Consider the following 143147-nt stretch of genomic DNA (forward strand, 5'->3'; position numbering starts at 1 on the left):
TCAAGTGCTGCACGGGAACATTAAGAGGGCATCAGAAATGTATCATTAGACACTAGCTAGTTTCTATTGATTCGATATGATTGATATTCCATGCACTGAGTCGACCTTAAAGTGCAGGGACCTGGTGTATGCTCCAAATATGCAGCTAGTTCGCATACCGTCCTCATTCAAATGACCTGAATGGCCAACAAATAAAGTACTTTGTTTCGGTAGCTGACCCGTTTTTGAAACTTTGTGGAGTGTCATTAAACACCTGATTTATACACCTTGGTTAAAAGTTCATGCAAGTGCCACTGCTTTAACTGACATATGACAATCATGACTACAACGCTTAAATATATATATTTTTGTATTGCCATCAGACATAAATGATTAGGAGTTGTGTCTTTGAGGTGGATAGATGGGCTCTCTCCCTGCGTGGTCCAAATCGCGGAGGAGCTGCCTGCCTGTGTCTCTGTCTCTTTAAACATGGAGCCCCAGGTCCTGAGGCTAACACGGCTTACATCTCAAAGCCGACAGCACTAGCACTACATTCCCGGCAGCGCTTTCAATAATTAATACCTTCACATGAGTTTGGGAGAGGGCCCTCAAGAATCCAGGTCAGTCCTGACTAACTGATTAGTAACGGGTGCAACACGTCTACATGCCCTTGCTGCCGCATGGTACAAACCACAGCAAAGAGAGTTACCACTACTGTTCACATTATGCAAATGTAACAGAGGCAGCAGTAATCTAACTGGAGCATGTGATAGTCACTAGAATTTTCTGTTGCGTCTGGATGTCTTTAACATGGCTCAAAGCACATTTCTGAGGTGCAGTAAGCTAGGGACTTACCAACACACTCACTTTTCCCAGAAGGCACTAGGGGTGATGCAGTGAAGCGGTCGTCCCAGGGCGGTTGCTCCTCTGCCTGCATGAAAAGCCCAAAGTCATCCTCCGCCTCCGGCCCCCCATCCAGGAACCCACCGTTGGCGGCCACCTTGCTCTCGTCCCAGCCCCTCTTCCACTCCTGCTCCCCTGGGCTCCGTAGCAGAGGCACCAGAGCCCAACCTCCAGCGTCTGTCTGCCCCCCATTTGGAGCAGGGAGGCCTGTTGCCATGGCTCCTGAGGAGGCCGGATTAGGCGGCGAGTGTGTGACAGAGGTAGCAGGGCCAGCAGCAGCAGAGGCTCGTAAAAGGGAATTAAACTGCCCAGTCCCTGCCTCCCTCCACCCTCCTACAGCCTCCTCAGTCAGGGTAGCTGATAAATCTGAAAAACACCTCTCTTCCGTCCTACATGTGAGCTCGGATTCATGCTCCTCCGTTGCCCAGCGAGGCCCTCGCTCAGTTCTCTGGGATGTGATGTCTCCCCCTACCAGCCTGGTCTCATCATCTGTGCTCCTGACCTCAGGCAGTAGCTCTCCATGCTCCCCACAGAGTTCCCTAATTTCTGATGCTGTTGACTGGATCCCCTCCTCTCCCTCACAGAGGCCATGCACAGATTTCTGTAATACTTCTTTATCCACTGCCACAGGATATTTTTCTTCTGGCAGACATTTCTCACAAAGCTTATTGTATTGACTATCTGATTTACTTTCCTGATTTATCTGACCATAGGCAGTCTCATCAGTAGCAGTTGAAATGCTGCCCCTTGCTGGTCCGGGTGGTTGAGTGGAGCAGTCTTTGAGGCAGCCTCTCTCAGAGCAGCAGTGTCTCTCTGAAGTTTGAACATCGATCCACCTGTTGGGCAGCTCCCCCTCAGCTATCCCCCCGTTCCCCCCTAGACTCTCAGAATCATCACACTCTGTGGACTTGATATGATCCACAAACCCAATCACAGCACCCACCATGCCATCAAAGTCTTCCACATGTCTCATGATACCACTGGCCACATCCTTGCCTCCAGTATGGATGTCTGTATCGCATAGTTTGTCCTGGAAGTGCTCCTTGTCAAGGGAGGTTTCAGGATGCAGCCCCTCCTGTGCGCGTGGGCTGTCTGGCTTTCCCCGGTCCCCGACGTCACTGCTGCAGTTTTCTGGGTCAGCGTTGTCTGGAGGCAGGGAGGAGTCACAGGGCTTTGACCGGGTGAGACCAGTCCCGTCCTGCACTTTCTCCTTAATCCCCTCCACACCGCCGCTCGACTGATCCTGCTCACATACAGAAGCAGCTCCCCTCTGACCCCTGCTGCTCCCCTGTCCTCCTCTCCGCCCGTGACACTGGGTGCAGGTCTTGGTCTGAGCGTGACTGCATTTGGGGCTTCTAGTACTGCCTCGGTCTTGTTTTCCACTCGGAGTGTCCTGGCCAGTTGTGGGAAACTCCCCTTTGTCCCTGCTTTCCTGGCTCCCTTCCAGGGTACGCCCGCCAGAGTCCTCCGTGCTCTGGAGTGCTCTCCTCTGGATGGGACCCACAGGCTTGCAGGATGTCCTCCACCTCCGGGCTGACCTCGATTTGACCTGGTACAACTCTGAGGCCCCTCCCATATCCCACACCCCCATTTTCCCAACCGTGGAAGAGTCCCTGACCCCTCCCACTTTATCCCTCAGCCAGCTGCCCACCAGCGTGGAGGGGGACTGAGGAGCCAGACCTTGAGTGCAGGGCCTTGGGCTGCCCGTAGAGTAGAGGCACCTTCCACCCTCCGTCTTGAGGAACAGACAACGTGTCTGAGTCTGACCACCTCCCTCAGAGGCCTTCAATGTTGCCACAGTCACCAGTGCCCCCAGGCCTGTCTGTCTGGGGTTGGAGACATAGTTGGAGTCCAGCGGTAGCCCCAGACCATAACCCAGCCTGCCCCCCACTGGGTAGCCATCTGCAGGCCTGGGGCACGTTCCTTGGGACCTGGGGGGAGGTGCTGCCCTCCTGCGGTTCTTGGAGCACGCAGCCCAGGCCCGAAGGCCCTTGACTAAGGGCATGTCCCCAAGCTCCAAGCGTCCTGTGAAGGGAAGATAGCTTCTTTGGCACCTCTGCAGCACCTCCCTGGGGGAGCAAGACATCTCCAGGCATGGGTAGTTGTTGTTATTGTTCTGCTGAATCATTGTTGCAGCCTTCAGATGATTAAGATATGTTTGATACTATTGGCTAATGTACAAATCTTCAAACTTCAATGTACCAAGGAGGCTTCAACGACTGAAGAATAGACACTCAAAGTAATGACGCGCTGTGTATTCCGGGAGTAATATTCAGTGACAGTGCTGTCAACATTGTTCTCCATCCAGATACACAGCTTCAGAGTATTTCTGTCAAGGGGTGTCAGGCATGTAAAGACAGTTCAGACTAAATAAAACAACCTGGGAGGAGAAACAAACATTTGATCAGAGATATATCATTGAAGACATTTATGCAATAACTAATTTCATTTTTTGGAAGGGACGTTACTATACAAAGACTCTCAAAGTCAAATGAAGCTACAAATCAATATCTGCAAGAGCCCACAAGAGAGATTGAATGTAGCGATCCTCACACAATATTTACTACCTATTTTTGATTGGTGTTTTATATTTATTTTAGAGAGCCTCATGTTTAACCACAAAGAGCTTACATTTGTTAACATAAACGGTATAGTTATAGTGGACATTATCATGATATATTCTGAAGTAGAGGTTATTGACCAAACAAACAATGTTAAATTCATATATGCCGTGGTTGATAGGGCACAGTAGGCTATATAGGTGATGCATGTATGATTAGCCCAGAACCAGAATTTTAATCGGCTAGGGGCATTCAACATGTATTAATTGCTTAAAGCCTACCCGTATGAATATTTAATAAGGACGGTGGCTATAGACAATCAAAATCAGAGTTTCCAAAACAGTCGCAATATGTTTTTATTTTAAACGGACGCTGTTAATATAGCCACCACAACTCAATATTATCATCATCCTTGCTTGCTTGCCTTACCTCATCATACCCAGATTCTCAGAGCGAGACGTTGCCAGACGTGTAATTGCCGTTGTTGTTTGCTAAACCTTAACCTTCATTTGATAGGTCTTGTAGAATAATTTCGTGCGTCTCCCACGAACACGACTCCCTGAACATCGGCCGACGAGGGTTTCTATAATCTACTATAATTTGTTTAGAGGTGGAAAAGGTCCACTCTGCCTGCATCGAAGTCAAAAAGGCTGTTTTAAAAATGAAATCAACATTTTCTGTGAGTCTCTTTGATCAGCTTATTCAAGCCAGCCAACAGCTGCGTCCTTACCGCAGTAGCCTACATACAGTACGTGCGTCCAGCAACCAGAATGTCGACGGCAAGATACTTGCATCCATCCCACTCACACACGTAGCCTAAGCATCATCGCTGTAGCCCACTCTTGAGGTGTGCTGCGTTCATGTGCTAGTCGGAACTAATGTAGTATCATGTATACCTATAACCAGTTAGCAAACCGGAAACTCGGAAAAGTTCGACTAGCTAACTGATGGTAGTTATACACGTGCTGCGTTTCAACCAGTTAGCAAGTCGGAAATGTCCGAGTTTCCTTGTACCGACTAGCACTTGAACGCGGCATAAAATCGAGTAGACACAATAGCGACAGGTGACGATGGTTACAATTACAGCTATTGCGTAGACTAGACTAGAATGTGATTGTTCATTAGCACATTGCATTAGGATGTATGCCTATGCACTAATGACTAATGTGCCATATGGGCTCCAGAGTGGTGCAGTGGTCTAAGGCACTGCATCTCAGTGCAAGAGGTGTCACTACAGTCCTTGGTTCACATCTGGCTGTGATTGGGAGTCACATAGGGTGGTGCAAAATTGTCATTGTAAATAAGAATTTGTTCTTAAATGACTTGTCTGGTTAAATAAAGATCAAGTAAAATGATGTTTTGGAATAAGTAGGCCACTGAGTGTATAAAACATTATGAACACCAGCTAATTACATTTAATAGACAACCAGGTGAATCCAGGTCAAAGCTATGATCCCTTATTGATGTCACTTGTTAAATCCACTCAAATCAGTGTAGCTGAAGGGGAGGAGACAGGTTAAAGAAGGATTTTCAAGCCTTGAGACAATTGAGACATGGATTGTGTATGTGTGCCATTCAGAGGGTGAATGGGCAAGACACAATATTTAATTGCCTTTGAACCAGTATGGGAGTAGGTGCCAGGATCACTGGTTTGTGGCAAAAACAACCCTGCTGAGTTTTTTATGCTCAACAGTTTCCCTTGTGTATCAAGAATTGTCCACCACCCAAAGGACATCCAGTCAACTTGCCACAACTGTGAGAAGCATTGGAGTCAACGTGGGCCAGAATCCCTGTGGAACACTTTTGACACCTTAGAATCCATTCCCTGACAAATTGAAGTTGATCTGAGTGCAAAAGTGGGGGTGCAACTCAATAGTAGGAAGGTGTTCTTAATGTTTTATACACTCAGTGTAAGCAGATGAACACGACTCCCTGAGCATCGGTCGTGCATGTTGCCAGCAAAATATTGCATTTTAAATAAGATATCACTCAAGTTGTATGAGGCTATACTGTAAATCACAACATTTGTATCAACCATAACTGAGCAAATGAATTAATGTGGTAAAAATGATCAATTATATATTAGGGTTATACAGTACATGTACCTAGAAGTGAAGTGGTATGGTAAGGTCAACCTGAACCTTCACTAGGTCGGATAACAGTCTATGGGATTTTCTCATTTGGGCAAAAGATTTTCTTCTGTCCTCTCTCCCACGTCCTCTGTGCTACGTGACCCGGAAAGCGATGAGTGGTCGAGGAGTGTGTCAATCATAGAGATTGAAAGAGGCCTCATCATTGTAACCTTGCCATTATGGCGTTCGTGACATCTCCATTTTGAAGTAATCAATTTTCATCTTCACTATTGGCTGATCCCTCCTGATGACCCGGTCGGACATAACTCCAACGGGGTCACTAGGAGGGATCAGCCAATAAAGTTGTAAATCTCACCCAGTTGACTACATTAAAATGGTGGAAGCCCTCAATTGCATATGCCCATGCTAATTCAGTAACATTGGGAAGTATTCAGACCCCTTGACTTTTTCCACATTTTGTTAGGTTACAGTCTTATTCTTAAAATGTATTCAATTGTTTTTTCCCCTCATCAATCTACACGCAATACCCCATAATGACAAAGCAAAAACAGGTTTTAATAAATGTTTACAAATGTATAAAATTAAATTAAACTACAATATCACATTTACGTAAGTATTCAGACCCTTTACTCAGTACTTTGTTGAAGCACCTTTGGCAGCGATTACAGCCTTGAGTCTTCTTGGGTATAACGCTACAAGCTTGGCACACCTGTATTTGGGGAGTTTCTCCCATTCTTCGTTGCAGATCCTCTCAAGCTCTGTCAGATTGGATGGGGAGCATTGCTGCACAGCTATTTTCAGGTCTCTCCAGAAATGTATGATAGGGTTTCCGGGCTCTGGCTGGGCCACTCAAGGACATTCAGAGACTTGATCCTGAAGCCACTCCTGCGTTGTCTTGGCTGTGTGCTTCGGGTTGTTGGAAGTTGAACCTTCGCCCCAGTCTGAGGTCTTGAGCCCTATGGAGCAGGTTTTTATTAAGGATCTCTCTGTACATTGCTCCATTCATCTTTCCATTCATCTTTGCCTCAATCATGACTAGTCTCCCAGTCCCTGCTGCTGAAAAACAACATCCCCACAGTATGATGCTGACACCACCATGCTTGACCTTAGGGATGGTGCCAGGTTTCCTCCAGACGTGACGCTTGGCATTCAGGCCAAAGAGTTGAATCTTGGTTTCATCAGACCAGAGAATCTTGTTTCTCATGGTCTGAGAGTCTTTAGGTGCCTTTTAGAAAAACTCCAAGTGGGCTGTCATGTGCCCTTTACTAAGGAGTGGCTTCTGTCTGGCCACTCTACCATAAAGGCCTAATTGGTGGAGTACTGCAGAGGTGGTTTTCCTTTTGGAAGGTTCTTCCATCTCCACAGAGGGACTCTAGAGCTCTGTCAGAGTGACCATTGGGTTCTTGGTCACCTCCCCCGATTGCTCAGTTTGGCAGGGGGCCAGCTTTAGGAAGAGTCTTGGTGGTTCTAAACTTCTTCCATTTAAGAATGATAGAGGCCACTCTATTCTTGGGACCTTCAATGCTGCAGAAATGTTTGGTACCCTTCCCCAGATCTGTGCCTGGTCACAATCCTGTCTCTGAACTCTACGGACAATTCCTTCAACCTCGTGGCTTGGTTTTTGCTCTGACATGCGCTGTCAACTGTGGGACCTTATATAGACAGGTGTGTGCCTTTCCAAATCATGTCCAATCAATTGAATTTACCACAGGTGGACTCCAATGAAGTTGTAGAAACGGCTCAATGATGATCAATGGAAATAGTATGCTGCTGTGCTCAATTTCGAGACTCATAGCAAAGGGTCTGAATACTTTAAGTAAATAAGGTATATCTGGTTTTTGTTTTTAATATATTTGCACACTATTTTAGCTTTGTCATTATGGGGTACTGTGTGTAGATTACTGAGGAAATCGTTTTATTTAATACATTTTAGAATAAGGCTGTAACGTAACAAAATGTGGAAAAAGTCAAGGGGTTTGAATACTTTCCGAAGGCACCATACGGCCTTTGGGCCACCAGAGGCCTTTATAATTCTCTATTGTGTCAATTTGTTAGTAGGCAAGTGGAATTGTCCTCCCCTCATCAATAGCCACCTTTCATCAGGATACTCAGGTGTATCCTACCATGGAAGCATTTTGAAGTCTGCCACACCCCATTTGAATCAGCTTTTGTTTTGTTGAGAGGAGAAAAATATACACAAGTTTAAAAACAATATGCTACTTATTGTTTTATCTATAAAATGTATTGCACAACTAACTTAATTTGTTTTGATCACTTTGCACATTTATTTGGGGATCCAGACCTGTAAACGTAATTTGCCTAATGACACTCTTGTGGAGACAACCTGGACTCAGGGGTAGACATAACATCGTAAATGTAAATCCGGGACACTCAAATGAGTATGATATGTTACATTTCATATGGTATGTATTCATTTGTAGATGTCCATCATCCATTCCGTATAATATGTTACGAATTACAATTTGTATAATACGTTTACGAATTGCAATTTGTAAAATATGATATGTTATTAATTTGAAAAGTCAAAGTATGTCAAAGTATGTGGACACCTGCTTATTGAACATCTCATTCGAAAATCGTGGGGATTAATATGGAGTTGGTCTTCCATTGAAGCAATAACCCACTCTTCTGGGAAGGCTTTCCACTAGATGTTGGAACATTGCTGCGGAGACTTGCTTCCATTTAGTCATATGAGCATTACTGGGGTCGGGCACTGACGTTGGGCGATTAGGCCTGGCTCGTAGTCGTCGTTCCAATTTATCACAAAGGTGTTCAATGAAGTTGAGGTCAGGGCTTTGTGCAGGCCAGTCAAGTTCTTCCACACTGATCTCGACAAACCATTTCTGTATGGACCTCACTTTGTGCACGGGGGCATTGTCGTGCTGAAACGGGAAAGGGCCTTCCCCAAACTGTTGCCACAAAGTTGGAACCACAGTATCATCTAGAATGTCATTGTATGCTGTAGCATCAAGATTCATACGTCGGACTGCCAGATGGTTATCTTAGGCCTGTGTGTTGCTGCTCGGCCATGGAAACCCATTTCACAAAGCACCCAACGAACAGTTATTGCTCTGATGTTGCTTTCAGAGGCAGGTTGGAACTCGGTAGTGAGTTTTGCAACCGAGGACAGGCGATTTTTACAGGACAGGCTACGCGCTTCAGCACTCGGTGGTCCTGTTCTGTGACCTTGTGTGGCCTATCACTTTGCGGAGTATGCCAATGTTGCTCCTAGATATTTCAACTTCACAATAACAGCACTTACATTTGGAAAGTTGACATCCTATGACTGTGCCACGTTGAAAGTCACTGAACTCTTCAGTATGGGTCATTCTCCTGCCAATGTTTACTATGGAGATTGCATGGTTGTGTTCCCTATTTTATACACCTGTCAGCATCGGGTGTGGCTGAAACAGCCAAATCAACTATTTTGAAGGGATTTCCTCGTACTTTTCGCCATGTAGTGTATCTTACAAATTACAATTTGTTGTGGCTAATGTAAGCTAAGTGGCTAGGGGTAAGCGGTTAAGGTTCTTCAAGTAAGTTTAGACATGGACCTCATCAAGCTAGTGTTATCAGTGACAGCACCAGTGGAGACTAGGACTGGAGAAAGCACCATTCACCTTGACCCAGACGCAACTCCTGTGGAATACCCACCGGGAAAGATTCCCCTTGCTCTCCGCACCCGTCTGAAGAAAGAGTTGGAGAGCATGGAGCATTCTGACATCATCACCAAGGTTACAGAACTGGCAGATTTGATGGTGGAGAAACCATGCACAGGCAAGCTCAGAGTATGTCTCCACCCAGAGACTTGAACAAGGACATCAAACGCCCCCACTACCCCTTACCGACGCTACATGACATCACACACAAGCTAGCGGGAGCACACTACTTCAGTGTCATGGCTGCCAGATCAGGCTACTGGGCTATCAAGCTCACAGAATACTCATCCAAGCTCACAACGTTCAACACACCATTAAGCGAAAGATTGACGAAAACATATTAAGGCCTCGATGGAGTCGTGGCGATTGTTGATGAAATCCTCATCTATGGTCGAACCAAAGAGGGACACGACAGAAATCTCCACGCAATGCGAGGTGGGAGCATAGCTCAACCCTGTGAAGAGCACAGTCGGCACCACCGAGGTCAGCTACTTCGTACATTGTCTCACAGTGGATGGGATCAAACCAGATCCACAGAAGATCTCAGCCGTGAAGGAGATTGAGCTACCAAAGAACCGCGCCGTGCTGGAAACAGTGCTTGGCATGGTCAGCTACTTGCCCCTAGCCTCTCCGACGCCAACGCACAGCTCCGTCAGCTGCTGAAGCAGTCCAGTGAGTTACTCTGGGACAAGCAACATGACATTGATTTCCAGAAAGTGAAAGACTTGATCACGAGAGAACCAGGACCAATCCTTGCCTACTACAACCCCAACAAAGTGCTCAGACTCCAAGTGGACGCGTCAAAGTATGAACTAAGTGCATTTCTACTGCAAGAAGGAAAGCCCAATGGCTATGCTTCCAAATCTCTCACAGACTATGAAATCAACTACGCTCGAATATAAAAGGAGCTGCACTCTATTCTGTTCGGATTTAAGTAGGCTTGGGCGATATCCAGATTGTCATACCTTCATACCGACCTTGTGCCATACCAAGATATTCGGTAATACCGGCACTGAACACAAGGGGCGCCACTATCTAACCCCACTGAGTCTCTGTAATCCGAAGGTTAGCAATGCTAACAAGTTCATGCAAAATCCCATAGAGAATGCTAACGAGTGCATTGCAAACCTTTTATACAGTTGCTGAACCTTAAGTATTTGCCAGACAGACAACCCAGCTCATAATGATTTACCAGTAACTAAAGAATGCTACTCACAGTTTGCTGCACGCACAAACAAATATTAGACAGCAAGGCTCTTGGTCCTGGGGCAGCAGGTAGCCTAGTGGTTAGAGCGATGGGCCAGTACTGAAAGGTTGCTAGATCAAATCCCCGAGCTGACAAGGTAGAAATCTGTCATTCTGTCTCTGAACAAGGCAGTTAATCCACTATTCCTAGGCCGTCATTGTAAATAAGAATTGGTTCTTAACTGACTTGCCTAGTTAAATAAATAAATCTAGAAGGGGATTCTCTGCTATTACCCAGCAAAGCTTGATTTTGGAAGAAGCTAACCACTTAGCTAGATAGCTAACTAGCTACTAAATTAGCAAACCAAATGCCCAATTGCAGGGCATTTAGCACATTTAAATCAGTTAACTTAATAGTTATCAGTTACCTTGCAAACATTTAGTTGTGAATTCCATACAGTAACTAGATCACCTGGCATGTACTGCACAACAGTGAGTGACTCACAAGGCTCCAGTCGCTCATTGTTGTGTGCGTGTTAACAAACACCACTTGACTGGGGACTGCAGGAAAGCTTCATAATTAAAAATTGTGACAGGTTAAGATATTTTCTTTATCTCCTAACGTATTGCAGAAGTTGACTGCAGATATTTACCTGACAGGTTTAAACGGTATTGACGGTATTGAACAAACATTTCCAAATACCCCGGTATACGGTATACCACCCAACCCTAGACGTAAGTGTTTCCATTAGTATGTCTATGGATGACAAGCCATTGTGGAATCCGACCACAAATCCGACCACAAACCCCAAACCCTCAATCACGAGGAAACTGCTAGCAGCAGCCCCACCAAGGCTACAGAGAATGATCCTTTAAGTACGACTTCAGTCCAGGCAAAGACATGCCTGTAGCATGCTTGTAGAAGTCTCTTACCTACAAGGACAGCAGCCCCAGTGAAGGCTTGGACATGTAGATGCACACTATGTACAGGAACTTACCTGTTAGTGACACAAAACTGAGGGAGATCCGAGCAGAAACAGAAAAGGACATACAACTCACACAGCTGAGGAAAGTCATACAGGATGGATGGCCTGAGAGGAGAAAATTCCCTCAGAGCATCTTACAGTTCTGGAACCATTTTGATGAACTGTCAGATCAATGGAATTGTTTTCAAGGGAGAGAAAATCATCATTCCTGCCACTCTCAGAGAAGAGATGTTGGTAAAGATCCATGCTGGACACATGGGCATGGAAAAGTGCAAACAGAGATCACGGGATATTTTGTTTTGGCCTGGAATGTGCAAACAAATAGAGGACATTGTTGGAAAATGCCCAACCTGTCTTCAATGACGTCCCTCAAACACCAAAGAGCCCATGATACCTCACCGTATCCCAGACAGACCCTGGCAGGTCGTGGCAACTGTCCTGTTTACCTGGAACAATGAGGACTTTGAACTCAACAATCTTCACAGCACCACATCCACAGCTGTGATCCACAAGCTGAAAGCAGCCTTTGCCAGGCATGGCATCGTAGAGACTTTAATATTTGACAATGACCCCTGTTACAAATTCACAGGAGTTTGAATCCTTCTCAAACGCATGGAAATTTTATGTACGATGCGTCTCTACGTCTCAAAGCCTTGCTGAGAAATCGGATTAGATTGCTAAGTCACTCATGGATAAAGCAATAGCAGACAAGAGAGACCCCTAACTCAGTCTTCTTGAGTACCGCAACACTCCAGTTGACAAATTCAAGTCACCAGCCCAGCGTTGATGAGCAGCAGACTTTGCTTAATCCTTCCCAACACCAACCAGCAGCTACAGCCCGAGGTCGTCAGCACAGGAGGTTGGTAACACCTTAATTGGGGCGGACGGGCTCATGGTAATGACTGGAGCAGAACGAGTGGAATGATATCAAATAAATCAAACATATGGTTTCCGTGTGTTTGATGCCGTTTCATTCGTTCCGTTCCAGACATTATTATGAGCCGTCCTCCCTTCAGCAGCCTCCACTGGGCGTCAGCTACAGTACAAGGAAGTGCATGCAAAATGTGCACAGAGACTGCAACAGAAAAGGGGTACTATGACAGGTCAGCAAGACCACTGCCACAATTGCACGATGGAGAGTCAATCAGAATCCAGGAGCATGGCTACTGGAAACCAGCAGTCCTCATCCAGCCTGCTGACACTGAACGGTCGGTCGTATCACGTCCGCACCGCAGAAGGAGATACATTTTATAAAGATCCTGTCATCCTGCATTTATTATTTTTATACAAAGTGTGCAAAACAAGACAGTTAGGGTTAGGTTTAGGGGAATGGTTAGGGGAAGGGTTCACTAACATACTAAGTAGTTGCAAAGTAGCTACTAAGTGGTAAGTAGTTGAAAAAGTTGCTAAAATCCAAAAGTTGTTTTTCGGTTGCTAGACGTTCATGTTACACACCCCCTCACTCCCTCATTTTTGAGTTAAGTAACCTTCTGTATTATTTAACCATACCAAATGTAACATATCATATTCATTTAAGTGTCCCGGATTTACGTTTACTATGTTACGTCTAGTCTATGAAACCAGGCTGGTGGAGAAGGACAATCTCATTTCAAGCAAGCACATTTCTATCCATGTTTACTCTCCTCGCTGACTCTCCTCAGTTAAATTTGACGTTTTTCAAAAGGAGGCAAGAGAGGACTGAGGAGGTGAGCAAATCTAATTGATAAAAGGCCCGTGACTATCGTGTGACAAGGCGTTGAAGTACGTTCAAATTGTCTGCTGTATTTGACAGGAGAGGGCGCTGTTCGCCTAGAAAGACAATAAAATGGAAGACAATACAACTTTTTTATTTTTCTTAGGAATATTAAGGTTTATTAATAATATGATCTCTTAACAACATTATTTATAATGCCACTTGATAACACTTTGCTTTGAAAACTGCATATTGTGAAGCCATATGCACTGAAAACATGCTAATCACAAAGGTATTTGTAAAAATGTCTCTATACATATAAATACTGTGTTATCTGGTCATGTTCTCTCCTTGTCATGTACCATTCTATATGATTATTTCTATATGGTTATTTGCTCCAACAGATGTTAAATCTGGTTAATGAAAACTTGTAAACTTGTTTGACAGAGGATTGCTGAGACTCGTCCAATGCAGTTTAGCACACACATTAAATTTCTACTTTCTAACTCACCAAAAAAGAAAAGGAACAATAAACTGTCTCAATGGAGACATTGAGACATTGTTTTGTCTGAGAGGTTTTGCATTCATTTTGAAATATTTCAATTAAAGAGAGTACATGTTCTGTTTCTTTAAACCATTAACCTTAATATCAGATGATAGTTTCCTATTATTTTATCTTGATTCTCATAGAGAGTGTTGAAATGTATTGCACTGTAGAAGCCTTTAATATTACATTTCAATGTATGGTATCATTACAAAAATCTTAATATATCAGAAAGAAAAAACAAGCTTAAGGAAGTAAATAATTAAACCACAAATCTCACACCATCCTCAAGCCTCAGATACATTAACACAAATCACTAATGTCCTTGTGACTATTCCTATCATCGGTAATATGAAAATAATGACCTGTTTTTGTATTTACATACAAATTGCCTTTGATAAATTGGTTTGTGTTCTTTGTCAGTCTAATTCTACAATCATGCCCAGGTAAATGTCGGTAAATAAAATGGGAAGGCATTGAAAAAAGAGATCTCCTTTTGGAAATTAAAATGTGTGGTATTTTTGCCCCCCAAAAAATATATGAACAACAATACATAATTAATTGATATTCAGATTTAAACCAGTAAAACCATCAAATATGATAAAGACTAAAATAGAAGGGAAAAAAATGTGGCGGAACAATCACAAAAACAGTCGTCACAACAGGACAGAGGAAAAATATATTACTCTCACATCTCTTCAGACTTTAGTCATTACAATGGGATAGCGATGTGTGGGTTTGACCAGTTCTGGACTCTGTTACCGTATGTTTTGTTGTCTTTGTCACCACGGTTACTGTTCCCTTCTTTGTTGTAGTAACATTCTCCTCAGACACCTCGTGGGTGGAGAACCGCATGCTTGGCATCTGGAGCCGGAAGGTACCAGCAGTTTCATCTAAACCCTGGCACTGGAGCGAGGATCTGCTACCCTGGGGAGAACCTTCTGGTGTAATGTGGAGGATTCCTGTCGAGTGGGGTTTCAGGTTGAATTTGGGGGCCTTGAACCAGGTTGACTGCTCTCCTTCTTCCATCTCCTTTTTGCTGCTCTCAGCCACTGCCTGCCCCCTAGACTTCCCTGGTACAAAACCAATGGAGACCATGGGCGTTTGGGATTCTGAACTATCCCGATCTAGCATTTCTGTCCTGGCCGATGAGGACACCACATTGTCTTGAGTTTCCTCCTCTCCTTTTGCTGTCTTCTTAAATCCTGGGAAGGACATTTTGCCTAATTTCACTTTCGTCCCCTTGGTTTCTCCGTCAGTTCCTGAGGACTCATTGACAAGCTTAGCACTCATTTCAAGGTCCTCTTCTCCACTGCCTATTATTGAATATGGCGAGGAGAACTCTATCTTTGGAAGCTTGAGCTTCCCTAACTTAACTTTATCCTCCTTGGATCCATTCTGGAATGTTGGATCTTTCTCACCATTGAGGCTGGAACTAGACCCCTCACCTTTTAGGGTTACATCAAATGAACCTGTTTTGCCTGGAGAGAAGGTAACTTTGGGCATTTTTAGCTTTGCTCCCTTTGACTTGTCATCTCCATCCACATCTCCTTCAATGCTCAAAGCAGCACTGTTTTCATTGGATCCTGACTTTCCAAACAATGGCTTCATTTTGATCTTTGGCATTTTGATTTTTGCCTCTCCAGACTCTACACTGGTGGACATAGTGGAGTGGTCTGTTTGGGGATTCACCAAAACAAATACAGCTTTTTTAACTTTGGGCATTTTAGGGCCTTCACACTCAACCTCTGGGTCCTTCAAATGTACTCTAGCTCCAGGTGAATAAATAGCAGGTAAAGCCACCCCAAACTTGGGTATTTTCATTTTTTGTCTCGTACTTGTATCTGCCCCATGGTCCCCAGTTTGAGATGCTCCAATATCAAAGTCTGTATCTGGTATTTTGGGGGATTTGATTCCAAGATGAGGTAATGTGAATCCATTCTCGGTGCTGGCATCTGTGCCAGTGGACTCGGCAGGGCCTTGTTTACTCTTCAGCCCCACAGGCATTTGAAACTTGATACCACCTTTGTCTTCTTGTTGTCCGCTGTTGATCTGTGCTCCTCCTTGGCCTGCTACTGAAGGACCTGAGATCTCCACATTAGGGAGTTTGGATTTTGGCAATTTGGCACTAATCTCTGGACCATGAGGTTCACCCTCTTGGCTGGCTCCTTTGGATACTGAGAAGCCCACATCTGGGAGGAAGATGTTTGGCAACACAGAACCACCTGACTCCGCATCTGCCTCCGCATCTGCCTCCACATCTGCACCTTTGCCAAGCTTTGTCCGATTAATCATAAATCTACCACTGACCCCTTCATTCTCTTTCTCAGTCTTCTTTGTGGCTGCATCTAATGCTTGATCTCCAGTGTTCTTCATTTTTGGCATTCCAATTTTGAATTTGGTGCCTTTGACTTTTGGCCCCTTAACTTTGGTACCAGAAGTTTTAAGGTCTAAGTCAGGCAACTCTATTATTTTTCTGTCTTTCTTTCCCTCAACTTTGTGGAAGCCTATATCCAGCTCCAGATCTCCTTTTGGGCACTCTATGTCTATTGTTGGCATTTTGATTTTCATCTTATGGTCTCCCTTTGAATGGGAACCAGTTTTGTCTGAACTCTTCTCATGAACCTCAGCTCCATGGTTGGGTTTTCCAACATTCATGTCCAAATCAAGGTCGGGAGTTGTAAACTTTGGTAAGCCAATCGAAGGCATTTGAATCTTTGCTGCTGCCTCAGCGTTGGGCTGTTTGATTTCAGCATCAATGCCAGTAGATTTTCCCTTTGGCAATGTAATATCTATCTTTGGCAGTTTTATTTCTGGCATCTTATATCTTCCACCCTCACCTTCAATTTCCAATTCAGGTGCATTAACATCTACACTTCTTCCTTTTGGAAGTGACATGTCTACCTTTGGCATTTTCACATGTGGCATCTCAAATTTTCCTCCTTCGACTTCCATTTCTGGTGCTGTAATTTCTCCAAACTTTCCTATCGGAAGAGATATATCTACCTTTGGCATTTTGAATTTTCCTCCCTCTGCCTGAATTTCCATCTCTGGTGCTTTAATCTCTCCAGTTTTTCCTTTAGGAAGTGATATATCAACATTTGGCATTTTCATATATGGTATCTTGAATTTTCCACCTCCTTCCATTTCCATTTCTGGTGCACTGATTTCTCCAGACTTTCCCTTCGTAAGTGATAAGTCTACATTTGGCATTCTCATATGTGGCATCTTGAATTTTCCTTCATTTCCCTCAATTTCCAAATTAGGTTCATGAACAACACCAGTTTTTCCTTTTGGAAGTGATATACCAATATTTGGCATTTTAATATGTGGCATTGTGAATTTTCCTCCCTCTCCATGAATTTCCATTTCTGGTCCTTCAATGTCTCCAGTTTTTCCTTTTGGAAGTGATATACCAATATTTGGTGTTGTCATATGTGGCATCTTGAATTTCCCACCCTCTCCTTCAATGTCCATCTCTGGTCCTTCAATTTCTCCACCTTGTCCTTTAGGAAGTGATATATCAATATTTGGCATTTTTATATGTGGCATCTTGAATTTTCGTCCTTCCATTTCCATTTCTGGTGCACTGATGTCTCCAGAGTTTCCCTTCAGAAGTGATAAGTCTACCTTTGGCATTTGAATTTGTGGCATCTTGAATTTTCCTCCCTCTCTACGAATTTCCATTTCTGGTCCTTCAATTTCTCCACCTTTTCCTTTGGGAAGTGATATATCAATGTTTGGCATTTTCACATGTGGCATCTTGAATTTTCCTCCTACATCCATTTCCATTTCTGGTGCTCTAATTTCCCCAGATTTTACTTTTGGAAGTGATATATCAACATTTGGCATTTTCATATGTGGCATCTTAAATCTTCCACCCCCTCCTTCAATTTCCATCCCTGGTCTTTCAATTTCTACACTTTTTCCTTTTGGAAGTGATATATCAACATTTGGCATTTTCATATATGGTATCTTGAATTTTCCACCTCCTTCCATTTCCATTTTTGGTGCACTGATTTCTCCAAACTTTCCCTTCGTGAGTGATAAGTCTACCTTTGGCATGTTCATATGTGGCATCTTGAATTTTCCTCCATTTCCCTCAATTTCCAAATTAGGTTCATGCACAAAACCAACACCAGTTTTTCCTTTTGGAAGTGATATACCAATATTTGGCATTTTAATATGTGGCATTGTGAATTTTCCTCCCTCTCCATGAATTTCCATTTCTGGTCCTTCAATGTCTCCAGTTTTTCCTTTTGGAAGTGATATACCAATATTTGGGGTTGTCATATGTGGCATCTTGAATTTCCCACCCTCTCCTTCAATGTCCATCTCTGGTCCTTCAATTTCTCCACCTTTTCCTTTGGGAAGTGATATATCAATGTTTGGCATTTTCATATGTGGCATCTTGAATTTTCCTCCTCCTTCCATTTCCATTTCTGGTGCACTAATTTCCCCAGATTTTCCTTTTGGAAGTGATATACCAATATTTGGTGTTGTCATATGTGGCATCTTAAATCTTCCACCCCCTCCTTCAATTTCCATCCCTGGTCCTTCAATTTCTACACTTTTTCCTTTTGGAAGTGATATATCAACATTTGGCATTTTCATATGTGGCATCTTACATTTTCGTCCTTCCATTTCCATTTCTGGTGCACTGATGTCTTCAGACTTTCCCTTCAGAAGTGATAAGTCTACCTTTGGCATTTGAATTTGTGGCATCTTGAATTTTCTTCCCTCTCCATGAATTTCCATTTCTGGTCCTTCAATGTCTCCAGTTTTTCCTTTTGGAAGTGTTATATCAATATTCTGCATTTTCATATGTGGCATCTTGAATTTTCTTCCTTGTCCCTCAATTTCCAAATTAGGTTCATTAATATCACCAGTTTTTCCTTTTGGAAGTGATATATCAACATTTGGCATTTTCATATGTGGCTTCTTGAATTTTCCACCTACTCCTTCAATTTCCATCCCTGGTCCTTCAATTTCTACACTTTTTCCTTTTGGAAGTGATATATCAACATTTGGCATTTTCATATGTGGCATCTTGAATTTTCGTCCTTCCATTTCCATTTCTGGTCCTTCAATGTCTCCAGTTTTTCCTTTTGGAAGTGATATATCAACATTTGGCATTTTCATATGTGGCTTCTTGAATTTTCCACCTACTCCTTCAATTTCCATCCCTGGTCCTTCAATGTCTCCAGTTTTTCCTTTTGGAAGTGATATATCAATATTTGGCATTTTCATCTTGAATGTTCCTCCTTCTCCTTCCATTTCAATTTCTGGTGCACTGATGTCTCCAGACTTTTCCTTCGGAATTGATAAGTCTACCTTTGGTATTTTCATATGTGGCATCTTCAATTTTCCTCCCCCTCCAGGAATTTCCATGTCTGGTCCTTCAATCCCTCCACTTCTTCCTTTGGGAAGTGATATAGCAATATTTGGCATTTTCATATGTGCATTCTTGAATTTTCCACCTTCTCCTTCCATTTCTGGTGCACAGATGTCTCCATGGTTTCCCTTCGGAAGTGAGAAGTCTACCTTTGGCATTTTCACATGTGGCATTTTGAAATTTCCGCCCCCTCCTTCAATTTCCATCTTTGGCGCTTCAATCCCTCCACTTTTTCCCTTGGGAAGTGATATATCAAAATTTGGCATTTCCATATGTGGCTTCTTGAATTTTCCACATTCTCCTTCAATTTCCACCGTGGATACATCAATTTCTCCATGTTTTACTTTTGGAAGTGATATGTCTACCTTTGGCATTTTAATGCCAGGCATCTTGAATTTTCCAACCCCTCCCTCAAGTTTCACTTTGGATGCATCAATGTCACCAGTTTTTCCTATAGGACGTGATACATCTATATCAGGCATTTTGATGTTTGCCATTTTAAATTTGCCTCCCTCACCGTCAATGTTTGTTTCATGCTTGACTTTAGGCAGAGTTACATCAAGATCAATATGGGGGGCTGATACATCAATAGTTGGCATTTTAGGGATTTTCAGGTTTCCTTCATAACCACTGATGTCAGCCTCAGATACATCTGGGATTAACATTTCTTGCTCAGATGTCTTGGCAGCTGGCAAGGATATCTCCACTGATGGCATTTTGACCTTTCCTTTAGCGTCTAGTTCAGCACTTTGCCCACTCCTGTCAAAGTCTGTCTCCTTTGAGCCAAACCCTGGCATGGAGAACTTGGGCATTTTGATTGTAACATCAGGTGCATGAAAGCCAGCTTTCCCTTCCATTCCACTATCCAATGAGGCATCTATCTCTCCCTCTGGTAGTTTACCTTTAGGAGATGACTTCTTAAACTTTGGGAATTTTAGTCTATATTTTCTATTTGTTTTGTCTGCTGGATTTTCTACACTGATCCCTGGCGTTGGAATGTCAACTTTCCCCTTTTCTGTCTTGATTTCCACATCAGGGCTGGCTATTGATACATCTTTCTTAGATATTCCAAAAGTTGGCATTTTCATTTTGGGCTTCCTTAGTTTACCTTTTATTTTTCCATCTCCGCCTATTTCCACTGATGCTGGTCTGCCCTCACCATCCACTCGTGGGGGGCTAACATCAATATCGTCCTCTGTGCCATATCCTTCTAGGTTTACATTTCCACTAGACTTTCTACCAAATTTAGGGAGAGAAAATCTTGGCATTTTGAGAGAGACATCTGGCATGTCAAAACTTGACCCAGAGGATGGCCTACCACCCTCTACTTTTAGTAGCTCCATCTCTTCCCTATCATCTCCTTTAGCTTTTGACAGCCCAAAGTCTAAGTCAACCTTTGGTGCAGATATGTCTACCGTTGGCAGTTTAACAGTTGGTAACTTGACTCCACTCCTACCCTCTGCTTCAATTTTGGGCATTTCAAACTTCCCACCTTTGACTTCAAGGCCTTCTTTGACATCACCCTCTGGGTGCTTCATCTTTGGTAGTGATACATCAAACTTGGGCATTTGAAACTTTCCTCCTTTACCAGAATGTCCTTCTATGTCAGTTTCTCCCTCTGCTTTTCCTTTTGGGAGTGGAATATCAATCTTTGGCATTTCAAACTTTCCACATTTGGCTTCAAGGCCTTCTAACTTAACTTCACCCTCAGGCAACTTCATTTTTGGAAGAGAAATGTCAAGTGAGGGCATGTGAAACTTTCTCCCTTTACCACCATGCCCCTCAACCTCAATATCACTTTCTGCCTTCACCTCTGGAAGAGAAATGTCAATATTAGGCATATGTATTTTACTGCCTTTCACTTCTGGACCCTCTAATTTAATGTCACCATCTTTTGACTTCATTTTTGGTAAGGACATGTCGAATGAGGGCATGTGAAACTTTCCTTTTTTCTCAGAATGTCCTTCAATGTCTATTTCCCCGTCTGTTTTTCCTTTTGGAAGTGAAATATCAATCTTTGGCATTTCAATCTTTCCCCCTTTGGCTTTTGGACCTTCTACTTTGACTTCACCTTCAGGCAACTTAATTTTTGGAAGGGAAATGTCAATTGAGGGCATGTGAAACTTCCCCCCTTTGCTACCATGCCCCTCAACCTGAATATCTCTTTCAGTTTTCTCTTTGGGAAGAGATATATCAATGTTAGGCATATGTATTTTACTGCCTTTGCCTTCCAGTCCCTCTAGTTTGATGCCACCCTCTGGGAGCTTCATTTTTGGTAGCGATACATCAAACTTGGGCGTATGAAACTTTCCTCCTTTTCCAGAATGTCCTTCTATGTCAGTTTCTCCCTCTGCTTTTCCTTTTGGAAGTGAAATATCAATTGGTGGAATTTCAAACTTTCCACCTTTGGCTTCTGGACCTTCTACTTTGACTTCACCCTCAGGTAACTTCATTTTTGGAAGAGAAATGTCAAGTGAGGGCATGTGAAACTTTCTCCCTTTACCACCATGCCCCTCAACCTCAATATCACTTTCTGCCTTCACCTCTGGAAGAGAAATGTCAATATTAGTCATATGTATTTTACTGCCTTTCACTTCTGGACCCTCTAATTTAATGTCACGATCTTTTGACTTCATTTTTGGTAAGGACATGTCGAATGAGGGCATGTGAAACTTTCCTTTTTTCTCAGAATGTCCTTCGATGTCTATTTCCCTTTCTGTTTTTCCTTTTGGAAGTGAAATATCAATCTTTGGCATTTCAAACTTTCCACCTTTCACCTCAGGGTCTTCTAGGCTGACTTCCGCTTCTGGTGTCTTCATTTTTGGAAGTGATATATCCAATGCTGGCATTTGGAACTTGCCTCCTATTCCAGAATGTCCCCCAGTGTCAATCTCACCCTTTCCCTTGGGAAGGGAAAAGTCAATTTTTGGCATATGAAACTTTTCTCCTTTGAGGTCTGGTCTTTCGAAACTGACATCTGGTTCTGGTGACTTTATTTTTGGAAGGGAAACGTTGAATGTTGGCATATGAAATCGTCCTCCTTTACCAGAATGTCCTTCAATGTCAATTTCCACCTCCATTTTTCCTTTGGGTGGTAAAATATCAGTCGATGGCATTTCAATCTTTCCCCCTTTGGCTTTAGGGCCTTCTACTTTGACTTCACCTTCAGGCAACTTAATTTTTGGAAGGGAAATGTCAATTGAGGGCATGTGAAACTTCCCCCCTTTGCTACCATGCCCCTCAACCTGAATATCTCTTTCAGTTTTCCCTTTGGGAAGAGATATATCAATGTTAGGCATACGTATTTTACTGCCTTTGCCTTCCAGTCCCTCTAGTTTGATGCCACCCTCTGGGAGCTTCATTTTTGGTAGCGATACATCAAACTTGGGCGTATGAAACTTTCCTCCTTTTCCAGAATGTCCTTCTATGTCAGTTTCTCCCTCTGCTTTTCCTTTTGGAAGTGAAATATCAATTGGTGGAATTTCAAACTTTCCACCTTTGGCTTCGGGACCTTCAACTTTGACTTCACCCTCAGGTAACTTCATTTTTGGAAGAGAAATGTCAAGTGAGGGCATGTGAAACTTTCTCCCTTTACCACCATGCCCCTCAACCTCAATATCACTTTCTGCCTTCACCTCTGGAAGAGAAATGTCAATATTAGGCATATGTATTTTACTGCCTTTCACTTCTGGACCCTCTAATTTAATGTCACCATCTTTTGACTTCATTTTTGGTAAGGACATGTCGAATGAGGGCATGTGAAACTTTCCTTTTTTCTCAGAATGTCCTTCAATGTCTATTTCCAGTTCTGTTTTTCCTTTTGGAAGTGAAATATCAATCTTTGGCATTTCAATCGTTCCCCCTTTGGCTTTTGGACCTTCTACTTTGACTTCACCTTCAGGCAACTTCATTTTTGGAAGGGAAATGTCAATTGAGGGCATGTGAAACTTCCCACCTTTGCCACCATGCCCCTCAACCTGAATATCTCTTTCAGTTTTCCCTTCAGGAAGAGAAATATCAATGTTAGGCATACGTATTTTACTGCCTTTGCCTTCCAGTCCCTCTAGTTTGATGTCCCCCTCTGGAAGCTTAATTTTTGGTAGCGATACATCAAACTTGGTCATTTGGAACTTGCCTCCTTTTCCAGAATGTCCTTCAGTTTCAATCTCACCCTTTCCCTTGGGAAGAGAATAGTCCATTGTGGGCATATGAAGTTTCCCTCCTTTGACACTCGGTCCTTCTAAACTGACATATTCTTCTAGTGACTTCCTTTTTGGAAGGGAAACGTTAAATGTAGGCATATGAAATCGTCCTCCTTTTCCAGAATGTTCTTCAATGTCAATTTCTCCCTCCATGTTTCCTTTGGGAAGTGAAATATCAGTCGATGGCATTTCAATCTTTCCCCCTTTGGCTTCGGGGCCTTCTACTTTGACTTCACCTTCAGGCAACTTCATTTTTGGAAGGGAAATGTCAACCGAGGGCATGTGAAACTTGTCCCCTTTGATTGCATGTTCCTTAGCTTCTCCTTCCATTTTTCCTTTTGGAAGAGAAATGTTCATCGTTGGCATATTAATGATCCCCCCTTTGACTTCAGGGCCTTCTAGGCTGACTTCACCATCTGGTGTCTTCATTTTTGGAAGTGATATATCAAATGCTGGCATTTGGAACTTGCCTCCTTTTCCAGAATGTTCTTCTGTGTCAATTTCTCGCGTTCCTTTTGGAAGGGAAAGGTCAATTGTTGGCACATGAAACTTTCCTCCTTTGAGGTCTGGTCCTTCTAAAAGGATATCTGCTTCTGGTGACTTCATTTTTGGAAGGGAAATGTCAGAATCTCCTTCAACTTTGATGTCACCTTCCGCTTTTACTTTTGGTAGTGAAATGTCAATTTTAGGCATGTGAAACTTCCCTCCTTTGACTTCAGGTCCCTCTGTGTTGACCTTACCCTCTGGTGACTTACATTTTGGGAAAGAAATGCCAAATTTGGGCATCTTAAACTTTCCCCCTTTACTGACATAGCCTTCAACGTTAACTTCTCCCGCTGTTTTGCCTTTTGGAAGGGACATATCAATATTTGTTATCTCAACCTTTCCCCCTTTGATTTCAGGGCCTTTTACTTTCGCTTTACCCTCTGGGAACTTCACTGTCGGAGGAGAAATATCAAGCGAAGGCATGTGAAACTTTCCGCCTTTAGATGCTTCTCCTTCTACACTGATGTCAACTTCTGTTTTTCCTGTTGGAAGTGAACAATCTATAGTGGGCATATGAAATGTGATGCCTTTCACATCAAATCCTTCTATTTTCATGTCACCCTCTGCTGACTTTATTTTTGGAAGTGAGACATCAAATGAGGACATTTGAATCTTCCCTCTTTTTTCTGACTTTCCCTCAATGTCAAAACTTTTTCCTTTGGGAAGTGAAATGTCTACTTGTGGCCCTTCTACATCGACTTCTGTTCCTGACGACCTCATTCTTGGAGGAGGAATGCCAATTGTGGGCGTTTTGAGCATTCCTTCTTTTCCTACATTTGAATCAATATTGACTTCACCCTCTGCTTTTCCTCTGGCAAGGGAAATATCAAGTGTGGGCATTTCTAACTTTCCCCCTTTCAATTCAGGTCCCTCGAAACTAGCATTGCCCAACATTTTAGAAAGAGAAACGTCACACGAGGGAATTTTGAACTTGCCTCCTTTTCCAGAATGTCCCTCAATGCTCATTTTCCCCTCTGTTTTTCCTTCAGGGAGAGATATGTCAGCATAGGGCATTTGAATTTTGCCACCCTTCACTTCAGGTCCTTCTACATTAATTTCTCTGTCTGATGACTTCATTTTTGGTAGAGAATTGTCAAATGTGGGCATCTGAAATGTACCCCCTTTTCCTAAATATCCTTCAATGTCCACCTCACCTCCCGCTTTACCTTTCGGGCGTAAAAGGTCAACTTTTGGCATGTTGAACTCTCCTTTGACTTCAGGCCCCTCTATATTCATGTCCTCCTCTGAAGACTTGAATTTTGGAAGAGAAACATCGAAAGTTGGCAGTTTGAACTTGCCTCCCTTTCCAATGTGTCCTTCCACATCAACATTTGCTTCTCCTGATGTCATCTTTGGCAGTGAAATGTCAACAGCAGGTAGACTTATTTTTCCACCCTTTTCTGGACTTTCAATATCCATATCAGATGATCCAATCTTTGGTAGTGAGATGTCAGTTTTTGGCATGGATATATTTGGCCCTTTAAAAAAGGGTCCCTCTATCTCGTCTGGCACTCTACTCCGGGTGTCCAGCTGCAGATCGATGTTGGGTGCAGAGATGTCAATAGCTGGCATTTTAATGCCAGACAGGCCTGTTGACCCTTCAGCTAAACCTTTTGCTTTTATCTCACCATCAATTACATCAGAGGGTCGGGCTGAGGGGAGTCCTAGTGAAAGCTCTACCTCTCGGTGCATAAACTTTGACCCCTCCTTGACTTTCACTTCTGGTTTCTGTAGGTTGACTTCCTTGTTTCCAGATGGCGAACTGAATTCCACTGAGGGTGGTGTGAATTTTACATCTGGAGGTTTCAGCTCCAGAGACCCTTCAGACAAGGCAGTGTCCGATGTTGTCTTTTTTGTTTTAGGGAAATGAATTCCGAACCTGTGGCCCTTTCCTTTGACTTTGACCTTAGCTCCAGGCACGTCTGGCAGGGAGACGTCAGCCTGTCCCTCTGGTTGCGTCATGTCAACTTCCCCTGTAGCCACCTCAGCACCCTTTGCGTTCATCCTGGGACACCTTATCATCCTCTTCTTCCTGCCAGTGGCGACCACTCCTCCATGCTGCTCAGTTCCCTCTGCCTTCCCATCCTTCCTCAGCTTGAACTTGGGGAAGGCAAACTCCACGTCGACGGGGTTGAGCTCCACTTTGGAAGGCGATCCCTCCATCTCCAACTCTGCTCCAGTGCTCCCTTTCTTGTTTTCCTTCAGCCTTTTCAATCCAAAACGTCCTCCCCTCTTTTTCTTCGCTTTGAAAGGTTTGATGCTCTTGACACTCTGCAACAGACATGCAAGTATGAGTTAGGTGGACATGAACCTGATGAATCTGGAATGACCAGTTCTATATCTCAATGCCAAATTGGCAATTACAAATACGATCATAGCCGTACCATTTTCTGCATCTTGGTTTTGGGTCCTTTCAGTTCCAAGCTGGTGGTGCCAGGGTGCAAGGTGACATCAGCGCCGGCGATGGTCCTCTTCAGGAAAAAGGAGACTTTATAAGGCTCTGCACACTGCAAGATCTTCAGGGCATCCTCATACTTCACGTTGTCAAAGTAGACTCTTGCACTGAGCAACTGATCTCCTGCAAGGAAACCAATCATCAGCCAGACAAAGGTTCATGTGCACACAGCACAAATGAGATAAAGAGAACAGGGGGAAACATGGAAGTCTTACAGTTGTGGTTTGCTTTTGACAATCTAAGGAAGGATGTGAAAGGGCATGGCATTTTGATGTTTACATTCTATACGCACAAGATGATGTACCGTTTGCACGTCAGAACAGGTGATTGATCAATGACATTACTTGCAATAAATGACACACTACACTTAATGGAAGTTACACAAGGAAGGGATACAGATGGGGAGAAACAAGATGATTTCCACATTGCATTTTTTTCAGTTATTTCTAAGTATGGAATGAATTTATGTTTGAATAGTTTACTGTTTAACATTCTCATTTCTATTTCTATCTGTTAAACTAGTCCATAACTAATTTACCTCAGCTGTGTCTCATGGCTTTATATTCATGCGACTCTAATCTCCCCGTCCAGTTACCTTGCTGGAGGCTAAGATGCTTTGCTGCAGTGGAGTCTTTAAGGACGTCCTTAATGAAGAGGCCTCGCTCCCCTCCACCTGTGACACTGTAGCCACTGGCTCCAGCCTCAGCCTCTGTCTCTACCACAACCTCCACCTCCTCAGATGCAGTCTCCTCCTGTACAGACACACCAGAGGAGAGCGTTTCCTCACAAAGTCCATTGTCATGTTGTGTTGCTACCATGCTGTTTTCATGTGTTGCTGCCATGCTTTGTTGTCTTGGGTCTCTCTTTATGTAGTGTTGTGGTATCTCTCTTGTCGTGATGTGTGTTTTGTCCTATATTTTTATTTTATTTTTTATTTTTAATGCCAGTCCCCGTCCCCACAGGAGGCCCTTTGCCTCCCGGTTGGGCGTCATTGTAAATAAAAATGAGATTTTAACTGACTTGCCTCGTTAAATAAAGGTTCAATTCAAATAAATAATAATAAATACAATGAAGGTCTCGTCTTCAGATGTGAACAGTAGAATGGCATGCGATTCTGAGTGTTTTCTAGGCCTGTGTAAATGTTACTGTTTCATGAGTATTAGTGGTTTCTTGGCTCTTTACCACTGCTTGGACCTCTGTTGAGGAATCCATCTCTGCTTGGGCCAAACGAGACGACTCTTTCAGGTGACTTCTCTTCAGACTCAGCACCTGCTTCAGCTCTGCATGCAGTTTCTCTTTCTGAACCTAAAAGGAAGGATGCATTGTGTCTGTGTTGATGGCTCAGTTGATTGGACCATGATAGTAACAATAATATATACTTTATGGGTTCAAATCCTGCATGGGCCACATACAATATAGGTTATTGTGTGTTAACTGTAAGATACAAGTATTTGGCAGGTAAATGACTTTGTAAGCATAGGGGATTGAAACCCAATGAGCTTGGTGTGTGTGTAAATGTGTGTGCTTGCGCTAACTGAATTAACCAAGGAACGCTTTGGGATATGGAGAGAAAATACCTATTAGGGATTGACAGAATACCTTCATTATAGCCACACTCTTGAGATTAGAGACATTATTTCTCTCATCACATGGGCTTTGACATACTCCATAAGCTCTGTGTTAGCTGCAGCCCTGACCCCAACCTCACTGACTGAAGTACAGTGACACAATCAAAACCTGCTGAGGTCATTCCATTCCTCCGGCCGCTTCTGTCAACATAAACAACCATTCATTTAGCCAAGCTCAGCAGAGATACCACATCTTCATACAGCAGGTGGCAGGGCACAGTGGCAACAACAATTGACCTGTTGTGTTAGCACACCTCAAAAATATGCTGGGGGACTAGAGGATATGTCTGAAATGGTTCAAATTTTTTTTTTATAGGATATACGAGTGACGTGAAAATATTATACACCAGTAAGTGCATGTCCATAAACACACAATATATAGTTTTGCTTTCCTTATTTATATTTAGACCCCCTCCCATGTACCTAATTCCGAGTATCAGCTCCTCCTCTCAGACACTATAGGATCCCTACATGTAAGCTGAACAGGTCTAAGCCCTCCTTCATTCCCATGTCTATCTTAAAATGAGCTGGGTTAGTACGCCACGGACAGAATGTGAGGGTAATGTGCAATATGTATTATGTATGTGAAGTGTACAGCGTGCACGACAGGGGTAACAGGCAATGTATGCATTATGCTGAGTGTGTAATGCACAGTGTCTATTTTGTGTGTGTGTCTAAGACCATTTTCTTGGCTCTTTTTCTTTCCTATCCCATCCTTCCAGGGCTTGAGTGTGTTAGGATATCCAAACAGTCTCCACTTACCACTCTCTCCGGGCTCTCCTGGTCCTCTGGGGAGGCACTGTGGTTAGGGTTGGCGTGGGGGGAGGTGGGAGGCCTGTCCAAAGGGGGAGACCGCCTTTTGTCTTTTACCTGGCTCAGTAGAGGAGATACCAAGTTCAACAGGTCAGTAAACAGCACTGCAGTACACCACCTCAGGTATGGTAAATAGCGTGTCTGGAACAAGTGAAAGCCAGATAGTGGCTACTCACGGCTGGTTCTCTGGCCTGGGTAGATACATGACTTTCTTCCAATTCTCTGTCAGAGTCTGCAAACAGGAGGAGATTATGTCAGTGTTGGCGTGTGACGCACTGACAAGAGGGCAGAGGTCAACAAGACTATATCACTTGACCCCACTGACACATTGGCATGATATAAGGTCATGGATACAGCAAATGGACACACACATGCATATGCTGTAAGATTATACCTTCTCTATGTTATATATTTTTTTCGCTTGACGCAGGTATTGCGGCATGCCCATGGATTTCCAACCATTTGGTTTAGTGACCGGCCTCTCAGACTGCGGTGCATTGCTATGGCACTCTTGGAATTATTTCCATGGTTTTGCATATCCCTGCACCACCCACCCTAGCCCCTCAATAGCCCTCTACTTATAGGCAGGAGGCACTTGACTTTTTTGCTGGTCCCCAGAAATGTCATGCGTGTCCTACCCTTTTGGTTTCATGTGATGGCTTTTTGATCAGTCTTGGCATGTGTGTTTATGCGTGTGTGTGTATTTGTCAAGTGGGGGGATCCAGTACTCAGTATCAGCGTATTTCTCATGCCTCTATCGGAGGTGTCAGAGTGTCGGGTATCTCAGCCGGTCACGAGAACAAATTACAGACATTCAGAGTGCTCCTGCCCAGGATGGATAAACGTTGTGAAAGCAGGGACACCCGCCTTGGATAGTATGCTTCATGAGTACTGGACATTGCAATAATAAGGCTGTTACGCATCTGATCTATTGTGATCTGTACAATGTTAATACCGGTATCAAGAAATAAACAAATTAAACAAACTTTTTTGAGCTGATTTAAAAACATGAAATACTTAAGAGCTTGTATCCATAATATCCAGGCAAAGCAGAGTTCAAATTTTACCATGACATTTGGGGAGATCTCTATTTTTTTCATGCGACCTCCTACTCTTTGCGTGCATGAGCTTGACATTTTTTGATGGGCCGAATCGTAAAGACGTCACTTAGCGGAAAAAATTGTATTACCTTTTAACGTGGCATGAACACGTGAACACAACCAGTCAGCATGTTTTCATCTGATTGTCAAACAAATCACTTCAAAAGTAGGCTACCTGCGCATGTTTGTCCACTCTAAAATTATTCCAGCATCCAAACAGTGCACTGTTCACATGATACTTTTTTAAACCATGACACAGGGGTGGGGGGTGCTTTTTTCATTTGGAATAAGCTTTTACTTGAATATTTAACACTGTAGCAGTAGGCTAGAAATGTCATTTTAAACAAATAGGCGAATGGTTAAATTGGAATTATTTAGAGACCCCCTGCCCATTCTGCCACCCCCCACCCCCCCCCCCTTCCCCCACCATAATATGTGTATGAGTGAAAGAAGCAGCTGACCAAGAGTGCTCCCTGCTCTGCACAGTGAGTGCTCCACATAGGTCAGACCACTTTCTTTATATAGAGCCAGCTCTCTCTGACCCACATCTGCATGCTTACTACTGACTGATCTATACGGCTTGGATCCCTTCCATTCAGCTTAGAGGGAGCTGCAGACTACAGTCCAACACAGCAAAACAACCTATCCTCCAATCTGGCAACCCATCTGTTTCGTTTCGCATTATGAGATTGACTTTCTGTGGTAAATGAAAAGGTTACGAATTAACGTTGGAGAAGGACATGGTACTGTCTGCGTGCGTCTGTTCTCATGATATGTTCAGCTGGTCAGATTTGGTGTCCTCAATGTTCTCAATGTCTTTTTAAATGCATTGGTCCTATACATTGAGACATTGCACCTAATTCATCAAAAAAGGTTCACGGGATTAGGTTTCCCTCTATTAGATTTGATAATGAAGTAACAGACCTTGACTTGGTGGCCAGCTATTTGCTACTAGGATATGGGAAAGGACAGGACAGTTCACTAACATTCTCCCGGCATCAAACAACCTGATCCCAGTCTCCGCAGGGTATCAGCCAGGACCCTAGTTAGAAACGGAATAAGAATGGGATCTTGTGACGTGTGGCTTTGTTTTTGGCGGATTGTGCAACAGCGACAACAATGCCAGAGTAACGATAGTCATATGAGCTATCTAATCTCCAATGAAGCAATATCTTATTAAATTATAATTGGAATATGTTTCTATTTGGCTATACTGTGGAGTGGTTATGAAGTCAGGTTCCTGCACAACGGAACACATAGACCTACCCTTTTCTATCATAGTGTTTGATACTGGAATTGTCTTTCTGAACAAGAATATTGTTCAAGGCAAAGAACGACAAGCAAAGAGAACAAACAACCAGATCTAGAGAGGTCTCAGGGACATGCTTTCAGCAGTGGAGACCAGGCTGTTTCACTCACAGCGTGCCAACAAATACACAGTGTGGGTATAGTATGTAGTAGGAAATGGGCCTAATATATTCACCTTATGAATATTTAAATGTCCGCACATACAGTAAACATAGCTTTGATACGAAGCGCCGTGTGTCTTGTTTGCTCTGTATATATTTTGCAGCAGTTGAATCCTAGGGGCTTCCAGGTCAGTCACTTTAGACACTGATTTGGCTAGTCATCTAGACACCATGTCCAAATACTAATGGAATTCTGCAGAGGATCAATTGTGTTTGTTTTTCTCCGTCATTTGGAAAGTTACAGTAATTGGGTTAGCAACTAGGCAACTAAAAGAGCGTCATCTGAAGTTGCAAAAAAATCTATTTCCCTTGGACTGAGAACGTTGGAGAGTCATCTACTGTAACCATCACATTGACAGTCTACCAGAAGTTACCCCATATGTACAGCCATAGTATGTAGTATTAAGACACACACTTAGCAGCTACAGACCTGCTGTGTGGAGAAAGCTAACCTGATTGGTGCTAATTCAATGAGGGTCATGAGACCCAGGACGAAGAGAAAGGACCCTTTGTTAATCAATACTATTCCGGTAATAAGTTGACGTGCAAATATATCTACCAAATAGCATCAAGATTTACAGAGAAAAAGTGGTACGTTTGTGTACAACTCAGGGATAAAGTTAGTCGAAAGCTATTGGATTTGAAAAACAGTTTATTCAAACAGTTCAATGCCGAGACACATTATGAATCATGAAGAGACCTCCTAAAACTGCTACATATAGATTTTAGTGTTACCAAATTCCCCCATCTGTTTTCGTCAGTTATTGATCCCTACTTTCCCATGAAGATGAACTACTTCTACTAGAGGGGACCTATGCCAGCTTGAGTTGTGGTGAAAAAAATCCTAAATGTATTTCCCCAACTGTGTCCAAAACAGACTCCACAATCTTCGCTGCTGGTTGTTGTCAATTCCCTATTTAACAGGACAATGAAGGGAAAGCCCTACTCGGCATAGCTGGCATTCCCAGAAATGTCACAGACTTTAAACCATACAGATTATTTTTGGTTAAAAAAAAACCCACTCCAGGACACTTTTGAATGTCTAAAACTAAACGGAAAGTAGAAATTGTAATGGAGAAATTATAATGGAACTATACGTTTTCAAATAACTGCGCTTTTTTTCTGGCCCGCAAATGGCTTTTGACGAACAAATCGGTCCAGAGAAAAATCTGCCCTGCACTCCGCTGAATTTTGAGATGTGACCCTAGAGACAAAACTATTGCTCACTCCTGCTTTAAACTGATCATTTGGACCCAACTGTGCTACTGTTATACCATAAGGTACACAGATATACCTCAGATGCAATATCCTATTTAAAAACCGTACATTATGAAACAAGAGACATCTATAACTAATTGTGGTATATTCTATTCTTCACTAACAGTTGCCTTGGACTGTTAATAGGTCAGCATGTGGACAGAATCAGGTTTCAGTGTCTGTGTGACTTGTGAATAACTCAAATCAAATTTTATTGGTCACATACACATGGTTGCAGATGTTAATGCGAGTATACCGAAATGCTTGTGCTTCTAGTTCTGACAGTGCAGTAATATCTAACAAGTAATCTAACAATTTCCCAACAACTACCTAATACACACAAATCTAAAGGGGTGAATGAGAATATGTACATACAAGTATGTGGATGAGCGATGGCCAAGCGGCATAGGCAAGGTGCAATAGATGGTATAAAATACAGTATATACATGTGATATGAGTAATGTAAGATATGTAAACATAGTTAAAGTGGCATTATTTAAAGTGGCATTGTTTAAAGTGACTAGTGATCCATTTATTAAAGTGTCCAGTGATTGGGTCTCAATGTAGGCAGCAGCCTCTCTGAGTTAGTGATGGCTGTTTAGCAGTCTGATGGCCTTGAGATAGCTGTTTTTCAATCTCTTGGTCCCAGCTTTGACACACCTGTACTGACCTCGCCTTCTGGATGATAGCGGTGTGAACAGGCCGTGGCTCAGGTGGCTGTTGTCCTTGATGATCTTTTTGGCCTTCTTGTGACATTGGGTGCTGTAGGTGTCGTAGAGGGCAGGTAGTTTGCCCCAGTGATGCGTTGTGCAGACCACACCACCCTCTGGAGAGCCTTGCGGTTGAGGGCGGTGCAGTTGCCGTACCAGGCGGTGATACAGCCCGACAGGATGCTCTCGATTGTGCATCTGTAAAAGTTTGTGACAAGCCAAATTTCTTCAGCCTCCTAAAGTTGAAGAGGCACTGTTGCGCCTTCTTCACCACACTGTCTGTGAACACCAACAACAACGAGACAGCCAACAGGGAGGAGGTGAGGGCACTCGGAGTGTGGTGTAAGGAAAACAACCTTTCAGTCAACGTAAACAAAACAAAGGAGATGATCGTAGACTTCAGGAAACAGCAGAGGGAGCACTCCCCTATCCATATCGAAGAGACAGCAGTGGAGAAGGTGGAAAGTTTTAAGTTCCTGGGCGTACACATCACAGACAAACTGAAATGGTCCACCCAGGAACTTAACATTTTCCACTTTCTCCACACACCCTTGTGAGGCCCCAGTGTTGAGGGTCAGCGAAATGGAGATGTTGTTTCCTACCTTCATCACCTGGGGGTGTCCCATCAGAAAGTCCACAACCCAATTGCACAGGGCAGGGTTGAGACCCAGAGACTCCAGCTTTTTTTAACCTTTATTTAACTAGGCAAGTCAGTTAAGAACAAATTCTTAATTTCAATGACAGCCTAGGAACAGTGGGTTAACTGCCTTGTTTAGGGGCAGAACAACAGATTTTTACCTTGTCAGTTCGGGGATTCGATCTTGCAACCTTTCGGTTACTAGTCCAACACTCTAAACACTAGGCTACCTGCCATCCCGAGGAGCTTGGAGGGTACTATGGTGTTGAATGTTGAGCTGTAGTCAATGAACCGCATTCTTACATAGGTATTATTTTTGTCAAGATGGGATAGGGCAATGTGCAGTGTGATTGTGATTGCGTCATCTGTGGACCTGTTGATGCGGTATGCAAACTGAAATGGGTCTAGGGTGGCCGGTAAGGTGGCAGTGATATGATCCTTGACGAGCCTCTCAAAGCACTCAATGATGACAGAAGTGAGGACTACGGGGTGGTCATTTAGTTCAGTTATCTTTGTTTTCTTGGGTACAGGAACAATGGTAGCCATCTTGAAGCATGTGGGGACAAAAGCCTGGGATAGGGAGCGATTGAATATGTCCGTAAACACACCAGCCAGTTGGTCTGCGCATGCTCTGAGGACGCGGCTAGGGATCCTGTCTGGGCCAACAGTCTTGTGAGAGTTAACACGTTTAAATGTTTTACTCATGTCAGCCACGGAGAAGGAGAGGGGGAGGGTGCAGTCTTTGTTTGTGAGCCGCGATGGTGGCACTGTATTATCCTCAAAGCTGGCGAAGAAGGAGTTTAGTTTGTCTAGAAGCGTGACGTCGGTGTCTGTGACGTGGCTGTTTTGGTTTTTGTAGTCCGTATCTGAGCCGTTGAATTGTGACTCCACCATGTCCCTGTACCAGCATTTTGCTTGTTTGATTGCCTTGTGGAGGGAATAACTACACTGTTTATATTCAGCCATAATTCCAGACCTCTGTCCATGGTTAAATGCGGTGGATCGCACTTTCAGTTTTGCGCGAATGCCGCCATCCAGCCACAGTTTCTGGTTAGGGTAGGTTTTAATCGTCACATTGGGTACAACATCTCCAATGCACTTCTTTATAAACGCACTCACCGAGTCAGCGTATTGGTCAATGTTGTTCACTGAGGCTGACCAGAACATATTCCAGTCCGCGTGATCAAAACAATCTTGAAGGGTGGCTTCCGATTGGTCAGACCAGCGTTGAATGGTTCTCGTCACTGGAACATCCTGTTTGAGTTTCTGCTTATAATACGGTATGAGCAAGATGGCGTCGTGGTCGGATTTGCCGAAGGGAGGGCGGGAGAGGGCTTTGTATGCATCACGGAAGTTAGAGTAGCAGTGTTTGAGAGTATTAGCCCTGCGTGTCGTGCAATCAATGTGCTAATAGAATTTATGTAGCCTTGTTCTGAAATTTGCTTTGTTAAAATCCCCAGCTACAATAAATGTAGCCTCCGGATATATAGTTTACAGTTTACATAGAGTCCAGTGAAGTTCCTTGAGGGCTGTCTTGGTGTTCGCTTGAGGGGGAATGTACACAGCTGTGACTATAACTGATGAGAATTCTCTTGGTAGGTCGGGTGAGCAGAAGGACCTGAGTTCCTGTATGTTGTTATGATTACACCATGAGTTGTTAATCATAAATCATACACCCCCGCCCTTCCTCTTCCCAGAGAGGTGTTTATCTCTGTCGGTGCGATGCATGGAGAAGCCGGGTGGCTGAATCGATTCCGACAACATATCCAGAGAGAGCCATGACCAGGAGGCTGATCCGTCTGCCCCTTCTGCGGTGCCGTTATTTTGGGTTGGCTACTGGGATTAGATCCATTGTCCTGGGTGGTGGTCCGAACAGAGGATCCGCTTCGGGAAAGTCGTATTCCTGGTCGTAATGTTGGGAAATTGACGTTGCTCTTATATCCAATAGCTCTTCCCGGCTGTATGTAATAAGACTTAAGATTTCCTGGGGTAACAATGTAAGAAATAATACATAAAAAAACAAAATACTGCATAGTTTCCTAAGAACTCGAAGCTGGTCTAAGCATGGAGTTAATCAGCCCCATGACTCAGGTGAGAGACATAGCATGGTAGTACCCAACCTGGATTCCTAAAGCATCATGTGCTCCCTGAACATGAATCAGACACTAGAGTCTTTGCAGAGTCTGTAGTCTAATCAGAATTGTAAAGTGGAATCATGTAATGCACAACCTGAATACACAAAACTAAGATTGAACTGAATATGGGATTGAACTGAATATGGGATTATATGGGATTGTTTTAGCCAGTCACACTTATAAAGGCTCCTCATCCAGAATATGTCTTTGAAGAGGACTATGGGAACGGAATATTAGAGATAGAGAGGGTCTTCTTGTCCTTTGAAAGCTCAGATGGAAAAATCAGCCACATCCTGAGGCGGACAGGAAATGCCTCTTTATAAACCGGAAACTGAGATATTTTGTGAGATAAATACTCAACAAGGAGGGCAAGACACAAACAACCCTCCTTCTCCTTCTCACAGGAAACTGTGTTTCCTTCTGAGCCTCCCCAGCTTCCTTCAAATCGCCCAAACCGCCTCTTGACCCTGTTACTTCCTTGTCTACTACCGACCCGCACCACTGCTCAAGAAACCTGTCGCTAGGAAACTGTAATAATTTGTTTTCTTATTCACATTAATTCATACTAACTCTGTCACACTACCTTACAGCTCAAAGAGAATAGGATTCCTATGATATTATACCCTGGTATCCTACACTTTCCCAGTAAATAAAAACTCCCATAAACGCTCATATTTACATAAAAATCAGTCTTGTGATATACAGTGGGGCAAAAAAGTATTTAGTCAGCCACCAATTGTGCAAGTTCTCCCACTTAAAACCTCTTACTTCTACCCCCTCCTTTTTCGAACATTCTGTTAAAAATCGCGCAACTTTTCAGCGTCCTGCTACTCATGCCAGGAATATAGTATATGCATATGATTAGTATGTGTGGATAGAAAACACTCTGAAGTTTATAAAACTGGTTAAATCACGGCTGTGACTATAACAGATCGTGTGTTTCATTGAAAAACGCAAGAAAAACTGCTCTCTGAAAGCTAAAAATAATTTCCATAAGTCACTTCCACGAGTTGTTAAAAGAGAACAGAATTTAATATCGACCTGCCTGCAATTCATACAAATTCCACACGATGTCGCCATTGTCGTCATTTTCAATTGAATTAATTGTTGGAAAATCCATCTATCTGGCATCCATTTTCCCAGTCTTCACCCGGATGTTGTTGAAGAAGACATTAGCAGCCATTGATTTGCAAGCGAAGACCTATTGAAAATACATCGCCCTGTAATCATTTTGATAGATTATAAACGTTTACTAATACCTAAAGTTGGATTACAAAAGGATTTCGAAGTGTTTTGTGAAAGTTTATCGTCGACTTTTTTAATTTTAAAAAATTACGCAGCGTTTAAAAACGATGTTTTTTTCTGAATGACACAGCTTCCATACAAAGCTATTTTGGGTATATATGGACCGATTTAAACGAAAAAAAGACCCAATAGTGATGTTTATGGGGCATATAGGAGTGCCAAGAAAGAAGCTCGTCAAAGGTAATGAATGTTTTATATTTTATTTCTGCGTTTTGGGTAGCGCCGGCTACCGCAAAATCTGTTGTTTACGTGTCGTGCTGGCATTTTGGGGGGTGCATGCTATCAGATAATAGCTTCTCATGCTTTCGCCGAAAAGCATTTTAAAAATCTGACTTGCTGGCTAGGTTCACAACGAGTGTAGCTTTAATTCAATACCCTGCTTGTGAATTTTGATCAAAGATTGAGTTGTAACGAGTACATTTAGCATTTAGCGTAGCGCATTTGCATTTCCAGGAGCATACTTGAGACGTCTGCGTCTCAAGTATGGTCAAGAAGTTAAAAAGATGAGAGAAGCCTGTAATTTTCATCATAGGTACACTTCAACTGTGACAGACAAAATGAGAAAAAAAAATCCAGAAAATCACATTGTAGGATTTTTAATGAATTTATTTGCAAATTATGGTGGAAAATAAGTATTTGGTCACCTACAAACAAGCAAGATTTCTGTCTCTCACAGACCTGTAACTTCTTCTTTAAGAGGCTCCTCTGTCCTCCACTCGTTTCCTGTATTAATGGCACCTGTTTGAACTTGTTATCAGTATAAAAGACACCTGTCCACAACCTCAAACAGTCACACTCCAAACTCCACTATGGCCAAGACCAAAGAGCGGTCAAAGGACACCAGAAACAAAATTGTAGACCTGCACCAGGCTGGGAAGACTGAATCTGCAATAGGTAAGCAGCTTGGTTTGAAGAAATTAACTGTGGGAGCAATTATTAGGAAATGGAAGCAAAAATCCCAGAACCACACGTGGGGACCTAGTGAATAACCTGCAGAGAGCTGGGACCAAAGTAACAAAGCCTACCATCAGTAACACACTACGCCGCCAGGGACTCAAATCCTGCAGTGCCAGACGTGTCCCCCTGCTTAAGCCAGTACATGTCCCGGCCCGTCTGAAATTTGCAAAAGAGCATTTGGATGATCCAGAAGAAGATTGGGAGAATGTCATATGGTCAGATGAAACCAAAATATAACTTTTTGGTAAAAACTCAACTCGTCGTGTTTGGAGGACAAAGAATGCTGAGTTGCATCCAAAGAACACCATACCTACTGTGAAGCATGGGGGTGGAAACATCATGCTTTGGGGCTATTTTTCTGCAAAGGGACCAGGACGACTGATCCGTGTAAAGGAAAGAATGAATGGGGCCATGTATCGTGAGATTTTGAGTGAAAACCTCCTTCCATCAGCAAGGGCATTGAAGATGAAACGTGGCTGGGTCTTTCAGCATGACAATGATCCCAAACACACCGCCCGGGCAACGAAGGAGTGGCTTGGTGCGATGCATGGAGAAGGTCCTGGAGTGGCCTAGCCAGTCTCCAGATCTCAACCCCATAGAAAATCTTTGGAGGGAGTTGAAAGTCTGTGTTGCCCAGCAACAGCCCCAAAACATCACTGCTCTAGAGGAGATCTGCATGGAGGAATGGGACAAAATACCAGCAACAGTGTGTGAAAACCTTGTGAAGACTTACAGAAAACATTTGACCTCTGTCATTGCCAACAAAGGGTATATAACAAAGTATTGAGATAAACTTTTGCTATTGACCAAATACTTATTTTCCACCATAATTTGCAAATAAATTCATTAAAAATCCTACAATGTGATTTTCTGGATTTCTTTTCTCAATTTGTCTGCCATAGTTGAAGTGTACCTATGATAAAAATTACAGGCCTCTCTCGTCTTTTTAAGTGGGAGAACTTGCACAATTGGTGGCTTACTAAATACTTTTTTGCCCCACTGTATCTATAACTCTCTGACTTGTCTGTAGGCGGTCAGAAACAGTCTGCCTATTTCAGACTGGATTTGGGGAGGGTCAGCTGCATGCATTACACTCTGCTACGCAGTGGCATAAACATCTATCTATAGTTTATCAACAACATTCATAACAGGTCCCTGCAGTGACGATAACTCCAGAGCAGACTGTACCCCCCCCTCCCACCCCTGTGGATGGTGCTGGTGTCCCATTAACACGTTTGACCCCTCAGTCCTCAGAGGAATGGCAGGGGGATCACACACACAGACATTCAACACATGCCATCAAAGGGAGGAGAGGGCTATGGGAACACACACAGTTCAAAATCAGATAGGAGTTGTTACCGAACATCCTAACAAGCAGCCATGTAAGTTGTTACATTCATTGGCTGAGATAGATTCAAAAAATGAACGTAACCTTAACGCTTTTAAGGTTTTTAAACCTTAAGATGCTTTTTAAATAGCTACACAAAAAGACTCCCAACGCACACATTAACATCTCTAAAATGACCAACACATTCACATTTTTCCTAGGCAAACGGTCGCTAGTGGCCTGAGAACCAGAGGGAGGAAAAATAACTTGAAAATAACTTTTAGATTATACTTTTACGTAATACTTATATGCCTGTTACTGTCATTCAAACCTAGCCTTAACTCTGGGTGGGTCTTGCCCTCCATACCGGGTTTACCATTCTACCCAACTTGCCATGGCATACCAAGCTATTGGGCTGGGGTGCAACACTCAGATCCTGTGACCGGCAGGTTGCAGAAGTTGCCCGTGTGTAAAATTAAGATGGAGTGTTTGAAACAATTGCGTGCTGCTACTACCTCGTCAATAATCTTTGCAAGCAGGAACAGCAGCAGACAGCAGCAATCCACAACGACCATGTTGAGCATATTGGATGGTAACATAGCCTATGCTATCAACAATACAAGTGGCGTTTGTCCTTCTATACGGCCTGTGTACTTATCCAACAAATAATAGCTATGTTATCAATACCTAGCAATGTGCAGTGTCTCCAGACTTCAGTCTATGCTGTAAAACACAGTTAGACAAATGTTTTTAATAAAATAATGGTGGTGAAAGAACATTCTCAAACAACGATGCAGATAACTAGATGAACAGATATGACATGAACAAGACTAAAGTATATTATCACCAGTGGACTTGATTCCATTCTGCACTATGTACAAACAGTTGAACAGCCATAACACCGAGGTTAAAAAAGTCCTGCCACTCTCCTAACCTGAGATACATGCACCACCGCACCTACCCACCACAACAATCCCACTCTTCCACATGTACTGTCCACAAACTCTCAGATCTAAGAAGTCACAATGAGTCCGATCTAAGACATTTCCACTGTAGTGAGATGGAGACTAATCCTACCTGGTTGATACCGCTGTCACAGTGTGCTACCTCCCTGGGTGAGAGATTCACCTGGTAGAAGTTCTGTCAAACTCTCACTCACTCACTCTCTCCTGATCACCCTGTTACCAGCCAGGCTGTCCCTTCACTGAAACCTCAGTTGGGAAATCTGGACAAGCCCCATGGCATCTCTAGGTGGGACGTAACGAGAGTAATGATTGGACGAGGGCAAGGGGATGCCCCCATATTAGGAAGGTGAGGGGCAGGACTGTCAAGATAGGGGGGAGGAGGAAGGGGCCAAAAACTTTGACAGGATTCAGTCAGATTGTCACGAGCTTTCTTCTGCTGCATATTTGAGAAAAAGACTGGAGACCACTCTTCTTCAGCGACATGTAAACTGCCTACCTGGCTGGCTGCTGGTGGCATTGTTTAAATTCCCTGAGGAGTCAAACAAAGTGGAGGAATAACAAAAGGAATTATCTTCAGATCTGGGATAGCGGAGCTAATGTTGTGTGGCTATTTTTATCCCTCGAGATCAAAATAAGAACAGGCCAGGGGTCTTAATTTAGAGAAAGTGTGACTCTTCTGGGGAGAGCATCTGTTGTTGTGAGCTTAACACTGAGTGTACTGTGTCTATCGATGGCCTGTTATTAACGTCCCTGCTTGCAGAGCTGATGTAGTCAAAGTGAGTGCTGTGGTGGTTCATAACCACCATGCCTGCATAGACATGGAGTAATACCATCCATTCTGCCAGCTGGACCCCCATGTGAGCCACACAGGTGGTCCGATCGAGCCCTGGCCAGGGACACAAGCCTGCCACTGAAGGCTGCCAGGGAGATCAAGCCGCTTGCATTGTGTTAACGCTGTCATTGTTGCATTTCGCCGCTGACACAAAACTAGGATTTAGACAGGGGGGTGAGGTGAGTTGGGCAGCTGGCTTGGCACGGGACAGAGTGTCCCAGTAGCCCAGCAATCCCCTCATGTCAGCGGTTCGCTGTGCCAGGGACAGAAAACTGGAGCAGGCTGGCTGCGGGGGGCTACAGGGGAAAACATCCCCAATGGGATCTGGGATGGGCTGGGCTCTGGGGAGAGCTGTAGCCCATAGTATTGACTGACTGCTGTTGTGACTCCAGAGGTTGGTCACATGTGGTCACATGATGGCTGTCTGGTCTTTAACAGTGTGTGTGTGTGTGTGTGTGTGTGTGTGTGTGTGTGCGTGCGTGCCTGCGCGTGTGCACGTGTAAGTTTGTGTGTGCGTATTGAAAAGAAACAGAGGTCGAGCAGAGAAAAGCCCAGCATCTGTAGATGATGGGATGAAAAGCATTTCTTCAAGTTAGCCAATATGACCTCACTTTGTGAGGGCAGAAACCCAGACCGTTTAAATGAAATGTAGAAACATTACAACCAGAAAACATAAATCTACTGAGCATCCCTTCCAACTGTGGATCCCTGTCTCAGGTCAGGACAACAACATCCAAGTGTTCAGGAAGACACAAAAAGGAAACAGGTCTCTTATCTAATAAGCCAGCACAGACGTCATATAACACCAGGAATGTCTGCCAGATAAGGTTACACTAACTTAACACAACTGTCAGCTAAACAATGCTCATATCCTCTTCTCATTTTGCCTTGAGCTGGCCCTCCGTCTAGGTGTATTTATAGTCAAGGGACTTGGTCGGGAACCCCTCTTTAACATAAATAACAAGAGCGAGAGATGGAATTTGTCTGTGACATGTTTCAGCAGGGAGGTCAACTGGAGTGGGAGGGGTTGCTAGTGCTACCACGTAGCATGGCATCGAAGCAAGTCTACAGTTTAAACTAAGAACTGATTTGAGCTGCATCTCTTCCTAAGAAAAAACTCTTCATGTGAAATAAAAGACACTTTGGAACACACATTTCCCCCAATAAAATTGGATTGGATTTGCCAATAGATCTGATTCAAGACAGAAAAAGTCAATGATGTTGTGACTCATCAATATTGTGTCTCCAGAATCTATTGAATGCAGCTCGACAAAGCAATGTCTATCACTAGGAACCACAAGAAGGCTAATGAACAGCAGATCCCCCATCACTCGTCCCCCATCCCTACTGACCTGCATTGGAAGAGGGTGTCCAGGTGACTCTGAATATCCCACGCAGACACTCACACATGGTCCCAAGAGACGCAAAACCACAGAGCACATGCACACAAACACACTTTGACACACTGAAAAAAAGGGAAAAAAAGAGAGATGGGTGCAACTGGATGGACAGATAATTATCTGAAGGTTAGCACTCTGTCTGTCAGTAGGCTGGTGGAAGACCTAGCTGTTTCTGGGCTAGCGTGTAGAAAGAGGGTCCCAGGGTGGGAAAGAGAGAGAGAGAGAGAGAGGGATGGATAGGGAGGGAGGGAGGGAGGGAGGGAGGGAGGGAGGGAGGGAGGGAGGGAGGGAGGGAGGGAGGGAGGGAGGGAGGGAGGGAGGGATGGATGGATGGATGGATGGATGGATGGATGGATGGATGGATGGAGAGAGGGAGGCCGACAGGACCGAGACGGAACAGAATGGGACCGCATTAGCTCAAGTTGACAGTCAGCAGTTTTGCGTGTCCCCCTGGTAAAGCCCTGCTCTTTTGTTCGGTGGCGGGACGGCTTTAGCCCCGGCCCAACACGGCCTTGTGAGCAGGCTTAGTGTTAACTGGTCAATGGACACCGTGTCAGACAGAGCTCAAAACAAGCCACAATATAATCAAGAGAAAAACACATTCCCCCTGCCTGGCCTGTGGTAAACAGGCCAATGGGTATCGTAGTAAGATGATCGTACTGTACAGTCAGTCACACACTACTACCACTACTAACAGAGCTTTGAGGCTGAGGGACAACTTGAGAACTTGGGGAAAGAGCTCAACAATCTTTTTCATGCTTGATTCCAAACAGTGTAATAACTTCAGTGGAAGCGAGAGTACTTATCAATGCAATGAAGTACTACCAGAGCACATTGTTGATCATGTAAGTCATCTGAAGCATACCCACTGGGCACAGACGTCAGTTCAACTTCTTTTTTTAAATGTATATTTGGTTTAGTTGTTAACTTATGTGAATTCAATGTAAAAATCAACAAAAAAAATGCACAGTGTCATTGAATTTAGGTTAAAAGCTTGGTGAAAATCCAATCCATTTTCCCACATTGATTCTATGTCATCACAACATTCACCGTTTGAGTTATTCTACTTTGGTGTAGACCAAGGATCATCAACTAGATTCACCCGTGGGCAGATTTCTACATGAGCGGATGGTCAGGGGACCCGAAAATAATCACAAATAATTTGTAGACTGCAAACTGACCGCAAGAAGTCCAAACAGATATAATATTTGACTAAAAGATAATAATTTCAAACCTTGCTTACTTTTGTATATGGTCACAAATATCTCTCTATTTTGCATGGGAAAAATTTGGAACAGATTTACAAAACTAAAATCACTTCGAGCTGATTTGCTGGCGTCTTTTGCTGGCGATACAGTATCGTTCAAACGTTTGGGGTCACTTAGAAATTGTCACGCCCTGACCTTAGAGATCCTTTTCATGTCTCTATTTTGGTTTGGTCAGGGCGTGAGTTGGGGTGGGCATTCTATGTTTTGTGTTCTATGTTTTCTATTTCTGTTCACCTACTCTGCATCTCACAAAGACACAGCAGTTGGAACAAACATCTCAAATTTGGACTCATCAGACCAAAGGACAGGTTTCCACTGGTGCAATGTCCATTGCTCTTGTTTCTTGGCCCAAGCAAGTCTATTCTTCTTATTGGTGTCCTTTAGTAGTGGTTTCTTTACAGCAATTTGACCATGAAGGCCTGATTTACGTAGTCTCCTCTGAACAGTTGATGTTGAAATTTGTCTATTACTTGAACTCTGTGAAGCATTTATTTGGGCTGCAATTTCTGAGGCTGGTAAACTAATGAACTTATCCTCTGCAGCAGAGCTAACTCTGGGTCTTCCTTTCCTGTGGCGGTCCTCATGAGAGCCAATTTCGTCATAGCGCTTGATGGTTTTTGCGACTGCACTTGAAGAAACTTTAAAAGTTATTGAAAAGTTCGGCATTGACTGACCTTCATTACAGTAATGATGGACTGTCGTTTGTCTTTGCTTATTTGAGCTGTTCTTGCCATAATATGGACTAGGGCTCTCTTCTGTATACCACCCCTTCCTTGTCACAACACAACGGATTGGCTCAAATGCATTAAGAAGGAACTTTTAACAAGGCACACCTGTTAATTGAAATGCATTCCAGGTGACTACCTCATGAAGCTGGTTGAGAGAATGCCAAGAGTCTGCAAAGCTGTCATCAAGGCAAAGGATGGCTACTTTGAAGAATCTCAAATATAAAATATGTTTAGATTTTTTTTACACTTCTTTGGTTACCACATGATTCCATATTTGTTATTTCATAGTTTTGATGACTTCACTATTATTCTACAATGTAGGAAGGAGTCAACATAACAAAATACACTGGAATGAGTAGGTGTTTCCAAACTTTTGACTGGTACTTTAAGTACTCAGACCCTTTACTCAGTACCTTGTTGAAGCACCTGTGGCAGCGATTACAGTCTCAAGTCTTCTTGGGTATGACGCTACAAGCTTGGCGCACCTGTATTTGGGGAGTTTCTCACATTCTTCTCTGTAGATCCTCTCAAGTTCTGTCATGTTGGATGGGGAGCGTTGCTGCACAGCTATTTTCAGGTCTCTCCAGGGATGTTCGATCGGTTTCAAGTCTGGGCTCTGGCTGAGCCACTCAAGGACATTCAGAGACATGTCCCAAAGCCACTCTTGTGTTATTTTGGCTGTGTGCTTAGCGTCGTTGTCCGGGTTGGACGTTTTTTTCTTCTTCTCTGAAGTAGGTTTTCATCAAGAATCTATCTGTACTTTGCTCAGTTCATCTTTCCCTCGATCCTGACTGGTCTCCCAGTCCCTGATGCTGAAAAACATTCCCACAGCATGATGCTGCCACCACAATGCTTCATCGTAGGAATTAATCAATTCAGCGTTCTCCTGGCATCCGCCAAACCCAGATTCACCAGATGGTGAAGCATGATTCATCACTCCATAGAATGCATTTCCACTGCTCCAGAGTCCAATGATCTTAGGCTTGTGTGTGGCTGCTTGGCCATGTCATGAAGCTCACGACGAACAGTTCTTGTGCTGACAAGAAGCAGTTTGGAACTCGGTAGTGAGTGTTGAGCTTGTGTGGCCTACCACTTAGCCTACCACTTCACGGCTGAGCCGTTGTTGCTCCTAGATGTTTTCACTTCACATTATACTTACAGTTGACCGGGGAAGCTCTAGCAGGGAAGAAATTTGACGAACTGACTTTTGGAAAGGTGGCATCCTATGGCGCTGCCACGTTGAAAGTCCCTGAGCTCTTCAGTGCTGGGAATTACACTGCCAATATTTGTCTATGGAAATTGCATGGCTGTGTGCTCGATTTTATACACCTGTCAGAAACGAGTGTGGCTGAAATAGCTGAATCCACCTGTTGTGTATATTACCATTTGTAAAAAACATTCCAATATTCTGTAATAACATTTATTTTACACCCTAAAATGAATCCATTTGAAGTAATACAAGGCTATTGCAGATTGTTTTTAAATCCACACTTGATCAGCTCTGAAACGTTCAGCTGGTGGTATCAAAATCCGAAGTGAGTTAGAGTCCATTCCACCGCTTACCTGATTTGCTGTCATGAGACTATCCCCTTAATGTGATCAAATCTGAGTGTTGCCGCTGACCATTCATAACTGCCAACAGACAATCCAATAACACTTGAAGTGGTGAAAAGGAAGTATCCTAATTGGATGATATCATTCAAAAGCACGAGGAGACAAGGAACAGAAGTTCAGGGTCAAAACAGTACTTTATTTCCCACATCAGTGTATTATAAACCTGGCAGCAAATCCAAGGGTCATACATAGTCCTGATAGCACTCACCTTTTGGCACTTCCGTAATCATGACTAATATTGTACGTGCCAGAACGAATCAAAAACAATCTGTTTATGGCAACTAATGTAAACATTTTCACTGCTATGAACTGGATACATTGTTAATAGTGTTTTGACTTTTAATAGCTGAGCTACTCATCTCAATAATGGATTGAGCTGGTTATCGTGTTAGAAAGGATTGGTCAATAGACCAGGGCTTTGGTGTCGGGTCCTCTGCAGTGCCATGCCATCTCTCGCTTTGATGGTGTTTCCGTCTGCCATCACTTGCTTGCAGATCCTCCAGCCACTGGTCCTACAGTTATGAGATAACCGGCATTGGATAGTCACAAAGCAGAATACACAACTAAGGAAAACGTGCAGGGAACATCAGCAAGCAGCAAACCATGACCATACAGTAGTTCATCAAATAATGAAAGAAACCATTGTGGCTACAACCCAAATCAACTGGGGCCAAATGTAGCCACCATGTCTAAGGTTGTGGATTGGAAATTATGTAACTGGAACTAAGTGACATAACTGGAAGAGAGATGCGGTTCCTGGCCTGTAGGTTGGGATAGAGGGAAGCCAAATTGCGGTGGAAGAGGAACCCACCTTCAAGCCATCTGCTGCCCACGGAAGAGCCAGACACCACCGATGGAGTCATCACAGACTGCGGCACTAACACGGCAAAGGCATGCCCTTCGTCTGCATCTGGTCCAGCCTAAAGAATCTGGATAGGGAGAGGATCGGAGCGGATCAGAGGGGTAGAAAACGAGAGCTAAAATAATAGAGACAGAGATGGGGTGAAAAACTACAGTCCAGTAACTCCTCAGTACACTTTCCAGAGAGAGGGACACGCAATCATTCATCGATGTCAAGAGGAGAGATCAGGCTTGGTTTCTTAATGCTATGTTACTGTATATGGCTAGATATAAATTAAGATAGAGATCTCATTCCAGGCCATTTGGAAAGAGCACGCCCCAAACCCACCCCTTGCCTATACTCCCCTGGGTAAATAGAACCATCCAAATGGGTGGACACCCTGGGTTGTGAGGGAGTTCCAAAAGGCCCTAGGTCCGGCATGGGGAGAGCCAGGCAGGGAGGAGGGTGACGCCCATGAATACTGTACGCACCCTTGTCACCACACCTGCCCACTGGCACGACAGGATGATAATTAAAGTGCATTTGTTCTTTTGGTAGGAACATTTCTGTCAAAAGAAAACACATATAGGCTACTGTTCCTACACACAAACCAAGATCCTTCCTCCTTACTGGTATGTAAGGCCACCTTTGTGGTCTTTATTTTCCATTAAGGAGTCCAGTAACACCAGCACCTGTGTGGGAAAAGCCATATGACATCTATATCATCCAGACCAGTGGTTAGGTATTCAGCCCTACAGAATCAATATCACATTGGATGGGAAAGTTGGAGAGTGCAGAGTTGTCTCCCTCTAAGGGACAGGGAGCAGGCGAGTAGGGGGTAGGCTGAGTGATTAGGGGCGAGGAGGGTGGGCTGGCTGGGGGCGTGTCCAGGGTGGTGCTCGGAGCAGCAGCTCCTCTGTCAACACAGGACGTTCAGAGAGAGGCATCCTGTCCTGATAGAGGACAGCGCCACCAAACGCCCACCATGGCTGTAGGCAGTAGGCAAGTACCTCTCCACCCTCCCTCCTCTTCCCCACTGGGTGGAGGCACTGGCACAGGGAAACCAAAAAAAACTCTGGGCTGTGCTTTGCATACTTCTGCACCTGACGACATGGCATTACAGAAATTGTTCTGCGATCTGATCGTGATAGAGAGTGACGCACACGTGTGTTCACGACAAAGTCCAGTGCATACCTTATTCTGACTGATAGGGCTCTGAGATTAGTATCCTAGAGCGATTGATGAGAAATGTGAAGCAGCACCATGTGACCTCACTACGGCTATGGAAACTGCCTTAATGCTGCCCACCAGTGCTCAAACGCTGCTACTGCAATACACTCTACTAATAGGACTAAAACTAATGTTTAACATTCAAATGTATCTCAATCTCTAAATACTGAATGGCCAATTAGGTAATTGATCAAACTAGCAAAGGAAAAAACATACAGAATTTCTTTCTGGGGGTCTAAAATGGCCGGCACACAATAGCTGCCCATAATTTGCAATGGCAATGCTCTACTCTTGGCACTGGGAGCAGTCATCCAAGGCAGTTACCTGAATGATGAAATGGTTCAAATGAACCTAAATAAACTTGTAAAGAAAGTATGACTTCTTGTGAAAGTGATAAACGCAGAGAGAGAAAAAGACAACCTCATAGCTTTAATTCTGGGAGTATTTAGTATGTATTAAGAACCCCATTAGCTGCTCCACTGAGAGATATGAGGACTAATCGTGGTGTTAAAACTGGACCTGCAAGGAAATCATTTCCAGAGATTAAAAGGGATTAGCCATGATTGATCAGCATTTTTTATCAAATAAGAAGTGACACGAACGGTGAGTTTACACCAGGAGGAGGCATCGCGCGGTGAAACATCTGAAGCCATTCACTTTCAATGGAAGGAAAGCAAGAGAAGCCGAGTGGGCGGGGGACCATTGAGCGATGAGAGCATTGGGCGATGGAGCTGAACTGGGCGGGACTAAAATTGTGGAAAGCTGAACAATATTAAAACCTTGTGCTCTGTTATTCAGGAACGTGTCAAGACCTGGCCCTCAGAGCCTACCTTCTATTGACCCTGTTGACTCAGGGAAAGATTAGTAGGAAAGATTTATCTTTTGGTCCATTCAACAACAGAGCGATACGAACCTTGTTTCAGCAGGATGTTGTATCTATGCCTTATGTCATGCCTTATTGGAATGGATTTATTGATAATATCTGTTGGAAAACAGTTTGGATGTTGCCACACACATACCTACGTGTTAATGTAACAGTAGCATCGTTACCCATCGCTCCACAAAAGCCGCGGCCCATCTTAACAAAAATATTGACTTATTAACAAAATCTACCCTACCCGTAAGAAAAACATTGGTACATGGCAACAAAGCTATTAAGTACTGATAACACTACCTAGATTTGAATTTAATTAAACTACCACCAAGCTATTGCAAAATGTTTTTAAATTACTACATGTACTTCACTATTCCCCAACTCTGCGCATGTTGAGTCCACCAATGTTAGGCTACCCCAAAGTCACCTTGGCAGGTCATTGATGAGTCTACAATGAAGTCAAAGCAAACCACATACATCCTATAATTTGCCTATGACTATGTCTTAGACTCAGTCCTGTAGTAGCCTATATGTTTCAATCGAAAATTATTTTATAAATTAAAATTAGTGTCACATCTCGAATTATTTAATACATTCATATGAAAGCCTATAATCGCGTTATAACGTGGTTTGCATTGAAAAATGTGTGTGTGTGTGTGTGTGTGTGTGTGATCAAAAAGGTTAGTGAAAAACTTAGGCTACCAAATCACCAATAAAATAAAAGTTGTAACAGAAATACTTGTACTCTTACCTCATATTTATAGTGGATGACTTGGCGCTGATCTAGAAGTTCGAAATTCAATCTGTAAAAACTTTGGAAGCCTCACCCAAGGGCTCCACAGTTCGTGCGCCCGGCATCATTAGATAACGGGACGATTGTCGTGGATAGAGCATAAGCTGCACAATTCTATAGCCTACCAACCACTCCTAAAAAGAAAAACAATAAACGACTGCGATATTTTACTACAAACTGTAGGGCAAAAGTAACTGTTTTTGATATAGGCCTATATACCGTCATTTTCGCCCGGTCCCAAAGTAACTGTTGACATAATAGATGCCCCTCCTTCTTCTGATGATGTGGAAAAGGTTGGATAGGTGGAGGCCATTGACATCAGAATTCAATTGTGGTCTCAAGGATTTTGCATAGAGACGGGCATAGGCTACTGTATATATGCATTCGCTAGGCCAAGTCATTTTTTTCAGGAACAATAAACAAATGTATTTCTTTATATAGCCTATGTATTATTGTCGTAATAATAATACATTTAATACTAATAATACTGTAATACCTATTTGTTCATCATGTATCATCATAAAGGCATATTGTTATCATTTTTAGTCTTATCAGTATTAGCCAACTAATATAATCGATGATGGTTGAGGATGATGATGATAATGATGATGGTGATTTTCTCAAAATCTCGGTCATTTAACAAGTGAAGGTATTGCAACTTCTGCAAATAGTTTAGTTCTGATGAAACTTTCGAAATAGAATGCTTAGAATTGTTAGATCGCCCAGGGAACGTTCCATGGATTTAGAACTATTGACAATATGTTTATAATTGAAATTAAAATCACCACAAAGACCAGGAAGCAAGCTGAGAATGAGAGATATCTATTCTGAAACTGAAGTCTACCACACTTTGGATGTAGTGGGAAAGGGTACCTTCGGAAAAGTGTCAAAATGCTGGAGAGGGAGTGACGGAGAATTAGTGGCGGTAAAAATGATGAAAATGGATGTTCACAGAAATCGAGTGATAAAAAATGAATTAAAACTTATAAGTGTTCTTTCCCGGAATAATTTGACGACAAGCCACATAGTTCAATTTCACGAGGCCTTCCGTGACCAAACGAATCATTACCTGGTTTTTGAACTATTGGAGAAGAACCTGTATCAGCTTCAGAAAGAGAATGGTTTCAAGCCGATGGCGGTCCGCAACATCAGGACCATCACGTGTCAGATGATAAAAGCACTAGCCAAACTGAAGGAACTCGCCATCATTCATGCTGATCTGAAACCGGAAAATATAATGATCGTGGATCATTGTCGCCATCCTTTCAGCGTAAAGTTGATTGATTTTGGTTCTGCAAGTATTTTCAGTGAAGTGCATTTTGTTAAGGAGCCATACATCCAATCCAGGTAGAGAGCATATGTTGCACCACATGCTTTGTGATGTCTTGTATTTGTGATTGTGATCATTAAAAAAAATTCAGGGTATCTGTGTGAACCCAAAATGATCACTTCACCAAAAAAAAAACATTTGGGAAAGAAAATAACTAGTTAAATGTGCTCTTATCCTGTTTTTCAAATAACTCACAGGTTCTATAGGTCTCCTGAAATCCTCCTGGGCCTTCCATTCTGTGAGAAAGTGGACATGTGGTCTCTGGGTTGTGTGATGTCAGAGTTGTTCCTTGGATGGCCTCTGTATCCCGGCGATTCAGAGTTTGATCAAGTGAGGTACATCTGCGAGACGCAAGGACTACCGCAAGCCCATCTGCTCAACATGGCCAGCAAGGTTCACAATTTCTTCAAGCTCACCACCAACAGTCGAGGAGAGAATAAATGGCAGCTCAAGCCCAACAAGAGGCGTCCCCCCTCAGGCACAGAAGGCCGTACCCTGGGGAAGCAGCAGGGGTCGACGGATCGGAGGAAGTACATCCTCTCCTCCCTGGACCAGCTGGAGACCATGGAGTTCACGGAGCACGACCCAGAGCTCCGCAACGAAGACGTGGCAGCAGAAGTTGAGGACCGCCGGAGCATGGTGCAGCTCCTCAAGCGGATGTTAACCTTGGACTCCCACCAGAGGATCCTACCCAATGCAGCCTTACACCATCCTTTCATCAACATGCACCACTTACGCATGTACCCAGACTACAACCGCTACTATGAGCAGTCCGCTCAGGCTCTCCGTGAAGCCCTGATTCAGGATACAGCTCCAGAGGGAGACAGCTGTCGGTCTCACCATCTGAATGCAGAGAGGGGCCAGCGGTTCCTGTACCCCAGGGAGAAGGAGGCCCACCAGTCATGTCCACGGGTTCAAAATCACCATGACCACCGGGAGGGCTATCCACCATCCTCAGAGGGTTTACAAGGTAACAATGGGGTTCTCTCCCAGCAGACCCCAGTCCCCAGTGTGCCTCAGTCCCCCACAGCACTGATTGAAGACCTGATGGAGAGCTTGTGCATTGTGGATGAGGCCAGCCTGGAGACCACCATGGGGGTATGGGCGGACAAGGATGCCCAGTGTGCCTTCCATCCGTCCAGTTCTGTGATACCTTCAGATCTCCAAGCTGGCCTCCAACCAAGTGAAAGCATTGCCTTCCAGGAGACTGAGCTAGACTGTCCTCACTTAGGCTCCACCAGCAGAGAGGAACCAGAGAGTGGCTCCATGCTGTCCTATTTTACCAGGCTGTGTGAGAGCCAGCGCCTGAGGCAGCCAGTGGCCAGGTCCTCGCGGTCCGATCCTACCCACAGGTTGAGCTACACCTCTGTGCCCCAGGTGGACAAAGCAGGTGAGCCCATAGGCTTCAGTTTCTTTTCTAGGGACCCCACCACCCAACAGGACCTTGCAGGGCCCAGGGAGCAGGCAGGGGCAAAGGAGGCAGCCCGTGATTATGGTTTGGAGGTAAGAATATGTCATTTTGGAGATACAATATCATTGTCAGTAGAGATTTGAACCATAATACTGTATAAATGGTGTGGGGTTTACAATTCTGGAACATTTTTGTCATTTTCCATTTTGCTGTCCCACTCTCCCACAGGATATCCAGTTTCTCAATTTTGAACCTGAAGGCTACACCTGTCATTGTGGCCAATGGTGGCCGGCGTGGACCACGGACCCAGAGGTGTCCTCCTACCTGGGCTACGGCCCCCCAGCCTGCTGTAGCCATACACAGCAGCAATGCCTCCACTACTGAGTCTCCTGGAGGGAGGGGGTCAACGTGATCTCCTCAATACAGCAAACAGACACTCTGCCAATGCAAAGCAGGCCTGAATAGACAAGTAGACACGCTTTTTAAAACAGCCCTCTGAAAATGTTGTCGTTTTGAGTTTCATATTGACTGCACAGTGGATAAATAAATGTATAATTTGCAAGACTGCATGCCTTATTCATAATAATGAAATAAGATAGAGAGGGAGGATAGACTTACTTATTCTAAACACTTGTGTATACAACTGCTAAAAATGAAATGACAGACAACTGTTTAAATTCAATTTATTAGGGACATTACTACAAAGGAAGAAGTGTGTACAAAATGTGATCAATATTGTACAGTAACAGTGCACGCCAAATAATACACAATGCAGTGCTTTTAAACACTTAAGTAGTTTGACAGTTGTTGTAACATTCTCCACTGTACTACTCATATTAGACACTCCACGCAGTGCAAATTCCAGAAAATAAATAAATTCAGGACTTAATTGCACACATGAAATCAGTTGCTGCACAATCCTATGGGAAACATACTAGTTTTAAAGCTAGGATTCAGAATGATTGAATTAAAAAAAACGAGTCTAGGCTGCATAGAAAAACGAGGCACGACACACCAAACATACATTATAAAGAATAAAAGGATCAAACCAGCATGCCAAGAAACATCAGTCCAAACATTCAACACGTAATATAGCAACCTCCCTGAGATTCACTGGGATTTATTCCCGAGGAGTTGAAGCTGATAATGTCTTATTGTTAACACACAGGCTTGTCTTTTGATCATTGATGTGATAGACCCATTGACGCTGCAGAGGTCAGCATCGTTTTACCCACCTTCTGCTACAGTACATATCTCCTGCTACTCCTGCAATTATACAAATTAAAAAAAATGTGCTGCAATTTAAGAAATCATCCCAGAAACACCTGCTGATTAGAATCCATTCCTCCCCATGCTGGCTTGGAGGACACAGGCCCTGTAACATTCTAGAGTGGGGGCTCCAAACTCCAGGCTTCGAGTATTTCAAACAGTAGACTTTTGTATTGTAGCCCCAGACAAGCACACCAGATTGAACTTGCCAACTAATCATCAGGCCCTCAAGGAGTTGAATCCCCCCCAAATTTGCCAGAGGCTACAGCAAAAATGTGTGCAATTGGGGGTCTGGACTGGAGTTGGGAACCCCTGGTCTAGAGTGTAGTATTGTATCTAACACACCATTTTGAGGTTGGTGTGCTGGTGGATTGGGGTGCTGTAGCCGGAGTCCCAGTCCCTTTCGAACACGGCCTGTAGTTGTGCCTGGACCGTAGGCTCTACTGACTGGGCAGCCGTTTGGTTCACCACCAGAGCCGATCCAGCAGTGTTCACAAAATAGTCTCCAGACCAGTTAGAGGTACCTGGTGATCAATGGGAAACACAATAACGTTGCATTTTATAGTGCATGGGATCTGACTTTGAGGGTTGTGCATAACGTCAGAGAAGTTACCTCTGGTTATAACATCAGCAATTGTTGATTGGCATTATACAGTAGCATGACTGGTGCACGTGTTATCTAGGAGAGAGCGGAATCACCTATGTAGGCGACCTTGTCCGTCACCATGTACTTGTTATGGTTGACCCTGGCAAAGGGGATTTCTTTCTGCTTGGGATTGGCTGGCACAACAAAGAGTTTCTGTGAAACAGTGAAGAATAGTTTAATATTTAACAATTGCTCTTGTGGAGGACCTTACCATATCAATGATGATAAGTAAAGTGCATGAGTAGCGAGAGGTCCTACTCACCACCTGGACATCCAGCTTGGCCTTGGGTTTCTGCATTGAATCCAAGGCTTTCAGGAAGGGGATCATGACAGGCGAAGTGCTGGCCCAACAGCTGATGAGCAGACGCACCTTCAGCCGCTTCTCGTATGCCACACGTCTGATCTGAGTGTCAATTTCTGCCCAGTACCTGCAGAGGGCGCCACACAGAGGGTTAGGCCAGAGTCATATGGGCAAATTATTATTTTTGTAGAATATTGTTATATTTATTTAACTAGGCAAGTCAGTTAAGAACAAATTATTATTTACAATGATGGCCTACCCCAGCCAAACCCCTCCGACGCTGGGCCAATTGTGCGCCTCCCTATGGGACTCCCAATCACGGCCGGATGTGATACAGCCTGGATTCAAACTAGGGACTGTAGTAACGCCTCAGGCACTGAGATGCAGTGCCTTAGACCGCTGCGCCACTCGGGAGCTCTAAGCCTCGTGTGCTTTATTAATTATAAACCGAATACATATCGTAAACTTTGGTGAGGTTAATACATTAAAACAGAAGGCTGACCGTTTGGGTCGCGAGAACTCCATGGTGGGCAGGTAGTTCATGACAGCGATGTAGATAAACTCCTGTGCGTCCTCCATCACACTGAGAATAGACTGCAGGTCTCCGGTCCTCCCAGCAGCACAGAAAGATGGTGGAGAACTCTGAAGGTACAGCAGAGTCAAATTAAGTAAAGTAATATGTTTAACATAGGACCAGAGAAAATGAAAATGGGGAATTCCATAACGAGACTTCACAAATCGGTACAATTTGTATTATATGATTAAATTATTGGATTATTGAAAATGTGCACGTTTAGTCAATTCTCACCGTCAGATACACGTGGGAGGCTGTGCCGTTGAGTGGTAACTGCAGGGGCGAGTCCTTATTGTAAGGAGTGTTGAAACTGCTGGGCCAAGGGGACGGGATGGGTGTGTCTTTTTGCCCAAGGTACCAGTAGGCCTCGAAGATCTTCCCCAGGTCTGCAGCCAAGCAGCTGCAGTTGTACACCACAGCCCCCAGCTCCTTCACCTAAACAGGACAACAGAGGACGGACTGAACCAAAGCTACTTTCCCAACACTTGATGTGTACATTTTAGACAATACCCTGACACTCCAAACTTGCGATATAATGTTTACACTTTAAAAGAACAAGAAAATAGGATTACATCCTCCAAAAAAAACACAAGAATAACTTTTCGAATAGTTTAAGGGACTCGTATAGTTACATTTTCATTTTTGAACAACACATTGTTTTATTGTTAACTTAAAAAAACAAACAAAATAATATGGAGGTGAGGCTGAGTGTGAGGGCACAGAGGAGACTCACCTGGGTAAGGGACCTCCAGTCCATGTTGGCACTGCCAATGTAGATGTGCTTCTTGTCCACCACCCAGAACTTGGTGTGAAGTACTCCAGTGGTCAAATTCCGCATGTTCACGGCTCTTACATCAGCACCTAAAAAAATGAGCTACCATTATCACCACAAAAATCAAACAAAGTAATACTTCCTTATCTGTAGTTAGCAGCTTGATTGCAGTCAAATTAACTCGTGCAAATTCAATGGAATTGAAAACATAAATGCACGGTCAGAGAACCCCTTACCAGAACTTTGTAATAGAATGAGGTCTTCGTGATGTTGGGACTCTGTTGGTGTATTTACAGCGATGCGGACAGAGAGCTTCCCAGACACCTGAGCTAGCCTATTCAGTACATCCTCGCCCTATAGACGAAACAACTGTTTAGACTAAAATAAGCCACAACTGCCCACAGGTTAGAACTGCATCGCATTGCCTGCCAATCACAGAACACACTCACCTGATCCGCCGTTGGCTCATGAGAGCCTGTGTCTTTGTTGGTGAGCGTCCAATAGAAAGACGCAATGTCCACGCTACTGCGAGCCTCACTAATCAGGTTTAGCCAAGCCTGGTAGATGGATGGGTTGGTGACACTAGAATTGAACTCTAACCCCTCTGGGATGCTCTCCAATAGAACGATTCTGGAAGAGAAAAAGGAAGCGTCATTGTTTTACTAAACCCTTGAACAGTTAATGATAGCACCTGTTCTGTAAAACATGACAATGGTGGTTAACCACGTAACCACAAAGGAATTAAAGCTGCAGAATGATAGAGAATGAATGAGCAGAATAAGATGTTTACAGTGAGCACCCAAACAGTGGGAAATTAGACATTGTACAGAGGCCCACTCACTTGCAGGGGTCGGTGCAGGTGTCAGTGAGAGGAAGTGGGAGCTGGAAGCCGGGCTTGTTTGGGGAGGAGTTAACCACGGGAAGCAGCAGGGTCTGGAGGAACACGGCAGCCAATAGCAGACTGACCACCCCAGTGAGACCCAGCAGACACCTATAATACTACACACAGAGATGGCATGAGCATAGTCATGTAGAGGTGACCCTGACCAGACCATCCCGACCAAAGAGGAATGAGATAACGGTTATGGAACTGAGGTTGAATAGAATCAAATCAAATTGTATTTGTCACATGCACCGAATACAGGTGCAGTAGACCTTAAAGTGAAATGCTTACTTACAAGGTCTCAACCAACAATGCAGTTAAGAAAAATAAGCGTTAAGACAGTACTTACTAAAATAAAATGAAGTAAAACATAAATAAATATATATACACATTGAAAAAATAATAAAGTTGAAAAAAATATATATATTAAAGAGCAACAATAAAATAACAGTAGTGAGGCTATATACAGGGGGTACCGGTACAGAGTCAACGTGGGCACAGGTTCGTGGAGGTAACTGAGGTAATATGTACATGTAGGTAAAGGTAAAGTGACTATGCATAGATAATAAAGAGAGAGTAGCAACAGCGTAAAAATGGGAGGGGGGGGGGGTCAATGAAAATAGTCCGGGTAGCCATTTGATTAGCTGTTCAGAAGTCTTATGGCGAGAAGCTGTCATGAAGCCTTTTGGACATAGACTTCACGCTCAGGTACCACTTGCTGTGTGGTATCAAAGAGCAACAGTCTATGACTAGGGTGGCTGGAGTCTTTGGCAATTTTTAGGGCCTTCCTCTGACACCACCTGGTATAGAGGTCCTGGATGGCAGGAAGCTTGGCCCCAGTGATGTACTGGGCCGTACACACTACCCTATGTAGTGCCTTGCTGTCAGAGGCCGAGCAGTTGCCATACCAGGAGGTCATGCAACCAGTTAGGATGCTCTCTATGGTGCAGCTGTAGAACCTTTTGAGGATCTGAGGACGCATGCCAAATCTTTTCAGTCTCCTGAGGGAGAATAGGCGTTGTCGTGCCCTCTTCACGACTGTCTTGGTGTGTTTGGAGCATGATAGTTTGTTGGTGATGTGGACACCAAGGAACTTGAAGCTCTCAACCTGCTCCACTACAGCCCAGTCGATGAGAATGGGGGCGTGCTCGGCCCTCCTTTTCCTGTAGTCCACGATCATCTATTTTGTCTTCATCACATTGTGGGAGAGGTTGTTATCCTGGCACCACACTGCCAGGTCTCTGACCTCCTTCCTATAGGCTGTCTCATCATTGTCGGTGATCAGGCCTACTACCACTGTTGTGTCATCGGCAAACTTAATGATGCTGTTGGAGTTATGTTTGGCCATGCATTCATGAGTGAATAGGGAGTACAGGAGGGGTCTGAGAACGCACCTCTGAGGGGTCATCCCCATGTTGATTATCAGCATGGCAGATGTGTTGTTACCTACCCTTACCACCTGGGGGCAGCCTGTCAGGAAGTCCAGGATCCAGTTGCAGAGTAAGGTCTTTAGTCCCAAGGTCCTTAGCATATTGATGAGCATTGAGGGTACTCTGGTGTTGAACTCTGAGCTGTAGTTAAGGAATAGCATTCTCACGTAGGTGTTCCTTTTGTCCAGGTGGGAAAGGGCAGTGTGGAGTGCAAAAGAGATTGCGTCATCTGTGGATCTGTTGGGTGGGTATGCAAATTGGAGTGGGTCTTGAGTTTCTGGGGTAATGGTGTTGATGTGAGCCATGACCAGCCTTTCAAAGTACTTCATGGCTACAGACATGAGTGCTACGGGTTGGTAGTCATTTAGGCAGGTTACCTTGGTGTTCTTGGGCACAGAGACTTTGGTGGTCTGCTTGAAACATGTTGTTATTATAGACTCGGTCAGGCACAGGTTGAAAATGTCAGTGAAGACACTTGCCAGTTGGTCAGCGCATGCTCGGAGTACACATCCTGGTAATCCGTCTGGCCCTGCGGCCTTGTGTATGTTGACCTGTTTAAAGGTCTTACTCACATCGGCTACGGAGAGAGTGATCACACAGTCATCTGGAGCTCTCATGCAAGCTTCAGTGTTGCTTGCCTCGGAGCGAGCATAGAAGTAATTTGGCTCGTCTGGTAGGCTCGTGTCACTTTGGCAGCTCGCGGCTGTGCTTCCCTATGTAGATCGTAATAGTTTGCAAGCCCTGACACATCCGACGAGCGTCGGAGCCAGTGTAGTAGGATTAAATCTTACTCCTGTATTGACACTTTGCCAATTTGATGGTTCGTCGGAGGGCATAGCGGGATTTCTTATAAGCTTCCGGGTTAGAGTCCCGCTCCTTGAAAGCAGCAGCTCTACCCTTTAGCTAAGTGTGGATGTTGCCTGTAATCCATGGCTTCTAGTTGGGGTATGTACGGTCAGTGTGGGGATGACGTCGGAAGAATCCCGGAACATATTCCAGTCTGTGCTAGCAAAACAGTCCTGTAGCTTAGAATCTGCTTCATCTGACCACTTCTGTATTGACCGAGTCACTGGTACTTCCTGCTTTAGTTTTTGCTTTTAAGCAGGAATCAGGAGGATAGAGGTATGGTCAGATTTGCCAAATGGAGGGCGAGCTTTGTACGCATCTCTGTGTGTGAAGTAAAGGTGGTCTAGAGTTTTTTTCTCACCTGGTTGCACATGTAACATGATGGTAGAAATTAGGTCAAATGTATTTAAGTTTGCCTGTATTAAAGTCTCTGGCCACTAGGAGCGCCACCTCTGGACAATCATTTTCTTCTTTGCTTATGGCATTTACACAGCTCGTTGGGTGCAGTCTTAGTGCCAGCATCGGTTTGTGGTGGTAAATAGAAAAATATAGATGAAAACTCTCTTGGTAAATAGTGTGGTCTACAGCTTATCATGAGATACTCTACCTCAGGCAAGAAAAACCTTGAGATTTTCTTCATATTAGATTTTGTGCACCAGCTGTTATTTACAAATAGACACAGACTGCCACCCCTTGTCTTACAGGAGGCAGCTGTTCTATCTTGCCGATGCATGGAAAACCCAGTCAGCTGTATGTTATCCATGTCGTCTTTTAGCCATGACTCGGTGAAACATAAGATATTACAGTTTTTAATGTCTCGTTGGTAGGTTAGTCTTGATCGGAGCTCATTCATTTTACATAGGACTGATGGTAGAGGCGGATTACCCACTCGCCATCGGATCCTTACAAGGCACCCCGACCTACGTCCCTGATATCTCCGTCTCTTCTTCATGCGAATGACAGGGATTGGGCCTTGTCCAGTGTCCAAAGTAAATCCTTTATTTATTTATCCTCTTTAAATAAATAAAAAACTCTTTGTCCAGTACGAGGTGAGTAAATCGCTGCCCTTATTTCCAGAAGTTATTTTCAGTCATAAGAGACAGTGGCAGAAGCATTATGTACAAAATAAGTTACAAATAATGTAAAATAAAACAAAACACACGCAATAGCACAATTGGTTAGGAGCACGTAAAACGGCAGCCATCTCCTCCAGCGCCATTAGTGATCGAAATCATCATGAGTCCCATGAGAGTTTGTCTGTTTAAAGGACTATTTTATTTGCCCATGTAATTCAGTGGTTGTTATTTTCAGTGGTCCCTAGTAGACACATTCACACACAAAATTGAGTTTCAAAACTATGCCTGAGTAGATATCTAGCTTTGAATGTCCTGACCAGTCCTGATGTTCCCAATTGCCAGTTTGAGTCAATTCCTACAACTCCCAAGATTCCCCTCTCTCTAACTGGGTGGAATGGACGACGTGTGGGTTGAACTTGGTTAACGTGTAGGTGTCAAAAGTGCTTAAACCTCATCAAAAAATAATTATGTTCATTGAGTTTTGTCGCAGTTTAGAGTGAAGAAAAGCAGCTTAACAGCCATGCTCAGTGCTCACTCATGTTTCATCAATGAGCAGCCTAAGCAGAGCCGTTGCTATGGATACTCGGGTGGAGTGGGTGACATAGAGAGAGGAGAAGCTAATGGATTTTAATAATTATTTCAGGCAGAAGCAATCTGGCCTGGGGAGAGTAGGGCCTGAACGTTGCAGGCATGGGTAAGGCTCAGGCAGGGCTCTATTAAACATTGGTCACAGAAGATCATTTGAATTACATGCCCAATGTAAGTTGTGCTGCTTTCTAATAATCACTGGCATAGAAGAGCAGGATAGAAGTGTAAAGTGTTAAATGCAACTTTTTGACACACGGGGTGTTTCGATAGCTATGATGCAAGCGTATGCTAAATTATGATATGCATAGTGGATTGACTAGAAATACACATGAAAATGAATTTAGGGCACATTCCCTTTTAACTCACAACCTTGGCCACTGACTAATCATCTTTTCACACCATTTTCATTAGGTTGCTTGGTAAATGTCATTAATATTGGATACCATCTGTGCTTTCCTGCAGGACTCTTCTCTCCTCGACTCCACATTGCACATCTGCACCAGAAGAAGATATTAAGGGGTTAGAAAACTGAGACACAAAATTCCGTCAAAACTTATGACAACAGTACTGACAAAAACCTTACCTTCTCGTAGGGAATATCAGAAATCATGGTTACAGAGTACTGTCTCTTTTGACAAAGTTCTTCAGGATTCCGATCAGAAAATGCAGCTCATAAAAGGCTCTAAACAGAACAGAAGAAAATTACATCAAATCATTTAAGACCCATCTATAGTTTTTAATTCTAGTCCTTTAGCTGACGCTCTTATCCAGAGTGACTTACAGGAGCAATCAGGGATAAGTGCCTTGCTGTTTGTGGTTGAAGTGACAGGAAACATGTTGAGCTGTATCTCTATAGTGCCTGATGAGTGACCTTACTCACTGAGCCCCTATATCACAATGAATGGTGGAATACAGTACTCTCAGTCAGTAGTGTTATTCCACCGACGACATACCATCGTCTCCACACTACCTCTGATGCCCACCCCCAATTCTGTCAAGACCTATTCATAATAAAGAAAGTTCAAGGTGTCATTAACACTATAGAAGAATGACTGACTTCAAAGCTACAGGCCAGGAGTGTTTGCAGGCAGGTGTTCAAGATAATGCACAGGCCTATATGGTGCACACTTTACATACAGTGCATGCAGAAAGTATTCGGAGCCCTTGAATTTTCCAAATTTTGTTAAGTTACCCCCTGATTCTAAAATTTTTTTTTTTTTTTTATATGTATCTAAACACAATACCCCATAACGACAAAGCAGGTTTTTAGAAATGTCTGCTAATTTATATATGTTTTAAAACAGCAATACCTTATTTACGTAAGTATTCAGACCCTTTGCTATGGGACAAGAAATTGAGCTCAGGTGCATCCTGTTTCCATTAATCATCCTTATTGATTGATTGGACATGATTTGGAAAGGCACAAACCTGTCTATATAAGGTCCCACAGTTAACAGTGCATGCCAGAGCAAAAACCATGAGCCATGAGGCTGAAGGAATGGTCCTTAAGAGCTCCGAGACAGGATTGTGTCGAAGCACATTTCTGGAGCAATGAAGGTCCCCAAGAACACAGTGGCCTCCATCATTCTTAAATGGAAGAAGTTTAGAACCACCAAGACTCTTCCAAGAGTTGGCCGCCCGGCCAAACTGAGCAATCAGGGGAGAAGGGCCTTGGGCAGAGAGGTGACCAAGAACCCGATAGTCACTGACAGAGCTCCAGAGTTCCTCTGTGGAGATGGGAGAACTTTCCAGAAGGACAATCATCTCTGCAGCACTCCACCAATCAGGCCTTTATGGTAGCCTGGCCAGACGGAAGACACTCTTCAGTAAAAGGCACATGACAACACGCTTGGAGTTTGCCAAACGGCACCTAAAGGACTCTGACCATGAGAAACAAGATTCTCGGGTCAGATGAAACCAAGATTTTACTTTTTGGCCTGAATGCCAAGCGTCACTTCTGGAGGAAACTAGGCACCGCTCATCACCTGGCCAATACCATCCCTACAGTGAAGCATGGTGGATGCAGCATCATGCTGTGGGGATGTTTTTCAGTGGCAGCAACTGTGCGACTAGTCAGGATCGAGGGAAAAATAAACGGAGCAAAGTACAGAGAGATTCTTGATGAAAACCTGCTCCAGAGTGCTCAGGACCTCAGATTGGGGCGAAGGTTCACCTTCCAACAGGACAACGATGCTAAGCACACAGCCAAGACAATGCAGGAGTGGCTTCAGTACAAGTCTCTGAATTTCCTTGATGGCCCAGCCAGAGCCTTGACTTTTGAACCCAATCGAACATCTCTGGAGAGACCTGAAAATAGCTGTACAGCGACACTCCCCATCCAACATGACAGAGCTTGAAAGGATCTGCAGAGAAGAATGGGAGAAACTCCCCAAATACAGGCGTGCCAAGCTTGTAGCATAATACCCAAGAAGACTCAAGGCTGTAACCGCTGCCAAAGTTGCTTCAACAAAGTACAGAGTAAAGGGTCTGAATACTTGTGAAAATGTGATTTCCATTTATTATTATTTATTTATTTTTACAAATTTGCTAAAATTTCTAAACCTGTTTTTGCTTTGTTATTTTGGGGTATTGTGTGTAGGTTGATGAAGATTAAATTAATGTAATCAATTTTATAATAAGGCTGTAACATAACAAAATGTGGGGGAAAAAATCAAGGGGCCTGAATACTTTCCGAATGCACTGTATCATTTGACAAACAGCACGAGATACTCCAGAGCACATCTTGTGGCTTGACATTTAATACGTGGAACACATTTCCTATGCTCATGACTCCAATAAGATAATACGCAATTTCTGGACAAAATGTTCCAGAAAAGCAGAAGCATCTTAGATACGCTTAAACATATCCGTTTCTGAGGAGAAGTTAAATGAGCTGTTTCAGAGCTGCAAGTCACGAGTGGGAAGCCTCGACTGAGGGCAGGGCTCTAGTGACTATGAATAGGCTATCAAGCTGTACGAACTTAAAGGCAAGATGTTAACAGAATCATGTTGACCATTGTTTGCTTTGCTAATGACTGGTTCTCAAAGACACAAATAACAAGTGCTTTTAGTCAAACAAATGGCATATTGTTACTGCTAAATTCAACAAGACAAAACAAAACATAGTCTTGTGGCTGGCCTAGTCTATCTCTTTGTAAGAATAACTACATTTGTAGGGTAAATACGAGGAAGAATGCTTATGAGGCGAGTCAGCGTTAGAGAAAATGCTACTTATTTCAAACTTTACCCTTAAATGGTTATCTTCAATGACCATGTCATTATGGAAGATAAGATGGAGCTTGCCCCATGGTAATTGGCATTGAGTCATAGACAAACACGGTTATGCGTAGGTCCCCATATCCATGGTACAGTGAAATAAAGACTTGATAAAACATATTGTTTCAGATTTTGTGTTTATGTTCCTCTTTCTCCCTTGTCAGTAAATTGAGTGTCGTAACCACCAATTGCCTATGCATATTGAAAGTGTTCTGAACACCTAGTGTAGGCCTATGAGTCAATTTCCTGTTTTTATTTGCTGAACTTGTCAATCAAATAGATATCACATTGCATGAGTATTGCAGCGGTTACATTATAGCCATAACATTGTTGCAACCAGTGGAGTTAAACACGTAATTAAAAATACTTTAAAATACTTACGTAGTTTTTGGGGGTATATGTACTTTACTAAATATATTTTTGCCAACTTTTACTTTACTACATTCCATAAAGATAATAATGTACTTTTTACTGCATACATTTTCCCTGACACCCAAAAGTACTCATTACATTTTGACAGGAAAATGGTCCACTTCACACACTTATCAAGAGAACATCCCTGGTCATCCCTAATGCCTCTGATCTGGCTGACTCACTACACCAATTGCTTCGTTTGTAAATTATGTCTGAGTGTCGGAGTGTGCCCCTGGCTATCCGTCAAAAAATAATAATAATAATTGTGCTGTCTGGTTCGTTTGCTTAATACACTGAATTTGAAATGCTTTATACTTTTACTTTTGATACTTAAGTACATTTTAGAAGTTCCATTTACGTTTGATACTTAAGTACATTTAAAACTAAACACTTTTAGACTTTTACTCAAGTAGTATTTTACTGGGTGACTTTCACTTTTACTTGAGTCATTTTATATTAGGGTATCTTTACTTTTACTCAAGTATGACAATTAGTACTTTTCCCACCACTGGTTGCAACAATGTGTCGATGTTTGGAGCGTGCCTAGATGATCAAAGGCTATATAAGCGAGTAAAACAACAAGACACTCACATCCATACCTGAAATCATGCGGCCGGGCCTTGTGAATTCTTTCATGGATTAAATTACCGAATGTAAATTATCGTTAATGTTTTTACCGGTTACATTAGGCTATTGTTTTTAACAACTAAATGTAGATAAACAAAATGCAATTGCCAGAATGAGAAAATACCAGAGCAAATACTTTACAAATTGGGTTCGCCGTCTCGAGCGTGTGGTCATATGACCAAGCCTAAACAACCAATGAGAATCCAACCCAACGTCATATGTGAGGCATCGCATCTAACGCCTGAAAGTAGATGCCTTACATACTGATCTTGACAAGGATGCAAAAGTGCCGAGTGAGGTTGTCTTCTGCACGGTTTAACCAATCCAGTAAATGTGGAGGAGTTAAGATGGACGTTAACGCCAAAAGCGGATAGTCGCGTCACAGACTCTCTTTCCATTTCCCCTGAAAACTGGTACATCTCGATGTCCGGGACTCGACAGGCTCTGCAGAGGCTACATCCATAAAGATAGATAGAGGACTCGTTTTTGTGCCTGTACAGGGACGGACAACGCCATTGAGGCAATATACATTTTGAAGTAGTCAATTTATTTTCTTCTTCATGATTGGCTGACCCCTTCTCATGACCAAGTTGGACATGACTCCAACAGGGTCACCAGGAGGGCTCAGCCAATGAAGTTGAAAGTTCCACCTAGTTGACTACATAAATAAAAATGGTGTAAGACCTTCAATGGCGCTGTCCACGCTAAGATGACCTTTTGGCCACTGGAGGCTTCTATCATACTCTATGGCTACATCAAACCAAAAGCCCCTCATTGTACTCGCCATGTAGTTTTGACAACCAAACGAGGGCGCTGTAAGATCATAGCAAATCCTATTGGGTTTATTCATTTGATCTGATTATACTGATTATGGTAACAATCCACAAATACTGTGACTGATGCCAAAAGCAGGTGATGCCCAGGCCTACAATGAATGGATAAGTCCCTTATGTAGTGAAGTCCCACTGTCATGTGCGCAGGTATTTTTATTTTTGTCACATAGCCTAGTCACAAACCCGATAGAGGCCCCCAACTAGGTTCAGATTAATGTTGATCATCAACAATATGCATATTTATGCTAATAATAGAAAAAAATAACAATCTACATCATCATCACACATACGCACACACACACTGTTTACTTTATTTTATCATAAAGTGTTGTGTAATTTGCTGCGTCTTTCAGTGCTGTGAGGCAAGGTGCGGGAAAACGAAGCGGTAATAACGTCCCCAGGGAGGGGACAGCCGTTGAAGGGCGAGGCCCTCGGGAATTGTCGCTCATCCAGGATACGATCAGGTAAGTAACTCCTCTGAAACTGTCGCTCATCCAGGATACGATAAATAACTCCTCCCGTCATGCCAAGAAATTCTACTTTCTCTATAAACTATTCTGTAGGTATGGACGTGGTCCATATACTCGATTGCGCTTGGACCAGTTATAAATGTTTCGATAAAAAAGTAAATATATTTATAAATAAATAAGCATAAGTAAATAATGATCACTTGCATTTGAAGGAAGTGACGTTTGATAATGTGGCCTATTGTTTCTTGCGTTGCGTTATTCCTTGCAGGCTGACTGCAAAGGCAAACGTATTAATGAAAATGTTTTTAAACATTGGTTTAGAATATATACCTTTTATTGTGTCAAATTATGTTAAAGTCATATATTCAAATATTTTAGATTTTTTTTTAATGACAGCCCAGAGACTGGCACCAAAACGGGCACCAAAAAAAATGTGCCTACTGTTTTTGACTGTGTCTGTGTGTCAAAACTATACTTATCTATTCTGATATAACTTCCCGTTCAAGGGTTGACCTGACATTTGTTTAGCCAATGGCAAACCAGACTCACTCCAAGTTAGAAAGACAGACTTTTTACAAAGTAGGCTAGCCTAGGGCCTAGCCTAGCCCATATCGAACACCTGCTATTGTAAAGGGAGATTTACCTGCTTAGCCTACCTGTCCAATTCCTTCCTGATGGAAGAATGTATTTCGTAGGCCTTCAGTACAGTTATTCAGACCCATGGCATTAAAATAACACAACTTGCACAAGTGAAGGCCTATTATGATCAAAAGGATGTTTATTTTCAAATAACAAATTGTAGCTTACAAATCAGAACAATGATGTACCAAATTAATCCTGAGGTGTATTGTTTCCAATCAATTTAATATTAATAATATATTTTTATTTGTAAAGTGCATTTCCCATACCCAATGCGCATAAGGAAGAAAACTAAACTCAAACAAAATTCAGCAACTATACATTAAAAAACAAGCACAATACATCAAACCATTACCTACCTACTGATACAAAATAAACTTTGCCATTTACTAGTTGTAAAACTTCTAATAGTTTGCCTAATTATAGTTTATCTGTCAAAACAAGCAAGGCGTAGTGTGGAGAATCATTGTACCATCTAACCGTTGTGAAATATATTTTCAATAACCCAAAATACTTTATTTTCAGCTGTTTGTAGCTGGTGTACCAAACCGAAAGTAAGCAAAAACTAAACTTAAGAATTGAAAGCATAGAAATATCGCACATAGAGCAGATCTACCGCTTATGTGACTTGCTTTCAAGTAGATCTATATCTTAGATTTCTATGTGAATTTGGTTGAGTAACACAAAAAATTACATATAAATTGAAGTTGCCTCCCTTACATGTGTAGGTAGCGCATTCCAGAGCTGAGGGGCCACATGTGAGAAGGCTCTGTCACCCATGCTGCACTGGTTTGTTGCTGGTGTAACCAGGCTGTTTGAGTCTGATGATCATTGTGTGTGTGCTGGGGAATAGTTCACTCATATGTATTTAGATGCATCACCCTTGAGAAAGGTAGAATGTGCTCATCTTGCTCTGTGCACTCTTAGAGCCAATAAGCACACGCTCTGTTTAACTGCATCCATCTCTTGATTGCATCTAGAGAGTCTGTCAGTTTAGTTGTTACCGTTACAGTATCCCTTTTTGTCCTCACATATATTTGTGTGTCATCAGCATAAAAATGAAGGTTTAGTCCAAATCCTATGATTAATATACCGAGTGGCAGCATGTATATAGAGAACAGGAATGGACCCAGAACAGAGCCCTGTGGGACCCCTTAATATGACACTAAATATGTTTGTGCTTTCCACAGTAGGCCTACCTACTGTAACCACATGGTGCCAAAAAGTCTGAAAGAGGAGGGATGGAGATGGTGAATTTGCTGAAGATTACTAGTTCCTCTCTGCAAGAGATGGTTATCCAGTTGTTTAGGTAAAGTTGACTTGATGGATGCCTTCTCACAATGTAAAAATATCCGTAATCTAGGCTGAAGACTAAAACTCAACCATTAGGCTCATACTGTCTACCTTCCTCAAGAACAGTGTAGTTAAAAATAAACACATCCACTGTCAAACTCCCCCCGTAACTGATGCAATATCCTAACAGATGAAAGGACACTTTATTAAACTATTTTTTTACAGGCAAATAAACCCTTCTTTGCAAAGCTGCTTCAAAAGAAATCTCTGACTGACCTCAGGAGAGAAAAAAACCTGTGAAATGTATGCCTTTTGGTGGTTCCACAGTGGTACATGTAACCTGGTTTATGTAGGTGGCCTCTGCAATGTGTACACTATTACAATAGGCTCTTTGCACATGCTAGCTCAATTAGCTTGCTTGTTTGTGGGAGCAGTATGACTGTCCAGGCCCAAATGAAAAGCATGAAAAGCATACTAAGTACACTCTGGAGACAATGTTGACTTTGTGTGATTAAAAGCCTAGGATTGGTGTCCGGGCAGCTATTGTTGCACCTATAAACAGTGAAAAAGTCCTCATCTTTGCCTTTTTTGGCTTGACTTTTGCTCTCTATCCAGAGTAGGAGGAGAATGACTGTCAATCTGTGGCCCTTGATGTGTAGATTCAAGTTCTCATGAATGTTTATTTCCAAACCATTGGGTCAAATGGAGTTTAAGCGTAGAGGGCAGGAGAACCCAGACATCAAATACCGAGAATATCAGAGGTGATGTCACCAGACAGAGGGATAATTAATGAATGTGAGAGGCACAGGTGAGTGTGGCAAATGGGTGAGGGGAGGGGGGTTACCATGGAGACTTCCATTGTCGCGTACTTTTTTTTATGACAGGGTGAGTCAGACCCCACTTGCTGGCATAAGGCTATAAAAGCTGGCGCAATTCCCCTCAGTAGGGGGAAATTTCCCCTGCATGCATGTCCTTTCCCTGTATGTGATGTCACACCTGGCAGAGGGAGCCTATACCTTTTCCCCCTCTCTCCCCATTTTCTTGTTTAACTTATTATGTTTTTATCTGTGCCTAACACACCTGGATCTGTTGGGAACTGCCCAGCCAGCCTGTGACACAGCAGATCATGTCAGACTCGCAGTGACCACCTGACCAGAGACTCATTGTAGTACTCATACCTTTGGTTAGTGTTCCTGTTTTGGTTAATGAGTACAGACAGTGCCAGAAGTTGTAGTTGATGTAATTTAGGACACTTTTCTTGAGGCATCAAGTCAAACGTACCTGTAATTGTTTGCCTCAATACATTCGTGATAACAAATATTTTCTACAGGACAATGTAGGGGAGACTTTAGAAACTGACTGACTCATTTGTTGTTTTTCATCCACCTGGTATATTTTCTTATCATCATTAGGATCTCTCTCTCTCTCTCTCTCTCTCTCTCTCTCTCTCTCTCTCTCTCTCTCTCTCTCGCTTTCTCTCTCTCTCTCTCTCTCTCGCTCGCTTTCTCTCTTTAAAAAACATGTTTTATTTATTTAACCTTTAATTCATTATTATCTCTCTCGCTCTATTTATATTCTTTCTTTCTCTCTCTCTCTTTCTCTCTCTTTCTCTCTCTCTGTCTCTCTCTCGCTCTCTCTTTCTCTCTCTCTGTCTCTCTCTCGCTCTCTCTCAAACACACACACACACACACACACACACACACCCTCTCTCTCTACCATGGTAACGTGTGCTGTTAAAAATACGTTTTTGGCCTCCTTTCAAACTCAATATTAGTATTTTCTATTTATATGCATCTCAATTAGCTGCTGCCAAGGCAAAATTAAGTTACAAAACAAATTATATACAATTAAAAACATTACATTACATTTCATACAATTTTTCACAATACATTAAGTGTGTGCCCTCAGGCCACTACTCTACTACCACATATCGACAACACAAAATACATGTATACGTGTGTGTATAGTGCATATGTTATTATGTGTGTATGCGTGTGTCTCTGCCTGCGTGTGTGTGTGAGTCTCTTCACAGTCTCTGCTGTTCCATAAGGTGTAGTTTTATCTGTTTTTTAAATCTGAATTTACTGCTTGCATGAGTTACTTAATGTGGAATAGAGTTCCATGTAGTCATGGCTCTATGTAGTACTGTACGCCTCCCATAGTCTGTTCTGGACTTGGGGACTGTGAAGAGACCTCTGGTGACATGCTTTGTGGGGTATGCATGGGTGTCTGAGTTGTGTGCTAGTAGCTTAAACAGACAGCTCGGTTCATTCAACATGTCAATACTTCTCACAAATACTGTACAAGTAGTGATGAAGTCAATCGCTCCTCTACTTTGAGCCAGGAGAGATTGACGTGCATATTATTCATGTCATAGCTCTCTGTGTACATTTAGATTTCCTTCTGAAGGTGTGCACACATCATTTCTACAGGGCAATGTAAGGGAGACTTTAGAAACAACTCACCTGACTCTCTCTCTCTTTCTCTCTCTCTCGCTCTATCTCTCTCACACACAAACACGCACACACAGTTAATGCTACCCGGATCTTGAGAAAGCCATTTGCACGGAGAAGAAACGGTGGAGATCTAATCCTGTGGCTTGGTAGCCATTGTGAGCGTGAAACTGGGTGGAGTGCTAGCACCCATTAGCTTGGGTGACGCCTATTCAAACACATGCTCTGGGCCCACCTAGCCTTGTGCTATGGCCATAACAATGCACAATGACACTCAAAATTAAAGCACTTTTCATCCTTTAATTTTGTATATAGGTACCAGTTTTTCAAACAATCCAACACTAATGTTTTATAAATGTCAATTATCCATTATAGTCAAAGTGACATGCAAAAGTCCAGAATGAAGTTCAATTCCTTTGCTAGAGAATAGGGTAGAGCAATCAATCTCTCAGAGGACAGTAGTCTTTGGCCATAGAGATAACCTGGTTGGCAGCCTACACTGGATAGGGTTAACTTTCTGTTGGCCCTCTCTTTTTTTGGACCTGGTGACCTGGGGACGTGTATAAGGGAGAGGGGAGCGAGAGGGGAACATTGAACAGTTTGTTCGCCCGGGTAAAGGCTGGCAGATAATGGACTGAGGTATGGGGGTGTGGGGGTCAGAGAGGAGGGGAGGAAGGATGGGATGAGTAGAGTGACTGGGAGCTGGTGGGGTGGGTGAGGTAGGGGGGAGGTAGGGGTGAGTGGGATGGGGCAGAGATCCCAGGTAACTCATTAGCCAGTCTGGTCGAACAAGGACGGTGAGCGGGAAGAGGTGGGGAAAGAGGAGTATCTGAAATATCGATCCAAATTAATCCAAATCCCCAATAGTTGTTGCGCCAAGCTTTCCGGCAGTTATTTTACCGGACAACAGGTGTTTGCGTAAGCATCTTTATGGTAGATTACAAAGGATACCCCTTTGACTTACAAGGGTTTTGTGTGAAGTGCCTGTTTCTCTTGCATAAGGCTTTCTAATAACACCTACTCTAGCAAAGCTTTTTGAGAGTTTTTGGGATTCTGTGTTTTTCCCACCCGAGAATTGACGGTTGTTCACTTTTTGTTGTTGTGTAAATTCACAGTGATTATATTAGATACTGTACTTTAAAAATGAGGAAATAACAGGAAGTAGACTGAATTTAACCAACTGGGTGAGAGTTCAGAGGTCACAGACAGAAAAATCCAGTAGTAATGGCTAGCTCACCCAGTCTGGCCCTCATACAGTATATCTCAACAGGCAGGGATAACTATTAGCTCTAGATGGAATAAGGAATCACATGTTTGGATGATTATGACATAAACTATACCTTCCAATAGGTGGCTTCCATTGTCACCAACACAATCCTGTTTGCAGTTGGTCCCCTCCCTCTTCTCCCTGGCCATGTCTGCTGGGCTGGCCTTATCTGTCGCTGTCCTTGGCCCCCACACATGTAGCAGCAGGCCACAGCGCCACGGGCTACTCATTAACTAGGATTTAATTTTATCCACCACAGACTGACGGCCCCTGGGTCAGCGCCCGGTGAAAATGCCAGGACCGGGGGCGAAACTGAGACACAGGGAATATGGTGTAGAAGTGAGCCTTGTCCTGGGCTGGAACCTCTTTCCAAATGAAATATGAGAAATAGGTTCATCTGAAGAGGGAGGATGGACGCTACATTGGTTAGCAAGTGAAACATGAGAGGGAGGTCTAATAATTAGGTGGGAATTTTACATTTCAAACAAAAACTGTCTGAGTAACTGAGCTAGAGTGTACTGTCCTGTTAAAATATCCTCTTTAGATTTAGGCTATGGCTCCAATGCAGCTTCTCTGATGGGTTGGGGTTGAACTCCTTTTGATGTTGGGTTTGGTTGGATCGTCTGAAAGAACAGAAAGACAGTCTCAGGCGTTGCTGTTCATGATTGTTGAGTTCTATTTAAGGAGAAATCTTTGCTCCAGTCATCATATTTTCTGTAGATGTTCGAATATTACCATTTTACAGAGGGGTTCAACTTTTTTCTAATCCGACATGTGTTCTCTGGCAACTGCTGGAGTAGAAGGCGGGCTTGACCAATCATTAATACAGGTGGTAGGCGGCGGTCTTATCAGTTGGCACTGAGCCAGCAGCCGGGCCAGTGTGGGGACTGAAAAAAATATAAAGGCCCTTATCAGTTCATGTTGGACACAACACTGCAAATCGGCTAGCAGCCAACCCTAAAAAAAAGGTATTAACATAGGAAACATTTTTAAAAAACAGATTGAAATGTTTGACTCATCCATTTTGATACACAACAAACCGTGTCGATTAGTATTTTGTTAAACTCTCCAAGCAGATTGCAGTTACTTCGATAGGCTACTTAAAAGATGTGCTTCCTTTGTGATTTCAGTCTTCTATTTAGAACTGAAAATGTTGCCAGTACTGTTAAATGTTAGGCTTTGAACTCTTTCATTGTTTTGGTAATGTGATTAAAGTCCATAAGAAAATGGCCAGTGCCTTGGCCCCAACCATCAACGGAGAACGGGAGAAACCCAGTATTTCCAAATGTTGGCCTGTCAATAAGGTGCGTGACAAATTGGGAGGAACGCTTGGAATCCCCATCCTTCACCCTCCACCATGTCACCTTGCCAACCGAATGTGTCCTCGTCCAAACTCTCACTCTTAGTTCTCTCGGCCAGGTTTTGGAGGGAATTGTCACCTTGTGTTCATTGGAGAGTTTTCAGCTATCAAAAGAACACATCCATCAGACAGGTGACTAACCTAGCGCTCAACAATCAACTGCAAACATTCCAGACCATCACTGCTTTTACAGGCACCATCAATAGTGGAGAGGAAAGAACTTTCCAGCAGCCTGAAGAGGTAGTTGGAAAGGGCTATAAAGAAAATAGAGAATTTACCGAATGAATGGGTCTGCTGAAACATTTCCTCTCTCACACACTGTGTAAGAGATTCACATGCAGTAGCACAAAAGCTTTGCAGGAAGAGAAATGTGTGTACGAAAAGAGAAAGGTGTTTCAGAGTGCTGGTCTAGGACCTTGTAACAACGGTTAGTGTAATAACCTACCAGTTAATGAAATAAAACGTTATAAGTTATTGCATTAACTGGTAGTTATTACATTAACCGGTAAGTAACAACGTTTTGGATGAATAATGTAATAATTTCAACCGATTGTGTAATAACATACCAAAATGAATGTTTTTATCTACTACTTCCCTCAATTTGATGCACATGCCACCACCCACAGCCAATTGTAACACAAACAAAGTCATGCACATCATACAGGAATGATCATACATAGAGACACTCACAAGCAATAGAAAACATCTTTACTGAGGCAAGGATTCAGTCCGATGGCCCCCTTTTCGGCTATGTAGCATTTAAAGGCAATGTTACGCCTGTTGAGAAGATCACATTCAAAGTAAACAGCTGCAGATGTCGGCTCAATCCTTTAAATGTCAACCGTACTAGAATGCAGATCTTTCACAGTCCCGATTTTGGTTCAACTGGAACTTGTATTTTTGCAGTACCTGACCCCTGACACACCATGCACACAACAGGGAGTGTATCGTGAGGAGTATTCTATGTGGAGTCGCCAAAAAACGCTAACATCCCGTTTTCAGGGATACAGTATTTTCAACCTGACTTCCGTTTCCCCTGAAAAGCAGAAGTGGGAACTCTGCTATGGCGTCTCTCTATACCTGCTACGGTAGGCTACATGACGAGTAACCTTGCTTGAAACCTTGTGGTAGATCTAGAAACCTGGGTTGGAATCCAGTCTTTGCCCAGATGGATCTTAAAGTGTAACAGAGGTGGTTTGGTAGTTTGGGGAACCAAACTTGCATGTTCTGTAACCTTGTGTGAGACCTGAAGACTTATGTGGTTGTGCCTTGCTCAAGGGCACAATGGCAGGAGATGGCATCTAGGATTATATACCAGCAATTATCCGGTTGTTGGCCAGCCCCTCTACCCTCTAGGCTAGTTCAGCAAGGTCATAAGGTTTGAACACCAGCAACTGTCTGGCTCACACCAGACAGATTGTTCAGTTACTGTCCTGCCACTTTAACCTCTTTAGGTATCAAAAAAGGTTTCTAAACACACAAGCATGGCTTATAGAACCACCTATGTGACACTCCACCACCCATTTCACCTCCTCACAGATGCCTATCCAGGTCACACCACCAATGGGACAAACTGGTTTCTAACCTACAGGTAACTGCCAAAATAAAGGAAACACCAACATAAAGTGTCGTAAAAGGGTGTTTGGCTACCACGAGCAGCCAGAACAGCTTCAATGCGCTTTCGTATAGATTCTACAAGTGTCTGGAACTCTATTGGAGGGATGAGACACCAATCTTAAATGAGAAATTCCATAATTTGGTGTTTGGTTGACGGTGGTGGAAAACGCTGTCTCAGGCTCCGCTTCAGGATCTCCCATAAGTCTTCAATTAGGTTGAGCTCTGGTGACTGAGACGGCCATGGCATGTGGCTTACATCGTTTTTATGCTAATCAAACCATTCAATGATCACTTGTGCCCTGTGGATGTGGGCATTGTCATCTTGGAAGAAACCACTCCTATCAGGATAGAAATGCTTCACCATAGGTTGAAGGTGATCCCTATGAATGGCTGTGCATTTATTGGTGTTTACCTTCCCAATAAATGTGGTTGAGTGGACCTAAACCATGCCAGGAAAATGTACCCCACACCATAAGAGAGCCATCAGATGACTCATTTACTCAAGTGGTCCCTTTATTCTGGCAGTTCCTGCAGGCCAAGCTAAGCTTAAGCGTAGACATTAGCTCAGGGAGCTTACACAAATCTTTCGGTCTCAGACAAGTTTAACCACACCTACATCACTTTTCAGGTGCTATTTCCCACTGCCTTGGTGACCATGAGTAAGGCACTTTGCCCCTAAACTGCTACAAGGGCCATGCTGATCCTGTTCTGCTCAAAGCCTGTTCTGTGTTTGCGGTGTCATAGGGTTGGGTATGGTGACAACAACAATTTCCATTATACATTATACCTTTATTTTGAAATAAATGTATGTGTGTGTGTTATTTTGTCACACGCGTGTGTTTGTATGTGTGGGCAGTGTTGGGGAAGCTACTCTGAAAAAATAGTTTTCCAAAAAAAGGTTAAGCTACACTAAAGCTACAGTTAAGAAAAATATTGTTTACTTAACTAAAGTTACTTTGGGAGACTCATGAGGCAGTGCACAATTTGCCCGCCGTCATCCGGGTTAGGGAAGGGTTTGGCCGCCCAGGATTTCCTTGTCTCATCGTGCTCTAGCACCTTCCTGTGGGGAGTCAGGCTGTCACGACTTCCGGCGAAGTCGGTCCCTCTCTTTGTTTTCGGGTGGCGTTCGGCGGTCGACGTCACCGGCTTTCTAGCTATCGCCGATTCACTTTTCATTTTCAATTTTGTTTTGTCTTTGTTTTCTACACACCTGGTTTCTATTCCTACCAATTCTACCAATTCAAGGATGAACGTCTTGTGCACCTGAGGCAGGGGGACGAGGAGTTCGCATTGGACTTCCGCACCCTGGCCGCACCCTGACCGGGCCCTGATCGATCACTACCGTTGTAGTTTACGAGTTTACTGAGTTTTTTACCAAAAAAAGGGTGGCAGTTCGCTTTGTTATTATTTGTTATTATTTCAACTGCTGATTGCCCCTTTAAACGTCAAGTTATTACATTATATAATCAAATCAAGTTGTATTGTATTTGTCAAATGCTTCATAAAAAACAGGTGTGGACTAACAGTGAAATGCTTACGTTTGGTCCCTTCCCAACAACACAGAGAGATAGAAAATAGAGAAATAATAGAAAAGTAAAACCCGTAATAATAAAAGTAATAATAGATACACGATGAGTCGCTATTTAGCAGTCTTATGGCTTGGGGGTGGAAGCTGTTTAAGGTCCTGTTGGTTCCAGACTTGGTGCATCGGTGCTGCTTGCCATGCGGTAGCAGAGAGAACTGCTGGAGTCTTTTACCATTTTTAGGGCCTTCCGCTGACACCGCCTGGTATAGAGGTCTTGGGTGGCAGGGAGTTCGACCCCAGTGACGTACTGGGCCTTACGCACTATCTTCTGTTGCATCTTGAGGTTAGATGCCAAGCAGATGCCATACCAAGCAGGGATGCAGCCAGTCAAGATGCTCTCAATGGTGCAGCTATATAACTTTTTTAGGATCTGAGGGGGAAGAGGTGTTGTTGTGGCCTCTTATATAGTGTGTTGGTGTGTTTGGACTATGATAGATCTTTAGTTGTGTGGACACAGAGGAACTTAAAGCTCTCGACCTGCTCCCCTACAGCCCTGTCGATGTGAATGGGGGAGTGCTCGGCCCTTCGTTTCCTGTAGTCCACAATCAGCTCTTTTGCCTTAGTTGACGTTGAGGGAGAGGATTTTGTCCTGGCACCATACTGCCAGGTCTCTGACCTCCTCCCTATAGGCTCTCTCTTCGTCATTAGGTGATCAGGCCTACCACCATCGTCGTGTCGTAGGCAAACTTAGTGATGGTGTTGGAGCCTGTCGCTGCCAAATTAGGTCAAATAGATTGCAGTTTTCCTGCACTAAAATCACCTGCCACTAGGAGCGCCGCCTCTGGGTGAGCATTTTTTTCTTTGCTTATGGCTCTATACAATGTGTTGAGTGCGGTCTTAGTGCCAGCATCGGTTAGTGGTGGTAAATAGACAGCTACAAAAAAATATAGATGAAAAAATAGAATGGTCTAGAGCTTATTATGAGGTATTCTAACTCAGGCAGACAGAATCTTTCGACTTCCTTAATATTAGAGATCGCGCACCAGCTGTTGTTAACAAAGAGACACACACCACCCCCCTCGAGCTTACCTGATGCTGCCGTTCTGTCCTGCCGACGCATAGAAAAACCAACGAGATGTATATTATCCATGTCCTTGTTCAGCCAGGACTCCGAGAACCGTAGGACATTACAGTTCTTCAGGTCCCTTGGATAGGTTAGTCTCAAACAGAGCTCGTCCAGTTTGTTCTCCAGTGATCGTACATTCGCCAATAGAGATCAGTGCAAAAAAACACACAAAATAGCAGAATTGGTCAGGAGTCCGTAACCAATTGTATTACATTAAAAAATCTACAAGTTATTACCTTTATTAAATGAACCACTGTTATTATATTAACTTTTGTTACAGACCTTTGTCCAGTGCCAGGACATAACCACTACATTGCGGTTTTTGATTCAGCCTAGGAAAATTAACTGTCCGCGGATCAGTAGTGAGCTGTATGACTGAATGATGTATTTTGTTTCAAGTTCCTCATGTCATTTACGGTACAATTAATAATTGTGTCTGAATATGGAGCCATAGGTTTAACACAATCTACAGAACAGAGTTCATGGATCGTATCCCTTTCCTGCTGTCAAATGACCTAGTGGCCTCATGGGTGGAATGCTATTAATATTTTTCATAATTTCATCCTTAATACACTTTTTTTATTAAATTTTTTTAATCAATTTTTTCTATGTCAAACAGTGTTGTTACATGTGATGTAAATAAAGTGTAATATTACGATGCAAACTCAAAATGTAATACATTTTGTCTCTATAGCTGACATGGTACAGGTGTCTTCTTTCTTTTAAGCCCATAACCATGTGTGTGAGGTGAATACCTTTGTCTCAAAGTAGATTTGTTCAAGATTACCAGGAATCCCTCAGTGCACCTCTGATTTAGCCCACTGCAGTAAAAGGTTAAAGGGTGTTTCATTTATGCTACAATACCTGCTTCTACCAGCTTCAGTTTTGGATCTCACAAGTTGACATTATTGGAGACCAAACACTTAATTGATTGCTTTCCTGTGTATTCTAATTAAGGCAAGGGGACATAACATGGAAATAATACTGATAAAAACCCCACCAATTACACTTTCAACGGTCTGTGCGGACTCTCTGATTGGACCCGCTATCCTTAATGGTGATGGTAATCATCATGTCTTTATTGTCTGTGCTATTATTTGCTTGGCAAACATCTTGGTCTGGTGTAACCTCCAACTCTCACTACCGTTTACTGTTTATAGATGATGTGGTTAAATCACACTCACCGGTCGAAACAGTCTCACAACCGTCAACTGGGTTCAAATGCTATGAAGAGCACATTCTATATGGCCAGAGAGCTGTCAAACCCTCCTGAGTACTCCTCACAATACTATTCCAATACAGAAGAGGGGAAATAGTCTGAATGAATAATGTCTTCCCCTTTTGGGGGTCACACTTTGTTCTTTAATCATCTCGTATCTTTGTCCTACTTCCTTTATCATAGGCACTCTGTGTCCGTCCCAAAATGTCCCCCTATCCCCTATTTGGTGCACTACTTTATACAGCAAAAAAGCTGGGGTAACCCAGATGTAGAGATCGGGGGGTCACGCGGTTGAGGTCACAATGGATTTACTTCATGTTTAGACGCATCCTTCCCACATTGCACATTGTTTCTCCATGATGGTCCCTGCTGAGCCATTGTCTCGTGACACAGCACCCTTCACAAATCTTGACAGCCTTCACATGTCAGAGAGGCACAGTATCTGTGTGTATGTGTGTGCGTGTGTATGTTTGTGTGTGCATACAAGCGCATGTGTGTGTGTGTGCGTGCGCGTGCAAGTGCGTGTGTGTGTGTGTGCGTGCGAGTGCGCGTGTGTGTGTGTGTGCGTGCGCGTGCAAGTGCGCGTGTGTGTGTGTGTACCTTCCCTGCCCTGGGTGACCCACTAGAACATGGGTTTCCAAACTTTTGACTTTAGAGTGCATTAAATTAGCATACAAGGAGTTTTACTATAACTGCTGCAGCGCATGATTGGACTAACCAAGTTTAAAGCCCCTCCTCTTCGCATCGGAGATAACATTTAAAACGTTTTCAAGGTAATTTCCTGCAATTGCCATTGGGCAGAGACACACTTTTGCAGTTTTAAAGCTTAAATTACAGTACAAAACAACATTTTAAGGAATAAAATAAGTATTGAGTTGAAAATTGGATCCTTGTTAGAGTACTGTGGATCCCTGTGAGCCTCCCAGGCCCAGTTGTGCGTCTAAGGGTAGCCTGTATTGTTGTTTAATAAGATTACATTGTATTGTAATGCAACCTGTAAAATTGGTTAACAGATCTCTAGGCCAAATTTGTTTCATCTGTTGTTGCTAGCAAAACAGTTTTTTTTTTTAGGACAACTCATTTGGGGTCGGGGGAGATCTGGCCGCGGACCACCTGCAGTACCTCCACGGACCCCCAGGGGTCTGCAGACCCCAGTTTGAGAACTCCTGCACGAGAAGACAATCCCCCGATGCCCTCACGACCAAACAAGGGCTGGACCGGGGCAGGTTCACACAGAGGCTTCTCGCTGATCCCGTTAAAAGCAATTAGCAGTGTGTTGACTCAGTTGTAAAAGCCACAGTGTTCCCCTCCCCAAGGGTCCCTCCCCAGCCTCTCTCAGAACCAGGTGTACACAAACAGCCCTCTCTCAAACACATGGATGAGCTGGTGGTCTCAGCAGGGGGGAAACTTCCATCATCAGGTGATAACAGGAACAGCAACTGACTTGAATTTACACTACACTCTTAGAAAAAGGATTCCAAACGGGTTCTTCGGCTGTCCCCATAGGAGAACCCTTTTTGGTTCCAAGTAGAACTCTTTTGGATTCCATGTAGAACCCTCTATAGAAAGGGGTTTACATGGAACCCAATAGGGTTCTTCAAAGTGGTCTCCTATGGGGACAGCTGGAGAACCATTTTAGGTTCTAGATAGCACTTTTTTTTCTGAGGGTGTAGATCTGTTGAAACTTGTAGGTTCAATCTCAACGTTGTCAAGTGTAACTGATGCTATTAAATGGGCAAATCCATTGTGAATGGATACATCTTAAACTGGTACAGGGAAGCATCTACAACCGATTTGGAGAACATCTTATCACTGAACTGTAACATGACACCCCACACAGAATATGAAGACTGGTGCCATTGATAGTATATTCAATGAATTCCATATATTCAATATTATTAATATCCTTCAATTAACCTTTCCATCTCCTAACCCTATGCATCCTAGCCCTGCTGCTGCCTAATCCCTGAGCCAGGCATCGTGAGTGGGCTGAAACCCTCATCCCAGCCATCCATTCACAGATAGAGCCAGGTGAGTAAATGAGCAAATAGTGGACACAATACCAGTCAACCCGATCATCCACTCTCGTCTCACTCTGAGAAGCCAGGCATTGTTTTGGCCCTGGCTCTGGATGTGAGCGATCTACCTGAGCTAGTCCCCCTGCTGCCCCCCCCCCCCCCCCCCCCCTGCCCCCTATCCCTCACCCTGGTGGTTCATTTATCTGCAGAGTCTCCCAGTGGCTATCTGGAGCTATGGACCCATGGAGCCCCTGGAGCTATGGATAACACGAGGGAGGGCTAAGCTCACTCAGACCAGAGGCTAATTCCTCTCTTAGAAGCCGGCCGACTACATACTATTATAGAGACGTTTTTCATCTTGGAAAGGTGTCTGAGAACACCTGGCTTCACGTACTGTATTGAGGGAGTGAGAGGAAGCTTCTCCTTATGGCAGATGGGTATTTTTGGCTTGTTGGCTTGTTTTACATGCAGCGCCTCGAAAAGAGTCATAAAGATCTTATCTAGGCCAAAGAGAAAATGTGCGCTCATTGAAATATAGAATTAAAATATGCTTCAATGTGAATCACATGCCAATATTGTATGAACGGTCATTTAGTGCATATTTTGTACGTTTGCATATTGTTTACTGTAGAGTTACATAAAATGTTGATGTACATCCCTAAATGGCAAAATGATGTCGTAGATACAAATGTCCAGCGGACATTATATTGCTGATTAAATGTGTACTATTCTATTACTATCCCTATGACTATTCTAGTATCAGATGTTATCAAGCACTGTCTATATCCATTCAATAATCTATCCACTTGTGCCTGACAATCTCTGTCATTGTGGAAATGATTAGTTAACCCACTGCTGTTTCTTTACGTTTATCCCTGGGGATCTGTTCGCACACTGTCTCGGGCTGTCTCCCCAACCAGTGGTCGCCCCATCCCCAGCCCCATGGCCCTGCTGCCCACCCACCATATTGAGCAAACAGGACGAGCAAACAGCGGGGAGTGCCTCAGATAGGTTCCCCCTGCCTCCGCCCAGAACCCGGGCCGTGAGCAAACACTCCAGCCTGCAGAACAAAGGAGGATGAATAATCGGAGGGAAATGTCAACGTTTCATCGTGGCTGCCCTGGCCCGGTGAGTTATCCATTAACCACAGGCCGAGTGCTCTATCGCAGGGACGCCTGAATGTACCCGCAACAATAGAGAGCGAGAGAGAGAGAGAGAGAGAAAGAGAGAGAGAGAGAGAGAGAGAGAGAGAGAGAGAGAGAGAGAGAGAGAGAGGGAGACAAACACCATTGTAAATACAACCCATATTTATGTTTATTTATTTTCCCTTTTGTACTTTCACCATTTGTACATTGTTACAACACCGTATGTATACATAATATGACATTTCTAATGTCTTAATTATTTTGGAACTTATGTGAGTGTAATGTTTACTGTTCATTTTTATTGTTTATTTCACTTGTGTATGTTATCTACTTCACTTGCTTTGGCAATGCTAACATATGCCAATAAAGCCCATTGAAATTGACAAAAATTGAGAGAGGGAAAGGGAGATAGAGAGAAAGTGTGAGAGAGATTGAGGCAGAGGTGAAGAGGAAAGAAGAAAGTGAGAGACAACATGGGGTGAGAGAGAGAGAGAGAGAGAGAGAGAGAGCGAGAGAGAGAGAGAGGGAAAAACACAATTCTCATTAGTATTATTGTAGACAGACACATTACCAATCATCCTGCATCGGTTGGGGGAGTATTAGGACTGAACCAAATCTATTACTTCAAAGCCAAGTTACATAACAGTAAGTCATGCTTACCAACAATGTTGCCAAGTGCTTATTCAATTCTAATGAGATATTGGACTATTTCGTGGCAAAACCGAGTAATGACTTTGAGTCTAAGGCTTGTATTTATGACGATATATCAAAGAACTTGATAGTCGGCTGTCATCGCAATGGTCCGATCACAGCCCTGTAAAGGCAGACTTTGTGGGTGCACCGTAATAAGGCCTATACCTACTGTATATCTATAGCACTAAGTGTGGCCGTATCAATGTCCACAGTACATCACTCCTGCCCCCCTCCCCATATAAAGCAATATAAGATGCAATTAAAGGAGATGTAATTATAGTTTCATTGCGTATGTATAGTGTACAAAGAACTTAGTGTTGGTGTCTCTCTCCCCGGGTTCGAGTAGGGAAACATACCAGGGTATTTATTCCAGAGAGACAGAGAGAGAGAGAGAGAAAGAGAGAGAGAGGGGGGAGAGAGAGAGAGAGAGAGAGAGAGAGAGAGAGAGAGAGAGAGAGAGGTGGAGGGAAGAGGGAGGAGGTCAAGACAGTAGGGGCGGGTTGGAGGTGGGGGGGGGGATACTCTGGAAATAAGACATCTGATTCATGAAGAGGATGTTTTGAAGGAAACTGTCAAAGGACGTCCCTGCACCAACTGTACCTTCCAGCGGCTGTTTCTGTGCCGGTCTGCTTCCCAGGTTCCTGAAGTATAACTGTGATGATACACATGTTATTTCTCCTATTTAAATGGACTGGAAAGCATTGCCTTAACCAGACTCATAATTCTCCCATTGATAGATTCGTGAAGCCTGTGTCCAAAGGCCATCCAGCTGGTATTTGTCATTTGCGAGAGATGTAAAATTCAGTACCCTCCATTGATTACCTTCAAATAAATGTTGATTTCCTTCTTAACAATACAACAACAAAAAGATTTAAAGAAACGTTGCATTGGGTCAATTGAGGTGTTTGCGCTGGGTAAAGTCTGAGAACTTGTCTGACCTGTGGAAGTTCAACCATAACCTTTAAATTGCCACTCTATGCCACTCTATTCCACTCTATGCCACTCTATTCCACTCTATGCCACTCTTTCCTATTTATTCTTCTATTTATGTCGAATGTGGGGAAGGTTTTTTTTCCACGTTTCAGTGCGAACCAGAGAGAAAAAAACTGTAAATGAATCTGCGTTATTTATTTGGTTTGGAGCCCTGGACCTTTAGCAGTGAAAAATCACCCACCGTATCACTAATTCCGTCTCCTCCGGCTGCCTGTGGAATTAAAAGACCCCTGAAAGAAATGCTGAACAGAACCAGCCTGTGTGCCCTGCCCTGCCGGACATGAAGGATTTCGGCAGCCATGTGCAAAACCACCATTTTTGTCCCTGACTACTGCCCTCTTCTGATAGAGTGGCCTGAATCTTATGTGGCCACTCATAGTCCATTCAGAATAATACTCTCCTCTTCACCTATTACCAGAAGATAATTCTCAGTGAGTATAAAACCTCCTGAATCTTTGTGTGGAAGAATCCATAGAAAATCCAGAACTATTTTTGTTATTTATTGTCTTACACGTGGACACCACCAATTGGCCAACGCCGTTTCAGGAAGAACAAGTGCAACATTGAAGGACAGGTCATAATACAGTCTCTACACAGGGGAAACCAATAACACCAGCCAGCTTCAAAACAGCAATCAGAATGGCCCCCGTATTGACAGAGTAAAGCCAGAGAGATACAAGAGGGACAACAGCATCACCTGATTCATGCATGTAACATCAAAAAATCATCTGGGGTTTGGACAGTGTGATTATGCTACGCCATGGGCACACCTCCATAAGACATAATGGCGAGTTTGAAAAAAGGCCAGTACACAAAGAGGCCTTTCTAACGGCACGCATTACTGTGGTAGAGAGAGAGAGAGAGAGAGAGAGAGAGAGAGAGAGAGAGAGAGAGAGAGAGAGAGAGAGAGAGAGAGAGAGAGAGAGAGAGAAGCCAGTGGGTTGTGTGAGGGATAAGTGAGGGTGAGTCATGAATGAGTACACATTGTTAGCACAGTTAAATATCCTCGCATGTTCCTGGAAGAAAAAAAGTCTTACGTGACACCAGGATGCAAGACAGCTCCTGAGAACAGGATCACCCACCCCTCCCTGCAGCCTGCACCCAGGCCTCCAGCTAGCTGCCCCAGGCCTTCTACCTCCTTTACTGTCTACAGAGAGATTCTCATTCGCCTCAAAACTGGCCCCAGGACTGCTTTTTGGTATTTGACATTTGTTTTTCAATGTCAAACTCTTTGATTCAATGCTTTGATCAGATGTTTGAGATGTCATTTGTATTGTTGAGAATGACAGCTACCGAAAAAGATAGTAGAGCAAGATCAGACTGGTCTCACAGACTAGACGTAACATAGTAAACGTAAATCCAGGACACTGAAATTAGTAGGATGTGTTACATTTGGTGTGGTTACAGAAGACAGAAGGTTGCTTAAGGCAACAAAAAAAAGGGAGGTGGTTGGTTAAGGTGGATGGGTGGTTGTATAATGCAAACGTCTAGCAACGCGAAGGTTGAGCGCTCAAACCTCATCACGGACAACTTTAGCATTTTAACAACTTTGCAACTACTTACTACTTTTTAGTTACTTAGCATGTTAGCTAACCCTTCCCTAACCACAATGTTAACCCTTTTAGCTAACCCTTCCCCTAACAATAAACGTAATCCCTTAACCTTACCATGACCTTAATCTTAACCGTAACAGAATAATACGAAATGCTCTGAGACCATGTTGCAAAGATAGCTATTATTATTATAGCTAGATACATTTCTGTTGAAGGCATTCAGTTGTACAACTGACTAGGAATCCCCCTTTCCCCTTTCCCTTTGTTGACTAAGCAATATTGGAATGGAATGAATTTTATGCTGTGGTTTATCTCTAAGTGAATCGAGCATTGCTCATCATTGACGTGATAGGTCTGTGTGTCCTGCCTACTGTATGGGAAGATATGGGAAGCAAGAATCCCTTTCTCACCTATGTCTTTCATTCGGGATGTGAAGTAGTGATGTATGTTCTGATGATCAATGATTATGTTTACTGCTTCCAGTCGGAATGTGGCACGGCTAGCTTGTCCTCAGATATACTGAATCCCTCCTCTCGATTCCCTCTGAATCCGAGCGTCTTTGCCGAGCTAATCTTTATTTGGCGCTTAACCGCAAGTCTTTGAATAAGGCACACAGCTCATTTACGGGAAACACACAGGGCACCATCACACCCAGCCACCTCATGCGTCCAAACCTTTTCCAAATTGCTTTGCACGAAGCAAACCATTTAGAGATTTATTTTTATTTTTATATAATCCTACTCCACGACAACCCCAGTAGCTAAAAAATGGTCAGCGGTGAAAAAGAAGTTTATCTAAATATAAACCCGTAAAAAGGTAGCTTTGTAAACCAAGGTGGCTTGAGAGAGTGAAAGTGAGAGTTAGAGACCTTCTCCCTGCGGCCTAACTGCTAGGATGGAGCCAGGGGTCGGATTTTTTGCCCACTATGAAAGGATTGATTGTCCCGGGTCCCACAGAGCCAGGAAAGTTCCCCCGGCAGCGGTTAGGACCCTATCTGCCAGGAACGCAGAGCGAGAGAGAAGATGCAGAGAGAGAGAACCAGCACTAGGTATGTCAGATACCTTTCAAGAAAAATACCTTTTAATTTGTTTATAAATGCCTGCGTCAAAGTAAGCATGTAGGGGCCATGTAAAATACAAAAGAGCTCTCAATCGGTTTATTTTGACAGAGAGGAGTGAGCGGGGGGGGAAGGAGAGAAAAGAAGAGGATAGATATTTTGGGGTTGTACATTCCACTTTGAAAAGAACGTTCCATTGATTGTCTGTTGAGATGGACAACATGGCGCACATGTTTTCAGGCACTTTGTAGCTGTCACAATGCAAATATCAGAGCCTGAGGGAATGTGGATGGTGGACTGGGAGCCAAGGTGTCTCAATATAATGAGAGCCTGGGACCCTTCTCTTCCACTAACTCGGAAGGCCCTGTAAGGTTTATAACACTGTACCAGTCCATGTCCATATTAGATCAAGCCAGTTCAGTGAGAATTGGTCAAAGTTAATTTGATAGAAATGCCGTTTTAGGAAAAAAACATACACAGTATAGATAATCATGGCAGTTCCAGAAACAGAATGGTACTGAACGTTGTGTCCTAGCTATAGAGTCAGGACTCTGCAGTACTCTTGGATATTGTGGTGTGTGGAACAGGTGCTCTAAGCAAATCTCGCTGACACTCGATGTTGTTGATGTGAGAATCCACCTGTTCCACCAGTGCTGTGAAAACCTTGAGTTTGTCTATGGTGCGTGAGACGTTCTGGGCTTTCGTGAAGTCCTGTTTGTGAGAGAGCCATCGACTCAGGAGCCTCATTCATCCCTTTGCGGCCCAGCTCCCTCCCCTGCTTTTTTCGTCCCCCATCCTCCTCTTCCTCCCCGTCTCCCGACCACTGGCGTTTATGGTGCCCAACAGCACGAAAACAGACTAGGGGAGAGGTGTGCGAGACGGGACAGGCCACGAGATGAGTGGTGGACACATCCGTGACAAACACATGGTGTTCAAACCAGTAGTGGTATCCAACATAAAGTGCTGCTCTACTGTTAAAGCTGTATCCTGCCATGTTAAAGGGGATACCGTATGTGTTGGTGGGATGACATTGTGTACAATAGTAAGGTAAATGTGAGTCAACATGTTTGTGAGAGAGAAAGAGAGAGAGAGAGAGATCAGAGAGAGAGAAAGAGAAGAGAGAGGTCAGAGAGAGAGATCGGAGAGAGATCAGAGATAGAGAGAGAGAGAGAGAAAGAGAAGAGAGAGGTCAGAGAGAGAGAGAGAGAGAGAGAGAGATAGAGAGAGAGAGAGAGAGAGAGAGAGAGAGAAAGAGAGAGAGAGAGAGAGAGAGAGAGAGAGAAGAGAAGAGAGAGATCAGAGAGAGGGAGAGAGATGAGAGAGAGAAAAAGAAGAGAGGGGTCAGAGAGAGAGAGAGATCAGAGAGAGAGAGAAAGAGAGAGAGAGAGAGAGAGAGAGAGAGAGAGAGAGAGAGAGTGTGTCTACATAGGTCCAATGAGAGTGAGTGTGAATGATTGTGTATGCTCGGGACATACTGTATTGTTGCTGGCAGCCCTTTCTCCCGTCTTTCTCGCACCCTCCTTGTTTTTAGCCCCTCGCACCGGTAACCCGAGAGGCGGGCGGTACGCCTGGAATATGGCCCAGCTGGTTCCTGATGTTGCTAATTGGTGCAAACGAGGGGGACCTGTGATTGCGTGGCCATGAAAACAAAACCCCCAGTAACAGGCTTGTGACAGGGCGGGGGACCCAGGCTTCAGGGGCTGCTTCCACCAAACTGTGACCTCTCACTCAACCAGGACCCAGCGGTGGGGGGCGAACGGGGACTCCAACCAGGGACTCCAACCATGGTCTCCACAGGCTCTTATAGATGTACAGACACAGGGAGAGGCTTTTTACGGACTCACTCAATTTAGAGTAATCATTCTGCCTTTAGGTGTAGACATGCCTAACATCCTTATACAGCCATAACTGTCACCTGAAGTGAGCTTTTTATGATCATGTAATAACCGAGGGTGGTAGACGAAGTGTCAGTGTTTTTGGCTAGACTTTTGCCAAGTAAGTGATGATAAGAAAGATCGTAATGATGCTGATGGGGATGAGTGAATACCGCCAGTGTTATTGATGATAAGTCGATTCCGGAGGATTGCTAATTTCCAGGGTAATATAGTCACCACACAGAAACAACTGACAGAGCTCCAGTATTATCCATTTGTACAGCTGAATACACACTGAGGCCACTCCCTTTCAGTGTCTGGCTCAAGTTCTCGCACCCGTGCGACAACCTCTAACCCTCTGGTCAAAAGTCCAGGTCGGTCATAATAGCCCTACTACCCCTTTACTACATCTGTCAGTGGGTCAGGGGAAACTAGTGTGTATCAGATACGGGACGAGACAGAGAAAAGCTTATCTGATTGGACTGAGTAATGAGGTCACATGCTGCAACGGCAAAGGGGCGGGGGCGTATATGTCACTCGCACACCTGGGATGCAAACGGCTCATAAGTACTGATAATAACCGCTTGGAGACGTCGGGTAGGTTGGGTGTGTCAAAAGTCCAGAAGTCCTTGTTGGGTTCCTGAAGTGTTGCTACCTACACCCCTTATCTACCAGTGCTCTCTAGCAACATGCTTGGAGAACAGGAAGAGGATCTCTAGATTTCATCAGATCATTAAACGTGGTCTAAAGCCTGTGAGATCGTAGCTAGATCCTATCTTGTCTACAATTGAGCACATTCAGATTATTGTTGTAAGGATGATAAAACACTTTTCAAAAGAACCATGTGTTGTGCTATGTGTAGGGGCCATGTGTTGTGCTATGTATAGGGGCCATGTGTTGTGCTATGTATAGGGGCCATGTGTTGTGCTATGTATAGGGGCCATGTGTTGTGCTATGTATAGGGGCCATGTGTTGTGCTATGTGTAGGGGCCATGTGTTGTGCTATGTATAGGGGCCATGTGTTGTGCTATGTGTAGGGGCCATGTGTTGTGCTATGTATAGGGGCCATGTGTTGTGCTATGTGTAGGGGCCATGTGTTGTGCTATGTATAGGGGGCATGTGTTGTGCTATGTATAGGGGCCATGTGTTGTGCTATGTATAGGGGCCATGTGTTGTGCTATGTATAGGGGCCATGTGTTGTGCTATGTATAGGGGGCATGTGTTGTGCTATGTATAGGGGGCATGTGTTGTGCTATGTATAGGGGCCATGTGTTGTGCTATGTATAGGGGCCATGTGTTGTGCTATGTATAGGGGGCATGTGTTGTGCTATGTATAGGGGCCATGTGTTGTGCTATGTATAGGGGCCATGTGTTGTGCTATGTGTAGAGGCCATGTATTGTGATATGTATAGGAGCCATGTATTGTGCTACGTATAGGGGCCATGAGTTGTGCTATGTGTAGGGGCCATGTATTGTGCTATGTATAGAGGCCATGTATTGTGCTATGTGTAGGGGCCATGTGTTGTGGCTGCTCATGTCCTTATTCTCCAGGACCTCGAGAGGACAGAATCTTAATTGTGGTGGTGGTGGTGATGGAGGTGGTGGAGGTGGCTTCACCCAGGGGAAGCAGGGTGGGTGATGAACGCCTCTGGAATGTCCGCCGCCATCTGGGGTCCATGTGGACGTGGGGGCCGGCCCCGGCCCTGGCCCGGCGGGAGCAGGGGAAGAGCGTGTCAGCCCCGGCTAGACCTTAAGACAACACGGCCAGGTCTGACAGCCACTGTCCACTGCCTCGTAAATCACCGGCCACACTGTCGCACACTGTCTCTGTTACCCTGCAGCGAGACACTGCTTTGTTTGGACTCGGAGAGTGCCGTGTTTTTGGAAAGGAAGAAAGAAGCATTCCTCCCTCTGACTGAATGTCCTCGTCAAAAAGTGTCAGCTTGTCTGTCGCAGTGTTAGTACCAAGAGGCAAATGAGGGTTTATGGACGTGTGAGCGACAGAAACTGTATCAGATGTACGGAAGGCAACTATTACAGGCCTTACCAACAGTATGTGGCAGTTGGACATCAGCCAAGACATAAGAGCAGACAGAAGCTCCTACGTGCCGAGTTAAAGCCAGAGGTATGACTGTGGTACCGGGCTGGCCATGGAACTTTTCTCTCTGTATCTGTCGACTCAAAACTTAGGCCCTGATCAATCCAGTAGCTTTCCTTCTTTCTTTCTCACAGGGAAATATAATCAGTCCCCTTCCCTGTCTCGTTCTCTCCCAGTCCTGCTTTATCAGGAGCCACTTCAACAACATCCACAACCCAAAGAGCAAAGTCCAGCGTATTATCTCTGCCTCTGTCTCTCCCGTGTGCACTCGCTGACTGGCCTCCTCTGCACAGCACAACATACAGCATGCTGGAGAGAGCTGGAGCAGGATATGAAGTAGTGGGTGACAACAAGCACAGTCTAAAATAAAATATCTATATCTGTGTCCCGTTACCACACTCTAAGAAAAAAAAGGTGCTATCTTGAATGTAAAAGGGTTCTTCGGCTATCCCCATATGAGAACCCTTTGAAGAACCCATTTTTGGTTCCATGTAGAACCCTTTCCACGGAGGGTTTTACATGGAACCTAAAAAGGGTTCCTATGGGGGACAGCCGGAGAACCCTTTTGGTACCCTTTTTTCTGAGAGTGCATACCAATATAAGCACAATGCCTAATGTACACTATCCACATTAAACATATGACAAGGCATGTTTTCATAGTCTCATATCTAATGTAATTATTCCAAACGAGATGACATTATGAATGTAGGCTATTATAACTATTACATAACCATTATAACCGTAAAACTGTAACTGTAAAAACATGCAATATCACCAGGTTCTATTTCACAGGGCTCAAACGTGTAATATTTCAGTACATGCTTCAAAGGGCAGCTACATTCAAAAGTGCAGTCATCCCACTTGCGCAACAAGTCTTTCATTATTTCACAAACGTTTTCCTCCAACCATCCAACACGAGAGTATGGCCTGAGGGTTGAACTGTAAGCCTCGGCTTTTTCTTTCTTCTCTTTCCCTGCTTAGGAAATGTCAACAGGATGCAGCGTTGCATCCAGGATACAGGATACAGCTCTCATTTGCATAGTACATCTTAAAGGGATGAGCCAGGAGCCACCCTTCTCTCTAGCTTTACCTGTCACATACACGGGTAACAGCCAAAATAATGGAAACACTTGAGTAAATGGGAGAAACAAAGTATCTTGAAAGCAGGTGCTTCCACACAAGTGTAGTTCCTAGGTTAATTAAGCAATTTACATCCCATCATGCTTAGGGTTATCTATCAAAATGTTTGGCAGGCTATTATTTGGGCCAATATTTTGGAAACCATGGCTATGCCCCAATGGGATGATAATGCCCCCATCCACAGGACACGAGTGGTCACTGAATGGTTTGTTGAGCATGAAAATTATGTAAACCATATCCAATGGCCTTCTCAGTCACCAGATCTCAACCGAATTGAACACTTATGGGACATTCTGGAGGGGGGCCTGAGACAGCGCTTTCCACCATCATCAACAAAACACCAAATTATGGATCTCTGGGAAGAATAGTGTCGCATCCCTCCAATAGAGTTCCAGACACTTGTAAAATCTATGCCAAGCTTCATTCAAGCTGTTCTGGCCCAACACTCGATTAAGACGCTCTATGTTGGTGTTTCCTTTATTTTGGCAGTTACCTGTACATACGAGTAGAAAAACACAGCCAGGTTATAAGTATCCAACATCAACCGCCTGCTATGACAGCTTCTAACATCCCAAATTGAGTGATGGCTGACAAGCCAGGAAATCCAAAGTGCATTAAGCAACAACTTAACTGAGGGTGCAAATAATAGTTAATTAGATACATGGTCTGGATGAGCAATACATATTTTCTATCAGTGTCCGTGTCAAATATCCAGCCATATTCCCTAACAATCAACCAGCTCGCCAGAAGCCATTATTCACTTATTTTTCTCAGCATACTGTCACACCCTGACCATAGAGAGCCCTTGGTTCTCTATGGTGTTTAGGTCAGATCGTGACATGGGGGGGTGTTCTAGTCATTGCATTTCTATGTTGGTGAGTTGTATGGTTCCCAATTAGAGGCAGCTGGTAATCGTTGTCTCTAATTGGGGATCATTTTTAGGTAGCCTTTTTCCCCACATCTGTTTTGTGGGATATTGTTTTTGTGTGTGTGCATGTTGCACCCCGGCTATCATGGTCGTTGTCTGTTTATTGTTTTTTTTATGTTTCACTTTAAATAAAAGATGTGGAACTCAACTCACGCTGCACCTTGGTCCGTCCATTACGACGAGCGTGACACATAGAGAACATCCGAAAGTGTTAAAGTATGTTTTTCCCCTGTGTGCTCCTGGCAAGCACATTAAATTGCTGTCACCTGTTCCTGTGCCTCAGGTGAAACGTTTAACAAGAGCAACTACGGTGGAGTTTCTCTTGAGAATTACATTTTAAGATACTATGCAAGACTGTACCCTCTGGGTAAAACTGGATTGAGTCGAAATAGTTGACTTGCTATTTTCATCTTACTTTAGTGACGTGACTTGGTTGAATTGGCAAAAAGTGATCAAATTGTGGTTCATATTTTTGTCTCATTATGCTATTCTCAAAAGTGAACCGATTCTGATCATCAGTAGTGTTATGCTCATACAACTATCTGAGAGGTGTTTGAATGGGGTTATCATGCTTCCCAACAGACTGCAAAACCAATCACAGCTAATACATGGGGGTGTCACTTTGTTGCAGGTTAGTCATAACTGGGCAGGGCTCTGTCCCTTGTTCCCAATGCTCCTTTGTGTAGCTGTGGCTGCCATATCAGCTACATACTAGCCTATCTTATCGAACCAACTGCACCGTTTTGTGTGAAATATGACGAACGGCCATAGATTCCCATGAAAACATTCAGACCAGAGAGAGTGTGTGTGTGTGTGTGTGTGTGTGTGTGTGTGTGTGTGTGTGTGTGTGTGTGTGTGTGTGTGTGTGTGTGTGTGTGTGTGAGATCTACGGTCAGCTTCAAAGGCTTGCGACGTCACACTGGAGAATGTTTTTGCACCCCTGCGTGACAACTCCGAAAACACAGAGCAGTGTTGAGCAAGAAGGCTGTGGAGGGCTGTCCTACGGTCAATGGAATGCTGGTCTCTACTGAAACTCAATATAAAAGGTTTCCTCCCCCTGGATGACTCCTTCTTGTAGAAGGTGAATAACATGCAGTTATAGCCCCTCCAAGAACAACACAGAATATGTCCTGTCTAATATGATGCAGAGATGTCTTCTTTTTGGTCACACAAAATCATTTGAAGGAAACTTTATTTTATCAAACTAGAAAAAGTCAATGTTCTGAAGAAACTTTGTGTGTTTGCTAAATCTGTGTCTGGCAAGGCGTTACAGGTCACAAAGAAGTATATGTAAGAATCTAAGTTAGGGTTGCCTGAACACTTTCAAATGAGTTTTCATTTCAAAACTTTAATAGTTACAGCGTTTACTAGGGACGCAACTGTTTTTGTTGTCACATAAACACTCCAAACAGCCTACCCAACCACTCGGAGGCGTCTGCATGGTCCTAAAGCAAAGCATCGCATTCCAATGATAAAAAAGGCAATTTCAGAATGTGAGGGAGGACATGTCCCCCCCGTCCTCAGTGAAAGTTGCGCCCCTGGCGTTTACTCTAATATGCATACTCATGCAAATTAAAATAATCGAATGTCTAGGTTGATTGCAAGTGGGAATAGTCTATTCTGTCGAGTTGGATTGGTGTTATACCTTACAGTACATTACCTATATTCAGTATCATTATAGGTAGGCTATCTGCAACTTTAATATGCTGTGATCTGTAATCATCGTGTATGCTAATGCATGCACATGTTAAGGTTTACAGTAATTAAGTAATATCACAGTGTTTCCTGAAGTTGGTTTGGTGTTTCTAGCCTGAATGGTTAAGAAAGCAGTGGCACATGGTTGCCCTTGACTCACATGCCAATTATGCAAATGTTTAATAGTTCTATTTTCCAAATGATCAAAAAAGATCAAAAATCTGAACAGAAGCAACGTAATTTACACTGGACCCAGACATTTTGACGTTTCACATTTTAAACATTGTTTTTTTTATTAATTATGAATACAGGAAGTGTTTCTATCTTCCTGGAAGTTGTTTTTGTGTTTCTCGCTTAAATGGTTAGTAGTATTTTGAATGTCTACCCATTGACTACCACGTTATTAATTGGGCATAACATAATCCAAAACAAAAACAAACTGCAAATGCATCTAACAAGTTTGTAGAGTCACAGGCTTGATGTAGTCATTGCGTGCAATGAATATGAGACCAAATACTAAAACGTACACTAAAGTGCTTTCATTTCTAACCGGTAAAATAGATGTGTATGAAAATACCCTAAAATAAAAGCTGACATTATGTACTGTCGCCTAATACGAAACATTCTCATATCTAAAATGCTGGAATATAGAGCCAAATTTAAACTGTTTGCTTCACTGTCCAAATCCATATGGAGGGGAGTGTACAGAGTTAAGATTATTTACAATCAAAGTAGGATATCCTGAAAACAGCCAGACAAAACAAAACTGCAATTAGAGATTTTTTAATACCTAGAATTATGCTTTTTGTTCAAATGTGAAGGCACCCAATCCTGATTGAAACACTCGGTTTGAGATGATTCACTGGCCATCAGAATACAGTAGTGTCTAGAAGCCAGTTTATGTTGGGGCCAGAGGGCCAGCATGAGTTCCACACTGTTTAGTCTAACCTACCCAAAAGTCACATACAAGAGTAATTTGGTACTGTACGGAGCTGTTTCAACAACAGCTGGTTCAGCTGAACCTGTCAATCCTGCAGCAAGACCTACATTACAGAGCCTCTGTGTTACCATCCAATTGTAAATAAAAAACTAAATTAACATGTAAACGACATAGATGTATTTGATATTTATTTTTTTCACAATACGTCTTTAAATTATTTGAAAGGATTTTGTAAAATAACATACACCCATTTCATCAAGTCAATAGATAATCTCACGTATATATTTACCTCAACGCAACAGACAACAATCGTGTTTCTCCCCAATGTTTTGCTTTTTAATAAGAAAAACATGAATCATTCAAATCACAACATTCAAACCATGAACAACAACCTCACAATATATACATAAACATTATTTTCCAAGTCTGAAAAGCCACATAGTTTAAATAACAAGTCTTTAAAAACTAAAATACAAGAAAGAAAAAAAAACAGTATTTCTGACCTGAAACTCATGGTTTATATTTCAAAAAAGTGTTCCTTCAGTGAATATTCAGTTATTGGTCCTCCATTACCAGAACATCTTGAAAGGCACTTTGAGGATGAGGGTTGCGACATAAAGCTCAATGTGGCATTGACATTGTTTACAGTGGTCCAATTCTAATTGACCATTTGCAGTAAAAAAAAAAAAAAGAAGACGGTAATTACATAGCATTGTTGTAACATACACTATCAGGGCCACCCCAGCTGTGCAAAATGGTGGGAACTCTTGTGCAAAGTACTGTATGTAAATGGTCCTCTTTACTGCATTTCCATTCAACTCCTATCTTAGTCACTGACATACCATGGCTCCTCTCCATCCTAACCCTTGGTATGTTGTGTAATATAACGTGAAGCCATTCCAAAATATCCTATGCCATAAAGACCTGTGGAACAGCAGGCTCTCATCATTGATAATAAAAGGGTCCTCTGGAAGAAAAAAAACACGTTTTAAAACAGACCAACAAAGCTGAAATTAGATCTACCACAGTTTCATCCCTTTTTAAACAGACTTCACCCCCCCCCCCCCCCTTAAAATGGATACCTGGTAAAATAATACAAGAAATGGCTCTCTTATCAGTAAAAACAACATCCTTGCACCACTTGTAAAAAATTAACCATGGCAGCTCATTTGTGTTCACGGATGTGTATTTGAAGAGATTAAAACAGCATGTTAAGAATAGGAATGAAGTATCATGCTCTATAACACAACAAGAATTCCCTGTAATGCAGTAACAACTGCCCCGAAGCAGTAACCTGAACCTTTTCTCACTCCCACAATCCCTCACATTGTTTCATGTCACATTTGTTTTGTAACGCGTCTACACAGCACTGTACAAGATATATTAATTTTCTTCCCTTCATAAATAAATGCACATCGCCTTTCCCCCACTCCATCTATTTACAATGTGTACAACCCAAGTAGTCCTGCATGCCTGTCGAACAAACTAAAACCCAGTTTGAAATAGTCTAAAAATGGCACAAAAAAATGGCAAAGGGGGGTGTGAATTTACTTCAGTGTGAATTTATGACTGTGTCCGTTTAAAGACCTGATGAATGGGTGTCTATCCAGCACTGGGTTTTTGCCTTTGTCTTCTACTTCATGTATCTGCAGGATTTCCCTGATCAACTGTGTATTCAGCTCTGCTAAATGTTATTTTCGTCCCTTTGGCCCCTCGTGAGTAGACTTTCAATGGCAGCCACCTTACACTTTGGGATTTCAAGGCTGCTAAAAGTCCTTGTCAGCACCACTTGGCTGTGGTCCAGAGGCCCCCATGTTAGGAGGCATTGAGGACCGACCGGCTGTAGAGGGTTTGGTAGTAGGCCCCAGAGTCCATGACCGAGGGTCCGGCACTGTCGTAGATCTGCTTGGCGGCTATCGGAGAGGAGGAGGCGTAACTGTTGTAGGCCATCACGTGGTCCTGGTAGGTCTTCAGGTCCATCTTTTGCTCGTTGGACATGAGGTTGGTGATGGAGAAGGGGTGGTTGAAGTTGTAGTGGGGATCCATGGCTTTGAGAGGGTCGTTCTGCAGGTCCAGATTATGTATGGCGCTGGGGAGGAGATGGGGGCTGCCTCCCATGACCTGGGAGTGAAGGAGAGGGGTGGTGGAGGGCACTGAGGAGGTGATTGCTACAGGGGTGCTCTGGATGTGGGACTGGGGCTGTGGGGGGCAGTCCAGCTGGACCATGCTCCTCTGCTGCTGCTCCTCTGAGGAGGAACCAGGGTGGGAGTTGTCAGAGTGAGCCGAGTCGGCCCCCTCCGAGCCCCCCGCTGGGCTGTGCTCCTCCATCAGGTTGTCTCCATGGCCCCCTTTCCCCGAGCCTCCCTCCTGGGTCTTGCCAGACTTCTTCGCAGCCTTCTCTTGATCGATCTTGAAGCGCTTCTGGCGGCGCAGGTAGCAGCCGTTCTCAAACATGTTGCCTGAGTTGGGGTGCAGGGCCCAGTAGGAGCCCTTGCCGGGCTTGTCGGGCGAGCGGGCCACCTTGACGAAGCAGTCGTTGAAGGACAACGAGTGGCGGATGGAGTTCTGCCAGCGCTGCTGGTTCTCGCGGTAGTAGGGGAACAGGTCCATGATCCACTGGTAGATCTCGTTGAGGGTGAGCATCTTGCTGCCGGACTGCTGGATGGCCATGGTGATGAGGGAGATGTAGGAGTAAGGTGGCTTGGCGTGGGTCAGTGAGCGGCGGTAGGGCTTGGGCACCTCTTTGGCCCGGTTGAGGGAGGTGGGAGAGGGGTAGCTCAGCTGGCTCATGGGCTGGCTCATGTTCTGGTAGTGGGAGAGGGAGCCTAGGGAAGGGCCTGGGGAGCCCAGCTGGGAGAGAGAGCTGGGGTTGAGGGATGAAGTCACCGGGGACAGGTTCATATGGTTGGCCCCTCCGCCCATGGACGCCAGTTGACTGTTGAGCCCAGAGCTGCCATAGCCCATGTTCATGGTGGCTGGAGAACCAGCTGGGTTCAGGTTGATGTAGCTGTTGATGGTGCTCATTGAGCTCATTGAATTCATGGCAGTGGGAGAGGAATACATCTGAAAACATAACAGAAAATTGTTGATTTAGTCATTTAGAAACTAAAAATATAGCCAAGTCGGTTTAGACAATAAATAATGTAATTTATTTTGTTGTGTCCAAAAGCCTGTACTAATGGAAAGCATCAATGGTCAATGATACCATTGGAGCGAAAGGGACATGGATTTCACATATCATTGTTAAACCTGAAAATGCGTAACATGCGCGTCATGGATTCTTTCCCTTTCATTTAGTAGTTCTCCCTCGTCACTACTAAGTGCTCCAAAACCAAGGCAAATAAAACAAACGTTTTAAGAAACGTTCCAAAATATCTGACCATCCGCTAGCAGTTACAATACACGTTTAAAAAGGATTACACAGCCGTAAACTACATAATCATCAAAGTATCCTAATATTTATTTGAGAGCATATAAAGTTGATTAAAGACATGATTTAATTTGCCATTACTTTAATCACGAATTCCTTGGGGGAAATGTATCGTTATTTCAACTCTCGGAGGTAGCCAACCTTAATCAAATTGACTGATAATTTAATTTCCGAGATGCTTTATCATTCACATAATTTGCATATTTAAATGGTATAGTCCATAAGTGTTAGTATAAACAGACTAGGCAATTCATTTAAAAAAATAAGATAGATTTTATGTAAACAGGCCTCTAAATGTCACATATACAATTTCAACAGGTCGTACAAGGACAAACTGAGCCAAATCCTATCACATCAGTGTTATATGTTGAATTGTAAAATTCTAACAATACTAAATCAAAGATAAGAAGTTGCAGCCACAATTCTGGAGTGATAAATATCAAAATCAATCCAATGTGTTAGTAAAATACTGAGCTTTCGATTCAATAACTTCTAAGAAACTATAGAATAGACTGTAAAGAAACAAATATCCAGCAACCACACACACGCACATAGCCCATATGGTAAACTTATATAGAAAAAAAAAAGGTGTTTTTACCTCAGTGGCTTCGCTGTAGAAGGCATTCCACTCTGGCAGTTCATGAGACTCCATCTTCACTGAGCTCAACATCCCAAATACAACTTTTTATAGTAAGAAAATATATTTGAGCGAATGAAAGACTGCAAATCCTTGTTTGAGTTTATAATAGCTTTGAGTTTCTGCTCAAAATTCAGGACTTCAGCAAAAGGAGTAAAATTTTAATCCAAGATAACGAAAGAGTTCCACTGACTAGATTGAAGACTATAATAAAAAATAATCAAGAACTAAAAAACTTTTTTTTTAAACAATGCGTCCTCGGGCTATGAGTGGGTCTTCAGTGAAATGTCAATATTTATTCGTCAATTTATCAATCATCCATCGTTTCATAATCAAGATTAACAGGTTATTTATCTAAAGCGGACGTGCTCTTTGGGAAACGCTAGATCCGTATGAAGTCCGCAGAATGCTCCTGTGCAAGCCCCGGTCCGTGTGCGTGAGTCAATGTGCTGTGGGCAAGTGGAGTAAAAGTTGGACGTGCCTTCTTAAAAACTCAGGTAAGGTCCCGCCCCATAAGGGCATTTGAATATCGTCCAAGGCAATTTGAATATCGTAAAAAGACGTCTCTTGCCCCCTGGTGAGGGTGTATATTGGCCGGGGACAGACACATCCATCTCAATCGCAAGCATGCATCCTCCATTTCTTGTCTAAAAACTCCTACTTAACCGTCTCTGGATGCAGACACTGATTGTAGGCTATTTTCATCATTTATTTTACACCACAATTATAACCTCGTAAGTAATTTATGGATTTAAATGATTAGAATATTAATGTATAAAGGATTGCTTAACACTGAGTCGTCTTCAATTCGCAGTCAAACTGACGATCAATATGTAACTCAATGGAAATCAAAGACCTTTATTTGGCTCTCATTTTAATACACTCGACCAAAGAAAATATCAGCTCAATAGGTCAAGATCTGAAATGAAGGAGGATTATTGCAGGCCTTGATGAGGTATTGATGTGGACAGGGGTATAATCTCACGGGTTAAGGTCATCAGTGGGAGGTCTGATAAGGGAGCCTGAGGTGACTGACCAGTGGGAGAGCTGTTAATTCCCGCGACAATCACTTCTCTGGAGCTATAACGGCTATATGGAGGATGATGAGTTGCTGGGGAACTTGGACTTCTCAGAAACACGTTGGTTCCCAACTCCCATAGCCTCGTTATAGGTCTGCAAAGTTTTAGTCCAATTGAAGGCCACATAAACGAAAATGTGTATTATACGTGTGCAATACAGGTGTACATGTTAAGGTAAATTAAGTGAAGAATATATTGGCCAACCAAAATAATGAAAAACAAATCATGTAGACCTAATCCAATGTGTCATGTAGGACTATCCTTGGCTTGATTCAGAATACACATCTCGTTGTCAAGCGCAGACAGTCAAATCTGAATGTCAATGCATTTCTTAATTGTCCATGAATAGAGCTGTAATGATGCGTGTAGGTGGTCAACAGGATTAGTTGAGAAAAGCGTTAAGGAAATTACGCAGCAAGGAATACGTAGAAATGGCTTACTTCGGGACACTTTGTTTTTTAAAATAATTGAATGAATGAAAAACAACATAAGTATTTTAAAGTTTCAAAACAACAGAATCCGTTTATTCAGTCATCTTTTTTGATTTCACAGTAATATAAGCAGGACTATAAAGGAAAGCTTGATCTCGATCAGGCCTAATGGTCTGAACACTTCCAACGATTTGCGCCTTCTTGCAAAACGTTGTCAGGTCGATTAACACATTCAATGGGATAACACATAGCTGTCTGTAATGATAGTAATTAAGCTTTATGTTACAATGCTTTCCCAACCAAGTATATACCTACGTGATTAAAGTATCTATAAGCAACACATTTTTAGCACTGATTTGAACAATTATATTCAGGCATGGCCCAAAATTTAATTGAACTGTTTCCCATGGCCAAATACATATAGCTAAACTCAATTGTCTTGAATCGAAGGCCAGCTATATTTCGATAGATATAGATAACCCGTTCAAAAAAATGGTTCTACAATATGGAGAGCTTTGGAGGAATATGCTGCGCGCGCTGAAACGCATTTGAGTAATGAGCAGAGAACTACTTCCTCATTAATCCTTTGCCTTTAAATGGTCTATTCCCCCATCACAGATCCCTACATCCTCCTGGAGGTCGGCCGCTTCTAATGCCAATGTGACAGTAGATCGTTCATTAACACCTCAACGATTAGCTAACAATAGCTTTAATGAGTTGACACTAATAGAGGAAGCCAGAGATTTCAATATGCTTTCTAGTGGGGGGAGTTATGATTCGCCCTCTACCATATCTTGGTAGGCGGCGTTGTACAATTAGGCTAACCTTTAAGCGTGTTTAAAGAAGTGTATGCCTACAGTAAAATACATTGAGAAACAAATGACTCCAACATCAGATAAAATAACACATTTATCTAAGTGAAATTATGGCCAATGTCAAATACGACGCCATCTAATTGATTAATCGGCAACTGTGCCATTTCCCTCCAATATAGACGACCGCCTAGATTATTTATTTTTTAGTTCACAACACATCTCTAAAGTCAAGATCTGCACAGGTTAAAGTGCGCCATCTACTGGACATAGCAAGACAATGACCATCGAGCGTTTCATTGCAACACAGTATAAAACCGTGGTAGTATTATTTATTTATTTATTTATTTATGTACGCTTCAAATTTTTTGTCAATTACCTAGATATTTCATGAGAAATAGCAAATACAATGTGACATTTACATCCAATGAACAAAACAAATCATATGAAACGAAACGATATGAAACGAAAAGTTTAAATAGAGTTGGAATACAAGCTTTACCCTTAAACTGTGTTGAGATAAGCAACTACAAAAACAACTCAACAGGAGGCCATGGCAGACAGGCCCATAAAGGACCAGAATAATAGAACGGCTGGCACAAGACAATCCTTACTAATTGAGTGGCCAAATACAAACGTGAATAGACTTCTAGGGATTTTAAAAAAGTGCTTTCAGACAGAGGATGCCATTAAAGGCACTTGAGGAAAGTTGCATGAACAGTGTTTCTGTGGGAAATTCCTTTTTTGTTGTGAGGGCTACATTTGAATTACAGCATCCTATTTTAGATAAGAAACAGGCCTAGGCCTAATTTTGGTACTAAATACACTTTCAGATACAGCTACTAGTGTACAATACGTATGTTTGTACAGTATACATTCATGCCCACGTGATTGGCAATGGCTTGATGCATTGTCCTCATTTAATTTCATATTAACACATGCACATGCTAGGGTATTGATTGGCACCAGCTTTGCAAATTGATCATTAAATTCATATATTCATTTTGGTGACAAACATAAAAAAGGTTAAGGAAAACCTGACAGGGAAGTATTTTGATATACATGTATATATTATATTATATTTTAGACAATTCAAAGAGTTAAGTTCATAGGTAAAAACAGAGCATTAAATTGGGATATTATAGAACTTATTCAAATAAAATAAAAAATCCTATTTCATGAGGATCACGTGAAACAAACCTTGAATCTCAGTCCATATAGAATAAAACCTTTGACTTTACATGAATAGTAAATTCCTTTAATTAAACACCACACTATTAGTTGAATCTACACCCTCTACAACTTCAGTTAACAGAACCTATAACTATCCTAACAATAACCATTTCCCCCACTATTTCCCTGGCACACATTGAAATAATAAAGACATTTAACACATAAAGGATAAGATTAGTTTTGAAATGTACAGTGCCTACAAAAAGTCTACACCCCCTTGAACATTTTCCACATTTTGTTGCGTTACAAAGTGGGATTGAAATGGTCATTTTTCATCAACAATCTACACAAAATACTCTGTAATGTCAAAGTAGAAAATAAAAAATAAGATTATTCAAGCTCTGCCAAGGTGTCAAGGTGTTGGGGGTCATGGCTAGACAGCAATTTTCAAGTCTTGGCGTATATTTTCAAGCAGACTTAAGTCAAAACTGCAACTTGGTCACATTCACTGTCTTCTTGGTAAGCAACTCCAGTGTGGATTTGGCTTTGTGTTGTAGGTTATTGTCTTTCTGAAAAGGCGAATTCCTCTCCCAGTGTCTGGTGTACAAGCAGACTGGAGCAGCTTTCCTCTAGGATTTTGCCCGTGCTTAGCTCCAACACATTTCAGTTTCTTCCTGAAAACCTCCCCGGTCTTTGCCTGTGTCAAGCTTCTGAACTCATTTAGGCTTGCCTAAACAAAAAGGGTGAATACTTATACAACTACTATATTTTCCGGGATTTCATTTGTAAACATTTTCTGTAGAAAAAAAAAAAATCTATCATCACAATCCTACTTCCTAAAGCAGCAACATTTGAAAAAAAGTTCAAGGGTGCGTAGATCTTCTATAGGGCACTGTACATTTACTTCAGCATGAATCTTTGGTTCCGCTGCACGTGTTTAGGCTACTCAGTGGTACACACCACAAGCTGTATTGGTCTCAAAAACTATAGATTGCACATCTATTACCGCGGAGCAAGATCGTCTTGCATTCGAACATTCAGTATAAAATAGAGAGGTATCCATCCCATTTCATACAGGCTGGATAAAAGCGTCTTTGTAGGGCACTGTGAGAGCCATGTTACTGTATCGTCTAGCACTGAACGCCACCGTTGCTCTCTTATAATATGGATGGCGCGACAGACGTCAACTGCTGCTGGTCTGAGGTTTCAACAAGGCGCAGACAATTCGCTCCGTGACAGTCAGTTTTTTTTTTTTTACGTAAAGCGCAAATGTGGCGCAAAACAAAACACTTCTAGTCTGTATGTTGCTGTAACATGTAGTGAAGTCGTCCCTCTTTCACATTGCCACTCAGAAATCTGTTAGAAAGATGTTCAATGAAACAGAAAACAACAGCCCTAAAATCACCTAGAACAGAGGCTAGATGAAGTTCATACTTCTCAACCATGGTCCACTGGTTTATAACTTCAGTGACTAATACTAGTGACCAATACTAATGTAGATAAGTTGATGTTTGAGGGACAAAGGGGTGAATTAGGTATTAGAGGTGAGCTGGTGCCGGGGCTATAGTCACCCCCCTAACCAACCAGACAGTGAAGTGGTAGTGTAAGGCCTGCCCCATGCAGGTGAATGTGTATGATGATTGGCTGTGAGGTGGGGAGAACCTGGCGGATTGCTGTGGTGATTGGCTGCGAGGTGGGGAGAACCTGGCGGATTGCTGTGGTGATTGGCTGCGAGGTGGGGAGAACCTGGCGGATTGCTGTGGTGATTGGCTGCGAGGTGGGGAGAACCTGGCGGATTGCTGTGGTGATTGGCTGCGAGGTGGGGAGAACCTGGCGGATTGCTGTGGTGATTGGCTGCGAGGTGGGGAGAACCTGTTGATATTGTCGTTATCTGTCTGCAGGCTCCAGCTCCACTCAGGCGTCAACAGCCTTCGGTCCAGACAGACATCACACAAACAAACAGATTAATAAATGGTAGGCTGACCATATTCAGTGACAATTTAGGCTACATATCATATATTATACTGTATCATAAAGCATAGGATGTATCACCTATAAGCATGTCACAAACACTAAATTAGCCTATGGCCTAGCTACATAGAGAATACTTTGGCCTAAAGACTGACTCCAAGACAACAAACTCAATGGAAACCAAGGTGTAGTGAAATTGCATCTTACAGTCAGCTGTCCCAGAGGATTTAGGGGTCGCGCTCCTTCTTCACCTTGACATCTCCAGCCAGGATGGTAGCGATCTCTCCCTGCATGAAGGCCCAGGGCACGTTGGAGCCCACCAGGGGACACCGCTCTCCACTGGGGCAGAACACCTCGCTGCCGGCCCCCTGGCTCCGGATGAAGTCTCTGGTGCAAGGGAAGCAGAACTTATGGGCCGCAACCGAGGGGCACTGGACAAAATGAGTGTCTTCCAAGCGCTCGTGGCAGATGGTGCAGCAGAGAGGGGGACCAGAGGAGCCGGAGGGGTCCAATGCTCCCTGGTCCGAGGCCCCAGCCAGAGGGAGAGCTGCTGTGGTGCCCCCTGCAGAGTTGCTGGCTCCCTGAGGTTCCCCATTCCTGGAGGCCAGGCGCCGCTGCTGCCCCGCAGGGCAGGCCGCCATGGGGCTGCTGCTGCTCTGCCTCACTGCCAAGGAGGAGTGGCCCAGGCCTCCACCACTACTGCTGCTGCTAGGGGCCTCTCTGGGTGACTCAGCCACGCTCATCAGTGCTGTGATGGGGGAGGGGTCGCTGCTGTGGGAATGGGAGGCCGAGCCCTCCTGGTGGGGAGGTGGCTGGCTAACGCTGGGGAAGGAGGAGGCAGCTAGGTGGATAGCCATTCCCGGGTACATCCCCATGGGCCAGTGCTGCCGGAGCTGCTCCTCTGTGGTCACTACCTCTCCACCCTGGGGCTCTGGGGAAGCCTTCCTCCGGCGCCCGCGGACTGGCGGTGCCGAGCGGGACATGTGACACAGCGCAGTGGGCAGCATGGAGCAGCTGGCGTCCAGGTAGGGCTGGGGGAGAACGTCAGGGCCGGGGGTGTCCTTAAAGGCCCGTACCGCATCACTCAGCAGCTCAGAGAGCAGTCGCCAGTCCCCCGCGCCATGCCTTTTCTCGTACTCCACATACTTCAGGCCCGAGTTGACCATCTTGCTCCCAGAGTCTCTCTGGCTGTCGTGGAACATCTGCTTGACCAGCGCTGCCAGGCTGGAGAACATGTTCCCCGAGCCGCACGGGTACTCTGCAAAGATCTTCAGCTCAAAGTCCAGCGTCAGCTTGGCGTCGAAGGCAAAGATCCGTCCCACCAGGCTGTGGTCCTTCTTGAAGCGTACGTTGAAGGGGGTGCAGCCGGAGAGGGTGAGCAGGGCCCCTCGTACAGCCTTGGGTCGGCCGGCCCAGTCGTCTGCTCGGTTCCGTACACTCTCCGACAGCTCGGCCAGAGCCTCTGCGTTCCTCTGCTTCTCCCTCAGCTCCTTCTCAAACTCAGGGCTCAGGAAGGAGGCCACACCCATGCCCATGCTCAGCTGCCTCTTGGTGATCTCGTTCAGCATGGGGGCAGAGAGGGCGAGGGGGGCTCCCCCGACTCTGGCATTTAAACCAGGCACAGCTGCTAGCAATCCGTGTGGAGCCCCCACAAGGCCTTGTGTCATTAAATTGGGCGGAACGGTACCCCCCATGGGTCTTCTGGCGTTGTTAGGGCTCTGTCCACTGAGTTCTTGTTGTGGGCCCCTGTCATCTATTCTGTGCAGACCGTTGGGAATCCGTGCTGGGGCTCCGTAGTCCCCTCTTCCCCTTTCAAAGCGTTCAGGAAGTGGCCTGCCACCCTCCATAGGTCCATCTCTCCCACCTGGGCCATGTTTAGCGGGTTGGGGACACGGGGACCTGTCATCCTGCATAACATGAGTTATTTTCAACTGCCTTGCCGTCTCTATGAGAAATTCAATACGGTCCGTACCTTCATAATTCACACAGCCTCGGCAGACAGTCTCGCTAAAGTCCCAGATCATAGCCCATGGCATCTTAGGCAAATCGCAAAGGTAACAACACCACTGCCGCCTTGAATATGACTGGGGGGAGGACATATTTGATAGGCCCTTTTTATATCTTTCTTGCTTCCTGAGGTTCTGATTAAACAGATGCAACGTTAGCTTTCAATAGTTCAGAAATAATCGCCGCGTCTGTTACTTCTCCAATACCTTAACAAATATGATACACTCTCTGTATTAAACACACAAAAAAGTTGTGTTTACTCCATTTCGGCCGCCCTGTGCACGTGAGTGTTTATACTAGAAGACTGTCTTTGCTGGAACTTACACAACGCCGTGCTAATGGTGCATTCTGGGATTTGTTGTTTTCGTTCCGGAGGGCCTTCGCGAGTATGTGCTTCGTGAACAGCATCAGTTGCGTCTAAAAAACGAATTTTGACTGCACACAGACCATGGTTTATATTCATCAACACTCTATGTAAAAGAAGATATATTTACCGATATGCGCAGCCCAGATCATCGCGAACCGAGCCAGATTTAGTGTATCCAGGTCAAAGGTACTATATATGTTTTTGGAACAAAACATGTTGATGCAGGCATGCGCTTTTAGTTAGACTAAGTTAAATTTAGTCATTTATCAGTACTCCGAGATCATGCCAAATGAGGTATCTTCATCAAGCGATGATTCAAGTGACACGGAGGAGGTTCCGCAAAAACGGAGAAAGCAGGGTAAGTTATTTTCTAGCTTAACTAGCTAACTTCGCTAATGTTAGCCACTCCAATCAACCCCATCAAAGCTGACTGCCAGATATCTAGTAAATCCTGTTAGGAATCAAAAGTGAAATGCTGTAATGGGCAGACAGCATTGTGCATTCAATGCTGATTTCCAAAACACACACAGAGTATGTTCACTTAGCTAGCTAATAACAATAACTATGTCTCAACCCTCAGCTTCAAGGTATCAGTGTCCAGCTGATTTTGTGGCATTTACCCACAAACCCTGTGCCAGTACCCTCATCGAAAGGCTTCGTGATGACAACACAGAATTATGGCTAATCAAAGCTCCCAGCGGTTTCAACCCGGACAGGTAGGCAACCCCTCTTTCCATTTATTAGAATTATCTTAGAAGAGGCATGATTCACTTCTAATAACAGACAGGGAAATATCTAACAAAGTCCTCAGCATTTCTCTGTCCGTTATTAGAAGTGAGTCACTGTCCACTTACATTGCTTTACACCCACATTGTCTACATCTGGTGTGCCTCTTAGCACACTGTCTGACTGTCATCTCTCTCTCCTCCCTCCCAGTTTCAGCAGTCTGAAAATGCCTCTGTCTGGGCTGCAGACCATGCAGGCCCCTGCCCAGCAGGCGCGGGGCAGTGGTGGGAATTCCGGGCAGATCTATAGCGTGCTGGGTGGGCCCTCTGGTGCCGCGGACCTCCACCTCCTCACCAGCCACCGCCAGAGGCTCGACTCGGTGGTCTGTGCCCCGACCTTCAGCGGCCTCCTCAACATCTGTGAGAGCTACGGCGACTGCAGCACCAACCAGACCACCATAGCCATCCCAGCCACCCCGGCCCCCACCGTGCCCCCGGGGCTCCGCCTGCGCTTCCAGCCTTTCGGAAGCAGGACCCCCACCCTCTCCAGAGTGATGGAGGATACACCGGATACTCCGCTGCCGTCTTCACCAGAGACGCCTCTCAGGGTCACACTGGACCCGGGGGAGGAGAGGAAGAGCAAGAAGAAAAAGAAGAAAGACAAACTTATAAAGACTGAGGAGGAGGAGGTCAGGGTGAAGCAGGAGCTGCTACACATGAGCCCAGAGGAGTCCTATGAACTTCCTGGGCAGGAAGCTGACCTCTCAGAGGAGAAGAGGAGGAAGAAGAAGAAGAAGAAGAAGGATAAGAACAGAGGAGAGGCAGAGGGTACTGTAGATTCGTCGTTTAATGTGATTAAACAAGAGGTGGAAGTAAAAGTTGAACCAATGGACAGTTCCTATGGTGACGTTGAAGATTCTGGAAAAAAGATAAAGAAAAAACTAGCACGACGATGACGAGTCTGTTGTTTTTACCGTCATCTGGTTTTGTGAAGTTATGCTATGATATAATTGTATTATTCAATTAGGCACTTCAACAAATAATTATTATGCTACTGTACTGTCATTTTGATTTTTTGGGGGGAAATGTTATTGTCTACTAAAACCTAGACAGTAACTCATAACAGTGTTCAGTGTGAATAAAGGGGCACAAGTCTGAACAAAAATATAAACGCAACATGTAAAGCGTTTGTCCCATGTTTCATGAGCTGAAATAAAAGATCCCTGACATTTTCCATATGCACAAAAAGCTAATTTCTCATTTTGTGCCCAAATTTGTTTACATCCCTGTTAGTGAGCATTTCTCCTTTGCCAAGATAATCCATCCGCCTGACAAGTATGGAATATCAAGAAGCTGATTAAACAGCATTATCATTACACAGGTGCAGCTTGTGCTGGGGACAATAAAAGGCCTCTCAAATGTGCAGTTTCGTCACACAACACAATGCCACAGACTTCTCAAGTATTGCGTGAGTGTGCAATTGGCATGCTGACTGCTGGAATTGAATGTTCATGTCTACCAAAAGCTGCTTTCAAAGCTGATTTAGAGAATTTGGCATCACGTCCAACCAGCCTCAACCGCAGACCACGTGTAACCACCCCAGCCCAGGACCTCAACATCCGGCATTTTCACCCGCGGAATCGTCTGCTTCTTTTCTGTTGAATGTTACTTGAAGAACTGAATACCATGAAAATACTGTACCTATTAATGCTTGAGGGAGAAGTGTTCAGCATAAATGGCTATCAAATGTAAATGAATGTGTAGATAATTGATTGCTGTAGATGAAACTGGGATTGCACAACTGAAGAATTTCTGCACAAACTGTCAGAAACCGTCTCAGAGAAGCTCAACTGCATGCTCGTCATCCTCACCAGGGTCTTGACCTGACTGCAGTTAAACGTCGTAACTGACTTCAGTGGGCAAATGCTCACCTTCGATGGCCACTTTCACACTGGAGAAGTGCTCTTTACGGATGAATCATGGTTTCAACTGTACCGGGCAGATGGCAGGCAGCGTGTGTGGGTGAGCGGTTTTCACGTTGTAAACAGAGTGCCCCATGGTGGCGGTGGGGTTATGGTTTGGGCAGGTATAAGCTACAGACAACGAACATAATTGCCTTTTATCAATGGCAATTTGAATGCACAGAGATACCGTGACGAGATCTTGAGGCCCATTGTCGTGCCATTCATTCGCTGCCATCACCTCATGTTTCAACATGATAATGCACAGCCCCATGTCACAAGGATCTGTACACAATTCCTGGAAGCTGAAAATGTCCCAGTTCTTCCATGGCCTGCATACTCACCAGACATGTTACCCATTGGGCATGTTTGGGATGCTCTGGTTCTGCCAATATCCACCATCTTCACCCAGCCATTGAGGAAAAGTGGGACAACATTCCACAGGCTACAATTAACAGCCGGGTCAACTCTATGCAAAGGAGATGTATCACGCATGAGGCAAATGGTGGGCACACCTGACACTGACTGGTTTTCTGATCCACACCCCCTACCCCTACCTTTTGTTTTAAGGTGTCTGTGACCAACAGGTGCATATCTGTATTCCCAGTCATGTGAAATCCATAGATTAGGGCCTAATGAATTCATTTCAATTGACTGATTTCTTTATATGAACTGTAATTCAGTAAAATCTTTGACATTTTTGCATGTTGCGTTGATATTTCTGTTCGTTGTAGTTAATTTACACTCAATGTTGCCATTAACTATTGATTCTGCTGCAGTCCTGCAGTACTCTTGCTCCACAGGCAGATGGTGCTGTGGTTCTTCTCTCGTCACCGGCCACAGATGCGGTCGGTTGCCTCTCAGGCTGCTCTTACTCTGCACCGGAGTATGGTCCTGTTTTCTAATGAGTTCAGAGACACCTCTGGTGCTATCCAACTCGATGTCTGTACTTTCCTCTCACTACACCACCCCCTGCACGTATGCCTCACTTACTCGCTGCAAGTCTGTGGTAGTGTCGCATTTCCTTCTTTTTTTCGGACACTTTACTGTATTTGTTTTTAAGTTGCGTTTGGGTTTGTGATTGAATTATGAGCCATGAACAAAATAACGTTGAATAGGCTACATATTCAATTCAATTCTTCGTATAAAAGGTTATGTAATTGTTAAAATATATATATATATTATTTTGTACATGAATAATAATTTTAAAAAACTTGCATGGAAGTTCTGGTCATCAGAATTCTTTCTTGGTTCTCGATGCTCAGAGAGTATCTCAAAGACAACAGCTGCTATTTTATAACTCTGGTATGGAGGGCATAGAACTTTGATGTTGGATCAAACCTTATGCGAGATGTCTATGTATTCTCACAGATACGTGCAATGTGTGTGTGTTTGGGATCTGCTTCAGATATGGTGTTGCAGATAACTTGGCTCCTAGCTAGTGGGTTACACAACAGGTAAACAGCAGAACATTGACTCCTGTTCTGTGGGTGTCTCCTACACACACCGCTACTCACCTTTGCTGTCACACAGGCTAACACGTTTCACCATGGCTGGTTGTTTGTCCGTTTCCATTTGACCCACTTGAGAGCAGTCAAATGTCCTCCAGCAAGAAACCAAGATGGACACTATCATTCTGGTGCCTGTGTCTTCCTCCACATTGTGCACACGGTCATTATTGTTCAGTGGGTTAGCCATAGGGTCACCAGGCCAAGTCACAGCTGGGACAATGAGGCCCTGAAGTGAAGCACCTGGATGTGAAACAGAAATCTAGTCGAACTCTATGTTCTCGTCTATCTCTATGCGTTGATGTATTGTTTAATGGGGATAGATCTGCTATAGGCGCAGCAGGTTGCTTGAACAGTAAGTGCCGTCTGGCAAAGCAGATGAATAATTGAATGCAGTCTGAAGTTTAGATACAACGTGTCCAGACTACAGAGCAGGATTGGGCCCTGCGCGCCCCAACCGATGCAAATTTGGGGAGAGGGAGAGGGGAGCGACTTGTGGGGGTAATGCATTGGAGAACCAATCTCGCCTGCTGTACCCACCCCCTCCTTCTCTTCCCCCCTCTTCCCTCCTCCCTCCCATCACTGCAGCGATTCCCTCTCCCCCGTCTCCCCCTGTACTGCTCTCCTTTTCAACCAGCGCGCTCCAGCTAGCCTGCTGCAATGTGAGGGTTTCCATGGCAACGCAGTCCTGCCAAGGACCATGGTGCTCTGCTCTGTGGCAATGGAGAGAGAACGAGAGAGAGGGATTGGGCTCATCAATGTATTATATGTGAGCTCTACCACTTCGGGCATGCTAAGATTGCTGTCTCGGAAAGCTGCAGTTCCCCCCTGCTTTCCTCTCTGTCCTTTTCTTTGCAAGCCCATAACACTCAGCGTTTTGACGGCGATTAAAGTGCATGGATCAGTGCAGAGAGAATTGGTCCATCGGTTTAAGGATGACAGTGAAATTGGTCTGTGTTTCTTAAATGCAATGAGAATTGGTCTTGCGTTCGTTCTGGCGTTGTTTGCCCTTTGATTAATAAGTGCCTCCCTGACATTGCTTTGGCTGCAGGAGAGTGCCTCCAAAACAAGTCTTACCACACCAGCAACTTCATTGCATACTAATGCCTTAACATGACGCACACTCAGCCCTCCCATTCATAGAGCAGAAATATGTCATTGAACCGAATAGGCTGAGGCCGCCTCTGCAATATGGAAGAAACACGATACAGAAGTACTGATGCGTAATATTTGAAAGTGTTGAATGCACACTGTCTTCTGAATTAAAAGACGTTCTGTCAATGGAGACAAACCTTGTACCGTTGATCAGGTGTATGAGGGTTTGGGAAGCTGTCGCTGATGATGTTTGGGGTCTTTCTCGTCTCCTGGGCCTTCTGTTCATTTGAATGGGCTCCTCTTGTCTGCTTCTTTTCTGTTGAATGTTACTTGAAGAAGTGAATACCATGAAAATACTGTACCTATTAATGCTTGAGGGAGAAGTGTTCAGCATAAATGGCTATCAAATGTAAATGAATGTGTAGATAATTGATCGCTGTAGATAAAGTGATTGAAAAAATAAGTATTTAGATTTGATTAGCCATTCAAATGAACAAACCTTCAATGGGGGATGGTCTGCACTGAGGAAAATCTGTTGCTATGCACTAACAGACAAGTCAAATCAGATGTATGCTGTGAAAGCGGCCCGAGCTGTCTTTGCAGCCAGTCTCCATGACAACCTCAATGCTATTTCCCTCATTGTTGCCTTGGACTAGCGTTAGATATGCTGAAAGCGTTTCTTGGACCCTAATTCGTAAAAGCCTGGAAGTCCTTCTTTGGGCTTGCATGTATTCATAGCTGTCATTCCCAGGTGGCAGTGTAGACTTCTGGAGGAACTAGACAGCAGAGAGAGACAGCAGTCCCCTCGGGGAGAGAAAAGTCCTTGCTTTGACCTTCACAGTGGCAGGGAAGAAGAAGCAGTGAGCAGTTCAAACCATACACTGGAGACTAAGACACCTACAAATCAACCTTGTTGTTGTTGTCTGCATGCTGTACAGTGCCACTACACACTGTGACATTAGCCATACGTTACTGCAGAACATTCACTCCTTCAATCCAACATATGAACTATTTCCATATCGGCGCCATCTAAACATTTGTCCCTTGAGTTTGCTCATATATAAGGTACGGAATGAAATGTGTATATGTATTGTACACCTTAAGACACATACTGGCATAAAATATACATCATATTGGTGGGATGTTATTAAAACATTCAGTAAATATTGAATATGGGCAGTAATGTGGGTTACTTTTGTTCAAGAATGACTACGTTGACTTGAATTCTGTGAAATATACCACATAACTACAGTCCATTGTTACCGTAATTCCTCCTTTATTCAGAGTGGACGGCACAGCTGGACAAGCTGTGCAGGTTAAGTGCTTAGCTCAAGGGCAGAGCAGCACTTTCTTCTCCTGGGACTTCACATGGAACAGATGACACCATACCTTAGTCCTTAAGAATGCACCAACTCACTGTCTCTAATGCAGTCTGACATTGGCATCATTTGCAATCTTTCAAGACGTCATAGCATCTCATTTAACAGTAGGAATCAAACCTAGATTGTTAGCAACAATGTGTACTATACTATTTAATTTATCACGTCATATACAGCCCTAAAAAAATGTTGTAGCTAATTCAACCTAGTATGAAGGTTCAATGTGTTTTTAGCAGCGTAGCTAATTCAACCTTGCATACATTGTCATACCAGCTCAGTGTGTTTTAGTGGTGGATGAGGTTTGTTTGTGTTTGTTGTTGACAGTTTTGTCTCTTTGTGTGGCCTGGGGGACCGTTGTCAGAGGCCAGGTTTCAGGGGCCAGGGCGCATGATGAGGAGCACGTAACCTGTCGAGGAGGGCCACCGCTGCCCCTGCCATCCCTGCTGTGCACCCATCTGCCGCTGGGCAGCAATATGCCCATATGGTTCCGTCTGTCCAGTAGCTCACCCCACACACACGCACATATCTTCACCCACCGTCTCCATGTTGTTTTAGGGGTGAACTAGATAAATGGGGAAGTGGAAGAGGAAAATGGGTCACGGGTGCTTTATATACCTCCTCCATGTGTATGGTTTAACCTTCAAGTGCTTGCTGCTGTCGCTGGAACGGTGGACGGGCATTTTATATGACTCAAAAGTGGAAACCCTAGAGTGGGATCCACTGACAAATATGACAGAGGCTTTTTCCTCCAGCCGTGTTCAGTATTACAGTATGCATGAAGCTTGAACCAGAAGTTTTGGTTCAGAAAAGTAACACATTTGAATTAAATGGGTCAAGGTTGCAGCAGGCTAACTTTTCCCCTTAAATAATCACTGATTAGTCGTGGACATTAACATATTAGTGGACCTACAATCAGAGAGTACCCCATACATTTTAGTATGATAGTAGCAGAAATGTATCTCGGCTGGAACTGGGCTTTCTCACATTATGAGTTCTCAGAAAGCAGGCGCCATAATCTGAGTTATGTAAAACAGGATTATGTCTACTGCAAGTATTGCACAAATAACCCTGTCATTCTAAATGCTCTGTGTGGTGTTCATCCATTATTTTGTATCCCTGGGCAATACACAGGTGACCCTTCAATCCTCAGCCTTAAAAGTCAGTTCAGTTTACAATGGATCTATTTTGATTTTGCTTCCAGATGTCAATTATCTAACCATTATGTTTCGTCGTGGTCTCCGGGGGGGAATAAATAGCAGTCGTTTAATTTTCCTGCCCACTTTATCTGATTTGATTAGTCTGACTTATTGAATGGCCATAAAGCCTATAATAACTTGGATGGGTTCAATCTAAAGGGCTAGTATTATTTGTGTCCTACTTAATATATCTAGTCTACGACCTTCCCCAGTTGAATAATATCTTACCTCATGTACTTTATTCAACCTTTACCTTCTTGTCCCTGTGTGCCTGCTCAAGTTAAAGTAGCAGCTCCTTGCCCATCAGCCTATGGAGTAAAATCCACACAACTGCCTCAGTCTGTCTCAAACTGGGCCAAGTCATTTTGAGCTCCCCTGGCTTCTCCCTAATGGTTCATTGGCATGCTGCAGAATCTTCCATCTGCGGCCTTCTAAGTGTCAGGCCAGGGCTCCTTAGAAAGGTAAAAATATGTTTGTGTTTCTGGAGGCCCGAAAAAAGACTAATGTGTGCCTCTAGGGTTAAAGCGATCCTTGGAAAGTCCCCGGGTGGCAGGTGTACAGTGTACGTCTGTAGCAGGACATGAAGCCAGACGTCAGGTGATGGAAGAGTGGTCGTTTGGTGTCGAAGGAATTTAAATTTCACCATGCGGTCTGTATCGACCAGTGTAGAGTACCTAATAGTACCCTGTAGTCTCTGTGATCGATTAGCATGCCCTGGCTGGAACTCATTATCCTAAGAAAATGGGTGAGTCAGTGTGCATTTAATATTCCTGACTGCTTTGATTTGTAATTGTTCAAATTAGCTGTATAACACAAATTGCTGGAACAATGACCATACATGGTAGAGCTATGGTTGATAATCAATTATGTGAGCATTTATAAAGTACAGTATATGCCGCTCCCTTTGGGTAATTTAATGAAACAAAGTATCGTATACAAAGACAGTTCAGGACCGTACAAACATTAAGATACCAAAGCTATTGAAAGGACTGAAATGAATGATGCCATTGTCGCTTCCCTCTACCAAATGAAAACGTTTGTTTCGTGCTAATTACCTGATGTCATTACAGAGCGTTCCTTTGTCCATTGGTATCATAGTTGTTCAGATTTCCTGCAGGTACTACATGCCAAATCATTTCAGATGGGCTCATTAATAAAAAACACACACACACACACACACACACACACACACACACAGAGTATCATCGGTTGGAAAATTATATGCACCCAAAAAAACATTCTCATTATGCAAATCCACTTTCAATCGACCCAGGCTCAGAATTCTATTGGTATGCTGTATGTGCTGTCGCCCCCTCTATCTCCCTGTAGGATCATGTTGATACTAACCACACAGAGACAGTTCACACATAGGATACTGGAATAATACAGCAGGCACTGCTTAGGCTTCCCTTATATACCGTAGAAAATGTATTTATTAAAGCATATGCTCGAGAACTGAAAAACAACAACTGCAAGATTGCAGGACATATCTTGTACCATAAAATTGATAAAGGAATCACTGTACACGCCACAGTGTTTTAAAATCACAGCTTTTGCATCGCAATTTAAACGTATTTATTCTCATTTGTATTTATGCACATAATAATCAAACGTTCATGACATTTCAAATACTTTTTGGAATCGTTAAGAATGAAATGTGTTCCTTATTTTAAACTTAATCTGTGATGTTGGTTAGAAATATCACAACAGCGCCAAAAAATAAAAACATACAAAAACGTACAATCATTGTTCAGTATTTTTCTTATCTGACTGGCATAAATGATTAAATCAATTTGATTTAAAGATAATTATCAACCAGATGGAGTACATTTTGGTCTGTGGAATAAATGCTCTGAAATAGAATCTACAAACTGGCGGTGAAGCAAAGTACCATCATTATAAAATCATTGGCTACACCTGTCCTTACATAGGCCCCGCCCTCATACCAATGCAACTACCTGTGGAACGGCCTATTACACTGTAACAGGCTAGTAAGTTCAATGTCTATGTAATGTCAAGTGTTGCCAAAGGACAATAGCCAGTTTCCACTTTAGTTACTTAGGATGCGGGAATAATTTTAACATTGTTGCTAGTCAAAGATGGACAGCTCTTGTACCAGTACAGATGGCAAGTTTTAGTGAGAGAGGTCCGTTGAGGTTTTCTCCAACCTTGGGGTTTGTTGTAGCTCAGTGGTTTTAAGTTTATTTCCAGGCCCAGGAATTTGATATCACTTTTATGATGAATACTTGTTAAATGCATAGAAGGTACACGCAAATGGAAGACAGCAACAACTGAATGCTGAAAGACAAGTGGTGATTTAGTTTCAAGATTTCAGCCTTGTGACAGTCTACAAATGTGTATCTTCCTTCAATCAAAGACAAAGCATTAGTTTCCTAGACAAGCATGCAATAAGTAGATGAAAACATTCAAGAGATAACCCAAACATTGACCTGAGTCCCTGTAAAATTGCCAAAATTCTGGTATAACTGTTAGAACACAAACTTGGTCTTCCACAGGCAGTCGAAATACAAATAGCATTCTGTTTGTCAAAAATATACATTCCAATTTCAGATTTAATTAAATGACAAATAATCTCCTTTATCAGCCACTACTTTCAAATCTGATGTCGTTTAGAATTGAAAATGTGTCTTCCCTAATTTTGATAAAAAATTATGCATTAAAAATACATTTATCTATTGATTCAAGCGGAGGGAAGGGTGAAATTGTCATTAATATAAACACAGGATAAAAGTACTCCCTAATTTAAAGTCAATCAAATGTCTATGTACCTATGCTAATTCTTAGTCAGAAGTTTCTCTGCAATTCTTGGTCAGAACTTTCTCTTAACTCTTGGTCAAAACATCTCGTAAGGAAACAAATCTCAAACATTGGCTGTTCCGACACATTATTATTCTTATCCTCTGTATCAACCCGTGCCTGGAATAGCCACGCACAAGAGAATAGAAATGAGCTTCCATGGATTTCAATTAGGCAGTATAGCACTGTGATTTGCCAAGGATGAAGTGCTTGTGTGTTCTATCAATTCAAAACATATGTTGTTTATTCTGGCAAATGCACAGCCCCCTTACCAGCGACCTAGGTAACAGCGCAGTAGGGTGCGAGTGGACATGTTGCAGACAGAAATCTGAACAGTTACAAACAGTAGGTATGGTGGCGTGACTAATGCTACTGTATTGTAGCCACAGGCAAAGCAGGTTTGATTTACAATCTGATTGTGCAAAACGCAAGTTCAAAATAATGATTAGCAACCCCCCACCCCCGCATTTGTATCTATGGCACATTATAAATCGCTATCATCTTATCTATGAGGGGGATTATCTATATTTTATCCTGTGGACCCCATAGGGTCAAGTCCTGACTGGTTTGTTATTATGATATTATCAATTGGAGTTGATTTTGATGGCCTTGTTCTTAGGTGAGGGTGCAACTAGGTGCACAATCTAGTCGCTCCAGACTCAAGCATACTGCATTAGGGCAAACTCTTTGTCTCTCACTCTCTGTCCTCTGGAACTGAGTAGGATGTTAACCAACACTAGCATCAGCTGAGAAGCAGTGAGGAGAAGCGCCGAGATCTCAGCAACACGATGCTGTACGAAAGCAACAAGGCATTATGTCTATCCTACATCTCCTATCTAACTTCCGAACAGGACGAGGGAATTCCATGGGACAGCTGGTCTGGGATTTACAGGGATTCTTGGGCTTCAGATGAACAAGGGAATGGAAAAAGAGCAGCAAGGAGAAGGAAAATCAATACCGCCTCAGGCAGGAGAGATGCACAATTAACAGGATTGGCTGCATTGGCAAAGATGAAGCACAAGCTACCACCACTCCAGTCCCACTGGCAGGAGAGATAGATGGGAGGTATATGGAGGGGCCTAATCTGTCATTGTAGCGGCTTCACCAGATGCCCAGAGGTTTTCACGTAAAAACACAAGCCACAAATGGGGCTTGCAGAGTTTGAGTGGTATTCCGTAGAGTCAATAATACAGTGCAAACACACCCTTTAAAGGGATAGTTCACCCAAATTCCAAAAATGACATATTGGTTTCCTTACCTTGTAAGCAGTCTATGGACAAGGTATGACAGCAATCCATGCTTTGGCACTGTTTCCACATGCTAAGGTTTTTGAATTTGTGGCATAAATCCCATTCAAGTCATGGGACCGATATTAGCATTCTTTGCGCATCATTTTCTAAACATATGTGACTTTGTCGAGCTTCACAATCAGTTTTAGATACGTTGGATGATTTGGACATAATGCGTGAAAAATGCTAATATCCGTCCCATGACTGTAATGGGATTTGTGCCACAAATGCTAAAACGTAAAGCACGGATTGCTGTCATCCTTTGCCTGTAGACTGCTTACAGGGAAACGAAACCAATATGTAATTTTGTAATTTGGGGTGACTATCCCATTAACATTCAGTTATTCTCCATTAATCTTATGACTTACCTCCTTTCAGTTCATTGAAGTTCTGGTATGACTACAAAGCTATCAAGGAGACAAAACAAACACATCTACAGTAGCGCCTAACGAAAGGCACGTCAAAGTTCTGACTTTGCTCTACCACATAGCTCAGGGGCTCATTACGAACGTTGGGAGGTGTGTGCAGTAAACCATGAATTCTGCTTCATTCTGAACCTTGGAGGTGCTTCTTTAGTGTATGGAAGGTTTGCGAGACAGGTTTGGTTTTCAGACCATCCTGTGAATATTGATATGCCTGGAGACTCTGCTGTGCTGCAGGTCAATAAAACAATAGCCAATGCATGGAGAGGTCTAAGCCCATTGGCCAGAAGTTGCTTGGATCTGCCTAAATCCGCCGGTCCGGATAGGTTGGTTGTGGAGACATGGTGAATGTGGGGGTGGTGTTTGCTGATTGGATGAACTGGTTGGTGCACAGTGATAGTGGGAGGATGAGAATGTCAAAGAGCAACATCTTGATTGTGTCACTTCTAATGTGTTGGGTGTACTGGATGAGGTGAGAGGAGTCCCAACCCTTCCGATTGTTTCATAACCTCCGATTGCTATGCTGCAACCCTCCTGATTTCCTGATGCCCGTTCAGCAAAAACATGGGCATGTCCAACATTGTCCTTCATGTCCTCCTTATATACAGTGCCTTGCGAAAGTATTCGGCCCCCTTGAACTTTGCGACCTTTTGCCACATTTCAGGCTTCAAACATAAAGATATAAAACTGTATTTTTTTGTGAAGAATCAACAACAAGTGGGACACAATCATGAAGTGGAACAACATTTATTGGATATTTCAAACTTTTTTAACAAATCAAAAACTGAAAAATTGGGCGTGCAAAATTATTCAGCCCCCTTAAGTTAATACTTTGAAGCGCCACCTTTTGCTGCGATTACAGCTGTAAGTCGCTTGGGGTATGTCTCTATCAGTTTTGCACATCGAGAGACTGACATTTTTTCCCATTCCTCCTTGCAAAACAGCTCGAGGTCAGTGAGGTTGGATGGAGAGCATTTGTGAACAGCAGTTTTCAGTTCTTTCCACAGCTTCTCGATTGGATTCAGGTCTGGACTTTGACTTGGCCATTCTAACACCTGGATATGTTTATTTTTGAACTATTCCATTGTAGATTTTGCTTTATGTTTTGGATCATTGTCTTGTTGGAAGACAAATCTCCGTCCCAGTCTCAGGTCTTTTGCAGACTCCATCAGGTTTTCTTCCAGAATGGTCCTGTTTTTGGCTCCATTCATCTTCCCATCAATTTTAACCATCTTCCCTGTCCCTGCTGAAGAAAAGCAGGCCCAAACCATGATGCTGCCACCACCATGTTTGACAGTGGGGATGGTGTGTTCAGCTGTGTTGCTTTTACGCCAAACATAACGTTTTGCATTGTTGCCAAAAAGTTAAATTTTGGTTTCATCTGACCAGAGCACCTTCTTCCACATGTTTGGTGTGTCTCCCAGGTGGCTTGTGGCAAACTTTAAACGACACTTTTTATGGATATCTTTAAGAAATGGCTTTCTTCTTGCCACTCTTCCATAAAGGCCAGATTTGTGCAATATACGACTGATTGTTGTCCTATGGACAGAGTCTCCCACCTCAGCTGTAGATCTCTGCAGTTCATCCAGAGTGATCATGGGCCTCTTGGCTGCATCTCTGATCAGTCTTCTCCTTGTATGAGCTGAAAGTTTAGAGGGAGGGCCAGGTCTTGGTAGATTTGCAGTGGTCTGATACTCCTTCCATTTCAATATTATCGCTTGCACAGTGCTCCTTGGGATGTTTAAAGCTTGGGAAATCTTTTTCTTTCCAAATCCGGCTTTAAACTTCTTCACAGCAGTATCTCGGACCTGCCTGGTGTGTTCCTTGTTCTTCATGATGCTCTCTGTGCTTTTAACGGACCTCTGAGACTATCACAGTGCAGGTGCATTTATACGGAGACTTGATTACACACAGGTGGATTGTATTTATCATCATTAGTCATTTAGGTCAACATTGGATCATTCAGAGATCCTCCACTGAACTTCTGGAGAGAGTTTGCTGCACTGAAAGTAAAGGGGCTGAATAATTTTGCACGCCCAATTTTTCAGTTTTTGATTTGTTAAAAAAGTTTGAAATATCCAATAAATGTCGTTCCACTTCATGCTTGTGTCCCACTTGTTGTTGATTCTTCACAAAAAAATACAGTTTTATATCTTTATGTTTGAAGCCTGAAATGTGGCAAAAGGTCGCAAAGTTCAAGGGGGCCGAATACTTTCGCAAGGCACTGTACCTAAATCCTCTTGAAATATACTTTCTGCCTGGGGTAAACGTGTGTTTGTGAAACACCACAGTATCAGGTGCACATTGTATTGCAGGAGTAGGGGTGTTTAACTTACCTCTTTTGGGGTTTGATTATAGTAATAACTGTATTCGGTCCAATATCAACTGATTTCCAAGCACCTCTTTGAGTATTAACGTGGTAAACCAATGTGTGGGCCTTGATTAATTCATCAGTAAGACTAACGTCTACCTGACAATTAGCTTCAATGGTTTATTTGACCCATTATTACCATGTACAAATGAACAAAACCTTTACAACATTTTGGCATTCATTGGTCCAAAACCTCTCCTGATGGTGACATTAACACGGACACCAACGTTTGTTTTATTATTAGCGTCTAAATGTTGCACGAATTTGACAATGTACCATCCATTCTAACAGTCCAAAAAAATATATTTTCATTGCAAAAAAATAGTACCATGCAATGACTCATAATTACATTAACTCATGTCACAGAAATTGTCGTTGAAATGTCATCATTTAGCAATACGGAATTTGTTTTTGTCCTACACATTTTTTTCAACAGCGTTGGTCTCATTTAGGTTGTAAACAATACAGTATGTGCACGCTCCTCTAAGTAGGTGCACATCATCCCTCAGAATAATTGCTAAGCAACCATTACATGAACATATGGAAATCATCGTCGTCTTTGGGCTCCATAGAAATCATTAGGGCAGAATAAAGTGGGACAACCGCAGAAGGCAGGATATAAAGGGAGATCAAGGAGACACCCTGAGCATCACTATTTCTCTCTATCCTCTTGTTTTGAGACAAATCGCTTTCTGATGGGCCTGGCCCCGGCAGCTAGAGAGGATGGTTGAGTATCATGTGGGAAGCAGGTTGACTGGCAACGCGCTCCTTTTGGAAACATGGAGGAGACATGTTAATGTGGATCTGGTCGAGTAGTATGTTATCGATGGAGAACATCACATGGTGATGACGTGTGGTAAGGGATGACTCAGGGATAGGGTAGTGGTGGAGAGTGGTTGGGTGGGAGGGTTATGAACGATAAGAGTCGGCTCAGGTCACATGATGAAGTTCCAGCTATAACGTCAGGGGATTCCATTGGTGAATGGAAGCCCTCCAGGTTTTAGCTTTGGTGGACATTGGACAGAACACCCACCCACCAAGGCTGAGATAGCAGCCTTTCCATTCATTCACTCACTCACTCACTCACTCACTCACTCACTCACTCACTCACTCTCACACACACACACACACACACACACACACACACACACACACACACAAACACACACACACACACACACTCACACGTCGCTCATACCATATGGCCCCGCCCCCAGACCGAGCACATGGTTTCAGGCACAAACTTGCAATGTGTTACTTGGATGAGACTGAGTGTAGTGGGAGGTGAAGAATAAGACAACAGAAGACAGGTGATGCTAAAATGAACATTTATAATGACTGTTGTTGCTGTCGGAAAAGAATAATCCTTAAAAAAAGATGAAATATATATTAGCACTAGATTGCCGACTTCACTGGTAATCCACAAGTCAATAAACACAACTCACTACTTTTTTTTCCTTTTTTTTTTTACAAACACAATGCTACAATTACATTAAATATTCAATACTCTTTAAGTCAGTTAATGAATGGTGTTAAAAGCAACCACTAAAATGCTAAAAAAAACAAAACAATAATTCACCTTTCCAGTCATTCCCTTTTTCTTGTTGTCTTGTAATTTATTAATAGTATATTATAGGTTGAAAATAAATAGCTCATGAAGTGTTATCAGAAAATGAGGCTGGCAGCATAAAACTTTGTGAGTGGAGCACAAAGCTAAGCAATGATATGGTCAGTCCAGTCTAGCTGTGTCAAATGAATACTTTCAGTCAGTTTAACTCTACTAAACTCACTGAGAGAGATATGTCTCAGTTGGCACTACGGGCACCTTTGTCATGTTGGCATTTACATTCACCAACGCCCACCTACAATATGCCTAATTAACATAATCCTAGTTCTGAACTATATCACTTCTATCATGTAAACCGCAGTAACTCTATTGCACTAAAGAGGCCTCAACTTCCTTTTTGTGGTTTGGGAGCGACACGTTTTTTCCCCCCTAGTCTTGTGTGTCCCACATTTAGTGTAAGGTGCTGAGTCCAGCAAGTTCTCCACATTGATATCTTCTTACACTACAAAGCATTACAATAACTACGACTCACTCTAAGCGGAACAAAACCACCAACGAATACAACTACGGTAGCAAATGTAAACAATTCTATCAGCTCCAGAACTGAATGATCTTTTACGTTTTTATATCATTTTATCTAAGTGGAGCTAGCATGGCGATAAACAACAACAAATACAGCAGGTCACACCAATGTCAAGACCACAAGCTACTGTAGCAGAACAAACGAGTAGATGTATGGGGTGCGTCTCTCTCTTCCTCTTTCCACTAGGTGGGTTTTATGCTGCCGGCCCCATTCTGTTGAACACGCCTCTCTTTACAGCTCAACAAAATCTGACAAAAATATTTACAATGAGAGAAAAATGAAATTGTGGAGAAACAGTTTTTTTTGTGTTTTTTTTTGTTGTCTGTATTTCTTTTGTGGATGATTTTTCATTCTTTATCTCGGTGAATTGCCCCACTGATAAGAAACAAACAAAAAAAAAATCAAATAATTTAAACCAGAATTGCACAGTCTCAAATAGGTTTGGTGATGGAATGGAGATTTAAGTCCAAACAGTTTGATGAACATAGAAGGGGAGGAAGAAGGTCAATAAAGTTCATGAGGGGTGAAAAGTTCAAAGTTCAGAAGACAGAGGATGGCTGCGCAGCTGACGATTACACTCCTCACACCATTCTGAGTGTGGTTAAATGTTAAAGAAAAAAAATCGTCATTAGAAATGGATTTTTTTATTTTTTCCCATCGAAAATCAAATGGAGAGACTTGGGGGGTGAGGAGAGTGACAAGTGCCCCCAACACTATGGCACACAATCAATGATGTCCTGGAGGTTGAAGAGATGATAGAGAATTAGGAAAAGCAGTTTATGAGAGGTAGCCAGCCTTTACCGGGTTAATCCAGGTCTGCTTTTAGCTCAGGGGTTTTTTGATCTGTTTCTTTTGGGTAATGTTGAGGCGTCATGACTGACATCATGTTATGGAGGAACATGCTGGCTTCATGGGTGCGTCCAATGGATGTCCAACATACAAGAAAACTCAAAAAAGTTTGGAATGGTACTGTTTTTGTTTGGCACTCGGGAGAAACTCGAGGAGGAGGAGGAGGAGGAGGAGGTGGGGGGGGAGGGGGGGGGGGTTTGGTGGTGTGGCGGGATCGGAGCAGAAGTGTGGGGGAGTGGTTGGAAAAGGAGGGGCAGTGAAAGTGCAAAAAGGAGAAAAGGGGGAGTAAACAGGGTACACATGAATGGCATTTTGTTATAATTGGTCTAGGTTAGAGAGCGTAGTACAAATAAAAAACAGGAAAACAATAAAGAGGAACTGAACAGTGATATGACAAATGCAGTTTAAAATTGCTGGTGCTTCGATGGGGTACAAGCTCAAGAGTGGGACTCAGGGTTCCGTGAATGTCTGGCTATGGGTGGTGGGTGCGGGTGAGAGCGAGGAGGGCGGGGGTTGGGGCATTGTGAGGTTTTGGAGTTGAGCACTAGTAGCCACACACCCACTGAAAAGAAATGATGTCACCTGTAGCAGGTGAACCATACGTTTGCATTCCTCTGCACATCACAAAACAGATCTGTTCACCCAGCGACATGGAGACGACACCATGATGCTGACCTACTACAGACACACAGACACAAGAGCCAGACAATAGCACATGCACAGCAAGGTACTACACTATTGCACAAACCCCCATCTCAGCTTACTCTACAGAGCTATACAGCTATACATGCTGACATTCTATTGCAACTGAGGCATCGCTAGGAACAGGGATGTCAATTTGGTTATAGTTTAAACTGAGTGTCCCTTTTTGACACTAATCTAGATCATTGAACGCTTGAGAAATATACAAAAGGCAAAATCCTGTGTTAAATGAGGAAAAGCTATGTTTTCTTGTGGCTGACCAGCTTTTGTTATTTACAATCCCTTTTTGAGCATGCCAACACCACTCAGTTGTCTAATGGTGAAACTGAATGACAGTTGGGCAATGGACAACATGGGGAATATTGGCAATATTTGTCATTTTTTTTCTCTCCCTATAACTTTTTATTGTAGAAAGTGTAATCATGTAATGAGACCAAATTCACAGAATAGAGAGTAAAACACACCTTGTCCCAAATGCTGGAGAGAGACCCAGGGGATTGAGAAATACAAAAGCTGAGCAGCAACAGAGCGTGAAAAAACATGGTGCCTACACACAGCCTAGCTTGATACATCAAAATACTTTTCCTAGTTTCCTTTCAGGAGATGGGGGTTTAAATGAGAACTCTGTCTAAATGAGAAATATAAAGTGCATATTTACATCAAGACAAGAGATCAAGCTCAGAGGGAGCCGAAAGAGGAAACAGATGGTTAGAATGACACTAGGGCCAGATCTGGCCTACCTGATGTTAGTTATTCACACAAAACACATGGACACTCAAGCCCTGAAGTCATGATCGAAGAGTGATATGCAAACTTATGCAGAGGTGAGTACATTCATGGACAATATCTCGGTATCTATGGTAAAAAGCATAAAATGTGATCCGGAATTAAATAATGCAGTTTTAGTAAAAGAAGCACAACCAACAAAGAAAACCCCGAATTGTTTTATGTTTGATCAAAAGTTTGTTCCTATCTCTCTAAGAATGTTTAGATGCCTAGACAATGTTCTCACAAAATACTCATCCAGTCATACAATCTAATTACACTGTGGCCTTGCTCTACTGGACGATGTCCCTGCATGTGTTTAGTGAAAACAACACACGTTTGAAAATGTGTCAAGGAAAACTAAATTGCTTTACCATTGTTGGCATGCAAAGATTTGTCTTCAAAATGAACAAAACACACCGCCTAATTTTTTTTTTGTACAATTTTTGTTTCTTACATTTTTTTTGTCCACGCTTCACTTTGATATCATGCAATATAGACGTGCAAAAAAGATAACATCTATCTCCACAAAATACATTTTCAGAACTATAAAAGGCTGTATTAAGAATGTTAATATCATGTGTATCATTAACCATGCTAATCTATCTATACGTTGATTCTTCTGGCCCAGGAGTCTAAGTACTGTAGAATTCAAGGAAATTTGGATTACTGGCTAACAAGATGGCTCCCTTCCTTCACAATCCCTTATTTTATGTCACATAGTAGTAAAGAGGGCATTAAAAGGTTTAACTAAAAAGCTTATTTTTAATTTTTTTATTGATTTTACTCACACACAAAAAAGTATATTGTACCATTCCCTTCTATTTACAATTATAAATATGGTTCGTTTGGCACTTTTCACATTATTTTTCTTATAAAAGTACGTTTCCTTTCATGTAATGTTTTTTAAATCACGCGCATTTCCCGTTTCAGTCTTTAAAGATCTATTTTGGCACAGGTTTATTTGTTGAGTTTGTTTTTACAGTAATTATTATCTTATCAGCATGTATAGCATTTAGTACACCTCTGGGAACTACGACATCCTGCTAAACGACCAATCAGATATGTTTTAACTTTATTTTTAGTACATCACTTATTAAATAGCAGCAATTTCACAAATTAAAAAAGTTGTAATTAGGTAAATCTATTTAACATCTAGGTAAATCCAAAGCTTTGACAACAGACAGAATAAAAAGACAATACAAGGACAACATGCTACTACGTATATTGCTTCCAGTACTCATCACATTTTATCTACATCCCCTAAATTACAAACCAAACAAAAATGGACGCCCTAAAACCCCATCATCATGGGGTAATTTTGTTGAATTCGATAAAAAGATAACAAAGCCATCCTTTGACGAACTTTGTTGGCACCTTCTCGTGATCTCCAACGACAGGTATTTGATATTGTTGTATTTGATATCGTTCACATTGATTTGTCACAGTTTTAGTATCGCTTATATCCAGTAATCTCTGTCATTTCTTCATGACTTCAACAAGCAGTATTTCCCTTATTCTACTCGCAATCTATGTGAATGTGTTTATGAATGTACTGTATGTATCTGCCCATGCATTCCAAATGTAGCAAAGTGCTTTCACTCCTGTCAATAACATACAATATAAAATATGGTTTCAAGCCACTGGCCATTGGATTGACAGAATTAAGTCAGCTGGTATCTTTCTCTCTTAGTTGCCTGGTTGTAGGTTCTCTTTCCTACTTCCGCTGTCACCTACTAATTTGTTCTCACTGCTGCTGGCAAAATGGTCACTAACTAGTCTCTCATGCTCAGCTCTGCAATCAAGGGGACGCTGTCCTCTCTACCCTCAAAGCACTAGGAGACTCAGAGAGTCATTGTTTTGGAGTAGTTGTGGTCTGGAAGGGCAAGCAGACATGCATCGTAACACCAGACACTATCACCCATGGAGAGATGTGAGAGGGGGGGCTCTGGGTTGATGTGTAAGAATGGGGTGCACGGAGGTACAAGGGTTGGGGCGGTGAGGAAAGTGGATGGTATTAGATGGAAATAAAGAAGCCTCCTTACCAATCTGTCGAGATACGCGCTTCACTGTCGCTCCAATAGACAATAGAGAAAACGTTCCAATGGCGAATACTAGTGAGAGCCCACCATTGGATAGATTGCCTTTACATTACAGTGTCTAAATGTCCAATTGGGGAGATAGGTTCCCTTACCAGACCAAGTTAGATTGTTTAGGGTCGAGCAAAATGTGCCCCCCTCCTCCTTTGGCATTTTAAAAGTCATCACATTTTAGGTTAGCCAGCCATTTTCAGTTGGCTAACAGAATATATCAATTTCAGCTGTTTGTGAAAACAGCAAATATAAAAAGGGAAGTCGGACGATTAGAGCAACCCTGCCAAAATTGGGATAAAACTCCACATACCTCCAACTATTGTTGTCTTTGAATAGCAAAAGCTGAACATGCACACTTGCCACTCCCCCCCCAATCCCATCCTATAATTAGAGACTGTTTCTACAACCACATGACTTTCATTGCCAAACTGAGTCAAAGCGCATCCAAAGCCAGGATCCCGGTCTCAACGTAGTGTTCAGAAACATGAATACTCTTTCCTCGTCTTGCACGTCTAACTGAGAACTGATACTGTATTGCAAATAGAGTTCTGTTCATGAGATATGATTAGTCGCCTGGTATTTCATGTGCGTACGTTTCCCTGACATAATAACGCACACGCCTGTGACAAAGCTCCCCTACAGAACACAACCCTGACCTCATGGGCAGAGAAAACGATCGCCACACTTCACAGTGCATTAAGATCAACTTCAGTGTACTCCGATTGCAAAAACAAAACAAAAACAAGATAAAAACAAACAAAATCATAGCAGCTTATAGGTTAGTGGGCAGTATCCATTGCATGGAACGTGTAGTGGGAGGTCCCTGCAGTTTGCCAAAAGCAGAATAACCCACAACCATTAGACTTAGCTGTCGTTAACGCCCAACAGACCGCAGCACGTTACATTCCCCCCCCCGTTCATCGTGGACAGTTGAACACTGCTTGATAAGAGCAAGTATTAGGGGAAAACAACTTCTAAATATGCACTGTGTTCAATACCTCTGCTCGCCACAAGACAAGGCCTGGCAAACTGCATGGACCCTAGTAAGTTCAACTTTCTCATCTTCAGTGTTTGTATTTTTCAGTAGTATGTACGTATCCTGGCGGGGCCACCACCTTTAGGGTTCTAAGTGCCCCTGTTCCTGGTCTCTCGCCTGGCCTGTCTAGACAGAGTGTTGTTAAGAGTGCCACAGGCAGAAGAGCAGCGCTCGCTGGATATCTCAGTGGAGACGCCTATGGCCCTACAGTCCCAACAACACTTTGGCTTTTCACAATGTTGAGGGACGCAGGCTAAACCGGAGGGAGGAGAGACATCTGAGCTCAGACAACATTGAAACAACTTTGGGTTGGCGTTTTTAGAGCGCTTCGGCCCCTGCCAGAATGTGAACGGTGCTCTTGGGCCCGTTGTGCAAGTGGCATTTTCATTTTGACGCTATCTATGTATATACTGTAGAGACTAGTCTGCTTGATTTCACGTAATCTGCCATGTAGATATTATAATCCCTTTATAGCACTGAAATGGCATCACATGGTGTGTGTGTGTGTGTGTGTGTGTGTGTGTGTGTGTGTGTGTGTGTGTGTGTGTGTGTGTGTGTGTGTGTTTAAATTGAATATTTACTCTCCTGCTCTTTGCTGGATATCAAAGTTGACTCTTACTCTTCATCATCACTGCTGTGGTGCTTATGCTCCATTTCTTACTGGACTTAAATAAGACATACTGTATATTACACTATGTGACATGTTATTAAATCCACTTAAATGAAACAAATCAAATCAAAAATAGTCTTTTACATTCATGTCAACCTGAATTTACAGATAAAAAATAAAAAAAAATAAAAAAAAATACCAAACGTTATGGGCGAAATCATATTCATAAATAATGACGATGATATCGATAATAATCATAATAATAATAATCATAATATCAGACTGCAAACCGTGTTGAGAAAAATGCCCCGACCTCTATATGTACTCTTGCGCTACGCTAGAATTCTGACCCAATGAGATGCATCATGCGTCTCTGCCTTCATCCATCATACGAAACACGAGCATCCCATATATAAATACGGAGCGTGGCATAGCATGCATCTGGTTAAATCAGAACCTAAGGCGCGAGGCTATAGGGGGTACGAGGATAATCCATGTGTGGAAGCCTTGGGCACATCTCTCCCCCTCCTTTGCTCAAAACAGAGTGGGGGTGGCTGGGAGAGGGGCGAGGGATCGGGGCATGGAGGGGTATGTCATCAACTACAGGGATTTTCCTTAGATCTCTAACCAAGCACTGGTTTGCAGTCTTATCAGACCCTTGTAGGGGGAGGGCAAAAAGTGGGGGGCAGGGTAAGGGGAAAATTGAAATTGAAGGCAAATCTGAAGAAAAACATCAGTGAGCTACACAGGAATGGGGGTGGGGGTGGGGAAGGGGCTGATTCCATGGGGGTCGGCCCCCAGTACCCCCACCGCCCCCCTTTTCCAAACTGCAGCGCGGCAGCATGCCAGTTTAAAATCGCATTCACCACTGTCCGGAGAATACACAAACAAACAAAAAACAAAAGAACTAGAAAACAAAACAAACAAAAAATCCCGAAACATCAAAACTTAAGTAATAAAACCGTATTTACATTTTACACCTTATTTTCCTTTGTTTTCCACGGTACACTTTCTCCTCTCTCCCCGAGCGAATTTTTGCGTCGCATCATTTTTTGAATACTGAAACACCAAAAAACGGGCGGACGATTCCTTCCAACATTCTTGTTCTCCTCTCCCTTTCTCTCTCCCTTTGCATTCCTCCCCAAGCCCCCACTCGTTTTCTTCCTTTCCATTCTCATTTTCTAGCCCACCTTCTGTGGGTTGGTGGCGCGCACACCCTGCTCATACGTGATCCGTTGGCTGATCAGATACTGAGCTGCCTGCGTTGACGCCGGAGAGCCGGTTATGGTAACTTTACGGTTCCGGGTGCCGGGAATGAACTCTCCCTTTTTGGAGATCTGGATCCGGGCTCCAGTCAGCTCCTGGTACTCCACTAGCGTTTTCCCTCCTTTCCCCAAGATGGCTCCTACCAGGTTTTCGGGAACAGCGATCTCCACCACGTCCTTGGCCCCCTCCTGCATCTGCTTCTCAGTGGCCATCAGGGATTGTGCCATCAGTGGGGACGAGGCGCTCAGGTAGCCGTTGGTGGCCCCAGTGGCCGCGGCCAGCGAGCCCAGGGTGAAACCTCCCAGGGAGGCGGCTTGGTGGCTTGCGCTGGTGGAGGCATCGCTGGCGTAGGACGCCAGGAGGTTAGCAGCGGCAGCCGCGGCGGGGTTAGCGCTAGCCGCTACGGCAGCCAGGACTCCTGAGGCTGCGGCGGGGTTGAGCCCCAGGCCCAGGGAGTTGGTGTTGTAGCCGTAGCTGGCTAACGTGTTGAGGGCCGAGGTGATGGTCAAGAGGTCGTTGCCTGAGAAGCTGGGACCCATGGTGGTGGGGAAGCCGCCCATACTCTGCATGGTGGCCTGACCCAGGAGGCTGGAGGCTGTGGCAGCGGCGGCAGCAGCAGCAGCGGGGTTCACCTCGGCTGAGTTGGCGTAGGGGGAGCCGGTGGGGTTGGAGTTGGCCACAGGGCCAGAGATGTTGGAGTAGCTGATGTTGAGGCAGCTGCTGCTCTGGGGGTCCTCTTGGATCTTCTGAACGATGATCTCCACGGCTTTACGGTTCTGCTCGGGCTCTCCGCTAATGGTGACCACGCGCTCCTGCAGGTTGATGCCCTCTGGTTTTTGGGAGAGCTGCACCCAGGCGCCCGACTGCTCCATGACGGCCTTGACTGTGGCTCCACCTTTACCAATGATCAGACCTGCTGTGCTGTTTGGTACTATCAGCTTGGCCTGGGGAGAGGAGCAGAGAGAGAGAGGACATAGAGATGGTTACCGCGCTGCTTTAACATTGTATCTCCACATGACAAAAGTGTGATATCAATTGAATGGAGGAAGGGACAGGGCGAGGGAATGGAAGAAAAGAGATAACCAAGATAAGAACTTGAAATAGCCCAGAACAATGGAGAAGGACGTAAGATAACCAACAAAGAGTGAAAATAGGGAATATATGTTAGAAATACCTGACAGACAGAGAAAAAGAGAGTGAATCGAGCTTGAAATAGAGGGGGCTAGTTAAAAGGGGGAAAAAAGCACAAAGGGGGGGGGGGGGGGGGGGGGGGATACACTCAAGATATTTTTTTATGGCGTAACATAGGGGAAAAATAAGAGTGAGTTGTTTTTACTCCTTCGACCAAACATTATAACATTGACAGAGAGAGTAGTTTCTGGAAAGAAAGGGAGAGAGAAAGAGTGTATTTTGTCTCTTTGTTTCCGAGCTGTGAATCTGTGGTTATAAAGAGGCTCCTGGTGAAAAGCATCTACTCCCAGGGGTCAGTGTTACCATGGAAACACAGCTCCAGCATTCAAGGGGTACTGAAAGGGAGTCGAAGCAATGCGTAGCAACTAGACCCCCCCCCCCCCCACCACCACCAAATTCGCACAAGCGTGCGCGCACACATACACACTCAACAATTCTCCATACAACTATGTGTATACTATGAACTGTATTAACAGTATACATTCTCACATAAACACCCATATTGAAACATATTCACGCATTCACTATCCTTTGTCTTACAACTTTAGAGAAAAGCTGCCAGCTGGGCAGAGAGTAAGGAGGGGGGAGGGATGCTTTTTTCTTAATAAGTACAGTACTTGATATGTACTTGATAAGGACCACAAATGATTTATGATCGTTAAATGTACTGTAGTGGTATTTTGAACGAGGGTAGTTTTGCACCAAAGCAAGTCACACAATGTTCTGAGTAAACCTACTCGGTAAGGATGATACATGAGAGGAGTTTCTGTTCTAAAGTCTCACAGGGTTACCTACAATATGTCCTTATCATACAACGTGGAAACGGTTACAAAACTAGTCTTTCAATATATTTGACAAAAATAGGTAAAGAAAAGCAAGTGAGTGTTGGTTGGTTGGAGGACAAGGCAAAGAAAGGAAGGAACAAAGAGAGAGACGTTTGTGTGTGTGTGTGTGTGTGTGTGTGTGTACAGGGGAAGTATGGGGCTAGTAATTGGCATGGACTCCATGTTTCTTCTTTTGTGTGGCTGGATTTGATCTTTACACGTTCTCAATGTTTGCTGCAGTCCTCCATCCATAAACATTTCTTTACAGAGGCGCTGCTGTAACCTTGATTCTGTAGCCTTGCTGGCTGTGGTACATTGCAGTGAATTTACATAGAAATGGGGAATTAACAGAAGGCAGGGACAGAGAGAGATCAAGACTTGACTTCAAACTATTAAACATCCAATATTATTCTGTGTTTGTAGTCCAATATTTTATTCACATATTTATTTGTGACAGCAATGAAGATTCACCATGCATTGGAATTGAGGGATTATTTTTGGTTTCATTTTTTTTTGTTAAATTAAAAAAACACATTGATCGGTCCCCATATGGATAAGTGCCATCTAAATTGGTCTTGGCTCATCCAGTTTCTCACAACCAATTTTTCACAACATTCCCCCTAATTTTCATACAAACGTGTGCGGTTCAGTGTTGAGGCAAAAACGTTTCCCTCTTTTTCGTTCAAAGCACACATTAGAGACGCGGCTCAAAACAACTGAGTGAGCGAGAGAACGAGGAAAGACTCTCCTAAGAATCCTTTTCATCTTCTACATTGCATATATACATGCACACACACACGCACGCGCACGCACGCACACACACACACGCACACACACACACACAGATTTTGCATGTTGTTGGATTGGACGTGTAATGATTCAGATGGAACTTGCCTCCTTAAGATTAGAAGAAGCAGTGGAATAAATAGCTGAATAGTGTGATGTATAAAACCCATCACTGCTAATGATGAGTCTCAAGGACCACATTCAGCTCTTCAATATTTGATAGATATTCAAACTTGTATTTGTCTTTCTCTCATAAATCCTTTACCCCACATGCACTGTTTCAAAAGCATTATTTTTTTTTTCCTTGGTCGCCGTCGAGTTTCCCTCGCCATGTCATGGGCGGCCATTTTAATCTAAAATAATCGTCCTCATCCCCGAGAGTTATAGCTGACTTTCATTTTTTTCATTTTTTTCATTTTTATAAAGGCAAGAACATTTGGCCTGTGCGTCGGAGCAAGCTGCTGATTAAAATGTAGGCTCTTTAGCGTGGGGTAAGAATAGAGCAACGTCGACAGATACGCCGGGCTAATTCTGCTGAATGTGTGTCTAATGTTCAGGCAGTCTGACAATGAAGCCTCCTTCCTCTTCGTTCAAAGACAGAGAGCTAGACAGAGAGAGAGAGATAGAGAGAGAGAGAGAGAGAGAGAGAGAGCGAAAGAGAGAGGGGGGGAGTTGTGAAGGAGGAGATTGAGAGGATAGCGGGAGGGGTGAGAGAGAAAGCGAAGATGAGAGAGACCTGCTGCCGTTTCATCAGCCGTGGCTAGTCATTCATTATGTACTGTGTGTGTGTGTGTGTGTGTGTGTGTGTGTGTGTGTGGGGGGGGGGGGGGGCCTGCTCTGATGGGGAGCAGGGATAATAGGGATGGGGTGTGCTGAGGCATGGAAATATGTCAGAACCAGCTTTTGGAGATAACATGAAAACAAAACAAACATACCCCAAAAGTTAACAAGGCCAACATCAATCAAAGAGATAAAACAGCGTCATTTGCCCGGCAGCCGCCGTCTCCGTCATAGAAACCGCTTCTTTTTTGGTTCCAGGTTTCCATCACGCCCATAGCTTGACAGAATGTATTGCTGTAGCAGTACTACACACCCACTGTTCATCACCCCCTCTCCTGGTTTCTCGCACCATGCGCAGGGATACTGAGAGGCTCAGCTCATGTCTTCTCTATGTCACGGGCTGAGGCTCACCCTAAACCTCCCACAGCACTGTTTCAGCAAGGAGCCCGAAGGGCGTTATTGTTTGTGGACGCCAGAACCCCACCCCACCCTTCTCTACCCTCCCCAGCCTCCGGTTACGTACGTGTGGGGACACGGAGCAACTGTTGCCCTCTGTTGCCCTCTGTCCATCCCATGGATGTGGTATGATCCGTGAGCAGGGGGCTGTTTGTACTTTGAAGTCTTAAGCACTAGACTTTAGGTTAATCGCCTGTCTCCTGATCCCCGGGCTTAGCCGCTCCTCTCTGCCTCGTCTGCCTTTCAGTGTGTGGCTCTCTCTCCGAGGCTGGGGGAAAAAAACCCTGGTTAAAAATAACACAGAAGCATCACACTGCAGCCGACCAGCCGCTCCGCTCCAAAGGTTGACAAGAAGGGTCCCGAGTGATGGACCTTCATCCGCCTGCCCGCCGCGCACGCACAATCCAAATCAAATTATGAAATGAAAGAAGAATGCGTGCCTAGAACAAGCGCTGTGGCACGCACTCTGGGCCGCTAGCCTGGTGTAACAATTGTCATTTTTCTTGAAATATATATATATATTTTTTTGTGGCCGTAAGGATTAACTCTGGTGGTCATCTCAACCCCTCCCTTTCTCAGTAATGTTAATCCGCTCATTCTCCCTCCATTTCACTGCCTATCACACTAAGAAAGCTGCATTTAGACACGCTAGTGATATGAAGGGAGTGTGTGACTTTTCTTTCTTTCTGATGCTATGGCCAAACACAATAGGGTGGAACTGACATCTAAACAGAGAGATACAGTATTTGAGGGGAGGACTTAAAGTGGAACTCGCAGTGTTTTAACTACTTTGCAGACATGAAACAGACAAACATAACATTAGTCAAAAATAGCAAATTCACAGTTTATGCTTCAAACCAACTGTATAAGAGGTTGAGATAATAGATGGATGCAGTTCAATGCATTATTAATATAATTCACCAATACATTTCTTGGTAAGCCAAAGAATATTGCTATCCAGGCTGTAAATCACAGCTGGCCTGAAACATTGTTTGCTGCCTTCACCCATTCGGGGTTCACTGTTTCAGTTTCAATGAATCAATATTTTGAACAAATACAAATGACTGTAACTAAGTCTGGGAATGTCAATAAAACCAAAATTGGCAAGGGCAATGATCACACGTCAGTCATAAAGTAGCTAATGGGCTAGCGCACATGTGTCAAGGCCCGATACACAAGCGAGTAGGATACACAAGCGAGTATAAATCAGTCAACAGTTGAGTCATAAACTAAGTACAGCTTGATGCGCTCGCATCGGTGAATTCAAATTGCGCTGCTTTCGCGGGTCCCGTTTACAGCGCGCCGCGGAGGGAAAGTGTGCAGACACACGTCACAGTCCTAGCTAGGCTAATAAAAATGTCGCAGTCAGGCTTCGGTTTTTAAAGCTCGACAATTAATATCCAAAAACCCACGCAAAGGGGAACAATGTAAGCCAATAACTGCAACATTTGAGCAGTAGCCTAGGCTGGCTACTCAAACTACATTGCATTTTGAGTGTAACATACAGCTATCAACCACAATGGTGATCCATGCAGTGCAACATTTTTTTATTATTTTTTAAACACGTTACAGTACATGTTTAAATGTTACAACGACCTACAGCTATGTTTTGTTGTTTGGCGTTATTAAACACTTTTTGACGAGGGTCACAGCTGATTATGAACATCTGCAAGCATAGCAGCAAAGGCTGGGCAAATAGTATATCTCTTTTGTTTAAAAATGTTAAAATGATATACACAGCATCCTATGTAGAGTAAGTGGGCATGATAAAGGGCCACATCTTCTCAAGTTAAACAATGGCTGGCGAATTTGTAGTATTTTTTTCAATATGAGACTAACGTTAACTAGCTAGCAAACCGATGGGAGGAGTGTGGTGAGTGACCAACTTTTCCCCCTTTATATAGTTTTCGGTGGCTATAACTAAAGATTCAGATGTCATTTGGTTAGCTATCAAAGAAATGTCAATGCTGACCTTGAACGACTGTTATCCACAGTTAGCATATCTCTTAGTTGTTAATCAAATGTATTTGGCATCAATCAAATAGGCAGGCAGGCAGGAAAGTTCCCATTCAGTTGTCAAAACTTGGGTTGGGACATGCATTGGCAACCAAGCTGCAGGAGGAGGAGCAGGCCAGTATTCCCCATCCTTTATCAGAGCAATTTTGATGATCAACTAGCAGAAAAAGTTTTAGAGAGTTTATCTAATGTTCCCTCATTAGATTTTTAAGCTCATCTCGCTCTGGTTAGCATTAGTTATTGATATTGTTGTTGTTAATGTGGATAAGCAACTGAGGGAGAGATAGCTGTAGCCTTTCATCGTTGTTTGATCAATAGGACTGTGAAGTTCGCAAATGTAAGAGGACTCCCTTGGGTATTTGCAGAAATCCATTCAAGTCTATTTTGTGGCTTTTGGTGAATGTGTTCTAATGATCTAAAGTCACACTGTGGCTACTGCCTGTAAACACACAGTTCAGTTCAAAGTGAATGATGGCAGACCCGTGTGGCAAATGGTTTATTTTCATTATAGGCCTACTGTAGCTCAGATTGGCTATGGCGCACCGGTCTGCGTAGACTCCGTTCCTGAACCAGACAGATGTTTTTTGGAGGGTTTATTTTTAGTGCAGGGTCTAATAATTGTCCAAACGCACGGTCGCATTCCCACTCTATAGTGCTATAGAATTTTCACAAGTGCCTTACTATACGCCATTCCCAAACATTCTCTGAATTTACGAAACTGTGAAAATGACCACATCTAAGTGCTCGCTTGTCAGAAAATGTTTTTTTTTTTTTTAAAGTGTCATATTCTCCCAGGGGTTATATAGTAACTGCCCCTGAACAAGGCAGTTAACCCACTGTTCCCTGGTAGACCTTCATTGTAAATAGGAATTTGTTCTTAACTGACTTGCCTAGTTATATAAAAATTAAATAAAAAAATATGAACAGATTCTAATAAGATTTCATGTTGCTAAAATGCTGTCAGTTCCATTTTAACCGTATTAAAAAAGCAGTGCATTCCATATGGATTGTGATCTAAAATAGGATCTTAAATGTATAGGGTCAGTATATTCACATATACCATAATGTATAGTACATGAACATATGCACGTGTGTTGCAAACACACACAAGCTCACACGCACACACGCCCATACACACATATAACAGCAACTTTGCTCAGAGTCGTGGCTGGCTCTGATCCCAAACCTGAGTCCTAGATCATGCATTAAGTGACCTCATGAGGCCTGCCATCTAACAAGTGCTGATGAGGCCCAAAATAGCCTGTCATTGTGGGGCTGAGGTGGGGCCACGTCCATCCGAGGAGCCTCAGTGTGCTGCTGAGCCGGGCCGCCGGGCCGCTCTGCCAGGACGTGTTCACTCACAGACCTTAACACACTGTGACAACATGGAGCGGTGAAGAGAGAGAGAGAGAGAGAGAGAGGACCGAGAGGAAGACCTTCTCCTTCCCACTCCAATGGAAACAGGGCTGATGCTGTGTTCAGGCTTTTAGCCTTGGAAGTACCATTCAGCCTTAAGTAATACAACACCACTGTCCACTTAGCCCTCTCAAGGCTTTCATTAACAGAAGACTCCTGAGCTGCGGCACGGCTGATAGAGAATTTTAAGTCACTAGGGAATGGCAGTGTGTTCTGAGATAGGCTGGGAAGACCATGTCAAACACTATCCAACCAGAGGAGGCGATGGATGGCATGCTCAGAAATGTTGGCGGCCACAATCTTATCGGATTGTTTTTACAGACATCCCTTGTCACAGTGGATTACAATAACTCAGGACATTGGTGTGCCGCTGGGTAGGAATTTTTCTCACGCATATTTAATAAAAGGGGACTAGTAATGAATTGTTCTAGTATCCATGGCAACTGCTGACCTCCATCCTCCATCTTGGTCCCATTCCCGGTCCAAGCCTTGCAGACAGATATCGTACATTACATTGGGGCTACACATGTATTTATCTTATTTTTTATTTTTTTAAGAATTTAAAATACAAACCATACGCATTCAAACAGCATACAGACGCACGCAAACATCAATTACATGACACCTGCCCAGACCCACCTGCTCACACCCCTATCCCCAGCGCCCGCATCACTCTCCGCCACATGGCCTCAAACTGCACCATGTTGTTTCTCTCCGTTGCCCACGCACTTTCAACATTTAGTTAATAAATAAAACATTTGAACTTTCCATTCTGTTAACGATGGAGGATTGGAGGATTTCCAGTTTTGAAGTATATGTTTTGGCTACACATTTAAAATACTGGACATATCACATACACACATACAAATACTACCGTAACACCAGATATGTTAGCTTTGCTTCCACAGAAGCCTGATCTAAACCTGATCTAAGATTCCTCTCCACACATACTGTAAAGCAGCAAATGGATAAACTTGTATTTCAAAAACACGAAACACTCTCCTTCAAATGACCTTTCCCTCCCAGATACACACACGCATGGAAGCACGCTCACACACACATCCATACACACAGTGGCACATTTGTCCTTTCTTCCTAATAGATTTAACCCAACATTAGCGGGTGCATATCCTTGTCAAGACAACAAATATCTTGTTGTGCCTCTCTCTACCGGCTTCCCTACGAATGGGATCGATACTTGCCGGAGGAAGTGACCTTTTCCTGAGCCAGCTGATGAACGTGAAGGTTAAAAATGGCATAAAATATTTTCTGCTGGCAATCGGTCCTCCTGAGACAAGGCTGGAGAGGGAGAGGGGGCGGTTGGAATTGCTCTGTCTTTATTTTTTTCATGCGTTACAGCAATTTTCCTGATGTCGCTTTTAATTTAGGAGACGAACGGCCAACGCTGCTTGCGCTAGGCACGGCTGCATGGATTAGCCGGCGCTGTGTGCTGTTCCAATGAGTGCAGTTATTAGATTCAGGATGCTGGTTAATGAAATAGACTGGGCTTGGTGGTGTTGCGGAGGGAAGGGTGGGCTGAAACGGCGCAGCCACTTAAAGCAATCACTTATGTCTTTCCAATGGAGAACAACCTCTGCGTTACTACAGGGTTAGGGATCATTTTAAGAGTTAAGGTTTACGGTTCTTTTAAGAGATGAGACGAAAGACCGATCGTTTACTGCGTAGGATCTTCTTGGTCGCTTACATGTTCATTTTCTGAGCCGTTGAGAATATAAACGGTATTGTTTCTGTGACCGACCTGAATAAAATCCACATTTCAATTTGAAACGAAATCACTGAAGCACAATTCCTTGTAATTGACCACAAAACCTCAGTTTTATCAGATGATCATCACGGAAACCAGAGAATATTTTACATTATTCAGGAGTTGCTAGGGTCATGCTGTGAGGTAGGGCTCATGTTGTATGGGAAGCGATTGTTTATACTGTGCAGAGTCACTCAACTATGAAACTATTTCTGTATCACAACAAATAGCCCTCTACACACATGGTGTGCTAGTCACAACTACAATGCATGTTTGTGTCCGATGGTGGAGCATGACGTGTTTTTGGGAGAAATTCCAATACCATATCCCACATTTCCACTTTTCCACTCACTCACAGCTAACTCGAAGTTAACCTGACTCCTGATTTCCTTTGCATTAATGGGCTACTTCCTGTGTGGACAGGGCAATAACAGGAAGTAGGAAGCAGGTGTTCCAGCATGGGGTGAAAGGTCACAGGAAACTGAGGTTGGCCAGAGGAAATCACTGGAGGCAGGATTCTGAAAACATTTGAGACCAAAGGCAGCAGGGCACAGCGCAAAGTTGACACAACTTCACTGTCATCATGCTATTTTAGACATCACAGTCTCGCCATAGTGGGCTGTTGTTGCCTTGAAATGTCAGATCAGATCAACGTTAGCTAGCACAACAATGCTATTTAGCATTTCAGCTAAACTAGTCATGTATTAGCCTAGGTATCAGTTTGAATGTCGCTCCATGTTAAGTGAGATTCAGTGTCGGTGGGTGTGAATGTGTTTTGTGCTTGCCTGTCTGTCTGTCCTGAGTAATTTGATTGAGTTAGGCGTTAGCTTTTATTTTTTGTAAGCTGCCTGTGCTCCTGCCTGTCCTGTCTCCATTTGGCTAGTGGATATTAGCGGCTGTACCTCACAGAGAGCCAGGCTGGCAGCTGTTGCTTAACATGACTTTACATCTGATCTTACATCTCTCACTCACTCCGCTCCCTAGGGTGACCAACAACGAGACACATGCCACGACAGCCGTGCTCGTGACAACAACCACGTTGAAACAATAACCACACACACAACCAAAATAAGCCCTCAAAGCGCATGCGTTGGGCTTTTGGGTTGAGTATGGAAGTCCATTCATCAAATGAAACCAGACTATTGGGAGTTTGGAGAAGAGCTTACATTACTAATAGTCCAGCAATCGACAGGCTACCCTGTCTGTCTGTAATTCAAACACAGAATCCTTCCATACACCACTCTCAAACTCATTATTATTAATAGTAAAAGAGAGGCACGGGAATTATTTCTGTCTAAAATAACTGCCCTTTATCTGATGCCATAGGAGCTGTTCTTTTTCCAGCCCTGCCATCAATCCATCGTTGGATTGATCCAAGTTCACTCCAAGTTCACTCAAAAGCTTAACGGAACGATTCACCCATTTTGAATGTTATTTTGTTTTAGTGTATCTCTGAGTGATGTTCTATCAATTCCCGGGGTCATTTCATGTTTTCATGTGCATCTGAGCTAATTGAAACTGATGCACAGAAATACAGCTGGTGTGACGAGTTGTGCATCGAGATGCACAAAAGAACTTACAACATTCAAAATGAGTGCATCTTTCCTTTAAATACTGGTTTGTGTGTCCGCGTGCATCAGTTTCGATATGTACTGTATGTGCGTGTGTTCCTAGGAAACAGTATGTGTGTGTGTGAGAGTGTGTGTGTGTGCGTGCATGCGTGCCTGTATAATGTGTGTGTAAGTGTATATTATGCATAAATTCCTGACTATATCAGAACTGCAAAGTGTCCACTCTGCAGTAGCTTTTTCCCCAGTGGACTATTCTTTGCCCAGCAGAGAGGTGTGTAACTCGTCTGATAACTCCTACAATTACACACGTTAATAATCAGGCTGGCCGCGCGGCAGGAGAGGGAGCAGGCCGTGTTGTGTTCCACGAATTTAGGTTATGGCCTCCCGTCACTGAGTCTGCTCAGTAAGCACAGAAGGGACAACGCCATGAGGGATGAGCATGGCCGAAAACACAGCACAGATACCAGAGAAGAACTCAAGTTCTGAATTATTAATACCCCACATGTGCTCTTTGTCCTAAAGGGTAATTGAATTAATGGGACGATAAATAGATGAGCAGGGTCAATGTTGCAGATGAAAACAATGCAGGTCCTCCCCGAACAATCAATGGAGTGCAATCATCAAGTGGCCAGAAGTGATAATAATTTAAAGAGATTGGGAGGGGGAATCAATGGCTTGCCTAATTGAGCCTGTTCTGTGTTGGTATGAACTGGTGGA

At 43.4% G+C, this 143147-nt stretch overlaps 8 protein-coding genes and 2 long non-coding RNA genes across 19 annotated transcripts in view; 3 read left to right on the plus strand and 7 right to left on the minus strand.

The window, feature by feature from the left end:
* The window catches only part of LOC139385400 (uncharacterized), a 5415-nt gene extending 2405 nt beyond the window's left edge, over nucleotides 1-3010 (minus strand). The window contains exons 1-2 of the mRNA XM_071130464.1: nucleotides 835-3010; nucleotides 1-7 (exon numbers count right to left, since the gene is read on the minus strand). The exon at nucleotides 1-7 is cut by the window's left edge and continues 193 nt beyond it. Of these exons, the coding sequence (XP_070986565.1) occupies nucleotides 1-7; nucleotides 835-3010 (2183 nt within the window). The remainder of the gene's footprint in view (nucleotides 8-834) is intronic.
* A 10225-nt stretch (nucleotides 3011-13235) lies between these two features.
* On the minus strand, nucleotides 13236-40787 carry LOC139385847 (neuroblast differentiation-associated protein AHNAK-like). 5 transcript variants are annotated; one of them, XM_071131108.1, is made up of 10 exons: nucleotides 40638-40787; nucleotides 28840-28895; nucleotides 28613-28720; nucleotides 27405-27527; nucleotides 26818-26974; nucleotides 26152-26345; nucleotides 19090-26038; nucleotides 18811-18981; nucleotides 17379-18702; nucleotides 13236-17270 (listed from the first exon to the last, which is right to left on the minus strand). In XM_071131108.1, exons 4-10 carry the CDS (start codon nucleotides 27432-27434, stop codon nucleotides 14330-14332), a joined length of 11766 nt encoding a protein of 3921 aa, XP_070987209.1. In that variant the 5' UTR covers nucleotides 27435-27527; nucleotides 28613-28720; nucleotides 28840-28895; nucleotides 40638-40787; the 3' UTR covers nucleotides 13236-14329. The 5 variants fall into 5 exon arrangements, with proteins under 5 accessions (XP_070987209.1, XP_070987207.1, XP_070987208.1 ...); XM_071131106.1 differs by having other exon boundaries at nucleotides 17379-18981; XM_071131107.1 differs by having other exon boundaries at nucleotides 18811-26038.
* A 5800-nt stretch (nucleotides 40788-46587) lies between these two features.
* LOC139386437 (uncharacterized) lies at nucleotides 46588-50298 on the minus strand. The gene is made up of 3 exons (XR_011629043.1): nucleotides 50064-50298; nucleotides 47179-47296; nucleotides 46588-46879 (listed from the first exon to the last, which is right to left on the minus strand). It is a non-coding gene; the product is annotated as an uncharacterized lncRNA (long non-coding RNA).
* Nucleotides 50299-50916: 618 nt separating this feature from the next.
* Nucleotides 50917-53230, plus strand: LOC139385401 (homeodomain-interacting protein kinase 4-like). The gene is made up of 3 exons (XM_071130465.1): nucleotides 50917-51452; nucleotides 51633-52938; nucleotides 53075-53230. The coding sequence occupies exons 1-3, from the start codon at nucleotides 50917-50919 to the stop codon at nucleotides 53228-53230; spliced, it is 1998 nt and encodes a 665-aa protein (XP_070986566.1).
* A 282-nt stretch (nucleotides 53231-53512) lies between these two features.
* On the minus strand, nucleotides 53513-65953 carry LOC139385929 (5'-3' exonuclease PLD3-like). Of its 4 annotated transcripts, none has more exons than XM_071131226.1 (12): nucleotides 65521-65953; nucleotides 61815-61913; nucleotides 61675-61725; nucleotides 57250-57407; nucleotides 56858-57038; nucleotides 56645-56762; nucleotides 56370-56497; nucleotides 55871-56071; nucleotides 55565-55704; nucleotides 55024-55189; nucleotides 54815-54914; nucleotides 53513-54639 (listed from the first exon to the last, which is right to left on the minus strand). In XM_071131226.1, exons 2-12 carry the CDS (start codon nucleotides 61839-61841, stop codon nucleotides 54452-54454), a joined length of 1458 nt encoding a protein of 485 aa, XP_070987327.1. In that variant the 5' UTR covers nucleotides 61842-61913; nucleotides 65521-65953; the 3' UTR covers nucleotides 53513-54451. The 4 variants fall into 4 exon arrangements, with proteins under 4 accessions (XP_070987327.1, XP_070987328.1, XP_070987330.1 ...); XM_071131227.1 differs by having other exon boundaries at nucleotides 53514-54639; nucleotides 65513-65916; XM_071131229.1 differs by lacking the exon at nucleotides 61675-61725 and having other exon boundaries at nucleotides 53514-54639; nucleotides 65513-65931.
* A 5754-nt stretch (nucleotides 65954-71707) lies between these two features.
* LOC139385850 (interferon regulatory factor 2-binding protein 1-like) lies at nucleotides 71708-107367 on the minus strand. 2 transcript variants are annotated; one of them, XR_011628987.1, is made up of 4 exons: nucleotides 105225-107310; nucleotides 104877-104975; nucleotides 73239-73390; nucleotides 71708-73126 (listed from the first exon to the last, which is right to left on the minus strand). XR_011628987.1 is itself a non-coding variant. In XM_071131114.1 (2 exons), the coding sequence occupies exon 1, from the start codon at nucleotides 107114-107116 to the stop codon at nucleotides 105245-105247; it is 1872 nt and encodes a 623-aa protein (XP_070987215.1). In that variant the 5' UTR covers nucleotides 107117-107367; the 3' UTR covers nucleotides 102220-104975; nucleotides 105225-105244. The 2 variants fall into 2 exon arrangements, 1 of the variants encoding a protein (XP_070987215.1); XM_071131114.1 differs by lacking the exons at nucleotides 71708-73126; nucleotides 73239-73390 and having other exon boundaries at nucleotides 102220-104975; nucleotides 105225-107367.
* LOC139386215 (uncharacterized) lies at nucleotides 81249-89669 on the plus strand. The gene is made up of 3 exons (XR_011629016.1): nucleotides 81249-81381; nucleotides 82289-82496; nucleotides 88341-89669. It is a non-coding gene; the product is annotated as an uncharacterized lncRNA (long non-coding RNA).
* LOC139385978 (hepatocyte nuclear factor 3-gamma-like) lies at nucleotides 95318-100012 on the minus strand. The gene is made up of 2 exons (XM_071131296.1): nucleotides 99513-100012; nucleotides 95318-98547 (listed from the first exon to the last, which is right to left on the minus strand). The coding sequence occupies exons 1-2, from the start codon at nucleotides 99582-99584 to the stop codon at nucleotides 97300-97302; spliced, it is 1320 nt and encodes a 439-aa protein (XP_070987397.1). The 5' UTR covers nucleotides 99585-100012; the 3' UTR covers nucleotides 95318-97299.
* Nucleotides 107368-107396: 29 nt separating the features above from the next.
* LOC139385852 (DNA-directed RNA polymerase I subunit RPA34-like) lies at nucleotides 107397-109364 on the plus strand. Its single transcript, XM_071131115.1, has 3 exons — nucleotides 107397-107749; nucleotides 107972-108107; nucleotides 108328-109364. Exons 1-3 carry the CDS (start codon nucleotides 107674-107676, stop codon nucleotides 109070-109072), a joined length of 957 nt encoding a protein of 318 aa, XP_070987216.1. The 5' UTR covers nucleotides 107397-107673; the 3' UTR covers nucleotides 109073-109364.
* Nucleotides 109365-123465: 14101 nt separating this feature from the next.
* Nucleotides 123466-143147, minus strand: part of LOC139385625 (RNA-binding protein Nova-1-like) — a 52733-nt gene continuing 33051 nt past the window's right edge. For both annotated transcript variants that reach the window (XM_071130845.1, XM_071130844.1), the window contains one exon: nucleotides 123466-132569. In XM_071130845.1, coding sequence (XP_070986946.1) covers nucleotides 131541-132569 — 1029 coding nt within the window. In that variant the 3' untranslated portion in view covers nucleotides 123466-131540. The remainder of the gene's footprint in view (nucleotides 132570-143147) is intronic.

This window comes from Oncorhynchus clarkii, chromosome 27, assembly GCF_045791955.1.
Source record: "Oncorhynchus clarkii lewisi isolate Uvic-CL-2024 chromosome 27, UVic_Ocla_1.0, whole genome shotgun sequence".
Lineage (NCBI taxonomy): Eukaryota > Metazoa > Chordata > Actinopteri > Salmoniformes > Salmonidae > Oncorhynchus > Oncorhynchus clarkii.

Bases quoted from the DNA above. Each gene is read 5' to 3' on its own strand.
- LOC139385847 (XM_071131104.1), bottom strand. From the start codon at position 27,434: ATGGATTCCTCAACAGAGGTCCAAGCAGTG. The intron at 26,975-27,404 runs GTAAAGAGCCAA...GTGTCTGTACAG, and splicing joins CAACAGAGGTCCAAGCAGTG to GAGGAGACTGCATCTGAGGA. The intron at 26,039-26,151 runs GTACGGCTATGA...TGTCTGTTGCAG, and splicing joins AAACCAAGATGCAGAAAATG to AGTGTCAAGAGCATCAAACC.
- LOC139385401 (XM_071130465.1), top strand. From the start codon at position 50,917: ATGAGAGATATCTATTCTGAAACTGAAGTCTACCACACTTTGGATGTA. The intron at 51,453-51,632 runs GTAGAGAGCATA...AATAACTCACAG, and splicing joins GAGCCATACATCCAATCCAG to GTTCTATAGGTCTCCTGAAA. The intron at 52,939-53,074 runs GTAAGAATATGT...ACTCTCCCACAG, and splicing joins CCCGTGATTATGGTTTGGAG to GATATCCAGTTTCTCAATTT.
- LOC139385929 (XM_071131226.1), bottom strand. From the start codon at position 61,841: ATGATTTCTGATATTCCCTACGAGAAG. The intron at 57,408-61,674 runs GTATCCAATATT...CTCTGTGTGTAG, and splicing joins CCTGCAGGAAAGCACAGATG to TATTATAGGTGTCTGCTGGG. The intron at 57,039-57,249 runs GTGAGTGGGCCT...TTTCTCTTCCAG, and splicing joins ACCTGCACCGACCCCTGCAA to AATCGTTCTATTGGAGAGCA.
- LOC139385978 (XM_071131296.1), bottom strand. From the start codon at position 99,584: ATGTTGAGCTCAGTGAAGATGGAGTCTCATGAACTGCCAGAGTGGAAT. The intron at 98,548-99,512 runs GTAAAAACACCT...TTATGTTTTCAG, and splicing joins TCTACAGCGAAGCCACTGAG to ATGTATTCCTCTCCCACTGC.
- LOC139385850 (XM_071131114.1), bottom strand. From the start codon at position 107,116: ATGTCCTCCCCCCAGTCATATTCAAGGCGGCAGTGGTGTTGTTACCTT.
- LOC139385852 (XM_071131115.1), top strand. From the start codon at position 107,674: ATGCCAAATGAGGTATCTTCATCAAGCGATGATTCAAGTGACACGGAG. The intron at 107,750-107,971 runs GTAAGTTATTTT...CTCAACCCTCAG, and splicing joins GCAAAAACGGAGAAAGCAGG to CTTCAAGGTATCAGTGTCCA. The intron at 108,108-108,327 runs GTAGGCAACCCC...CCTCCCTCCCAG, and splicing joins AGCGGTTTCAACCCGGACAG to TTTCAGCAGTCTGAAAATGC.